Consider the following 144,179-nt stretch of genomic DNA (forward strand, 5'->3'; position numbering starts at 1 on the left):
ATTAGTATTATTCTTGTGTTTCACTTTGCATGTTTTGACTTCCCGAATAACTGGGTTATTCAAACCATCCACGGTCGATCATACTTTGGAAGTAGGTATTGAGGCAAGACTGTCATGAATGGGTCTGTATAGGTGTTTTAGTCATAGCACAAGTTTGCTACAATGTTCATGAGTACTCATGGAATAAGATTCAAGTATTGGATTCAACCCACACTCATCTAAATCACTTCATGGATTTTATCACGGGTAATTCTAAGACGATAATATCTTATATTCTTGAAACGGAGACATGTGAGTTGTATTTGCTAGTCGGTTGCACATTGACATATGTAAACGCACCAGTAACTTGGATGTTATAAAACATATTGTTGTGTGTAATTTGATGAGTAAGTACAATCAAGCATTTGGATCGAAGTTTATCCGTTCCTTTTACCCCATGTGGATAAAAGCGATATATGTGGGCCCTTCAATGATTTAGTGATGAAACCCCTAAGTGCTTGGCCAAGCCTGGATTGATTTGATTGATTCAATTAGTCGGTCGTCATAAATCGGAAATCTGGAAACAACAGATGGACAGAGAGAATGATTATAATCCATGTCTCAGTCTGTAACATACACGTTCGGTTATCGTTTTATGAAATTTTAAAACTGAATAACATAATGAAATATTATATAAATTTGAGCGTTGAGTTCTAACAGATAGTTTTTACTGGAATTGAAGTAAAACTATGTTTAGAATCATTCATAATGTATTGGAAGTCTTATGAGATTCCAATCAAAAGTTAACTATTGAAATTAACGAAAATATAAAATTGAAAATAAGTAAAATTATATTATTTAAAGTTGTAAAGAATCTCGTTATAAACATTTAGGTGAAAACCTCATCGAAATCCAAGTTATAACGAGGAAGTTATGGTTTACTGAAGTTTCGCGACAGAACCGGCACGACGTCGTATGACGTAAAAAGTGAGTTTTCGATAAACTACTTTTTAGCCCTTATGATCTAAATGAAAATTTTAGTAGTCTTTAAACCGAGAATTTTCATAAAAAGAACGTTAAAATTTGACTTCGTATGAGGAAGTTATGATTTTCCTAAGTTTCGGTATAGCAGTAGACAACTAAAAACTCGAAATAAAGATCGAGTGATTTTTAGCCGACACAACCTAAACGAGAATCGAAGGTCTCGTTAATAGTAGTACAACGGTAAAAAGACAGACGAAAACGGACGTCGTATGAAGAAGTTATGAATTTTTAACGGACTTTTCCTGTCTCGGCCCGTTAAAAATATAATATAAAAAATAATGTCAAAATTAGCCGACAGAGTCTAAACGAAAGTTGTAGAGCATAATTTCACCTACGCGTGGATATAAATAACTTCAAAATCGAAGCTCGTATGCGAAAAATATGGATTTTTGAAGTTCGGAGCACAAACTTCGAGATTTGACTGCATTCACGACGTGAATCATAGAAATTCACGACGTGAACTACTTGAATGACACCTATCAAGCCTAGAAGACACACAACAATCCTAGGGGATGACCGGGATCAAACTCATGACGTGAACAAGCATGATTGACGTCGTGAACCTCGAAATTCAGCCTATAAATAGAAAGCAAAGCCCTCCGAAAATGGTTGATACTTTTCATTCCTCTCTCTTTTAGCCTACTTTTAACCCCCCCCCCCCCCCCCCGGGAAATCCCGGTATCATCCCCGACACACGAACCAAGTCCCGACGCTCCAAAATTCCCGAGAAAATCATATTTTCAAGTCGAAACTCTGCCGGAGTAAGGCCTGATTTTCAACTAAAATCCCCGGTTTTGTCACAGAAAGTCATATTTAGAGCCGAAGTGATGCCCAAATTATCATTTATTAGTTCGGTTATTTCACGGTGAGTTTAATATATAGGAACAATTGTATGATATATGTTATATGTGCTATATGCTTTTCCGTGTTATTATTCTGGTTTTATACCTTTGGCTATGTAGAGCATGACTCGTATAACTTCTGGTATTGGCTTTGAGCCTTTGGCCATGTAGAGCATGTCTCGTATTATTCTAGTATCGGATTTATGCCTTTGGCCATGTAGAGCATGACTCGTATAACTTCTGGTATTGGCTTTGTGCCTTTGGCCATGTAGAGCATGACTCGTATAACTTCTGGTATTGGCATAGAGCTATGTAGGGCTGAAAGCCTGTATTTTGTGTGCCACTTGGGCAGAAGTCTTATTGATGTATATCAAGTATTGAAATTGTTATGTCTCATTGATTGTATACCTTTGAATCAAATCATTGAATGATATGGAAAGCTTGTCACATGATTCACATATGTCTTTTGTTGTTCCTTGTTCCCTTTGCTTCTGCCATATTGAAGTATATATATGGCATAACGTTATATTGTATCTAGTATTGAACTCACTAAGCTTCACCGCTTACCCCTCTCAGTGTTTAGTAATTGCAGGTTACAAGCATCCATTATAGACATATACGGTTAAAAGATTTTGAATAGATAATACTATTACTTTTGTAATTAGTGTTCGTTTATGTATAAAACTATAATATCCTGGGTAGTTATGTAATCTACTAAAACTTAGTCGGTTTGTATCCAGTCTTTTGTAATCAAACTATCAATGTAAATATTGTTTATAAATATACGTGTAGCATGTTTTGGAGTAATATGATGTAGTTTTAAGCTTTATTGAAAGCGGCCCTCTCAATGATATGAAAGTTTGGGGTCTTTCACAGTCCATGTGATATCTAGAATGAAGGAATATATGATCCCTTATCTAATGGACGCGTCATTGACTAGGTCAAAGTTCGACGGCGACTTTTAAGAGCTACGATTGCTAGTCGGGTTGTGTAGTCGTACTTGCAATAATAGTTATTAGATTTATCCAAGTGGGAGACTGTGGATTAGTGTCTAAGTCCATAACTATAATTGGTATGTACTTGACCCGAGAATAGCATGGTCCATTTGGGTTACATGGCACCGGAACAATCTGAAGGATGGATAATTAAGAAGAGGTTATTTATGGTTTATTAATATATTATAAGTTCTAATATATTAATATGAAATCATATTATTTAATTAGTATTGATCAAGAATTAATTTGGAACTAATTTTGTGATCAAAAGAGACTAATTAAATATATGGGGATTAATTATGTAAATCATTTGTTCTTATAATGTGGGCTTATGATCCATAGTTCTTTATGTTGGGCTAACCCATGGATGATCCATGGAGGTTTAAACCCATGGAGCATGAGGAATATGGAAGGTCATGCACATTAGGGTTTGCATGGTGTAACCCTAATTAAGCCATACTATAAAAGAACCCCTCTAGCTCATGAAATCGACACTTAAGTAAGCTTAGAAGAGTGCTAGCCGATTTAGTGAAGCAAGACAACCTCCTCTCAGGTTCCTCCATTGTTGTTGGTGTTGCGTGATTCCATTTGAGGTGCAACACTCGGGGCACTAAGTTCTTAAAGGTCCAAGGTTTCCAACTACAACAAAAGGTATGTCATCTAACTAGAATTTTGCAGTAAAGATACTCTATTCTATGCTAGTTAGGACGATGCTTTGGAAAAACAAAGTTTGCATGTATATTAGATAAAACATAGATCCAAAGCATCTAGGGTTGCATGTACACCATAGGAGTGTTAGAATGCTCAAAACCCTTCAGTTTTTATCCACCCCTCCAATTTTGACCAAACCCCAAGAGACATATAATATGATCAAAGTACTTGGAACTAATATAATCATAAGCCTTTTCAAAACCAACTTTGCAATGCAGAAAGATTTATCTTCCTTTTTATACCAATCAACCACTTCATTAATCAATAAAGTGTCATCATAATTTTCCCTCCCTTTTATAAATACCGACTCGTCTACACTCACAATCCTCCGTACCAACACTGTCAATCTATTAGCTAACATTTTAACTAGATACAAATAATTTTTGTATCAGACTCCAATCCAACTAATTAATAGCGTGAAAATCCTTAAACATCACCTTAGGAATCAGCATAATGAACAAAGCTTTACTCACAAATGAAATATTCTTTACAGACAAACAATATCACAAATAGGCCAGGCAATTCTAGACACGACACGAAATAAACGGGTGTGGGTTGAGTTTTTCAACCCGTCAACCCGCCAACCCATCAACCCGTTTATTAAGCAGGTCATATATGGGTTTCTCAAAAAATATATGGGTTGACCCACCAACCCATTTAGAATTTTAATAAAAAAATATAATTTTTTTAAATGTATTAAGTATTATACACTATACAGTTTATACTTTATACTAGGATATGATACCCGATACTATATTTGCATTGCCACTCGTTTGGCGTTTGCCCTAAATCTCAGTATCTCACAAGCAAAATCGTTTGGCGTTTTGCGTGTGAGAGAAAAAATGGGAATTGTGGCTATTACATTAGCACTTTAATTTATCTATGTTTGTATTAATGTTTTAGTTTGAACATGTCTCCATAAATATTTTTAATTTTCATTTGGATGTTTAAGACTTAAGTTTCTAAAATTTGGATATGTTTGAATCAATAATTTATTCATGTTTAATTATCAATTTTATTTATGGAATCTGAGTATCTGTCCTACGAACACACGATCTCATATCTGACACACAAACCCACGAACCCAAATCTGACCACGAACCCACCAATCTATGAACTCGTATAAATAAATAGGTTGGCGGGTCATATATGAGTTTATGTTCCAAACTTGTCAACCCGTGATTTGTATAGTTAAATGGGTCGTGTTCAGGTAGAAATATTTTAACTCACCAACCCGAATACAACACGATTGCAAGAACTAATCACAAAGTCTATATCTATAACGCCTATCCAAGACTTCTTATTTCCAAGCATATATAGATCACTCATGTGCATGGTTCTTAGTGCAATTAATGTCTTCATAGAGATATTTGCTTATGCCAAACGCGACAGAAAACTCAAACAAAATGATCTCAATATATAATAACTAAAGAGGAAATAACAATTCACTTAAACATGATAGATGTCGAACAAAGTTTTATCTCGTCTTAGTTATCCATAAGGATGGATGGTATGGGTGAGGGAAAAAACGAGGGAAGCTTTCTTTTTCAACTGAACACCATCCTTTGACTGAGGGAAAGAGGTGAGGGAGTCCAATCCCTCACTCTCTCTCCTATTCCTATTGGCTAACTTTTTTTAAATTTTTTTTAATACTTATTAAATTATATACATACTAAAAATTATAAAAAAAATATATCAAAACTCATGGTTTTTAATTCCTTATAAAATGAGTATAATATTTATAGGAAATATATTTTAAAAAATAAATAAATAAATAGTGAGAGAAGTTTCCAACCTATTCTTTGGGTTTAGGTGAAGGAAAGAAAAATGAGAGAAATGGTGTTGTGACTCACAAAAAGCGATTTCTTTTTCTTATAGTTATTTTATTTTAATTAGATAATTTTTTGGTTTATGATCAAGACCGGCTCAATAAAACAAAATTTTATGTTCTTTTATTGGTAGTCGACATCTTCATTTCTTTGTGTCTTATTGTGAGGATTTTCTATCTCTAGCATCCATAAATAAACATTAATTATACATTGTTTTATTAAAATTTAAAATAATTTCAATAAAACATATACTCCATTTATGTTTTGTCCAAGCCCGATCGAGGGTATACATTTAATCATTATATTAGGTGTATAACTCATGTATTACATGAGTTTATTTAAAAAATATATATGAAATTCTAAACATTTAAAAGTTTGAATTTATAAGAAATAGAAAAATATTGAATTATTAATATTAATGTGTTTTTTTTCTTTTTTAAATTTAAACAAATAATTTAGATAAATAAAAAAAACTAATGAGGTTTAAATTTACAAATTTTAAAATTAAGAGGAAAGTCAATTAATGAAATTGATATGCATTTATTATTACATTTATTATAATTAAAAGAGAATTGATATATGACCTATTCGAAGTTGCCACTGGTATGCGAATGATGCATAATTTTTTTCGTATTTGTGGAATCGCTGCTGATTTACCTCATGGATGGATAGATAAATGTTTGGATTTTTGCGATTATTATTACATTTAAATATTATATGAAATTTGATAAAATGAAAAAATATCACAAAATGTCATGTAGAAAAAATTTAATTGAAAATAATTATAAAATGACATGTGGCCAAATCAATAAGAGTGTGACATGTGGCAAAAAGATTTTCATTTATTAGAATAGACTCTTAAAGTTATGTAAAATAAATTAAATAAAAATAATTTCACCCTAAAGCTCACCAATGTATCCTAATCATTGATATTGAACAATTAAGTAAATTTAGAAAAAAACTTTTATTAAAGACAAGTTCTCTTTATAATACAGATGCTCTTGAATTTGAACTAATTAAACTATAGTAGCATGTTTATCTCTAAATGACATAACTCACAAGGACAAATAAAACGCCTAATAAGTTTGAACTTTCAATAGGCTATTAAGTATCGACTATTTTATGTTATTTTACCTTTAAAAGAAATATTTAATTGTAGGATTTTGGACAAAAGTTGATGGTCCATAGTTAGTTATTTACCATGTTTTTCTTAATCAAACCAATATAATAATTAGTCTAACAAAAAAATATTAAATAGAACTAATTTTTAATGGTAGTGTACCAACTCCACACCCCCAGATCCCCCACCCCATAAATTAAATCAAAAGAGTGCGATGCTAAATGCATATTGGTTTGATTAAGAAATTAACTTTTTTTTTTTAATAAATTAACTTTTTTTTGTCCACTGTGGTATGTGCACCTTAAATGCATATAGTTTGTATTGGTAAAGGTGTAAAGGATTTGTTGAAACCAAATAATTTTGTTGAATCAAATACATATTTATTTATTTTTAGAAATGATGTATCGTCGGTACCTTTAAGATGTGATTCCTGCAAGCACGGGATGTAGTGGGTTGACTAAAATGGGGTGATCTGCGGTTTTATTTACACTGCCCATATAATTTTTACCTTGTGCATTGATTATTTGTACTTCTTACTTTATGACTTGTACCGAAATAATTTTGTATGTTTTTAAATTAGTTTGCATATTTTTAATATTTGTAAATTAGTTTTGCATAATTGTTATTAGTTTTTGTTTATTTTAAAATTAAAAGTGAGTGTGTTGAGTGAATTGGAAAAGATATGATTTTCATGTGTTGTGAGTTGAAAAATATAAGAAAAGAGAGAGAGAGAGAGAGAACTGACATGGAAGTGATATGACAATAGGTTGAATGGGTTGAGAGGAAATGACTCTCTCCTCCTTTACGTTATTGGATAGAGCTTTTATGGTGTTGTTAATCGATTCTACTTTAGTTAGCTCAGTTTGGTATCCTCGTGTGTTTGTGGTTGCATGGGTAGGAATTAGAATATGGATTTTTCATAAACGGTGAAAGATCACATTTTGTATTGCTAGTTCTCTCTAATGTCTAGATTATGAATTTTGTATAAGTCAGAATTTGTATCAATAATTCTTCCCTATTTTTGGATTATCAAGAAATTCATCAAGGAATAATCCATGATGAACAATCAAAGCTCTAGGCACCCACAAAATAAGGATTTTGTTTATGTTTAGTTTAAGGCTTGTTAGATTTTTCTTATTTCCAAATAGGTTAAATATGAGTATATATATTTGTGTATCCGAAAACTGGATAAAAATGTTGAAAATTGTTGATTCTGTAGTTGAAAACTATTTCTGGAAGAATTAATCAGACAACTATAGTTGCGACAACTGTGAGATGTCTTCGAGGACCCAAAATATATATATATCTGTTCAAGGGGTTGCTTGAGACTCTACCCCTTAGACGCAACATAAGCACGCAACCCCCTTGTCTCTACATTTTATTTTATTCAGGATCATGCAACCACTAAAACATGAGGTTTTGCTTTTGGGTTTTTTTTAATCATTTTCTTAAATTTTTTTTTAAAAAAAAAATCATATTTTAATTGGGATACAAATGAGATTACCTCGTTCTAGTTAATTAGTTATAACCGTTTAATAGAAAACTTAATAAACGGTAAAAATAGGGTTTCCCAGCAACACCTGTATCTCTTTCTATCTACCTTCACTGGTACTCACCCGCCTTTTCACCTTCACCGCCATTCCTCTCAATCAAACCCCATGTGTCACCCACACCCCACACCCCACTCCCTCTCTCTAGATCTCTCTTTGACGTCGACTGTATATATATGTCTGTATAGGTTAGCTTACAAGATTTCAACAGACAGGAACGTGACCCTAGAGTTCCTCATGTGCTGCTAGCTATTTTTCTACTCTGAAATCAATACATACCCAACTGACACTAATTCATGATTCATCACCCTGTCGTGTCCTATATGGAGTGAGATTTTCCTTTGTCGCAATCGTCAACAGGAACTGAAGAATGGAGAAGAATCCCCTTTTCCCATTCTGCTTCTCCATATTCATCACTTTCAGCTTCGTAAGCTGTGCTTCACTTCTTCCTTCAGACCAAAACGATCAAATCAACTCCATCTTAGGTACTACATTTCTGTAATCGATTACTTGATGTTGATGTTTTTGTTTTATCTATACATTTAATTCATCATGGTTACTGAATTAACGACCTTTGCCGACATTTCAAATAGCGTTTAGGTTTTGCTTTTTTCTTCAATCACCATCGATTTGATTAGGATTTCACGTACATCATTCAACGATATATTGAAAGATTAATAGTTTTAATACATTTGGGCAAATACGATTGATAATTGTAGGGGAAAATGGGGAAGATGGCCATTGGAGAAATGGGATCTTGAGTTCATCAGCTCAAGCTCCTGCTCCTTCTAGTGGATCATCTGGTGCACTTGTATTAGCGGGTTCAAGAACAAAAAGACCTGATATTCTTAACCGATTCAGAAAGTATCGTGGTGGATGGGACATTACCAATAAGCATTACTGGGCTGTAAGTTCTCTGACTTTGTAATCAAGAACTATAATCATAATCAAATAAGTTATCTTGATATTGAAATTGTCTACACTCTACAGTCAGTTGGATTTACAGGGTCTGCTGCTTTGATTCTTGGTATGATATGGTTTGTGTTCTTTGGTGTCGCCATGATCACACATCACTTCTGTGGATGGAGAATCGACATCAAAGGCAAAGAATCTAGACTTTCTCAAACACTGTGCTTGATTTTGCTCATCATCTTCACATGTGCTGCAGCGTAAGTTTGACTTTTGAACTAAAACAAAGCATGAATAGTATTTGTGATTTTGTTAAACAGATCATGAAATCTTGTTTCTTGTTCAGAACTGGATGCATTCTTCTTTCAGTTGGGCAAGATGAGTTTCATGGTGAAGCAGTGGACACGTTGAATTATGTTGTGAACCAATCAGATTACACCGTTCAGACACTTGTAAATGTCACTGGGTATTTGTCGCTAGCTAAAACTGTGAATGTGGCACAGTTTTACCTTCCTTCAGATGTGAAAGACAGTATTGACAAACTGAATGTGGACTTGAATTCTGCTTCAGACACATTGGGTAGAAAAACACATCAAAATTCAAGAAAAATAAGAACTGTTTTTGATGCCGTGTAAGATCCAAAAATACAACATTTTGAACTTTTATTTTGGTTCAATCAAGTCCCAAGATTCTTAAATGATGTTCTTTTTGCTTATTTCAGGCGATCTTCCATGATTACTGTTGCGATTGTTATGCTCATTGTTTCCATTTTAGGCCTTTGTAAGTCTTCATACCAAGCTCATCGGTTTACTCTGTGTATTTTGCCATAATTTTATATAAATTTTCTTGTTTTTTGTTGCAGTTTTGTCAATTCTTGGTCACAAAAACGCAATCCACTTGTAAGCTCTTCATTCTTGTTACTTTTTCTGTGGAGGGTATGATCGTAATTTTGTTGATGAATGATCTTCGTGAAACAGATTTATAATTGGTGGATGGTTGCTTGTTGTGGTTGCTTTCATCCTATGTGGAGTTTTCGTAATCCTCAACAAGTAAGATAATTGTTAAACTAACATGTTATGTTATTGTTACATAAAAAAAAAAAAAAAAATTAATGAATGAATGATATTATTTTTGAAGTGCAATTTCGGATACATGTATGGCTATGGAAGAATGGGTGGATCATTCAGATGCCGAAACTGCCCTTAGCAACATCCTTCCATGCGTTGACCAAGGAACAACGAACCAAACTTTATATAAAAGCAAACAAGTGATCAACGATCTCGGAAACATAGTCAATGGATTCATAGGTTCATATGCAAACTCATACGGCGTACTTCCGGCGAACTCCAACTACTACAACCAATCGGGCCCACTAATGCCCTACGTTTGCTCTCCATACGACTCACAGCTCCAACAACGAAACTGTTCTTCCCAAGAAGTCTCAATGTCAAATGCATCTCTGGTACGATTACGCATTACGAATTACGAATTAGAAATTTAGGGATTCGATTAGTTTCAATAATCGATTTTGAATTTTGATCTGTAGGTGTGGTGGAATTACACGTGTACAGTATCGGAATCTGGAATATGCATGAGCACCGGAAGATTGACTCCTGATATGTATCAGCAATTAGTGGGAGCAGTGAACATAAGTTACGCCCTCCAACACTACACGCCGCCGCTGCTCAGCTTCCAAGACTGTAATTTTGTTCGGGAGACATTTACGACGATCACCTCCGAGCACTGTCCGGCGTTAAAGCAGCATCTGCAGACGGTGACTGCAGGTTTAGGGCTTGTTTCTGTAGGGGTGATGCTGAGTCTCGCACTTTGGATAATATACGCAAACCGCCCCCAAAGGGAGGAAGTGTTTGCTAAGATTACGTCCAAAATTAAAGGCAAATGCAATGGAAAACTTTGTCGTGGTGATGCAAGAAGTCAAATCACAGAAGTTTGATACGTGGGAAGATTATTTAGGTTAGTTTTGATACCATCGGGGTTTTTGTTGTTGTAATCTAAATCTAATTTCGGCCGAGATGAAGTCGAGCATGATTTGGATTTGGAATATCAATAATTTCTTGACAGGGTCAAAAATAATATTAACATCATATCATGGTTAAATAAGATTAGACCTCCACAAAAAAGACCGGTTTCAGATCGGACCCAAGAAAAACCAAGACTGAACCGGTCCGAAAAAATTGGATCGTTCCGAGACCGGTCCTAAAAAAGACCGGACCGGTTCGAGACAGAACAAAAAAAAAACGGGTACCCAAACTTTATAAATATATAATTTTGTGTTAATTATATAATTTTTAATCACAAACTATCTATTTTTTTCATTTTTTCTTTCATTAAGTTTAAATTATCATTTTTAATAAATCCTAATTTATCATTTTGATGATAATCTCATATTTGTTAATGGAAAAAAATCGAAACCAAAACAAAAGAATCAAAAATTCCAAAACTGAACCAAAAAAACCCGTAAACCGAACTGAAAAAGACTGGACCGAAAAAAAAACGATCCGAAAAAAAAAAAAAAAAAAAAAAAAAAAAAAAAAAAAAGACCGAGAGATGAGATCGAAAAACACTGGTCCGAAAAAAGACCGGATCGAAAAAGACCAAACGGGACGGTCTACAAAAAGGTCAGACCGTTTCTAAACCAATCCGAGACTAGTTTGACACCGCCAATACGAAGCTCTACTACAATAAGATCTTTCTTCAGTTTCGTTTTGCCCCAAGTATTTCGGAATGATAAACCTGAGGCCCAGCCCACAAATCGAAGAGTCCGATTTTTTTTGTAGGTTTTCACTTTTTAGTGGAAACAAAATGAAAGTAGACTTTTATATTTAGTTGGTTTTTCAAAGTGCAATACCTAATTATGGAAAAATTAAAACATATTGTCTTGATAGAAGAAAACAAAAAGAACAAAAAAAAAATGATGATGATATAATTGATAGAATATCTGAATTGATAACCAAAATCTAAACAAGTTTGGATTTAAAAGATCCGTCATGATAAGAGAAATAAAAATATAATGTTTTAATATGTTAGGTTTTAAAAGTATAATGGAATATGTTGTTAGATTTCGAAGGTATGATGTCCTAATAGGAAAAAAAGAGATGAAAGGTATAATGTTTTAATATGCCAAACATATAATATCAAAATACCATTTGTTAATAAGACAAAAAAATATAAGTACACTATCTTAATAGAAAAAAATAAAAATACAAGTCTTGATAGCAAAATGATTGAAAGAACAATGATATAACTGGTAATCAATATCAAATAGGTTTGGTTTATAAAGTACAAGTCTTGATAGCAAAAAGAAAAACTAGAAGTACAATGTCTTAATATATTGGATTTTGAAATCAAAATGCTATGATTGGTTATATATTAAAACTACAATGTCTTTATAGGAAAATAAATGAATGTAAAATGCTAAAATAAGTAACCAACACCAAGGAATTTTAGATTTCTAGAGTATATTGTTTTAATATGTTAAATATTGAAACCATAATGCTATAAGTGAAATTCTATTATAAATGGTTATATTCAAAGTACAAAGTCTTATTATGAAAAAGATTGAGACACAAGTTCTTAATAGCAAACAAAACTAATAATAAAATACTATAAATGGTAACAAAGAACAAACAACTTTAGATTTTTTAAGTGCAATAACGTATATTTTTTTGAACAAATGAATTAATATTATTACATTCCTAAAAAGCTAGTAAAAGTCTTCATACAAGAATTACATTGAAATTGTAATCCTCGCTGTTAATTCACCATTTTATAACGCAGATTCAAACTATTTGAATCATTTAGCATAAAATTTCAAGATGTATTGAGGTAAAAAAAAAAGTAGAATATATAAATTGAAGATATTCATATGCACATAAATTACCAAGAAAATTTGTCGAACACTCTAACTCATAACACATTAATAGATCAACTTTATATGCAACAATATGCATTTAAATGATATGGCATACTTTTCTTTCTCTAGATTGGTCATAATTTAAACCTATTTTCTAATTTGTTTAAGACTAAAAAGCTAAAAAAAATATTACTACTTGCAATTTACTATTCTACCCTTGATTACAAACTCGCTCGCTTATCTTGCAAAAACCGGCTCCTCCGTAATTGTATCAAGAAACGGCTTTCTTGATCTACAAACCGCCAGCCGATAACTAAACTCCGGCACCTCCACCACCAATCTCGGCTGTTCCACCACCACCTCCTCCTTCACTCCACCACCAACCGTAGTCATCTCCGGAGATATCCTCCCCGAAATCCGCTTACTCGCACTATTACCCGCCATCCAAAAAGCCGCCATATCCGCCGGAGTAACCATGGAATTCACCCTCCTCATCGGAAACAAGATATAAATATTCCCGGCCTCCAAATCTTCATCAGCGGAAAGCGGCGAAAAACGACGATTGATGTTCAACGACCGGGAGTTGACTAAGAAGAAGTTTGGACACTCAAGCATGATCTCCGCAGCCTTGATCGAGTCACGAAACTGCCGGATCTCGCCTGCCGGAAATATAACTCTTGCTGCCTTGTTGCTTTTCATTATAGGGGAGATCATGAGGCTGCATGCTGATGCGTAGTTTCCCATTTCTTTAGCTTTCTTTTTGGGTGTTGTCGCAAGTTTATGAAAGATCAGTACACAGGATCCGGTGTATTTATGTTGAATGATCAAGTAAGATTCGATGTATTAGTGTTGATGCGATCGATTAGAGATATATAAATATATGTGTATACAGAATTGCGCGTGATGGAGTAACTGCATAGGAAAAGGGAAGGAAGGTGGGGATTGATTATTTGACATGAGGGAGTTTGGATTATGGTCTACATTTGGTGCGTGTGGGGCTAATTCTGGAATAAATTAATTGGTCAAAGTTTAGGGGAAAGTGAAGGGTTGGCATGTATATGTGTGTGTGAATTGTGAAATGGTCAATCACTCGATCTATAATCTTGCTTAATCGTTTTCGTTCATTTAAGATCTAAGATGTTTTATATTTCAAATGGAAGAAAGTATTTGTATTTTAAAATGTTATACAACTTTATAAAATATAAATTATTATATTATTATGTATCAAAACGGATTGTTATTTAAGAATCATTTTTTTGAAAGAGACCTTATACAACTGAAAAGTTGGGAAGTATCATTAAGAGGGTATGCAATAAATATTTACTAAGTATATAATAAAGTTTGTAAGAAAAACATGAAAGTGTCAAGAAGCATTCTATATAAAAATGACGAAGTCCTGCCAAAATTGATAAAAAGTATTTCTTGACTTGATGCATAGAAAATTGCATTCCACATCGGCATGGACCAAAGCAAGTTTCTGAGAGCATTAGGAATGGGTCCGTTGAGGTGGTGTTATAACAACTTATAATATCAATGGGGGAATGGTGTTCATGATGTTATGACCATGTTATGAGGAGGTTAAGAGAAGAAAAATAAAGAGAGAAGAAATGTGCAACCAATCAATGTTCTCGTTTCAATATGTCATAACGCCAACAAGATATGACATAACACCAAAGGGGAAATGGTGTTCATGGTTAGGGGTGTTCGTTTGGATGGATCGGTTTGATCCGATCCAATTAAGTAAATCCAAATTGATTTTGATTTTCAAAATATGGATCCAAATAGTCCAAATTAAATTAAAATCCGATCCGATCCGATCCAATTACAATTCGGTTGGATCGGTTTTTATAATTCGGTTTTCAAAAACCATAACATTTTAAAAGGACACAGAATTATACTATGATCTAATTTTACAGAAAAAGCAAAAACAAATTATTTCCTTGTGATTTAAAATTTATAAATAACCACTAAGAAGGTATATTATAGTTTATTATTTAATAGATAAAAAACTTTTGACAGAAAGTACATATTAATGTCTTTTATTAGGTAAAACCTTTTGAACTTATTTTAAAAAATTATAAAATTAATAAACAATTATAGATATATTGAAAATAAATACATAACAAATTGTTATTCGGTTTTTTTGGACTATTCGGTTCTTATTTTATAAACCAAAACCAATCCGAAATCCAAAATAATAATTCGGTTTTGTTGAAAACCAATCCAAAAATCTGAATATCCGAACCAAATAGTCCAATCCAAATTGTCCAATTGGACAAATCGGTTTTATCCAAATAATGAACAGCCCTATTCATGGTGTTATGACCATGTTATGAGATGTCACATTAGCAGCAATATCACTTCTCGTTGCCCATACTGTATTCTCTGGAAACTTGCGAAAAAAAATGATAATAAATCATGTCATTTGTTAATATGTTATCTTTTTATTGAAATTATAACATTAAAATTATAAGGTTGTTGATAATAAATCATGTCATTTGTTAATATGTTATCTTTTTATTGAAATTATAACATTAAAATTATAAGGTTGTTCAACATGGGCATCCGTTACCACGGTGCCACATCAGAAAGAAGAAAAAAAAGATGCCCTCAACGCTGTTGTGTGGATGGTGTTTGTCCATGAACACGTTGTAACATCTGGGATTTCAGGTATTATTTTTATCATTGGAGTCTAAGAGAGAGAGACTCGACGAGTTGATGCCTAGACTCGTCGAGTAGGGTCGTGTGGTGATGACTGGATTAATGAGTGGTCTCGACGAGTTGGTGAGGGGACTCGACGAGTCCGTGCTGGAGACTAAAACCCTAATTTCCCAGGTCTGAGCCCTACTTAAAGGACCTTATAGCCCTTCATTGCGGCTACCTTCTTCCTTGAGAGCACCAAATCACCTGAGCGTCCTTGTGAGTGAGAAAAGAGGCCATTGTTCATCATCCTTGTGTGTTTTAGCAAGAAGGAAAAAGGAAGGTCAAGCTAGGAGAGTTGGAGAGCTTGGATCTACTTTCATTTGGGCAGAGGAAGCTATTTGAGGTATTAATCAGAGCTTATTCTCGTGTTCTTGTTGATATAGTTAAATCTAGGGTTTCTTCATGCCTTGATTAGCTTGTATTTGGAGTGTGAGAGGTCCCATGGGGAATTGGTACCTAGATCTGGACCATAAAAGGTCTAGAGAGTCCGAAATGCTCTGCTTTATGCCTTTCCTCTTGAGTTGTGGACTTAGGTTACCATTTTAGAGGTTATTTCACCAAAAGAAGCCTTGTAGGCATTGCATGGGTGCCAAGATGTGACCTTTACGTGATTATCATGTTTTGGAAGGTCAGATCTATAGATTAGAGAAACGGATCTTGTCACACCCCAAAACCGGAACGGCGGAAATGTTCTGGGGTGGATGACGTCATCTCAAGTATCACAACATATGCGGTATAGTAATCAAAGTACAACAACCATTTCATTAATAGTAACAATTTTACATCGGTTACATGTTATAGTAATATCAAAGTAATTACAGAACATAACATAGATGTAGCTCGGTACTAGGTTGTCTTCACAAAAGCTCCTGGGATGTACCTGTCTATCGATGACCTGAGAATACAAGTTATTTTGAAAGCGAGTATCAGCATTTTATAATGCTAGTGAGTCCATAAGTATTTAGTGTCTTTTGTATAAATACGCATTTTTATTCAAAATAACTTTATGGAAAGTAGTAGTTTAGAATCTACGGTGTATTAACGTCCTTTCCAGAAAATCCTATATTTTCTAAATAAAAACAATCTTCTACCAAGACCCGATTGATTTAGATTTTAGGGAGTAGTTTTCCCCAAATTACTATCATTACCAAATACAAAATTGACTTTAAAAGAGTAATGAGAAAATCAAAAGTGAAGATACTAAGGGAAAAATAACATATGCCTCAGTAGTAATACAGCTGATTAAGGCAAAAGAAATCAGAGACTCCAGGAGATTATCGAATGAATGATACGCCTGATAGTCTAACAAAAGGAAGCACAGACTCCAGACAGTATCGAATGAACGATACAGCTAGCAAAGTCTAAAACAAAGGGTGAATGTGAACCCGTATGTAACCATGTTGATCGACGATAGAGTATCCGATGACCCTCCAGGTCACACGTAGAGGTAGCGGCATTAGAGGTAGTGGCATTATGTCACCCATGGGCCTTACCGGCGCGGACTGTAGGTAGTAGTCTGGGTGTGGGAGTGTCAGTCCCGTATAGATCTATACACATGATGTTCGCTCTCCTTCCCGGAGACTCTGGTTACACGGCGTTGGCGCAATGAAGCGTCGTAGAGGGAAATAGCGTGTCACATTCTAAAGTAAAAGAGAGAGAGAGGGAGAGATAGAGATAAATAGAGATATAGATACAGATAGAGATAGAGATAGAGATAGAGATAGAGATAGAGACAGAGATAGAGATGGAGACAGAGATAGAGATAGAGATAGAGTCTCTTAACTATTCCTATAATAGTTACTAGGGTTCCAGAAACATGAATAATATAAGGAGGCCTTTACTACCTAAGGCGATGAAATGGCTGAGAGAGAGAGAGCTTTTATGTCCATATATGTATACATGATATATAATTAATGTTTAAAAGACCTTCGGACGGATATCCGATACCCACCAGACCACATCCCAACGAGGAAAAGGAAATAGGGCGAACTAGCCTTCCTAAGTCCTTTAAACATTATTTATATAATTATACAAATATGGGCATGCATTTAACGAAATAAGAACATAGAAGAAAACTTCGGTAAAACCTTTGGAAAACCATTACACTTAAAAAAAAATCGACTTGATACCATTTTGTAAAACAAGCTTGAAAACCTTTGGAAATCCTTTGAAAAATTTTCATAAACAAGTTTTGAAGATAATTTGATAAAACAATATAAGTGAAGAAAACCTTGGTTTAAAACACTGTTGTAACTAGTTTTGAAGTAAAACATACAGCGCGAGAGACAATTTGAGAAAAGATTTAAACAAGTAAAGACGTTTTGGAAAAACCATCTATAGTATTATACTTGGTAAAACAACTGAGAGTGTGATAAATCCTTTTACATGCGGGTTATAATCACATATGATTGATATGATAACTAGCATGTTTTAACTTGTATTCCCCCCCCCCCCATAAAAGCATTTAAAAAAATGTTTAAAAGGTTAATTCAGGGGTATGAACTCACCTGTTGCTGGTGGATCGGACGGAGGTGTCGGTTGGGTGCTCGGTGCCAAGTAAAGACTTGAACACACTTAGTGACCTATTAACATATGATGACATATGTTTACATACAATTAGTGATTATAATATTAATCAAACACGTAGAAGCATCCTAATGTGCGTAAAACACTTTGGTCAAGTGCTAGGAGGCTATTGGGTTGCAATAAGGGAGTGTATGGCCTAGTTAGGGAGTTTACTCTTCAAGAGTAAACTCTTTATGGAGTTTTCGGCACTAAGACCATATCCCCATGAGTTTACGGCCGTAAACTCATGGGTGGTGTGTTATTGGATGCTAAAAGGTCTTATATCACTTGTAGAATTAGGATAGGTTCAAATCTAGGGCATAGAAAAGGGTTAAGGCTCCAAATGGACCACTTAAGGGAGTTCACAGCTGTAAACCTAGAGTTTACGACCATAAACTCTCACTTGGTCATTCCCTTCATGAATTAAGGTCTTAAATGAAAGAGTATAAAGTTCTATGCATTTTTCCAAGTCAACTGGAGAAGTTAGGGCATCATTTGGCCTCATTATGGGAGTTTACGGCCCATGGACCAATCCTTGGGGGGTTTACGGTCGTAAACTCCTAGGTCCTTAGTTTCTTTGATGTTTAAAGGCCCTACTTCATGTGTGGTTGATTCTAGACATTTACCCAAGCCTTAGGAGGTGTTTAAGGGCAAATTTAACACCTTAAAAGGTGTTTACGGCCCAAGAAGAGGGGTTTACGGTCCAAGAGTTTTCTTGGGCCGTAAACTCATGTTTACTCCTCAAAATGAAGGTTTTGGTGTTCTAAGCTCGTATGTGTAAGTCCACAAGTCATATCTAAGCCCTATGAGTGATTTAGAAGGGTTTTGGGGCTTCAAAACCCCACTTATGGGAGTTCACAGCTGTAAACCTAGAGTTTACGACCATAAACTCTCACTTGGTCATTCCCTTCATGAATTAAGGTCTTAAATGAAAGAGTATAAAGTTCTATGCATTTTTCCAAGTCAACTGGAGAAGTTAGGGCATCATTTGGCCTCATTATGGGAGTTTACGGACCATGGACCAATCCTTGGGGGGTTTACGGTCGTAAACTCCTAGGTCCTTAGTTTCTTTGATGTTTAAAGGCCCTACTTCATGTGTGGTTGATTCTAGACATTTACCCAAGCCTTAGGAGGTGTTTAAGGGCAAATTTAACACCTTAAAAGGTGTTTACGGCCCAAGAAGAGGGGTTTACGGTCCAAGAGTTTTCTTGGGCCGTAAACTCATGTTTACTCCTCAAAATGAAGGTTTTGGTGTTCTAAGCTCGTATGTGTAAGTCCACAAGTCATATCTAAGCCCTATGAGTGATTTAGAAGGGTTTTGGGGCTTCAAAACCCCACTTATGGGTGTTTACAGTCCAAGAGTGTTCTTGGGACGTAAACACATGATTTTGCCCCTATTGGATGTCTTAAACACGAATTTGCATGTTAAATGAGCTAAACAACAAGTTAGGATAGATTACCTACGATTTTGGAGCTCGAAATGGGCATTTTTGGATCGAAGGCAACTTGTAGAGAGAGAGAGAGAGAGAGTAAAGAGAGGGTGGAAAAGTTTCAAATGGAGTCCACTCACCCATATATAGGGTTTGAGTTTGTGGCTCGGAGGAAATCTACCCAATACTGACGTTAAACGGGGCTTTTTGTCGCACCCGATTAAATGGTCGTAATTTGACTTGGTTGTAGCTAAAACTTTTTCAAGGGAATATTGAGGGTGTTTCTAATGTGTTCCAACCCTTATGAAGTCATAATAAAAGTCCCAATTTAATTAACCTAATCCAAAAAGGTTAACGGACAATTTAATAAAGCGAGTTCTATTAACGGAAAAAGAGGTTAAAATGACGGGATAAATTTTGGGTTGTCACATCATCCCCCCGTTAGAGGGAATTTCGTCCTGAAATTAGGGTTTAGGCAAGGAAGTAGGCATGAACAATCGGGTAGAGGTATGAGGGTACTTCCTATTTGGTTGGTCCTCGCACTCCCAAGTGAACTCTGGCCTTTGTTTGGCGTTCTAACAAACCTTCACTTACGGGATGCGGATTCCATTTCATTCAGTTAGCGATTCCTACATGTTCGTCTACGAAGTTAGGGTTCCCAATTATTTCTATCAAGATGAGTGGGATACAGAGAGTGACGTCGGGCAAACACTTTTCAAATCTAAGAAGTGGATTGATTTGGGGTGAAACTTATGGAATTTCCGAAAGTAGTCGTGGTCTGACGAGGGTTGGATCAATTTTGTGAAGAATCTCGGATGGTCCTAAGCTCTCGGAAAGGTAGAGCTTTTCCGTTCTCAGAACATATTGTACTTCTATGGTGAGATCATCACTGGCGTGATCGCCATTTTGAAGTTCCAAACGTTCTCTCATACTGGGAGTGTAGTCCTTCAGGTTGGTTCTTAGAAAGCTCAGGTTATCCTTGGATTCGTGTTTCCTGTCGATTGGCTTTTAGAGGCTTTCTAGATCAGCGGATGAATTGGATGTCTACGGCTATGTGTTTGCTGCAGGGTGTCTATCTCAACCTAGTGCAAAATGAACCTGCACTTCTGGTTCTTGAGATGTTTCTAACGGAAACTCTCAAGGTCGGGGAGATAGGGTTTTACCAGACGTTGTTTAGAAAGTTTTTAAACTTCTCATCATCGTCTAGTTGACACTTTCACGACATGATTTCTAACAGGAGAGAATCATGCTCTTACTCGCTTTGTTGTTTCATGAATATCAATCTCTGCTCAGGGCTAACACAGTCCTTAGAGAATTTTCTAAAGTGTTGGACTACCTCGGGAGGTGGTTCTACTATCTCTGCGCGAGATAGTATTCTTGGAACACCTAGTAGTCCAATGAATCTCTAAGACATGCTCTTATCTCTAAGGCGTCGGTCTATTTCAGTTGCAGAAAGTGCGTGCTCTTGTATAACCCATCGACTAACACCTAGACTGGTGTTAAGTCTATAATCTCTTCGGGATCTGAGTTATAAGGCTTTACGCAACCTACTTTCGTACTTTTTTTTCAAGTATTCTTGGTTGCGGAGGTTATCCTGTGGTTCTTAGCATTCTAGTATTCACTTCGGAGAATGCAGTCTATTGTCTACAGGGCAACGGTGACTTCTTCCACGTGGGGAGGCGGAGTGTCCTAGGCACTACTCGTCAGTAACGGGGTGCACGAAGTGTCTGAGTAGTACGAGCATCTTCTGCAACTACTCTTCCGATGGTTCTGAGTTTTCTTGATTTAGGTTAGGTCTAGAAGTATAGGGTTTCGTTACTCGGAACTTCTAGTCTCCTCATCCACTCTTCTCAAAGTTTAACTTATCGCAACTTCCAGGGTTCCGGGATATTCGCTGAGATGCTTAATTCGTGGGATTGAGCATGAATGGATGGTTGTAGTCAATGTCCTTGACTCTTACGACTCAGATTTCTTTACCAACTGAGGGTGTTAGCTACTATGTTGGCTTAACCGGGATGATAACAAATTTCGGATTTGTGGTCATTATAGTAGCTCAACCCGCAGTGGTTCTCTTGACTCTAGTTCCTATTCTATGGAATAGGATGAGGGTTTTACTATGAGGTTCGTGGTAGGGCTCATACTTGGCTTAACCACTAATACTTGGTGTATGCAAGTCGTATATAATTGAGGTCGGCAGGATGTTCAGTTGTGCGACTCCACCCCAGACCCACAACCCAACGAGGAACAGGGAGTAGGGAGGAAGCACACATCTTAAATCTTTTTTATCTCAATTATATACCACTCTTATGCATATACTCAGTTAATATTAGTCAATCCCATGAGTTCTATCCTCTAGATTCACGAACCTGATTGTGAGGTGTGAAGGGTCTTTCTGGGGAATCTACGGAGTAGGTTTTCGGGTGGTTATCGTCTTCTAGAATACCTGCAGTGTCTTTCGCTTCGGGTTCTATCTATCTAAGAAGGGTTGGTTGACAGTGCGCGATACCCTACTCAGGGGTATTTCGGAAAGTTTTTAAATAAGAGCGACGACCGACGGATCGCATTAGGTTTTATTATTATTAGGTTCAGAAGAACCTTTATTTGCCGAAATGGCTATGGTGAAAGTTCTTTTTACACAACACTAGGGATTTACACATGGTTGCACTAAGTCGAACCATGATTGATAGGGGCGTCGAAGTTGGCATACATCGACATGATATAGAATGAGGGTCGATATGGCCATGCACTGAACGGGCACACAAGTTCTTGGCGTCTCGGGTTTCGTCCCGTGTATCACTGTCGCGGATACTTGGACCGATAGAGTTGACGCGGAACTATAGAGGATCCTGAGTGTTTCGGAATAGTGTACTTTTCATGAATGGATTCTCACGAGGTCTTTCTATAATCGCTTAGCATACACTAGTCATGTATAATTAAGGTGGGAAGGACTGTTGACTGAGCGACTCCGCCCTAAATCCACAACCAAACGAGGAACAAGAAATGAGGCAGCATCACTCACTCGAGGTCTATCCATCTTAATTATACATGGCCTTAACGTATATACCGAGCCATTATAGCTTTACCTGATGAAAACTTTGAATTCTTACAACAGTGCTGCAACTTTCGCCTTAACGGAAGAGTAATTACTTTTAGAATTAGCCTTTTAATGTTTTTAGTTAGTTATCTAGGATTGAGAGGCGTACCAAAAGTTCTACTGGCTTCCTTGATGCTTCTTCCTAGGCATTAGAGTTAGACTCCTCCTACGCCATTGTCGTTTCTCCTGCAGCAGTGATCCTTAGTATCTTCCCGTCTGCGCCGGAGTTCTTTATTATTGGACAGTCCCTTTTGAGGTGTCCCATCTCACCGCACTGGTGACATGACTGGTTCGTACTAGTATTGGTGGTGGGAGTGAGGTGCTTAGTCAGAGTTACGTAGGCACGGGTGCCCTCCTCGTTCCTCCACTTTGAAAATTTCCCTTTAAAGAGTCCGACTTTATCACCACCTTTATGTGTAGGGTTGGTCCCGATGCCAGAGAATTGTGAAATGGGTCGTGCTGGCACTGAAGGGGTGGGGGTTGTCACTTGCTGCTGTTGCGTGGAAAGTCTGTGGAGTCGTTGGCGCTCCTTTCGAGCTTGACGATTTCGTTTCCTTCTCTCTGTTTTACAACTTTGCATGTCCGTGACTATTGCCATTCGTTGGCTTCCTAGGTATGGTCTTGTAGGTGTCGGGATGGAAGGGTTGGCAGGGGTATTGACTGTCTCAGCTCGTTGTCCTTCAGAAGGTCCTTGAGCCAAGGTACTTCCCTCCTCGTTCTTGAACTTTCTCTTCAGTGGATTTGGTTGAGGTTCTTGGGTGGTTGGGTACACAGAAGTTGGTTGCTGACGTCCATTGCTAGGATCGGGAATCCCGATAGGGCTCTTGCTAACATTGGCGTTGTTAGCATTCAGATGAGCCATGGCAGCTGCTACGGCTGCCGAGACTGCAGCTTGGAACGTAGCTTCATCGAATAGGAGAGTCGGTTTCTTGCCAGCGGATTGGTTACGCTTCTTCGGAGGCATGGCTTTCCTACACGGAAAGGGATACAAGCTGGTGAGAGACGATGTTTAACTCTAGACGTATATATCCTTACTATGATAGGCATAATTTTTCCCGCGCCTCAGATATTGGTTATCTGAGTGTCGACCTACATCCGTATGATGTAGTCCGGGTTTCAAGGTAGGGGTAAGGGTATCGGAAAGCCATAAGATGGGAATCGTTCCTACTAAGTTATCTTCATGCTGGAAAGGTTCACTCTCCGGCTTTGGAAAGATTTGAGGGAAGTTCGGAACGAAATCACAGAAGAAGAGGCTCATGAAGGCTTATGGCTAAACATTCTCAATCGAGGTGTTGAGATCCGATCTAATCGTATTACTTGCGACGGGAAAAGGCGATTTACCTAACACATAGTGTGAGTAGTGTAATCATTAACTCACTAAATTGTATTATTTTATGGGTGCATTAGCGCGACAATAACGAGGAAAAGACACTTCTCGGGTTCCATGTACTGGCTCCCTCTGTCTACCTCTATCCTAGACAGGGACCGGCGTTGGTTTTCTTCAGATAGATACCTAGGGTTCTCTCCTTGTGTAGACATACTGAATCTCTACTTCGTCTTACTATCGATTCTGACTCTGAGTGTCATCACTGCATGGTGGATGACTGGAAATCTCGGGTGTTCAGGCAGATTTCACACCAATGTCCCTAAAAGATATAGGCACTTGGTGGTTTCAATAATCTCATCCTATTTCATTTATTTCTGAACTGGAAATCTTCTCAATGAACCTCTTCTGGGTCTGAATCAACTCTGCTGTCGAACACTGAAGTGGATAAGGTTTTCTACAGGGTTCGTGCGAGAATGGAAATGTCTAAAGAATCCTAAGAGATTATTAACATTTCACTGGGTGATCCATATTGAGTCCTACTACAATTACATATGGTACACAAATTATATATAACTTAGATCCGATAGGCCTTCGAATATGTGATACTACTCTATATCCACATCCCAACGAGAAAAAGGAAGTAGAGTGAAACCACACATTCTTAGTATATGGGATCCTTATTATATATAACCTTGGAAGTATACCCTTTGTAATCATAGGTAAATCAATAAGAATCTTTTTAGTTTTTCACATAAGGTTATCTATGGATCCTAAAATACCCCTATGGTATTTTAATTTCTTGTTTGATTCTTAACTCTTGAATATGATTCTGGGATTAATGTGAGTCTTTTAGTATTCCAAAATACTCCCATAGTATTTTAAACTTTATGTTTGGCTCTAGCATTCCTAGTTGGTAAGTTTCAGACTCGTTGCAACACCACCATCACTCCCAAGCACACGTTCATCGCATCTCGAATAAATGTAGTTGATCAGGTTACATTTATTCCAGCTTACGATTACATAACTGCCCAGGTTTGACGGTAATGCTCAACATCCGAAGACTTTTATTCTCGTTCTTCTTGTGATACTTGTGTTCGAGTGTTTAGATTTTGGATGTTCTTATACTTTGGTAAAATATGGTTATATTTTAAAGTATCATTCTTGCTCAGAGTGTTTTATCCCTATGTATTTATAGGCTGTATATCTTTTATGAATTGATATACTGAGCTCACTATAAACAATGCTCTGATACCAATCTGTCACACCCCAAAACCGGAACGGCGGAAACGTTCTGGAGTGGATGACGTCATGTCAAGTATCACAACATATGCGGTATAGTAATCAAAGTACAACAACCATTGCATTAATAGTAATAATTTTACATCGGTTACATGTTATAGTAATATCAAAGTAATTACAGAACATAACATATATGTAGCTCGGTACTAGGCTGTCTTCACAAAAGCTCCTGGGATGTACCTGTCTATCGCTGACCTGAGAATACAAGTTATTTTGAAAGCGAGTATCAGAATTTTATAATGCTGGTGAGTCCATAAGTATTTAGTGTCTTTTGTATAAATACGCATTTTTATTCAAAATAACTTTATGAAAAGTAGTAGTTTAGAATCTACGGTGTATTAGCGTCCTTTCCAGAAAATCCTATATTTTCTAAATAAAAACAATCTTCTACCAAAACCCGACTGATTTAGATTTTAGGGAGTAGTTTTCCCCAAATTACTATCATTACCAAATACAAAATTGACTTTAAAAGAGTCATGAGAAAATCAAAAGTGAAGATACTAAGGGAAAAATAACATATGCCTCAGCAGTAATACTGCTGATTAAGGCAAAAGAAATCATAAACTCCAGGAGAGTATCGAATGAATGATACGCCTGGCTCAGTCTAACAAAAGGAAGCACAGACTCCAGACAATATCGAATGAACGATACAGCTAGCAAAGTCTAAAACAAAGGGTGAATGTGAACCCGTATGTAACCATGTTGATCGAGGATAGAGTATTCGATGACCCTCCAGGTCACACGTAGAGGTAGCGGCATTAGAGGTAGTGGCATTATGTCACCCATAGGCCTTACCGGCGCGGACTGTAGGTAGTAGTCTGGGTGTGGGAGTGTCAGTCCCGTATAGATCTATACACATGATGTTCGCTCTCCTTCCCGGAGACTCTGGTTACACGGCGTTGGCGCAATGAAGCGTCGTAGAGGGAAATAGCGTGTCACATTCTAAAGTAAAAGAGAGAGAGAGAGAGAGAGAGAGATAGAGAGAGAGAAATAGAGATATAGATACAGATAGAGATAGAGATAAAGATAGAGATAGAGATAGATATAGAGATAGAGATAGAGATAGAGATAGAGATAGAGACAGAGATAGAGATAGAGTCTCCTAACTATTCCTATAATTAAGGGAGAGAATATTATGCTTCATTTCAAATTTAAAGGTTTAGGTTGTGAAATGTTAATAAATTTAGTCAAGGAAACATAGTGTGTTCTCAAATTTCGATTATGATTACGGCATTCCTCTTCATAGTTCGAATTTTGAGAACGTAGCACATAAAATATTATGGCAGAAGATTAATAAAGTATCAAATCTTTATGTAAGACGTTATGCATCGTGTCCCATACGCTTCGGGTATAGGATCGATTGCAAATGCTATAATATTTGACCATTCTAAAATTTTCCAAATGTCTAGCGCATTTAGAGGGAAAAAGGACAAGAATCGGTTTTGACTAAGATAATTAAACAACTATCAAAGGACAATGCAAAGTTCGCAAAGGATTGGCCACTTGTGAGTAGTTGGAAGTATAGTGTTGGATGGACCATATCGACATTATTATGAATAGATAAGATTCTATTAAGAATGAGTTGTCATATGGAAAATATGGAAACGTGTCCATATTGGGAATTGAATATTGAAAATCTATGTCTAGATTAGAAACTTTTATGCAAAAGGATGTTCAAAGGAATGTACTTTGAGTGAGAGACATCATATCTAAGGAATTATATTGTAACAATCTCCGATAGAGGACTTTGTAATATCATGGCAATAGTCATTGTGACTTTTGTGCTATGACATTACGAAAGGATCATTGCATAAAATGTTAGAATCTAGCATATTCCATAAGTGGCAAGAATTTGATATTCTTTCACTTATGAAAAGGATTGGGAGTTGTGAAATGAGTATGATTGGAATGTGTTCATTTGATCTATTTCACAAAGTAAGAACCATAGGTAAACATTGTGTGCATGCTAAGAGCATGGGACAAGTGTTGTAATAATTCAAGTAAAAAGTTGATTACCCGAAACAACAAATAATGAGTAATCGATATGGTGATAAATAAAAGGTGTTTTATTTATGCTTAAAGGTTTAAGGCCATATGGGATTAGTATTATTCTTGTGTTTCACTTTGCATGTTTTGACTTCCTGAATAATTTAATTGGTTTAGAACAGTCAAATTATTCGAACGGGTCACAGTCGTTCATATGTTGGAAGTAGGTATGAATAAAGACTGTCGTGAATTGGTGTGTGGATTGTCTAAAGAGTATTAGACATAAGCAAATGTTTGCTGCAACGTTCATGAGTGCTTATGAATATGATTTGAGCATTGGATTAAACCCACGCTCACTTGGATCACTCCATGAATTGTATCACGAGTGATTGGTGAGACGATAACATCTTATATTCTTGAAACCGAGATATGTGAGTTGTATCTTGCAAATCGGTTGCACATTGATAATATGTAAACGTACCAGTAACTTGGTGTCATAAAACATATTGCTGTGTGTGATTCGGTGAGTGAGTGCAAGCGAGCATTGAATCAAAGTTTATCCGTTGCTTTTATCCAAAGTAGGATAAAAGCGATATCTTTGGGCCCCTCGATGATTTAGTGATGACAAACGTAAATGCTCGGCCGGGCTAAGGCTAATTTGATTTGTTCAATTAGTCAGTCGTCATAAATCGGAAGTCGAGAAATAGTATAGAGAGAATGATTAGAAATCATGTCTTACAATATCTAGAATGGAGGAATATATGATCCCTTATCTAAAGGACACGCGTATCTGATAGGATCAGAGTTGACAGCGGCTTTGGAAAGCTACGATTGCAGATCAGGATCTGAAGTCATACGCAGAATAGTTATTAGACTTATCCAAGTGGGAGACTATTGGATTAGTGTCTAAGTCCATAACTATTTTGGTATGTACTTGACCCGATGATGCATGGTCCTTTTGGGTTGCCTTCACCAAAGCAACTTGATAGGATGAATTATGGAGAGAAATGATTAAATATGATTTATTAATATATTATGAGAATAATATATTAAAGGAGAAATCATATTGTTTAATTAATATTAGTCAAGAATTAATAAGAATTAAGTTTGTGACTAAAAGAGATTAATTAAACTTAAGGGACTGGGATTGTAATTATAATATAATTGCAATTGGGCTATGGATTGCCTTATATTATAAGGTTGGACGAATTCTATGGGGAAACCTATTGGAAATCGTCCAAGGCCTTTAAGGAAAGGATTCCATGGGTTGCTTAGGGCTTAAGCATCCAAATTAGGGTTTCCTTGTTAGATAACCCTAATAGCCTCACTATATATAGAACCCTCATGCTCCAAAAACGTGGTGAACTAATGGTCTAGGGTTTCCACACGTTTTTGAGAGCCTCCTTCTCTTCTCTTCTTCATCCTCTTGCTCTTGGTGTTTGTGAACCATTAGAGGAGTGACATTTGTGACTCTAAGCTTTCTAAAGTCAATACAAGAAGGATTTGGGATTGTTATTGCTACATAACAATCAAGGTATGATCTAAACCCTTATTTATATGTTGTCTTGATTATCATATGCTAGATCTAGGGTTTATAGTCTTGGATGAATTGCATGTACAATAGAGAAACCTAGATCCAAGCATTAGGGTTTGTATGAGCACATAGGATGTTCTTATGGCCAAAACCCATCACAAGTTAGGATAGATTACCTACGATTTTGGAGCTCAAAATGGGCGTTTTTGGATCGAAGGCAACTTGTAGAGAGAGAGAGAGAGAGAGAGTAGAGAAAGGGTGGAAAAGTTTCAAATGGAGTCCACTCACCCATATATAGGGTTTGAGTTTGTGGCTCGAAGGAAATCTACCTGATACTGACGTTAAACGGGGCTTTTTATCGCACCCGATTAAATGGTCGTAATTTGACTTGGTTGTAGCTAAAACTTTTTCAAGGGAATATTGAGGGTGTTTCTAATGTGTTCCAACCCTTATGAAGTCATAATAAAAGTCCCAATTTAATTAACCTAATCCAAAAAGGTTAACAGACAATTTAATAAAGCAAGTTCTATTAACGGAAAAAGAGGTTAAAATGACGGGATAAATTTCGGGTTGTCACAGATCTGACCTCAGAAGGCCATTTGAGTTCGAGCATGGGATGAACTCGCCGAGTGCATGAGTAGACTTGACGAGTCGGATTGGGTTGCCCCGTGACTCACACAGTTGGTGACTCGCTGAGTTGGGGGAAAGACTCGGTGAGTCGGTTGGGATTTAGGGGACTGGAAATTCACGTCTGAACTCGCCGAGTCAGTGCCTGACTCAACGAGTTGGGTCAAAGGGGTGGCCATTGACCAACGTTGACCAGAGTTGACTTGTGTTGACTTAAGGGCATTAGTCAAATTAAGTCAGGAAGGTATTAATTAGAGATGTATTTATGCTATAGGAAGAAGCTAGGTCGGAGGATTGAGCGCGAGTGATTATTCGACATCTTCGAGGTGAGTCTTCTCACTATGCCTTACCCGACGGGGTAATTATGAGTGACCGGAAGGTCTTATGTGTATGATGAAAATGTGATGTATGTTGTATATGTTATTGGTTATGATATGAGTATGATGATATGGACCTGAAGGTCAACAGAGTTATGAGATGGAAATCACCTGAGACACTTGGATCGGAAGATCCCATAGAGCTATGGCCTGGAAGGGCGTATGTGTTGTACGTGGTATTTTGGGGAACTCACTAAGCATTATTGCTTACCGTTCTCGTGTTATGTGTTTCAGGTACCAGTGATGTTCGCGGGAAGGCGTCGGCATGATCAGTACACACTTATGGTGGAGATGTTTTGAGATTCTAGGGATTTGATTTGCACTTATGTTATGTAAAAACAATTGATACATGTTTTCGAGAATTATGATTGGAGTATTTTTATTAAATTAAAAATGAAAATTTGTTTTGAAATTTCGGTGTTACACACGTCGTCATGAAGCCAAAGAAAAAAGAAAGGCATGGAAGAAGGAGAGAAACAGACGTTACCAAACGCGTTACAAGCCATTCTCATGTTAACAAGGGATAACATATCGTTGGTCAAGGGCAGTGTTTATCCCATTACCATGGCGTTATCTACCCTCCAACTCGGCAATAATGGGGCAAATGACCTCATACTAAGCAGCCTAAAATTACGTCTAAATTGAGTTTTATTATATTAAAAGTTAAATATATTATATTTGTTTCAAATAAAAATAATTTATTCATATAATTTAAATTATATAAATTATGTATTTATTTATCTTTTTATATTTATATTTGGTAATCCCAATAAATATGATTCAAATTCTTCGAACTTTCTATTGATTAAGCACCACATTAGTCAAGTAATTGAGTTTAAATCTTTAGCCCTTCAACCTTCAAAACAAAGTATGCTTTATTCTCCCTAATATTTTAAGTTTTGATGTAATTTATATAAATGTATTTTCTTATGTTTTAACATTGATCAAATAAATTATTTATAAACTAAATTAATCATAACAATATTTAAAAAATAATACATAATCAAAAATTCAATTTATTTTTATTCACATGTAACCTCAAAGGTTGATAGCTTCAATTTATTTTTATTCACATGTAACCTCAAAGGCTGATAGTATTGAGATGCTACGATTATAAAATTTATTTATTTAAATTAATTAACCATAATAATTAAAATAAAAATAGCAATAAATTAAAAAAGATTCAAATGTTAATCGTGAATCCCCTAATAGCAATCTTTAGCTAATATAACGATATAATTTTATGAGGTTTAGTACCTAAGTTTAGGTGTGGTTTGTTGGAATTTTAGGGTTTGTGGTGGAGATCTGGATACCAACTTAGATTGTGATATCACTTTCCGAACTGATATTTCTACCCTATGTCTGGGTTACAAGAAATTCAGCCTAGGATAATCCAAGTGGACACTTACGTTTCTAGGCACAGAAAACGTAAGCCAATATACTAAAGGGTTATGTGAATGTGTGATGAAAAACGAGAGGTAAAGACGTAACCCCCTTCTGCATCAAAAGAGCCGTTTATATATTAAACAAGATTAGGGTTTCATTAGGGTTGGGTTGTCATTAGTTGCATTGGAAGCCAGTAATATTAATCCGGATTAGGGTTACCAAAACTAACGAGTTTTCCAGCCAGGGGCTCTGCCCCTTGGACCCCGCTAGGGGCGCTGCCCCTAGACCCGGCCAAAGGGGCGCTGCCCCCGGACCCCCGACTAGTCGTCGAACCGGCTTCTAATTCGATCTTATACATGCGTGCACTCCGCACTACTCCATACATATATTATAGTATAAATTATGAAGCTCCTTAGCTCACATGTTAGTTCCAGTTACTTAAAATGACATGATACACTAAAATCACCAACATGGTTGGAATGCAATTCCATATATTTCAAATGATTACAATTGTTTGTATCAACACAGTAGCCACAGAAATGATGTGGTTTTAACATGTGTTTAACTTGTCATATATCTAAAATAATTATAATGTTTTATGTTAACATAGTATAAAAATTATTATTTCATAGTTAATTATTAGAACGAAATAATAATCTTCAATAGTATATATACATTTGTTAGTATTTTAATTATATGGTTGTATCTATGCATCGTGAGTATATAACAAATTATGCAAATAGTGTTTGGAATTCATTAAAACCCCACGAACTAATGTTATACTAATAAAGTATACATACAGTGTATGAACTGGCGAGGAGACAACCAAAAGTGGGCTGTGTGCATTAACATATAGTGCTTCAAGTATCACTTCATTGCCGGCATTGCACGATGCTTGTTTCCTGCTAGAGAAGACAAAAAGAGAGTTGCAACTTGCATACCCATATTTACTAATCTGTATAGACAAGATCATTACAAAACTTTCCTTATATATTATGCATCTATCATCATTAGTTCATTACAAAACTATTTAACTTCTAGTTTAGTTTATTAAAAAAAAAACTACAAATGGAATTTGAGGAGATGAGCTATATATAGTAAACATGTAAGGGAGGGAGTTTTTCCATCACCATGCGTATTTGTAATTTCGTTGCAAACTAATTAACTAATGCATTTATACAATATTACAAAATAAAAACAAATTGTTTGAAAGAAGAATTATAATTTCTAAATATTATAGTATGATGTAATTTGCTACAACACAACCATTAAATTTTGAGCAAATTAATTTGTTTATTCTTGCATGTGTTTTAGACTTTTAGTTCGTGGTTTTTACATTTATCATTTATAATGGAGGTTTATATGAAAATTCCAATATAATGATTAAAGTAAAGTTTTCAAAATTTTAAAAGGATATATTGTGCCGTTTAGAGTTTAAATGTTTAATACTCTCTTGACTTGGTAGCATGGCCCGTTTCACACATACAAGACGTGTAGAAGATACGGAAAGACCGACTCATCAAGGAAAGCGATTTGAATATCACTAGCTACTATTTATTTGTTTTTACTAAAAAAAATATTATTTTACTTGTTTATTGGAACGTATTTTTTTTTATAATTCGTAGCAACATAATTTATATGCTTTTGCAATTACAGTAATAATGCGACCTTAATACCTCAAAAATGATGACGTGACATTGATTTTATTTGGTTTTTTCAATGATTACAGTAATATAACTTTTTTTTTATCTTCATTCATTTTAATTATACATACTTTTTTTTATGTAGGTTGCTATCTTTAGCATTTGGTAGCAACAAGACAATGCTGAGTGGGATTTTTCATTTTAGAAAAGTAGGTGTAAATGTGAACGGCGTTTCTTCTAGAGTGTATATGGTCTTTGACTATACTTGTCAAAGTAAAGTAGTAAAGTAGTAGTCAACCAAAGTGCTGTCTGTCTAATAACCAGTAACAACTAACAAATGTAGAATTTTGATCGATATGCTTGATTATAACATTTATAAATTAGTATATAATGATAGTAACTTTATAGAATTATTAAGTCGTTGTCAAAGTGTATATTTTTATTAGTATACAAAACATATTCCGGTAAAATATAAATCGGTCTATGATATCAATAATTTGAGTCTTTTCAAACAGATTAAAATGATGCTTTGCTTTTTTACCCATTTTAAGGCTTTAAAAAGTTAATGGGCTCACCTACCATTTTCCTCAACTACAAGGTCAACGTTTTTAATTATTTTATAAGTAGTAAGTAGTTACTATATTTCAGTTGATGAAGAAAAAGAAGTGATTTGGAATAGTAATTAAACAGAAATATTGTTTTTTCTTGGGCTACATGAACAGTTTAAATGATGAAAGTAGACCATTTTACTCTTATGTTTAGAATTATTGTACGTGAAAAATGATTGTTCTTTCTGTCTGAAAAAAAAAAATCTACTAATTATAGCGGAGCGCTTTCAATATTTTTCCTATAATTGGGAATATTTTTGGAAGTACTAAGTTGTAATAGGAAAATCAAAAGTAAGATGCTATAATCTATAGTACACAAACTACATTGTTATAATTGGGGATATTCTTGCATTGCATTTACTCCAAGGAAAAAACAAACTCAATTGTAAGATATGGAAGATAAATGGACAAATTGGCGTCTTTATTAGGGAGGAAGGAGTCCTAGTGGGTTTAGGGAAGAAAGGGATGAAAGCAAGAGAGAAAAAGAGGGGTTTAGCAGTTTGAGAAACCCGCTTGGGAGACAAATCAAAGAGGAAAGTTGAAGAAGATGGGGTCGGCAGTTTTGGGGTTGGATGGGTTCGATACCCTCCGCTTAGGGTTTAGCGGTTTCAACGGGAGGAGGGAAACGACTCCTTCCTTCCTTAGAAGTTTAAAACATGGTTTGTGTACTGTATATATATATATATATATATATGGTTAGGTTATTATGTTCTAACTATCTATTGGATACATGTAGGATTAATTCTAAACCAATCATTTTAGTTATTTTAAGAAAGTAATTAATGCATATTACATGTTAAAGATATAATGTGTATTAATTAAATGTTTAACATTTAATATGCATTAATTACTTTTTTAAAATAAATAAAATGACTGGTCCAGAATTAATCCTACATGCACACAAAATAAATAAATTTTGTGTTCTAACTATCTATTGTGTGCATGTAGGATTAATTCTGGACCAATCTATCTATATATATATATATATATATATATATATATATATATATATATATATATATATATATATATATATATATATATATATATATAGGATCCTCCGGAAAAGAATTGAACATGTTCTAGTGATTTAGTGTAGTAGATTCTGTAAACAAATTCAGAAGTACCTTTTGAGTTTGGATCTTCATTAATCTCCTTTGCTTCACCAAGTCATTGGCTCTTTTTATTCGCTAAAATCATACAAATTCTTTAGGGAAAAAGAAACGTGAGTCGCTTTTGTGTCGTTTGATGCAAAAAATAGCAACACATTTTCATTCATTTGTTTATTGTAGCATACTTCACTTTTACAATTTAAAGTATAATAACCTGATATTGAAATTATTAAAAGTATGTATGTTATGTAGGTTAGGTAGAAGAGCGTTCTAATCTTACTCAAAAGGTCCATATCCAATATGTATGAGCAATTATCCTTCAAGAACTACAACTAGCAAAGATGTGCAAACTTGTATTCGATAATAAAAGAGTTAATCTAATTGATATACAAACCTATCATGAAGCCTCATTCAGCCATCAGAAACAAAAGGTAAGTTATGTTAATGTTACCATAACATCTTTTGAAATGCATGTATGTACGTATGTATGTTTCATTTTAACCTTCAAAACCACCTTCTTCTTCTTCTGGTGGCCACCACCTGGGACGAGGTAAAGTCAAGCCCCTCCGCATTGCAGTCTCCAGAAGGTCATCATCCCCATCAGCCTCAGCACCATATTTTCCCTGCTGCCCCACCAGTATCTTCCAAGCACGATTCAGAATATCTGTAAATACGTCTTCATGCTTTTCTATATTATTTTTCTCTTTCCCTTTCATTGAAAATGGCAATTGTCGCTTTCCTTTGCAATCCAAGTTTAAGCTCGTTTTGCGTTCTGTCTCTTGTTCTCTCACGGGCATTTCTACAAACACTTTAGGTACGGTCTCCTTCAGCGTCTTAAGAGCTTCTGCAACACAACTTTCAGCATTAATTTCCCCAACCGCATATTGCGTTTCAATCTCTTCAGTATTAGTATTGTTCTCATCAACCATCACTGTATTGTTATCTTCGACTTCGAGAACCCTAACACTAACCCTAACCCTATGCCTATTTTCCAAAAACTCTAGATCATCCGAGTCGGTGGTTAGATCAATCATCCGCTCACAACTATCATCCATCACCATCGTCTCGCTGTTTCCAACTCCACCACTTCCCGTTTCCAGATCAACAACTGCAGTCACCTGACCGTCGTTGCTGGAGTTCTGAGATGAAAGGTGATGTTCTGGAGGAGTTTGGTAATCATCAGAGCTTTCCGGCATAGATACCATTACTATTCCAGTGGCTTGTTCCGACGCCTCGTCCGGTGATGAAGACAACTGCATGTCGCCTGAAAACACCTCTGATTCGCGTGTGAAATGGCAAGACTGTAACTCCTCCTCCTGCGAGCCCGTGCTAGGTATGATGAGCGCAGCAATATGGTCCGCCTCGCCGGCGTTCTCCATTGCCAATTAGCTTCCTTCCTATATGCTTAATGCTTCGCGTGGGTGAAAAACTCCAAACAATTTCGTTCCTTGTTTTCAATAATACAATTCCCGCGATTCTCTCTGCTTTTCCCGCCATCAGAGGTTATAAAACTAAATGTTTTCATCTTAGGCCCCTGTAATTCTGAAACATTTCACATCCCTGGTTAATTATTAATGTTTTATTCATTTTAGTCATTTCGTGCATTTACTTAGCAAATCGGCTTTATGATTAGATAAATGTGATTGTACGATTATTTATATTTAATTGAAAAAAAGAGTAAGTTATAAAAGGTGAAAACCACCAATGATTGGACACAAAAATATGCACAGATATATTCACACATATATTTTTTTAACAACAACCAGTTACAAAAATAAAATGTTGTTGCAACATATCACCATTTGTTATGTTAGAATACATTGGATAGTATGTGACTTTATGTTATCACTAACTCTTGAAGTTCTTAAAACTTAAGAATGGTCAATTGATGGATGAAGATGTATTTTCCATATGTTAAACTTATAATTTGTCATTTTTATAGAATCTCAATTTTAACAACCTTCATATACCATCACAAATGAAAAGACCAAACCAAGCCCTTTTAAAATCAAATGTTATCAGTATGAAGTACCGAATACAATCTAATTGTGTTCACATTCAGCTCGTTTACCAGATGTAATGAAAACAAAACATGACATCCATCAGGGAAAAAAAAAACTTCGATATATCAACAATCAAAAAACCATGGCTACCGTGTATGTGGTTTCATGCAATATGGCATGTTCTGTTTTCAAGCTCAATTGACGAATATTGAGGCTGGATTTAAGTGAAAGGTAAAAAAATTGAAGTCTATAAGTTAGATTATTAAACTAAAGCGTGGATTAATTTTCTAGAATTTACACTTTTAAGATTATGTCATTAGAATTTACACTTTTAGACACTGCAGACCAAATTAGAAAAATGGGATCAGATCCTTATACAATCTTAAGATGATCCTACAAATCTTAAATGCTAGGCAACCCTAAATAGTATAATAACATCAATCAAAAGGAGACTTCTTATCACAAGATTATAAGCAAAAATGGCAGCACTGAAACACAACATAACTTAATGAGAATAGCATTGGAAAATCAGATCATTAACATATAAAACTAAGCACAACAATAGCATTTAATTCATGATGCCTATAAATTTTGTACACACCAACTCAATTGTCTACTTAGTATGCAACTTCTTTACGTATAAATTTGTAAAGCAACTGCAATATGAGGCTACGTAAATCGAGTCATCCAACATTATTAAACAAATACCACAAAAACCATTCACAATAAAAAACAAGAAACATAAAACAAAATCATTGTTTATAGTAGCCACTTTGATTAGGAGGGTAAGGATTCGAAACCGTATAAGGTGGCCTTGGAAACGACCCCGGTTGCTGTTGGGTCTGCTGTGCATTATTGTAATATGGGCCCCGCCAACCAGGGTAAGCAGGTTGACCGTATTCATAGCCGCCAGCTGGCGGCTGTTGGCCGCCCTGCTGTTGAGGTGGCGGATACGGCGATCCACCATGGTAAGGCGGTGGCGGCTGCTGTTGCGGAACACCATAGGGAGGCTGTTGTTGCGGAGGTGGAGGGTGGTGCTGAGCCTGAGCATATACTGATGGCGGTGCTTGTGGCGGTTGCTGCTGGTGGTGGTGGTAATAAGGTGGCCGAGGGGCGGATTCCGGCTGGGACGACGGCCTTTGTGGTGGTGCAGCCGAAGGGTAATTGTAATTATTATTGTTATTATTATTATTATTATTACCTGAATTTTTTCCATCTTGAAAACTGAGACCTGACATTTGTCTTTGTACATCTTCCATCATTTCCCTGCATTGTATGCTTCGTGTCATCACAAAGTCACTGCACTGCTGTTTTACACTTGTGATTGCATCCTGTTTCGAAAATTAATACTATTATTATTCATGTCCAGAAAATGATTTTTGTAAATAAATAATAAATTCAAACCTGAAGGGTAACATAAAACTTTAGCCCTTCATTAATATTCTCTTTGATTTCTCGATACTTGGCTACCGCAGCTTCAATATGCTTATAGCATTTCTCACAAGCAGCTGTAAAACATAAAACATAAAACATAATATTATTTTTATTAATAACAAATCCATGAATTATTACTATATAAAACAAATAATAGATTACCTTTGTAATCCTCGATATTGAAGGTGCCTGCAAATTGACGATTTTGACCCTGAATGTGTATCAGTAACTGTTCCTGAGCTTGAAGGTTTTGAGATATTTCTTCACATATCTGATTGTATTTTGCTATCTCCTTTCTAAAAAGATCTTCATATGAACCCGTGGATGTCATCAACTTCGGGAGTATATCATCCTAAATCCAATTCATACAAAATTGCAAAATAAAACATTATATACACCAACTCCAGTAAAGATTAAAAAAAAAACATTATCAAACACACCTTTCTCTTCATATCTTTCAACATGTCTTCCAAACCTGCCCTTTGAGCACCTAGTGTCTCCAATTGCCTCTGCAAAACAAAAACTATATAAATAAAAAAATAAAAAACAATGGTAAGTATAACTAATGATATAAGTAGTATTACCAAGCTCTGTTTCAGGGTCCCCACTACAGCATCTTCATTGGCATCCAATGACATGATTGGTTTAGCCAAAGTTGGAAGGGCTGATTCAATCTAACAAATAAACAAAATAAGTATCAATACAACCAAATTAAAAAAAAAAAAAAAAAAAAAAATTTCAAGAAAACATACTGGACGACGATCTAGAATAGACATGAGAGCCATATTCTCTCTGACTGAGCGTTCAATTTTAACATCACTTTCTGCAGCCTGCTTTAGATTTCCTGCAAATCTATTCAAGCGATCCTGTAAGTTTTTGGTCAAAGTAGCAGATTGAGGCCTAGTCCACCGTGTCCCAAATTGGGTTCTAAACTGTCCATCTTCTACTGCTTCTTTTTGAAGAAGCTCCTCTGTTTGCACAAGTAACTCATGGTTAACCCTTTTCAAATCACGAAGCTGTTGAAGCTCTCCTTCTAAGCCAGCTGGACCTCCACTGATTTGAACTGCTTCAACATCTTCCCAAAGAGCAGTTGGTAAAACAGAGTGTCCTTCCAATGCAAGAATCGAATCAGGCAAATTCATTTCTTTCAGACTCACACGTGCAAGCTCACTCCCTTGTTGTAACTTCTCAGCTTGAGTTCTAATGATGTCATCCACCATTTCTGTATACCTTGAAAGAGCCTTTGCACTGCTGTCTGGGACAAGACTTGCAAACATCTTGTCCTTACTGGCGTCCAACACCTCGTTCATGTTTAAAGGTTTCACCATTGCGAATGCTGGGAGAGGTTGTAAAGAACTGGCTTGTGGGACCCGCATTAGGTAGACTCTGTCATTTTCTTTCATGGCTCTTTCTAGGTTACGATTCAGATTGGTTTCTAACTTGTTGATTGCATCGAGTATTTGTTGTGCTGCACCCTTTGGAGATGATTTTTTGGCATCTGTTAAAGCACCTATGCCACTTTTTATACGTGCGATTTCTTCTGCAATTTCTTCTTTTTCATGGAGCTCTAAACTGTATCTGTAACAAGCTTCTGCATAAAACAATGCTGCCTTGAGCTGAACATGGGACAGCCATGTCTTGTCGAAATGTTGAGTAAGAGGTGCAACATTAAGTGCAGCTAGGGCTTCTTCATAATAGAGACCCACCTATATTTGAACAAATTTTGCACTGTTATAAAATGGATTAAGCTTCTAAGGTTCATAAGGGTTGTGTCAGCCATTTGCATAATGCAACTACTTAATTCTGACGTAGTAGCTTATATTGCACAAGATCAACACGCCTATATAGAATTTAAAGAAGAAATTGAACGAAAAATGATCAACACCTACCTGTCTGGAAATCTTGGAACAAACCCCAGGAGTGCTCCCTTTAGCAATGGTATTCTCAAACACACATTCCTGCGCTTGAGCCAGCATCAACCTCTCCAACATCCCTGCACACTCCACTGAAACATCCACAGTCGTCGAGCTCCCAATAGACGCCTTCGTAGCGGCATTATCCCTCAAAAACGCAAAAGCACCCGCCGCAGCAATAAACGAGTGTGAAGCCTGCCGTCTCCCTTCCACCGTCGACCTATCAAAAGTCAGCCCAATCTGACTATGCACCGCACCCAAATTAAACAGAATCGCTGCCTTCTCCAAATGAATGTTCTGTTGCGACGCCTTGTTCTTGTTCTTGAAAGCGTCGTGCCATGTGAACGTCACCGAGTTGACATGGTCCTTGTCGGGAGAGATCGGAAACCTCGATTCGACGGCGGTTAGGGCTTTAAAGTAGTTCTGAAGAAGATCGCGGCGGGCGGGGAGGGAGTCAGCAGCTGAGGAACGCTCGATGTTGTTGCGCATCTCCTTTAGGGTTTCAAGATCGTCTTCGAGGTTTTGAGCCTCGCGCTCGGAGTAATTGAAGACTATGTAGTTGCGGAGAGGACGATAAAGATCGACCGCGACGGTTTTCTTCTCGTAGATTGCGAGCATGATGTTTGTCGCCGATGACGACGCCGGAGCAGCCATAATCGATGACGGATCGGATGATAACGCTGATTACCAGGTCAATTGGATGCTTGATTTCGCACAGATAATACTGCAACTGTGTGAGTTCTGAATTCTGATCGAGTCGTCTTCGATTTTTCTTAGTTGGAAAGGAAACTCTAGACTCTAGACGCGGTTTAATTAATGTTTTACGATTTATGAAACGACTAAAATAACTTTTTTACACTTACACCCGACTTCCATGAAAGAAAGAAGATGAAATGGATGGAAATGATAATAAAACGAAAAAATAAAAAAATAAAATGATAATAAAACGAAAAAATAAAAAAATAAATGGTGCTCGTGAGTTTGATTAAAAGAATGAAATTGAGAGAAATAGAATACTCACTTTTCCTCTTGATTTTTCTTCAGATTCAGAATATTTTAAAAAGAAATAACAAAATGACTCATTTTTCTTCCACTTTTCTTCGACTCGGAAACACAAAAGAAAATTTTATTTTTCTTTTCTTTCTCTTCTTTTCTCTCGTCGCTTTTTTTTTCTCTTCTCTTCGTTTCTTTTGTTAAACTCGGGACCTAGGCGTTACTGCGTTTGAAAAGCTAGCTGATAGATAAAAAGTTAGTTACTAACTGATAAGCTAGCCGATAAAAAAAAAGTGTTTGGTAAAAAATAGCTGATAAGCTAGCTGAAATATATAAAATTACATTAAAAAGCATTTTCCAAAATAAGTTTTCTATAATTAGTTAAGGGTATATCTGGAAAGTTTGTAAAAAAACTCCTGAAAAAACTACTCCAAGTAGCTTTTTAAAAGTTAACTTATAAGCTAGCTTTTTGGCTTACCAAACAAGACAACCCAAAAAAGCTCAAAAAATAAGCTCCTGCGTCGTGACACTCAGACTGCGCCTACTACAAGCTCACGGAGCAAAGCTCGGTCTGTAAAGCATTTGCAGGGGACTTACAAAGTGTGCACGGCTGACCAGTCACGCAAAATCTCCCCAGTGGGCAAAAAAATATAACCGCTACCCATTGTTGGTTGTGGATCTCATCCCCCTCGTTAGGGCATGCGCGATTTCCTCAATGGTGTTTCTATGGAAAACTTTCAGTTGTGACTGGAAGGCAGGAATCACAGACCAATTGCATTGCATTTGTTTACAAACTTTTGAGATCGACACAACAACCGTGTTGATTCCTTCGTCATATCCCATAACTTCTGTTAAGATTGGGTTTTGTAGAGGTATTGGAAGGTGGTTGTCTGAGTGAGGTGATTTCTCAGTTATGTTTTGGATTTTGGTAGTTCAGATGGGGTCGGCTGGTATAGTAGAGTAAGTTGTAAGGAATGATTTCGATGATGAAATCTAATTTAAGTAGGGGAGAGTTGTAACACTCGTCTTCCATAATGGATTAGTGTAGGGCATAAAGGATTTAAATGCTTGATTTTTGGGAAAAACCATGTGTCACGACGTGACCATGGGGATGTCAATATGTGACATGCCAAAGATGAGAACGTGTATCCAGAAAAGTTTCATGACGTGACATGAATATGGTCACGACGTGACAATGGTTGTTCTGGCCCAAACCTATAATTTTAGGCTTTCTCTCGTATTTAAGCATCATGTCCAAAGGATTAGGGCACCCTCTTCAGCCTCCAACCCTCTATCACGAAACCCTAGCCTTCCTTTTAGAGTTTTAGTTCGTTTTGGTGCTCTTAGTACACTTTGAAAGAAAACCATAAGGTTTTTGAGGAAAGATCAGGCAAGCCACTCTACTCCACCCTTGATCATCCTGTAGACCATTTGTAACACTTAAAGTTTTTACCTTTATGATTCCTTCCTTGTAGATCCAGCTTTCTTTGTATGTTTTAGCCCATAATAGGAATGGAAGTGAGATAAATTTTGCAACTTTATGGTTGATCAAGGTGCCTAGAGCCTTATGTCTTTCAGATCTAGAATGTGGTTGAGTTTTTGGAGCTTTACATAAAAATGATTTTGGAAAAATAATTTTTTTTACTATGGTTTTTGGGACATTACAAGGATACAAGTTACAATGATATAAGTCATAACCAAAGTTCGTGTTCTTACCATCATCCTGTTAATGTTATGTGTAACAACCTGAAATATTTGGATCAAGAAATGTCTAAATCTTAATCTTATACAAGTGAATTCACAACTTAACCTGACGCCCTAGAACTCTGAAAGCCATGAAGGGCAAGTTTTATATAAGTTTTTAAATACTTGAACTTTGAAAACCATATAATAAATGACCCCTCAAAAGTAAACAAGTTTAATAGAGCAAAACCAGTCAAATGGTGGGAATAGAAATCATGAAACCTGAACATGGTTTAATTAATAAATAGCCAAGTACCCCACCCACCCTAGAACACCCTTGGACCGAATTCAACACCCTAGGACAACACAAAACCGAAATCACCGTAAATGAGCTCATTAGGATCGAAAACCCAACAAGTGGAACCAAATTCTCCATGGGAAAAGACTTTAGGACCGAGAACATTAAGTGGAGCCAAGTATAGGACCAAAATCATGTATGATTTCGATCATAATAAGGATATTTTTAAGGGTTCTCGGCCATAGGTGGGAATAAAACAAAAATAGTTGACTTTAGGATGTGAAATCTCACTCATTTCCAATAAATCATGGACCATATATCCATACTTTACCCACCATTTAACCAAGCATATATCCCATCATTCTCTCCCTTAACATCGATAGTAAGCAAATACAAATCCCACCATTTCCTTATTCTCCCACTTCTCTCATATTCTCCCTAAGTTTCCTCTTAAGAACAAATCTAGGATCTCTCAAGATCAACATTCTTCAAGTATCCTCCCTGAATCTTGGTAAGTAAATTTTCGAAATTTACTAATGATCCTACACCTTATTATGTTGATTTCATCCTATTTACACATAATATTATGTGTTAACATCCTTAGGGTAACATAAGCTTCAAAGAGTTCATCAAACACTTCAAGTGTTTTAGGCTTGAAATCTCCACTTCATCACCTCATATCATCCACCAAACCATACCAAGGTGAGCTTCATACACCCATATTTGTCAAGTTTTAAGAGGGGGGGGGGGGAATACAAGTAAAACTTTGTTTATCCCATAAATAATTTTTCATCTTATGTTAAGATAAAATATTATTTAGTTAAGTTATGATTTATACTGGTTTTTGGTATAAATACTTGTGATTTACATATAGCTAAAACAAACATAATCTATGTTATAAAATCATAAGAAAGTTATGATTTGTAAAACTACATGACTTTTGGGAACTTTTATTAAAAGATAGCTTTACTAGCAAAAATGGTACATTATAGTCAATCAATAATCTAGTGGGTTTTAACACCAAAATACTATGTTTTGATTTCATATTTTCATGCTAGAATACACCTTTATATTTATATAAAAGATTATATAAACAATTTCAAACCAACCAGATAAACTATAGTTGATATAGTTTAGGAGTCACAAACCACACCTTTCGTAGATAAGTATAGTTATCGTATTTTACAAGTAAAATTGTCATGGTTCATGTAAATCTGTTAATGCTCTTGTGAGACTTCCCTTCGTCGTACCTACCTAGCGTACACCGTAAGTCTTGTAGTTATAACCAAAGTCTCTTGGAGAGAGAGCGGGGTAATTGTGTATAGATCTATACAGGGTTAACACCCCCACACCTATGTTGTTTGCTACAGCTAGACGTGGCCGGTCTAGGGTGACAAATATCCTACCAAAACCGACGCCTGAAAAACGTCATGATAGGCATTTTAGTTATATCAAGCATGGTTATAGCGACTCACATAGGGATTAATGAAAATGATTTTGGTTTACGGGAAGCTTATACTTCATTGGTTTTATCGAAAGAAATGAAACTATAAACTATTTTAAGTATGATACTCACTTCCATCGTGGTCTTAGGGTTTAAGACCACAATCCATCTTTAAGGAAAATAATGCATTTTTCTGTAACTATAAATTTTTACTTTACAAGGAAAAGATACCAAGGAATTACTTTCATTTTCAGTTCATATTAATGAAAATATTAGATTTTCTGGGAACACACTCTTTACGAGTATAACAAAATAAAACAAAGGACACGCATACATATATTCACAGTTTTAGAACGAGGCTTACAATTTTTTTTTGTTTTATAGAAAATATCAAATTTTTTGAAAGTACTACTTCCAAACGAGTGCAAAACTATTTCATACAAAAATGCTTATGACTCACGAACTTTTTAGTTGACATTTTTCAAAACGACTTGTATTCTCAGGAAACAAGCAGACAGGTCCTCAACCCTTATTGAGGGTCGGCGTCGTCATTTCATGTTTTTTCTACTTTTCAGTTATTTGTATTTGACTTTTGAACAATTGTGTTTGTAAACAATGTAATACATGAAATCTAAATGTATGAATGTTTGTGTTGCTATGTAATATGTTTAATTAGTATTCAATTGTTATGATACTATACATGAAGTCACTCCATCCGCCCCCGGACGTTTCCGCCGTCTCGGTTCGGGGTGTGACATTATGTAACATCATATTTTTCAGAAGATATTACCATCACGTATGTTCAAATTGTTTTAGATCCAGAAAATGTATGAGTCATCAACGTTGTCACGACCAATTTGTTTAAGTCTTAAGTACTTTTAAATTTTATATCGAAACCGGATCTGACGGTTACATGATGGGTAACGGTTCCTTAAAAAATGGAGACCAAAATCTGTCCTTGGTGGTTGTCACTTTTAGGAACCAGAACCGAAACCATTGACCTTACAGTTCCAGAACCGATGGTTCCAAGGCAGTTTCAGTTCCAAAAGCATGTACCTGCTATCCGTGTTCATCCCTAGATATAATATATCCTTTGTGTGGTAGGATGTATGTGTGGCTGATTATACTAGAGTAGTCTTTTGCTATGATAGTTGGAAGGTCGTATGATGGGATCACATGCCTTCTTGATAATGACATAACGACAATAAGCTATGAGCCTTGTAGGATGGGGTGTCACGATGAGATCGTGAGCTTACAAATGTATGCATTGTATGTGTGATAGAATATGAAATGTATTGGAAAACTAACTAAACTTTGTGCTTACTCATTATATTTAATTTTTTTTTTCAGGTTGTTCTAGTGAGAAGGGCAAGGTCGCAACACGACTGTACTCACATCTATATTATGTTTTTTGAAACTTCCGAATGTTTTGTTTTTTAAGAAAATGGTTTGCGAGTTGTTTAAATTGTTTTTTAAAAATAACTATTGTAACACCCAAAGTTTTGAAGGCCAAGAAAGGAAAGAAAAACCTAAGTTTAGGGGTCGACTCGGCTAGTCCAAGGAGGGACTCGGCGAGTCCGAGCGGGATCCGGGTCGAGGTGTAAGTGACCAACTCGGCGAGTCGGCCAAGTGGACTCGGCGAGTCTGGTCTGTGCGAGGAAAACTCTAATTCCGGGAGTTGTATCCTATATAAAGGGTGTTATGTCCCTCCCTGAGCCTCCTTATCATCCTAGAGAACCTGTAAACCCTATATTTCGTGTGAGCTTCCATCATTTGAGAGATATAGCTTTGGAGGAAGGAAATTGTGGAAAGGAGCTTGAAGATCAAGAAGGTTGCTTCAAAGGAGAGGTGTACATCCGAGATCTACTTCAGTTTGTGTTCATCTTGGAGGTATTAAGCTGCCATTTTCCCTTCTTTGCATCTAGATCTATTTTGTTATGAGATTCGGGGGTTTTATGGTTGATTGAGACCCAATTCGAGTTAGGGGCTTAGATATGTTGTTGCCACTTCAGATCTAGTGTTGGGATGGTCCAATATGTCATAAAGCATCAGGATATGAGTAGGTGGTGAAGCCCTTTTGTCCTTAAACCAAACCCTAGTATGTTTTGAGCCTAGATCTCTTTAGTTATACGTAAAGTTTGCAACTTTACGTGGGGATTGAGCTTTGGAGGTATGGATCTATGGTTTGGAGTCCCTGCATGACTCAAAAGTCCTCTGCATGTTTGGAGATCTGAATGGACTCGGCGAGTCCTTTGAGTGGACTCGGCGAGTAGTATGAAGATGAGGAGGAACTCGACGAGTGGGATGAACAGCTCGTCGAGTCAGATGAAGTTGGGTAGGAACTCGGCGAGTTGGATGAACAACTCGTCGAGTTTGTTGAAGATTGTCCTGAACTCGGCGAGTCTGTTCTTGAACTCAGCGAGTCAGGTCGCGAAACCCCAAACCCTTCGAGTTGAGACTCGATTCAGTGAGTCGACAAGGACTCGGTGAGTTGGACAGGACAGGATTCGGGAATTAGTAGACTCGGCAAGTCAGGGGCTGACTCGGCCAGTAGAGTCGCGATTGGAAGGACTTTGAGCATAAGAACTCGGCGAGTCAGTAAGTGGACTCGGCGAGTAGGGTTGACCTAGAAGGTTGGCTCTGACCAGGACTTTGACTTTGACCAGAGTTGACTTGGTAGTCTTTCGGGGGTCAGTTAGACTCAGTGTTGCTTTGTCATTGGTAGCTCGGGGAGCGAGTGGAGCAGGAGCTCAGAGAGTTGCCGGGCAGCAGCTAGCGGGTTCATCAGCCAGTTCAGCCAGTGCAGGTGAGTTTCCCTTTGTATGAATGGGTCTACGGCCACAATGTCGGCCCATGTAGTTATGAGTAGAAGACCCGGGGGTTAGCCCTAGGCACAGTATGCTAGTATGATATACGGGATGAGGTCCAATGATAGAGGGCGGGTTCCCAAGGAATGGTTTATGTGATAGTTAATACTTGTTGTCTGTGTGATACTCGTATGTGCCTGGTAGGGAGGTAAGTGTGGGCGAGGTCCCGTATCTCACCATTAGCAGAGTGTGGATGGTGTTCCACATCTCAGTAGTAGCAGTTCAGGGGCGAGGCCCAAGTTAGGGAAGGAATGAGGGTGGGTTGGGCCCGTATCTCACTATCAGCAGGAGTATGGACAGGGTTCCATGACTCATCAATAGCAGGACACGGGCGGGGCCCAGAGATAGGCAAGGCCTTAGAACAAGATCTGTTAGTATGTGTTTAGCTTATGTGATGTGATGTGATGTGTTTATGTGCTATTATATGTTAGTGGGCGGGGCCATGTGACAGGCGAGGCCTAAGTGAAACAAATCTGTATCCGAGCGGGGCTCGAAGCCAGGCGGGGCCGTTGTAGCAGGCGAGGCCCGAGGTAGTGGGCGAGGCCCAAGATAGCAGGCGTGGCCCAGTATGTGCAATATGTGGTTATGCATGTATGTGGTAGGGTGGGGAACTCATTAAGCTTCGTGCTTACGGTTTTTAGTTTTGGTCTCAGGTACTTCCGGTAGCGGAGGGAGGAGCTCGGGGTGATCGCATGACACACACCATAGTTTAGACAACCTGGGAATGTTTACTCTGATAACGAACATGTATTTTGGAAACTAATACTCTGTTTATGTTTTGAAATGATGAATTTGCTTAAAGTAATGTTTTATTAAAATAAATTTTTAGTCTTGAATTTTGGGATGTTACAACTGTAGAAATTTTGAGACCTTACATTATATTAATATTAAGTTATAGAGGAGGCCCATCACTACTAGTCAAATACCCCCAACCTACCAACACCACCACCATCACTACACCTATTTTTATTCTTTTTTTACTAACATACTTCACCACCATCCTCTGCCAATGTAACCACCACAATCTACCAAAAAAAATGAACTTGAATCAAAACTAGAAACTAAATCTGAATATAAACTTGATAAATATCATATAATCCTAAACTTGAGATCGAATCAAAACCAAAAACCAATAACAAAAATTTGAAATCGAATCAAAAGCAAAAACAAAAATTTGGATATAAACTTAAATCAAAACCGAAAACCAAAAACCTAGAACTCGATAAACAACATATAATCAAGAATCTACAAATTATGAAAATCAATTTACGATGGAAACCTAAACATGATTTGAAAATTGATATATAATGCAAATAGATTTCTAGTTAGTTTGAAACGACGAAACAAAGATGATAGTGGTCTTGGTAACTTCGTTGGGAAGCAATGCCGACAACCAGCTTGATCGATGGTGGTGATTTTGATGACTTCTTTTTCAAGAGATATAGGCAACAAAGAAGATGAAGACGACGCCAAATATGAAGACATGGGTCAATGATGGCGGAGATGGAGATGGAGATAAAACTTTTATCCATATATATATATATATATATATATATATATATATATATATATATATATATATATATATATATATATATATATATATATATATATATATTGTAACACCCAAAAATTCAAACCAATTTAAATTTTTAAAAACATTTCAAACCATTAAAAATCGTTACAACTTTGTTTTCAAAATATATAATATCAGAGTTTTTCCCAGAAACATAGACAAAACATGAGGAGCTGTACGATCACGCATTCGCCTTGCCGCGATCCCCTAATGTACCTGAAACAATAAATTGAAACTGTAAGTCCGAGAGCTTAGTGAGTTCCCCCAAAATACTCATACTCATATCCATACATATATAATCATAAACAACATACCATGGATCCAATCAACCATCGGGTTGGAATACCGCAGGCCCTCAACCATCCGATTGTAATTCCAACACACTATGGGTCCAATCATCCTCGGGATGGAATACCCCAGGCCCACAACCAACAGGTTGGAATGCCCACACACTATGAGTACAATCATCCTCGGGATGGAATACTCACGGCCCACACCCTACAGGTTGGAATGCCCAGGTCTATTGGCCTTCGCACAGAGCAGATATGTGATAACCCGAAATTTATTCCGTCATTTTTAACCCCCTTTTCCGTTAATAAGCCTCGTTTTATTTAACTGTCCGTTAACTTTTGGACTGGGTAATTAATTTGGGACTTTTTAAATGACTTTATGAAGGTTGAAATAAATTAGAAACACCACAAGTTTCCCTTAAAAAAATTTAGTTTCAACCAAGTCAAAATACGACCGTTTAATCGGGTGCGACCAAAAAGCCCCGTTTAACTGCAGTATCAGGTAGATTTCCACTGAGCCCCAACTCAAGCCCCTATATAAGGGAGAGTAAACTCCATTTCCACTCTTTCCACTCTCTCTTTACACTCTCTCTCTACAACTTGTTTTCGAGCCAAAAACACCCGTTTCGAGCCCCAAACTAGTAAGTAATCCATCCCAAGTTGTTGTATAGCTTAGTTAACATGAAAATTCGTGTTTAAGACATCAAATGGGGGCAAGATTATGTGTTTACGGCCCAAGAACACTCTTGGACCATGAACACCATTAAATGGGTTTTTTAAGCCCCAAAACCCCTCTAAACTACCCCTAAGGCTTATATATGGCTAAATGACTTATGGAAACGGACTTAGAACACATTGAACTTAAATTTTGGGGAGTAAACTTGAGTTTACTGCCCAAGAACTTGCTTGGGCCGTAAACTCCTCTTCATGGGGAGTAAACTCAAGTTTAAGTGTTAGAAATGCCCTCAAACACCTCCTATGGCCTTGGAAAATATCTAGAACCAACCCCCATTGAAGTAAAGGCTTTAAACTTTAATAAATCCAAGGAAATAAGAGTTTACGGCCCATGGACCTTTCCTAGGGGGTTTACGGCCATAAACTCCTATTTCCTTGGACTTATTGAAGTTTAATGCCTTTAATTCAATGGGGTTGGTTCTAGATATTTTCCAAGGCCATATGAGGTGTTTGAGGGCATTTCTAACACTTAAACTTGAGTTTACTCCCCATGAAGAGGAGTTTACGGCCCAAGCAAGTTCTTGGGCAGTAAACTCAAGTTTACTCCCTAAAAGTTAAGTTCAATGTGTTCTAAGTTCGTTTCCATAAGTCATTTAGCCATATCTAAGCCTTAGGGGTAGTTTAGAGGGGTTTTGGGGCTTAAAAACCCTATTTAATGGTGTTCACGGTCCAAGAGTGTTATTGGGCCGTAAACACATAATCTTGCCCCCATTTGATGTCTTATGCTTGTATACATAATATATAACTAATGATCAAACGACCTTCAGACGAACATCCGATCCCACCAGACCACATCTCAACGAAGAAAAGGAAATAGGGCGAACTAGCCTTCCTAAGTCCTTTGAACATTATTTATATAACTTATACAAGCACAGGCATACATTTAACTAAGTAGATTTACATTAGTCAGTTCAGTTGTGAGTCTCTATCATTAGTACAGTATTTTACATCAGATCTCACTATACAAGATACATCTTCAGTACACGGCCTTCTCCGTTGTCAGGTTGGTAACCAGAGTCTCTTGTAGGGAGAGCGGACATTGTGTGTATAGATCTATATGGGATTGACACCCCCGCACCCTGACTGCTAGCTACAGTCCACGGCCTACCAAGCCAAGGGGTGACAAATGTCATACTTACACCGACGCTTGCAGGGCGTCAAGTTCTCTAGTGTCTATCAGTATGGTTACAAGTATCTCGGGGTTACCTTATAATTCATGGCCTTAAGGTAACGGGTTTTAACATTGTATTCACTGTTTTTAGACCTTGCTAGACGTATCATTCATTCGATAATGTCTGGGGTCTGTATTCACTGTTTTTAGACCTTGCTAGACGTATCATCCATTTGATACTGTCTAGGGTCTGGGTCTCTTTTCGTTAGACTGAGCCAGGCGTGTTGTTCATTCGATACTCTCCTGGAGTCTATGATTTCTTTTGCCTCAGTCAGCAGTATTTCCTGTTGAGGCCTATGTTATTTTCCCTAATACCTTTACTTATAATATCCTCCTGCTTTCTTTAAAGTCAAATACCGCATTTTGATAAGGATAATATTTTAGGGAAATTCTTCTTTAAAACATAACACTGTCGGTTCTTGGTAGAAGACCACTTTTAATTAGAAAATATAGGATTTTCTGGAAAGGGCTCTAATACACCGTTGATTCTAAACTACTACTTTTATAAAGTTATTTGAATATAATGACACTAAATACTTATGAACTCACCAGCATTTATAAAAATGTTGATACTCGCTTTCAAATAACTTGTATTCTCAGGTCAACTTTAGACAGGTACATTCCAGGAGCTTTTGGATGAAGACAATTTAGTACCACGCTGCACCTATATTATTACTTGTATTACTTGATGTTTTCTATGTAAGGTAAACCATGTAAAACTATTACTATTAATGCAATGGTTGTTGTACTTTGATTACTATACTGCATATGTTTTGATACTTGACATGACATCATCCACCCCAGAACGTTTCCTCCGTTCCGGTTTTGGGGTGTGACAAGATAAGCCTCAACCGCTAAACACACATGTGCACATATAACATGTAATCACATAACAATTTATAGACAATACTTGATCTAACGGATCATACCACACAGCACATAACACCATCCTATCTACCAGGATGTCGATCTAACAGATCATACCACATATCCTACAATATTATCCTACCCTCTAGGATACCAATCTAACAAACCATACTAGCATAACATAACCATATAACAATCCAAGGGCTGACCTTGGTGCCTTAGACTCTTGAGTATTGTGAGGAAAACTCACCTCGCAACTGAAGTCTGAAACTAGAAAGTTCAACTCCCGGATCGCCAACACGAACTCCACCACCTATAGTTACCATAAAACCCTTTTTCATAAATCTCCAAATTACCAAAATACCCTCAGAAGTCAACTAGTCAACTCTTGGTCAAAGTCAAAGTCCACAGTCAAAGTCAAACAGTCCATGTTGACTTGACTCGTCGAGTGTGGTTCACCGACTCGTCGAGTCCTTCCTGAACTCGAGAATTCGTGAAATACTTGATTGGCTCGTCGAGTTCCCCTTTAACTCGTCGAGTTTATACATGTCCAAGAGTTTGGGAGAAACCCTAGCCAACTCGCCGAGTCTTCGAATGACTCACCGAGTTCAAGGCAATCTTCAACGGACTCGTCGAGTCTGTTCATCAACTCGGAGAGTTCATGACCATCTTTATATGACTCGTCGAGTTGACTATGCAACTCGTCGAGTCCTTACAATCCTTCATCCATGTAGACACTTTAAGCCATGCCAAGGTTCCAGATTACAAATCCAAGCTTTTAAGGCATGTTTATCACGTAAAGTTGCAAACTTTACACGCATGCAAGGCCCTAAAGGCTCTAAATGACCAATCTAAGCTTCTAATGGAGCTTTTCACCTTAGGGGAGTCTCATCCTTATGGAAACTTTATGGACTTAGGACTCAAAGGAGGTTTAGATCTGAAGTTTCAACTTCAGATCTGGCTCCCATACCAAAAATCCATTCATGAATAACTAAAGAAAGTTAAGTTTGCCAAGGGTTTTCCCTTTTTTTTTAAAAAAAAAAAAGCCCTAGCTTCCACATATGAATGATTCTAGAAGAAAAAGAGGTTAAGGTAACAGTTGGTTACCTCCAAAATGTGCCCATGCTGAAGTAGAATCTGGATCCACACAAAAGTCTTGATGCTAGCCTTTTAATCTACAAATTCCTTCCCAAAAGTCACTTCCCAAAGCTCCAAAACACTCTCCAAGATCTCACTCACGAAAATTAGGGTTTTTGGGTCTCAAGGGGTGATAAAGGACAGTGGAAGGCGCTAATGGTCCAATATATAGGGTGTAAAAAACCTGAAAATTAGGGTTTCCACTGCCAGCTCCTATTCGTCGAGTCCCTTATGCTGACTCGGCGAGTCACTCATTAATTGACGTGTCCTGGCCCGCTGCTACTCGACGAGTCACAACATCAACTCGTCGGGTAGACTTTAAAACATGAATTTAAATGGAGTGATAATGATACCTGACGGTTGGGATGTTACACACACACACACACACATATATATATATATATATATATATATATATATATATATATATGTGTGTGTGTGTGTGTGTGTGTTTAATGCTATTATATGATAGAATGTATTTACATACTCGTATGCATTAAATATGTTGTCAACCTCGTGATCTGTATCGTATATATACAACTGGCAACATTTTGGTAATTCGTTTTCCTCTGGTAGTAAGCTACCTGCAATATGATAATTTTGTCAATGCATTCGATAAACATAAGGACCACCTCCAGAGTTAATGGCATGATCAGTCTTACTAGCCATAAATGTAAATGCAAACATCATATTGTATCTACGAATATTTTTTTTTATAAAGTTATGACTTTTTTCAGTAACCCCACTATGTAAATCAAGCAATAACTGAGGTTGGTGAATCAAGTTTGGTAATTCTACTTTTCCATTGTAACAACATACAGAATAAGAGATTTTCCTTAAATCTTTATTTCATCTTATTGCTTCTCCCTTTTAAACCCTAACTTTACATACAGAGCAAACGTATACCGCATCACCAGAATCCAAATAATCTATAAGAAACAAAAAACTCATCACATAATATATACTATAAGCGTAATTTGAAAATGGTGATAACATATTGAAATGATAATTTTCATTGGATAACCAAAATTTAAAATTTTAAATAGAAAGAAACAGTACCTTTGGTTATGCCATGTAACGCCCGCGTTTCCAGGCTAGACATTATTGTTGATGTAATAGTCTAGGTTAACCTTTGTAACTCTTTTAAAGTATTAATGATGAAATATTTGAATATTATATGTTTTATGCTTAGTTGTGTGGCTTAACTGAAGTAAGAATAAAATAAGCGTCAAAATCAAAGTGTGAGATATACCCGATATCTTTACATAAAGTTGTAGTGGTTGAAACAATGATTCTGGATATATAAAGAACGCCGAATCCGAGTTATAACGAAGAAGTTATGACCTGTCGAAGTTTCGCGACAGAACCGACACGACGCCGAATGATGTAAAATATGTAATTAAGATAGAGAGATATCTAGCCTTAGTGATCTAAACGAAACTTGTAGAGTTCGTTAAACCGAGAGCGTGAATAAAAAGAACGCCCAAATCTGACTTCGTATGAGGAAGTTATGATTTTTCCGAAGTTTCGACTTAGCAATATGCAGCCCGAATCCTCGATTTGAGATCGAGTGATTTTTAGCCAAAACAATCTAAATGAGAATCGAATATCTCATCGATAGTAGTGAAACGATAAAAAGATAAGGCGAAAACGGACGTCAGATGAAGAAGTTATGAATTTATAACGGAGTTTTCCTGTCCCGGCCTACTAAAAATAATATAAAAATAATATATTTATAATATATTAAAAATAAAGTCAAAATTAGCCAACGGAGTCTAAACGAGAGTTGTAGAGCATATTATCACCTACGCGTCGATATAAAGAACGTCGAAAACGGAGTTCGTATGCGAAAGTTATGAATTTATGAAGTTCGGGGCGCGAAACCCCAAAACTGTCAGCCACCACGACGTGGCAGGAGCTCTGGAGTTTGTAAGACCCACTTGCAATGACGTATGCAGTGACGACCCATCGTCCACGACGTGGTAAACCGTACCACGACGTGGCAAAGGTAAATTTTGCCCTATGAATAGATTTGAAGGGCCAGCCGAGTTTGGTTGCTCAAATTCTCTCCTCTCACTCATATTACCTCGATTTATGTGCAAAAAAGTACCCCCCGAAGCCCCGGTATCATCCCGAGACCCGAAGCAAGTCCCGAAGCTCGAAGATCCCATGAAGAAAAGAGTTTCCGAGCCGAAGCTCTGCCCGCAAGAAGCCCGGTGAGTGAAGTGAACCCAGTTTCACCGAAGAATACTACTTCTACAAGCCGTAGCGCTGTCCAATCATCTTCTGATCAAGTGAGTGTATAGTCCCTTTCATAAACACGAGTATAATACAAGTATTGTTTGAATAGATTAAGTATATAATTGGGTAAAAGACCATTCTACCCTTCTAATGGCTCATAAGTCCAAACACTGACTAATCCCTAAAAGTCAACGATCAACCTTTGACCCGACTCGTCGAGTGCACTCGAGCGACCTGGCGAGTCCAAGCGGGTCCTCTGAGTCCTTCTAGCCTCTCTTGGCTCGTCGAGTCATCCTTCCACTTGACGGGTTCCTTCTGACACGAATCACGGGGCAACCCCCACTCGACTCGTTGAGTCCACTTATGAACTCGGCGAGTTGCCTCCATGATCATACTCAAATGACCTTCTGAGGCCAGATCTGTCTCACTAATCCATAAATTTGACCTTCCCAAGCATAATAATCACGTAAAGGTCGAATCTTGGTATACATGCAATAACCCCAAAGCTTCCTTTGGTGAAATAACTACTAAAAGGGCAACCTAAGTTCATTTCCTCCATGAAACCACATAAAGCAGGTTGGCTAAGGCTCTTCTGACCTCAAAAGGTCCAGTTCCAGAGTCTATCACTCAATGGGACCACATAAGCATCAAATCAAGCCAATAAAGGGTATAGAAAACCCAAAAATTCAAGGATCTCATGCTAAACAGAAAAAGGGATCGATTTTCTACCTCAAAGTTGTAGATCCAAGCTGGAAACCCATTTAAATGCAATCCTCTTGACCTCCCTTTGATGGAACACTTTCTCCTTTGCAAAATCACACCAAAAATGATCAAAAAGGCTCAAACTCTCTCACAACTCACTCACAATCGCTAGGGTATCTCTCTCTGGACTGGTAGCCGCAAATGGAGGCCATAAAGGCCTTTAAAAAGGGCACAAACACCAAGAATTAGAGTTTCAATCCACAACGCGGACTCGTCGAGTCTACCCTTGCCGACTTGTCGAGTCCGTTCATTAATCCAGTCAGTAGTCGCGGTCCTACTCGACGAGTCTACGACTCAAATCGTCGAGTCCCTCTCTTTTTCTCAAAAATAAAATGATAAAATATAATACTTCAAAATCCGGATGTTACAAATATTAGTTAAAGTTGAAAATTTACTTATACATGCCCATGAATAACATGATAAGGCTATGTAATAAAAACAGAGAGAGAAGGGAATGACTTAAATCAAAACATCTTGCAACATTCTCACTTACATATGTATGAATTAAATCTTTTATAACTTTACATCTTATAACCACATGTTCTAAAATTGAGTGGAATCTGTTCTATAAGATAATTGATGAAATTGTGAAAAAACACAACCAAAATTCAACTATATCAGGTGCTCGGGTGAAATAATTAGATTTTGAATCTTACCCAGAACAACATAGATAGGTGTTGATGTCCTCCTGCAAAGTCGCACCAACCTACCCTGGAGTTGAACTAATTTGAAATCGAGAAAGAAACCCCCTGTATTTGGGGGTTTGTATATACAAAGATCATCCTCTTTAACAACAAACAAACAAAGTGTATATATAAAATAGAATCAACCGATAACAATCTGGATTTCTTCTCTTTCTTCGTCTTCAAGCACCTACATATAACAAATGTTTATTAAGTTCCCGTGTTTGAGAGAGAAGATGATTAGAATCAACCGATAACTATGGTGGTTAAGATTAATGAAGGTGAAAATCAATCTGAATAAAAAGATGATTAACAATATAGAACCCTTATCAACAAACGATGTAATGACGTAATAGCTGACCTTGAGGAAGTGATTCAAAAATGATTTCAATCAAATGTGTTGTAATCATCCTCATCGGCTTATCAAAAAACGCTAATTTGGTGGCTGATTTTTCGATTTCTACATGGGAAGTAGTTATGACAGACGAACGTAATCAATCGAATTTAGTATGTGTTCAATAAATATTGAATTGTTTTGTTAGGATGCCACCAGAAATATGAAGAACGATCTAAGGGTTTAAATCAATCAATGAAATCCAATTAATGGTTCTCATTGTTGAAGGTGACATTATTAGGTTTCTGTTTTAATATATATATATATATATATATATATATATATATATATATATATATATATAAATAAAGTTCATTCGTGAATTTATACGTAATGCTAATTGAATAATGCATTAAGGGTCATATGTTATATATTTCATTTTTCACCGACCAAATATATTTTTACCGACCTAATATAATGCCTAGCCATATTTTTCAAATGTGTGTAATTAATTAAAGTTAAGCGTACATTATATATTCTTATCTGAGTTAGTTTTTCTTATGTGATTTTTGAAATTAAAAAAAGGAGAGTGAAGATGATTTTTCCATAATATATTTTTTCTATAATAATATTTATATTATTATCTAATGAAATTATTATTATTATTATTCTCTTATTTATCTTATCTCAGGGCCGCCCTTAGTGTATAAATAATTAATGCCTTGCTTAGGGCCCCCACTTCTAAGGGGCCTCACTTAACCCAAACCTCAATTAGGGAATAATTAAGTGTCGATTAAAATTCTCCAATTTCCATTCGTAAATCGTACACATCCGCTGCAGAAACAAATTAATCAAACGATCGGCGCTATCTATTGAATGCGACTCATTGTTCTTCAATTCTTCTTCTTTCTCTGTCGTTTGAATCTGATTCTTCTTTCTTTCTCTGCAGAAACCAATTACCTCCATTGTTGATTGACTTGATTCTTCTTTCTGAAAGGCTATCGAGTGTCAAGACTCAAGAACTCAATTGATTTGGTGATTCCTAAATTTTGAAAAGTAAGTTTTTCTTCCATTCTTGTTCTTCTTCGATTTTTCCTTGGATTATCTATGATTATGGTTTGTGAATTTTGTGAAAAGATGATAATATATTATCTATGATTGTGGTTTGTGATATAGCCTGGACCAGGTGGTTCTGCACTTCTGCTTAACCCGTTTTTGACCTGCCGGAACCCCTTTTTCCTTATTGATTTTAGCCAAACTTACGACTAGGGAATAATTCCTAATCATGTGCATTGTAACTCAGTTTCCAATTTCATTTTTATAATAATTTCACAAAAGAGGTCTCTATTTTTTATCCTTTTTTTGTCACAATTCAACCCTAAGGAAAAAAGAAGTTATTTGAGCTTATCTATTAATTTAATTTTCAATCTGCACGGTTATCATTATTCTATTATCATATCTATTATCATTAATTTTCAATCTGCACGGTTATCATTATTCTATTATCATATCTCTGCAATATTCCTTCATTTTGTTTGTTAGTAATCTATGTCTAAAAAGGTCATCCAAGACATCTCATGGTCTATGTTAATTTTTGTTATTTTGATGAAGTTAAAATTGTTTGATGCACTACACCAAATAGAGTACAATTATTTTGATGAAGTTAAATTTGTTTGATATACAATATGAAGTTAAATTTTTGTTATTTGTCAAAGGGCCCCAAATTTTTTGATCGCTTAGAGCCCCCAAACTGGTTGAGCCGACCCTGTCTTATCTTATAAATAAATAAGTTTAAAAGTTATTAATAATTATAAAGTTATTTGTGATATTATTTATACTATCAATGATGTTAGGTTGATGAAAAATTATTTGGAATTTTATTTTTTATAATATTTATGTATTTTATTATATTATAAAAACAATATTAAAAATTGGTCGAAAAATAATTATATTGTGATGATGACTTAAAAAACAAGGCAATGATAATTATATGGTAATAATCTATCTCCATTCAACTAAAAAATAAGCTTAATGATTTAAGTTGTTATTATAGGTTGGTATGTATATAATAGAACCGATTATGGATATAGACAAACATGAGGAAGTTGGTGGCCTTTAGGGTTAAGGTGAGTGAATAACTTTTGTAAAAGAAAAGATTAATATAAAATGAAAAAATAAAATAAAAATTAATAAGATATCAAATATGGATAAAATAATAATGTTAAGATTAATTGTGAAATAAAATGAAGCTAGGAGTATAACCAACAACAAATTAAAACTATAAAGACCATCGTGAAATTTTGTGTTTATTTATTTTGTTACTTCAAATAAAATTTAAAAAAAAAATATTTTGTCGCAATTTCTACGGGCCAAAATTTAGGGATTGTTTTGGCGTATAGAATCCCGGAATGTAAAAAGTTGAAAACCCCCAAAATTCGGTCACTTTAGATCAGGGTCTCTCGCGAGACAAATCCATCCATCCACACATTTCAAACCCTAGCAGTCTCTCCTTTTTCTCCGACTTTCCTCCGACATGGCTTCACGGAGGCTGGCGGCCTCTCTCCTCCGTTCATCACTCCACCGATCTCCATCAAGATCTCCATTTACTCACTCCAGCAGAGCCGCACGCACGCGCTCCCAGTCTCACCCTTCCCCTACCGGTTACTTCCTCAACCGAGCAGTCAACTATGCTACTTCCGCCGGCGCTGCATCATCACAGCCACCCGCCACTTATACTGTTCAGGGATCTACTGATGGAAAGATCACTGATGAGTTCACCGGCGCCGGTTCCATCGGACAGGTGTGTCAGGTTATTGGTGCCGTCGTTGATGTGAGATTCACCGAAGGATTGCCTCCGATCCTTACCGCTTTGGAGGTCTTGGATAATTCGATTAGGTTAGTCTTGGAAGTGGCGCAGCATTTGGGTGAGAATATGGTGAGGACTATTGCTATGGATGGTACTGAAGGGCTTGTGAGAGGTCAACGAGTTCTCAACACCGGATCTCCAATCACTGTAAGCATTTCTTCATTTCAAAAGAACTTTTATTATGAAAATTGAAGATTTAGGGTTTTGAGATAGTTTTGTATCAAAATGTGTTAGATCCAAATGAAAACTTATACGTATGTCATTTCATTTTTGATCGTTAAGATCTGTATATTACATTACTTCTACCTGCACTTAAAAGTTATATATATTCATTGATTGTAGGTACCTGTTGGCAGAGCCACTCTTGGTCGTATCATTAATGTTATCGGAGAGCCTATTGATCACAGAGGCGATATCAGTAAGTGTCTCGTTTTCTATCAAGTATCATCACTTTCATCATTTTTCCTAGAAAGACTATCTTATCTTTCCGCACTCCATTTCAACAGAAACCGATCATTATCTACCCATTCACAGAGAAGCCCCAGCTTTTGTAGAGCAGGCAACGGAACAACAAATCCTTGTCACTGGAATCAAGGTAATTCATTGAAGAGTTGTATTTTAGTAGTATCCTTGGATTCATTTTGAAAGTACATGTTCATTGTTATATTATAGGTTGTCGATCTTCTTGCACCATATCAAAGAGGAGGAAAGATTGGTCTCTTTGGTGGTGCTGGTGTAGGAAAAACTGTTCTTATCATGGAGCTTATTAACAATGTTGCCAAAGCCCATGGTGATTCCTAATTAGCTTTTCTTTATATAATTTAGACAACACCTTGATTTTCTTGACACCACTTGTAAACAATTTTTGTTTTGTTTCCTCAGGTGGTTTCTCTGTATTTGCTGGTGTTGGAGAACGTACCCGTGAGGGTAATGATCTTTACAGAGAAATGATGGAAAGTGGTGTCATCAAGCTAGGTGACAAGCAGGTAAATCTTTGTATAGATATATCTTTTCATTCCCATTTCATGGTTATCTGATTACTTACTTACATGTACTTTTGTTGTTATTTGTAGAGTGAGAGCAAATGTGCACTTGTGTATGGTCAAATGAACGAGCCCCCAGGTGCCCGTGCTCGTGTTGGGCTGACCGGACTAACTGTTGCTGAACACTTCAGAGATGCTGAAGGTCAAGATGTGCTTCTCTTTATTGACAACATTTTCCGTTTCACACAGGTAAGTGAGAGTCTGTGTACTTTAAAAAAAAGTATTCTTTCTTGATGAATGTCAAACATTGACCAATGAATGTTTGACTTTATACACCAACAGGCTAACTCTGAGGTGTCTGCTTTACTTGGGCGTATTCCATCTGCTGTGGGTTATCAACCAACATTGGCAACCGATCTTGGAGGGCTTCAAGAACGTATCACAACCACCAAAAAGGGTTCCATTACATCTGTCCAAGCCATTTATGTCCCTGCTGATGATTTGACGGATCCTGCCCCTGCCACAACCTTTGCTCATTTGGATGCCACCACTGTGTTATCCAGACAGGTGAATAAATAAATAAATATATAATTTTTCAACTTTTTGTGATTGTATATATGAATATTATTATTATGTACAGATTTCTGAGCTTGGGATTTACCCTGCTGTTGATCCGCTTGATTCAACATCGCGTATGTTGTCACCACATATTTTGGGAGAGGATCATTACAACACAGCTCGTGGTGTACAGAAGGTTCTTCAGAACTACAAGAATCTTCAAGATATTATTGCAATTCTTGGAATGGATGAGCTTAGTGAAGATGACAAGTTGACTGTTGCACGTGCTCGTAAGATTCAAAGGTTTTTGAGTCAGCCCTTCCATGTTGCTGAGGTTTTCACTGGTGCCCCTGGTAAATATGTTGAGTTGAAAGAAAGCATTGCTAGTTTCCAGGTCAGTTTTTATTTCCTCCCTTTTTTTTATTTAATTGGCAAAAAAAGAAATTTTTTTTTGTTTAAAAATTTGTAAATTACAGGGAGTGTTGGATGGGAAGTATGATGACTTATCAGAACAATCGTTTTACATGGTTGGTGGAATTGAAGAGGTTATTGCTAAGGCTGAGAAGATTGCAAAGGAAAATGCTTAAGAGGACACTAATGGATGCTAATGTTGTTTAATTTCCCCCTCTTTTGTTGCTTGCTATAATTTGGACAAAATTGAATAATTACTGTTTTGTTAAGTTTTGTTTTTGTGATGATGATAGAGAAGTGGAGAGATGATGAGGTTGAACCTCAACCTCTCAGTGAAAAATCAATTCACCCCTTGTGTTTTATTGTCGGATAATAAAGGGGAACAGGTTTTGGATTTTGTATATGGTTATGGTTATGGTAGTCTCTACTTGCTTTTTGGATGCATTTGGTGCTTTGAATGTCTAATTCATGGTTGCTATTTCTGTCTTCATATATTCTTTATATGAGGAAAAGATTAATTCTCTCATTTTTTTTCTTCCCCAAAAGAGGAGTAAAATTAATTTTAGATTTGTACATAAACCAAGTATCATTTGGTTATCGGGTTGGTGGTAAGTTCAATTGGATCATATATGATTTGTTAGGGAGGAGGGAGTCGTTCCCTCCCAATCCACCGCCACATCAATTTTTGTCTCTTTTTTTTTTTATTTTTTTCCAATCCACAAAACACTGAAATCTTATCTTTTTGAATTCATTCAATTAAAAAAAAATACAAAACAACTAAGGTACAAGTTTTAAAACACTTTGCCAAAAAAAAAACAAGTTTTAAAACACATGGTTTAAGAGAAAATAAGAAAGAGAAAGTAGAGAGATGATGAAGTGGGTTAGTGAAACCAATCAATTCACTCGTTTAAACGGGAGTTGTACTGCCGATAACTTTTATTGCTAATTAAGATTTTTACATTTGATTGTTTTGTATTTTTTTTAATTGAATGGGTTTAATGAGTTCAAAAAGATAGAGTTTTCGTTAGGGATGAGCATAGGCGGGTACCTGCCTCATTTGGCGAGAACCAGAACCGGAACCGGCGGTTCCTAGAAAGTTAGAACCGGAACCGGAACCGCTCTAGGCAGTTCTTAAATGTTTGGAACCGGTCCCGGAACCGGCGGTTCCGGTTCCGGGAGCGGATAACCCGGTCGCATTAATTTTGTTAATTTTTTTTCGACAAAACCGCAATTTAGTTCGATCCAAATCAAATAAATTTGGATTAAAGACGGACAAAATCGGACCAATATATTCTAAACCGGTCTAAGTAACACACACACACACACACACACACATATATATATATATATATATATATATATATATATATATATATATATATATATATATATATATAAACCGGAACTGGAACTGCTTAAGGCGGTTCCAGTTCCAAAACCGGCAGTTCCGAGACGGTTCCGGTTCCAAAAGCGGGTACCCAGTTCCGATGCTCATCCCTAGTTTTCGTGTGTTGTGGGTTCAGAAATATGAAAAATAAAAGAGAAAAATTGATGTGACAGTGGGTTCAGTAGGTTGGGAGGGAATGACTCCCTCATCCCTTAGAAATTTATTCCAATCATCATTCATCACCATGGGTTTGTCATCATCAAAAATAGGGGATTGTTGTTTTGATAACAATCAAAGAAAAAATACAAACTGAATTTGTTTAGTTTTTAGCAGTACAATCGTATTATGCAAGAAATTTACAGAATGTTGATTGGAAACAACGATAAAATCGAAGATCTACCCGTAAAGAGGAAACATGACATCACATTCCAAAGTAGAAAGATTTACCAAGAAGATGATGATTAATGATGATTTGCCAAAACTGGAAAATTGTTGTGTATCGAGCAAAAGATCTTGAAAGAGTTATGTAAATAAAACTTGTAAAGATGTTGTTTTCTCTATGGTTTTGATCATGAATGGTAACACCATGGGAACAATTATCTTTTGTAAACGAAAATAACAAAAGAGACCAATCATGTTAAATGCTACACTTCAAAGTGTGTTTTAAAATGAGTGTTACAAAAGTACAACTAAACTCATATATATATATATATATATATATATATATATATATATATATATATATATATTGTAGACCGAGTTATCAACACGGGGTGATTGAGTTTTGCCAAGGTATATACAAGGATATAAGCAAGTTTGCAGGTCAACATGTTAGTACATTCAAGAATGTTAGGAGCATATTTTTCCTGAGATAAAAACATATCATATTTGTCCCTTGAGATAATAATTATGGAAAAGAAAATTGGAGCCCCACGATCAAGTCATGAAGCATTTTACACCTAAAATATCTTAAATATGAAAGTAGTAACCCAATATTATCGACATACAATAGAAAATATATAGAGACAAGTCACATTGACTATTAATTGTTCCAAACCAGAAAATAAAGAGCAAAGTGATGGAACCAAGATTTCGGTACTTTTTTGGGTCCATATAAACTATAAAGTCATTTGTAGCAGACCTGCATGATCAGGTGAAAAGGAGTCCTGAAATCCTTGTGGTTGATGCATATTATAGTCTCCTGAAGATGACCATGAAGAAATTCATAACAAGTTGTCGAATTGGCCATGCATGAGAGACATCAAGATTGAGAATGGTCATAATGGTGGTTGGTTTAACAACCATTGGGCTAAAAGTATCATTATAGTTCCGTTGACTACGAAAATTGACAACTAAACGGGTCCTTTACCGTACAAGTCAGTCATATATGCTATGCTTCTTTTGAACTAGTTTAGAAATGCGTCGAGGGACATGGGTCGTCATAGAATGAGTGGAGGTGATGTTTGGTGTAGCAAGGGAGGGTTGTGTAATGGACTCTGAATGAAAACAAAGGTGCGAGTGGGTGTAAGGGCTGCAAAGTTGCCGTATCAACTGACACTATGTCAATGGATGTAGTTGGTGTCAGAGTAACCTCTAAAAAGATAGGAGATAAGGTCTGAGAAATATAAGAGTAGGAGATGCGAGGGGATGGGTTGTCGGAGTCGAAATGACAATCGTGTAACAAGAGTAACCATATGGCAGCCGATGTGGCAATGAAAGTCAATGTTGATGTGACATTTGACGAGGTTGGTGGTAATGAGGTATGATTGGAGAAATTGATGAGCAAAAGTGTTAGGTTGAAAAATGTTTTAGAGATTTTTTTCTTAAAGTTTATGTTTAAACCATAAAACGTCAAACTTACGAGTGTTTTATAAAATTAATCCTTTTTATTCAAGTTATTATTTATTTACTAAAATCGGTTAGCATTTTACAAATAGGCATAATTTTTTGAGATGACATCTAAAGATATATCCTCATAAACAAAAACAGTGGATCAATCTTCACTCCTTTATCAGTTTCGATCCTAAAATTTAAGAATAACAAAACCTTATGTTTTCAACCTTTTATCTAACAAAAACGATTGTAAATGTATTTTTTGCAGAACAACCATTGACATTATTATTATTATTTTACATTATACTTATACCCACTTTTAACCAACATTGGGTGGGTTTATCGTTAAACACAAGCTAAAACAAGTGCTTCATAGTCCAAATGCTCATCATTAGAAAAAACATCATAAATGGTCCCTGTAGTTTCCCAAAATCTGAAGTTTAGTACCCGTGGTTTAGAAATGTCACAGATGGTCCATATGCTTTCAAAACTTTTGATGATCGGTCCTTATTGCTAACTCCGTTAAATTTTCTCCGTTAACCGAGGGGCATTTTCGTCATTTCACACCATAGGGACCATTTATGATGTTTTCTCTCATTTTTTTTAAAAGAAAAATTAAAATATAGTTATTTAATACTCTCTCTCTCTCTCTCTTGTATCAACATCATCTTTATCAAAATGTTTTAGCATACATATTCCATTCCAGAATTATTGAATTGTTCAAACCTTCAAGAGTTTTCCGGTATAACCTTTAGAACATTTACCTAAACAAACACAAAAATCGATCAGATCTAGCCTCAACAACATCAATCATCTCTTATCTCTTTCAAGAATTTCATCACACGAGTTAGACCAGATCTTGTCACGACCATATGAAGCATGTTCTTTGATGAAGAGCTTGGTGAGCATATGTGATTTTCAGAGTATGATGAAGAAGGAAGTGGCAGAGTTGGAGATAATGAATGTGATTGAAGCGGAAATCGGAGGTTGGAGAGGTTAAGCTATCTGATCACAGGGGAGAAAAGTCGAAGTTTGGAGAGGAAATCGGAGTTGTAGATGATGAAGACGAGGGAGGCGATGAGGATTCAACCCCAATTTTTCTTACCCCACATCCAAAAGCTTTTGTTTACCCCAATGAATTTAACCCCTACTTTGCCAAAATTTAAATCCATTGAGTGTTTGTTGATGTTAAAACCCCAAAAAAGATCTCCAACCAAACTGCGAGTAGAACCGAACAGCAAGAAACAATGATCTCACCACCTCGACTAATGACTAAGAAACCGCCCTAGGCTTGATGAAAACCAAACTCCAAGATGAAACGCAGGAACCAAAATACACAGTAGAGACTCCCACTAGCACCAGGCAAAAACATAGATAGACTCACCAAAACAACAACAAGAAGGCATCTAACCACCAAACAACAAAACAAATCGAAAATAATAAAAGGCTTAGCAATAATCACCAACAAAGGAGAACGAAATCTTGGAATACACTTCAAAGAAAGATAAAGAGAACTGGCAACATCCACCACCACCACAGGGGCAATTGGGTGTAGTTGGCGTTGACCTAATTCAATTGGGTGTAGTTGGTGTCTAAATATGATATTTTGGCTTTGATTTAGAGGAATCAAGGGTTATTATTGATGGTGGTAGCATCAAGAGAGAGAGAGGGAGAGGGAGAGAGAGAGTATTAAATAACTATATTTAATTTTTCTTTTAAAAAAATGAGAGAAAACATCATAAATAGTCCTCGTGGTGTGAAATGACGAAAATGCCCCTCGATTAACGGACAAAATTTAACGGAGTTAGCAATAAGGACCAATCATCAAAAGTTTTGAAAGCATAGAGACCATCTATGACGTTTCTAAACCACAAGTACTAAACTTCAGATTTTTGGAAACCATAGGGACCATTTATGATGTTTTTTCTCATCATTAATATTGATCCCTATAACCACCACTTTCTTGTGAAAAGATGGGAAAATGACTTACCAGAGTGATTATCTATGTTGCTTTATTCACATTTAGGTATTTTTTTTTAGTTTTATATACATTTGACCATTTAATTTGTTATATGTGTTTACATAAATTAACAAGTTAAATGGTTAAATGTTTAAAAAAGTTGTTTAAATGTAAACAAAACGAAAAGTTAATTACCCTGATAAGTCGTTTTCTCCACTTTTAATAGCGACTTTATTTTTCATATTTGTTTGTATTATTTTCTTCAAACGTTATTTTAAAATATCCATAATTTTCTAAATAATAATTAAATATTGATCAATTTTAAACTTTACTTTTTAATTAATAAATATGTTTTTGTTTTGTAAAATATTTTATATAGCCTCTTATATTTTTTTTTTCTTTTGTTTTAAGCATATACAATATTTTAAAATAAATAGTATCTAACGATAAAATTAAATAAACTAAAATATAACAATAAATATGGAATGTCTTTTAAAAAAATAAAAAGAAAATATTACTTAGCAAATAAAAAAACAAAAAAAAAATTATTTAAAGTAAATGTCTTAAAATTATTCCAACTTTTTTAATACTTTTTAACTAGATGTTTATAAACTTTTACTTTTTTAATACAACGTTTTAAATTAATATTTAACAAAAATATTTTAAAATGTTATAAAAAAATATTAGACTGTCATACAAAATCTATTAAACACTTGAAAACTATTGTAAAAGAAAGTTTAAAAATAAATTCATGAAAGTTATAAAAAAATTGTATGAAAAAAAAAACAAGTTAAAAACTTATAAGAAAAATTTAAAGCATTTATAAAATATTTGATATAAAAGCACTTGTATTAAAATTACATGAAAATATAAAAAAAAGTTAAAAAAAATTATAAGCAAAATTTAAAACATTGTATTAGAAAAACCTATAGAAAAAATAATGTTATAAAAATTATAAAAATTTCAAGAAATTTAAAAAAAGATTTTTTTTTATACATATTTGACTATTTAACTTGTTAATTGTGTTTACACATTAGTGAAACCCTTCTATGATGATGAAATCCTCTATGTTAATAGAACAATACCATTGTGTCCACGTAGCAACTTCATAGCCCCTCCCTGCAAAATCTTCCCGCCTAAAAGTTTCAATAAAAAGTACTGAATATACCCCAAACCATTTCATCGAGATTTTGGTTTTGAAACTGAAGATCAGAACAAATATGATGTTAATCTATTCCACAAATAACGCTCAACATTCTAAACTGAAGTCGATAAATCAGGAACTTCAACGAACGAATTTGTGTATATTGTCTCTGCTATTGTGTCCACCGTCTCTTTTTTCTATGCTGTCTCTCCCCTTTTGCCCTAATTCTTTGGAATTTCCAAATATGAAGCCGATATATATCAGTAATTCTTTGTATCTATTTCCATTTCCCTCATTCTTTGTATCTATTTTTCAAGAAACCTATTAAACCCTAGATGATGCCACTCATGTCTTTCTCTCTCCATCCTCTGTCTATCACTTTGTCCATCTCTTTCAGGAATTTTTTATGTGCATTCATTTCTTACAGATGCGTGAGTCTTTTGAATTAAAATGTTTTTTTAACCTATACAAATAAAAATAAATATTAATTTTATATAATCAATAATATAAAAGTCTAAAAAAAACTTATATTTTATTAATTTAATAAAATTTTATAAATATTTTAGACAAAACTGCAAAAATGGTCCCTGTGATTTCTCATTTTATGTGGTTACGGTCCAAACATTTGAAAAGTTGCAGATATGGTCCTTTTCAACAAGTTTTGTTGTGGTTTTGGTCCCTTATCCGTTAGTTGGCTGTTAACTTCCTTAATATGACAATTTTGCCCATAGGGACCATTTTCGTAGTTTTGTCTTTTACCATACTATAAGGGTCATTTTTGCATACATTCTTTTTTATTTTATTGAAGTATTATATATTGATAGATATTATTTTTAATATATAATATTATATATTAATAAATATTCTTTTATTGGATTATTAATTTATTTTAGTTGATTTCGTTTAATTTTTTTTGTTGGAGTAATTCATTTTTATTGAATTATTATATATCAAAACATATAGTTTTTAATAAATAATATTTATATAATAACAAATATTATATTATTGGATTATTAATTTTTTTAGTTAATTTTAGTAATTCCTTTTTTTTATTGTATTATTACTTTTAATTTATTATTTTATTCATATACTAAATACTGTTTTATTTGGATTATTAATTTATTTTAGTTAATTGTATTTTAAATTTTTTTTGTCGAAGTAGTTCTTTTTTATTGAATTATTATAAATCAGTACATATAGTTTTTAATATATAATATTTATATCATAATAAATATTATATTATGGGATTATTATATATTTCAAAACATTATTTTATTGGATTATTAATTACTTTTAGTTGATTTTTTTATAATTTATTTTTTGTTGGAGCAATTGTTTTTTATTAGATTATTATATATCAATAAATATTATTTTTAATATATAATATTTATATTATAATAAATAATACATTATTAGATTATTAATTTTACTAATTTCTTTTTTGTTTTTTTGAATTATTAATTTATTGAATTATTACTTTTAAATTTATTATTTTTTTAAGATAATAAATATTATCTTATTGGATTTTTATTTTATTTAATTGTATACTGTTATTTGTTTTTAATTTTATTAGCACTACAAAGTAGCCGAAATACGTAAAAGTATCATTTATCATCGTCAAAAATTGGCAGGATCACCTCCAAACACCTACATCGAAGGCTCAATAGATACCATACCCTATTCCACCCAGCGTTGCTGGTAGCCACCGGTGACAACCTCTTCATAATCAATTGGAATCCTTCATATCCCACATAATACACAACAACCCCTATAACAATTATAAGTGGTGGTGGTGACGGAGTGACGGTGGTGATATTTTTCCTATGGTTTCTCACTGTAAGTTACATGAAAAGAAGGTGTTTGGCAGTGATCCTAACGATTTCGATGATGAAAGACGATTTTGCTTATTCCACGATTTTGTGGTGGAATCAATAAAATTAACAAGAACTATTATTATAAATTAAAAATAAATTAATAATCCAATAAAATAATATTTAGTATATGAAGAAAATAATAAGTTAAAAGTAATAATCCAATAAAAAATAGTTTAGAAAAAAGAAATTACAAAAATTAACTAAAAGCAAATAATAATCCAATAATCTAATATTTATTATGATATAAATATTATATATTAAAAACTATATCTACTGATTTATAATAATTCAATAAAAAAGAATTCCTTCGACAAAAAATAAAATAAAAATAGAATTAACTAAAATAAATTAATAATCCAAATAAGGCAATATTTAGTATATGAATAAAATAATAAATTTAAAAGTAATAATCCAGTTAAAAATAATTAAAAAAAGGAATTACAAAAAGTTAACTAAAAAAAATTAATAATCCAATAATATAATATTTATTATGATATAAATATTATTTATTAAAAACTATATGTATTGATATATAATAATTCAATAAAAAGAATTACTCCAACAAAAAAAAAATAAACGAAATCAACTAAAATAAATTAATAATCCAAAAAAAAATATTTATTAATATATAATATTATGTATTAAAAATAATATCTTTATATATATAATACTTCAATAAAATAAAAAAAAAATGTATGCAAAAATGGTCCTTATAGTATGGTAAAAGACAAAACTGCGAAAATGATCCCTGGGGTCTAATTGTCATTTTAAGGAAGGTAACAACCAACTAACGGATGAGGGACCAAAACCACAATAAAACTTGTTGAAAAGGACCATATCTTCAACTTTTCAAACGTTTGGATTGTAACCACATAAAATGAGAAACCACATGGACCATTTTTGCAGTTTTGTCAATATTTTACCTATGATTTACACCGTTGTAACCTAAATAATAATATATAAACACATTTAACAATCTAATATAAAGAATAAATAGGTAAACAAAAAATTAATTAAAGTTGAGAATACGAAAAGATAATTACTTCACATGCTATGGTAATAATTTACTCATTTACGTTTTCTTCACCTCCATCTGCTTTTCCATCATTGACTGCATCCTCCCGCTCGCTGCCGCTTCCGTCGTTCCTCGCCGGCCGTCGGTCTACGCCGCCGCCTCCGTCGCTGCGTTACTCCTTCGTTCGGTATCTTCTGCACTTTTCTCTTTTAATCCTAGTTTTCCCCAAATCTTTCCCCATTCTTGTTAATCTGCTTTGTGGATCAACATTGCTTGTTGTCTCTGTTCATGATCTTAAGTTCTGAATATGGGTATTGCTTGATCTTAACTTTGAAATTCAAAATCAGATTGATATACATTGTTGTACTTCTGTGGTTTATGTAATTATGGACTTAGGAATTAGGATTAACAATATCTTCAAAATGTTTATGTTTTTTGCTCAATGGTATTAATAGATTTTAGAAATTGATTTCGCTCTACATTCTATTGATCATATAGACTAAAGAATTCAAAACCCAAATCAAATGAAAGCTTACAAATCCTTGTTTCAGTTCCTGTTGAGTGTGTTCTTGAGTGCTTGTTACGATATCTTCAAAAGAATGTTGCTATTTCTTGCATTTAGCTCACAAAAAAAATATGAATTGTAAGTTGTAATCATCTAAATATTTTGACAAGTTACATAAAAAGAATACAAAAGGAGAGGAATTGTTTTCTTTGAAGTTATGTATAATTAACCGAATTTCTTTGCTTCCATTAAACTTTAGGGCTTTTATCTAAAAAATGGGTAGTAGATTGGGAAGAAGAGTGGTTAACTTTGCCAATATCCCAATAAAGCTTCTCATGCCCTCTTCTTTCTCTAACATTACCGAAATCGCCCTCAAAACCATCCCCTCAGCTTCAAAGGTACACACCCAACAAACATTTTTTTAATCACGTATTCTGTTTTATGTTTTTGTTACCTTTCAAAACATTCCATTTTTAGATTGAAATCAAGAGAGTTTTGGAATCATTATACGGATTTGAAGTGGATGAGGTTCGAACCCTAAACATGGATGGAAAAAAGAAGAAAAGAGGTGGAGTTTTGATTGCTAAACCTGATTACAAAAAAGCATATGCCACTTTACAAACCCTCTTTCAATATCCCCGGATTTGTACCCTATTCGTGTGATTCAAGAGGAAAAGAAGAACATGATGAGCAAACAGGCTAAATCAAGCATTGTTGAAGGTGATGAAACAAACAAGACACATTGGCTTGATGGTGGTGGGGTCAAGAAAAAGACTGGTTATGGCGGTAGGGAGCGGCAGGGAGTGTCCGACCGCTGGAGGGGCGGCGGCACTGATAACGCTGCCGCCACCCCCAAGTTTCCATGGACTGCCATGCGGTCTACTTCTAGGTAGGTTTTTCATGTTCTTGGTTTGGTTGAATAATATGCTTGTGCATTCTAGGTGTTTGATGAAATGTCTTAGAGTGAAAAGTTATCGTTAGACTTTTTTGTTTGTTTGTTTGATTTGAAGTTAAGCAAAGAGGGAAGGGCTCAATATATATTAATGATGAGCAATAGGAAGCATCTGTTTTAGTATGTGTTTAATGACATACAGATTCCGTTCTTTTAGCTTTGTGTTTAACTAACGATAAACCCACTCTAGCTGGGCTAAGAGTAGATATACTGCAAAAATTTATAATGTCAATGGCTGTGCTGCAAAAAAGAAATTTGCAATCCTTTTTTCTATAGATAAAAGGTTGAAAACATAAGATTTTTTTGGTTCCTAAATTTTACAATCGAAACTGATAGAACTCATGATAGGAGTGAAGATCGATCCATTAGTGAAAAAAAAGAGAAAAACCCAATTAACAAACCACTTTTTGTTTATGTAGTATATCTTTAGATGTCATCTCAAAAACTTATGTCCATTTGTAATATGCTAACAAATTTTTTATAAGTAAATAATCTTTGAATAAAAATTAAAAAGGTTTTTTTATTATTTATTTTAAGGGATGGATGGCCTTAATATAATAATAAAACTTAGTTATCATCGTTCAACGATTGAGATTAGGGATGAAAATTTGGCTCGAAAACCTAATCCGAACCGAACCAAATTAGGCCTGAATAAGCAATTTGATTCGGGTTTCGGACATCTATATTAAGCTTATTCGGTTCTCAGGTTATTCGGTTTGGGTTACCCAAATAAGAGCTTATTCGGTTATAAATACTCAACCCGAATAAGCATTCCTCCTCATCTTTCTCTGATCAACAGAAATCAAAATCATGGTTCACATTTTTGTCATCGTCGTTCATAACAGAAAAAAGCCCTATACTTGTTCTCGTCGTTTTAAAATCGACCAATCTTCTCATCTATTTCCAAATTCGAAATCACTTTTGTCGATCGTTCATCTTGTTTCAAACTTTCAAAAATCGACCATTCATATTGTCTCTAAGGATTCAAGAATTCCTACTTTGTCTAGTCATGGAAAATTGGGTTCTAACTCAAAAATTCAAGTAAGAAATTAATTCTCACTACGTAAATTTTATTTTTTCAATGTGTTATTGTGTTATGTTAGTCTTTGAACGTTTTATATTGATGTATAAAAGTACATTATTATCACATTATTCGGGTTATAGAATCCTAATACGGTTTATTTGGTTTTTTTTAGTTATATTAGGTCTTTAATCATTTTGTACATGTTATTCGGGTAATAACGGGACCGAACCGATTATTACCCGAACCGAACCGAACTCGTATTGGTTAATCAGTTCGGTTTTCGATTCATTCAATTACCCTTATTCAGTTTTCAGGTTATTCGGGTTTGGTTCGGTTCCGACCCGAATAACATCCCTAATAGAGATGACAAAAGGGCAACAAGTTGCGCCTCTAAGCCTTTTTGTATGGTAAAACCAATTCTTCTTAAAATTACATCTATAGATCTAGGGGATATAACATTGCTATGCATGATCAGTTGTACTCTATTAAGAAGCTCCACCGCATTTGGCGCGAGGAAACCAAACATATCAAATGCAAATGATATGAACACGTGTTAATTTTCCATGCACGATTTATCATGTTTGGTGACCTTGCCTGTAGCAGCTTTTAAAGTAGTCTATCCCGTTGTGAAACTCCCAGCACTCAAGCCCATGAGAGGGGATACCCCTGTAAGGTCCACACATGCGTGTTTCCCTCCCACCCATCCAAAAACCAGAACGTCGGCCGGTCTAAGGGTTGACCTTCCTTTTGTCGGGTCAATCAAGAAATTCACAGGAGCCTCTTTTTTGGCGGAAACCATGGCACGCTTAAATATGTGAAACAAAATATCCTTAACCATATACTTCCTGTTATTTGAACCCTGTGAGTTCTTTACAATGAACTGCATGCTCTCCAAAAAAGTCCAAACATGCCTTGCGGCATGCTGGACATGTCTCATCAATTGAGAATACTAGGATCATGAGTCGATGTTTGAGGATAGTACGATACTCCACATGAGACATATGTTGGCCAAGCCCATCTATATGGATAGCTAAAAGAAAATCTTTAGCATGTGGTGAACATAAACACTGGAAAACTGCTTTCTGTCGAGCTGTCATTTTTAGATGCACTTCCATATCTTGGACAATTTTACTAAAAATGACACTCGCCAGTGTATTCTGGGATTTTTTTTTTTGGGGGGGGGGGTGGGTGGTGTCCTTAGTAGTAAAACTGCTTAGGTCAATGTTTGGAAGCTTGTTACGAAGAGAAGCCAAGGGACATGCATAATCAAATCCATACCATATATGTCTCTATCCCGTAAGATGTGGTCTTGGAATACCTAAGATTGGTCCCTTGAGGCAACAAAAGCATGAGTTAGCCTCTACTGCTAAGTATAAACCCAAACCACCAAACCTAATATGTAGGGAAGCAATTCGCCACTGTATGTCGCCAAAGAAAGGGCCACCACAAACCACAATGTCCTCAATCGCCCCACGTAACCCATTGTCAAAGAACAATGCATCCTCCTCCATGTGCACAGGTTGGCATGTCCTCAACCAAAAGAAAATTTTAGCAATACCCATACAAGACCAATGTAGAAGGAGTTCACTCTGGTGGTCAGACAATTGTGGAAGAAGGTGCATCAAATTCACAGCGTTTTCAACTCTCTTTATGGCTAAGCTGCTAATGAAACCGACGTCTCTACTAATTGCTCCTCCAAGAAGTTTCACCCCCAATGACAGCCTCCCGATACTAACCGAGAATAACCCCTCATGCATGGAGAAGAAGCTTGCAATTGTCTCTAATATTATGCAAGAGCGGGTGCAACACAAGGGAAAAGAGAAGTGGTCCCAAGGGGTATCCTTGCTGAACCCAAGTAGTGGACCAAATATGTGTATCTCCTAGATACAACCTTGCTGCTTGACCATATATGAATTCTACCCGCAAGGTTATAAAAATTCACCTTAATCTGACCTCATGAAGTAATACAGATATGTCGACAAGGTTAAAGGCACTGGAGAAGTCAACGGTAAACATAGAAAGAGACCCATCATCGTGACACTCACTCAACACCATGTTGGGTGAACGTTCTCTATATGCACGCTTTCGGTTTTGCGACTAATATGACTCTTGTTTAGATTAATTAAGCTAATAAGCAACCTATCTCCAATTCACTATTTGCGATACACTCTCTGACCATGAAACTTTTGGAAGTTTATAACTTTTGCGTACGAATTCGAATTTGAGTGTGCTTTATGTGTGCGAGATTCATATCGCAACTCCTACATTTTCCGTAAACATTTTCCATAAAACATAATCACGAGGAGCGGTACGATCACGCCTTTGCCTTGCCACGGTCTCCTGAAGAACCTGAAAAACATTAAACCACAACTGTAAGCCCGAAAGCTTAGTGAGATACCCCCAAAATACCAACCACATATACCATACACGTACAACATGCCATATCATAACAGAACACAAAACAGCCATGCACTTCGGGTCTACTGTGTGACTGGTCCGCCGCACCGGCCTTCAGTCCACCTGGTCCACCCTCCGAGTCTAGCCATATACATCGAGTCTACAGTGTGATTGGTCCGCCCGCACTGGGCCTTCAATCCACCTGGTCCACTATCTGAGTCTACAGTACGACTGGTCCACCCGCACCGGGCCTTCAGTCGGCTTGGTCCACTCACTGAGCCTCGGCACGTCTCGTCCGCCCTCTTGGGGCCTTCAGCCTATCCGGACCGCTCGTTGGGCCTTCGGGACAACCGGTCCGCCCTGGGTATGTTGGCCTACAGCACCAAGCAGGACCCGCCTCAACCCAACCCCAGCCAACAACCATGTGCACATAAACATTCAAACATATGACAATTCACATACAATCAAACCGATCTAGCAGATCACATAACATAACATCATCCTATCCAGGATACCGACCTAACCGGGTCTCTAACATAGCATCATCCTATATACCAGGATACCGACCTTAACCGGGTGTCTAACATATACCATCCTAACTACCAGGATGCAACACAACAAAGCAATATCATAACGACGATACCCGAATCTCAATCCGATAAAAGGGCCGGCCTTGGTGCCGTAGACCCTGTCGATATAGTGAGGATAACTTGTAACATCCCAAAAATACAGGCCAAAAATTTTATTTGTAAATACATTATTATGTAAAACCATTGGCATAAAAACATTCATATTAATATCTCATGTCAAAACCAAAGTGTCAATAATCAAAACATATTATCATAACACCATATCAGAGTGTAATCCCAAAGATCTCATGTGCGGAAAACATAGTGTGATGCGCTGCGATCAAGCCGGCATTGTGGCCTTAGACCCAGCACTACTGGAAGGTAACTCACCTCACACTGCTGAAGTCCCGAAGACACAATCCCACACTTGCTGGAGTCCCGCAGACTCGACCCCAGCTGCTGGCTGACAGATTCCCGAGCTGTCAACACCAAAATAACACCCAATTAATAATTGGGTCCCAATACATAACCATACATACATTCTTTGGGTAATTACTACATTACCCTCGCTTGGCTTATTCAAGCCCAAGGCCCAATCCGTAGGCCCAAGGCCAATTAGGAATCAAAGCCCAACACATGGCCCAATTTTCCAAATTGGGCCTAGGCCTATACATGGTCTCATTCTGAGGCCCAACATCATATAATCATTAAGGCCCAAACTATGGCCCATCTATGGCCTAATTTTCCAAATTGGGCCCAAGCCCCTCACATGGGCCTTACCCTAGGCCCATTAAATTACTCTAGACCATTTGCTTGATCTTGGATAGTCCATTTAATAACCCAATCATCAAGGCCCAATAGAAAGGCCCAACAATAACCCAAGTAAAATTAGGGTTTCACATAAAATGATGATTAGGGTTAAGTTTCCTACTTAACCCATTAAGGACTTAATCTATTAAGGACTTAATCCATTAAGTCCATTATCGCTTAGATTATTCTTTGCCAAAGTTTATTATTTAATATCTCAAGTTATTAAATAATTCTTGTGTGTGTGACTTGATTAATTCTTAAAGTTAGGGTTTCATTGGCATTAAGGCTTTCGAAACCCTAATTAGGGTTTCCAACCCATATACTAGCCCATTTATTTATTTGTTGGATTTTTAGATCAATTAGGGCTTTATGGGGCCTATTAAGCCCACTAAAATAATATTAAGTCCCTTAGGGTTTTATTAGGTCCATTAGAGTCCATTAAGCTTCATTGGGCCCATTAGAGCTCTTTTGAGCCCATTAGGGTTTCAAACCCTCCAAACGAATCAACATAATCGAGACAAGGCACACCGCCACCCGACACCTCACGGTGGTGGTTTTTAGTTTCTTTCTCATTATTCCATTTCCAATTACATTTTACAAGGCTAAAACTCAAGTAAACACACACACACACACACCTACTAACACACACACAAAAACACGGTGGTGCATGGTGGCAGCCACCACCCCACGGTGGTGGTGATGCCTTGTACTTAGATCTCTGGCCAAACACACACACTAATGAAATCAACACAAAATTAACCCATACATTAGCAAACCCAACTGCTATGGCGGTCCTTGAGATGGCAGCCACCATGGCCGACTGCCATGGTGGTTCTTCACAGCTCCCATTCGATAGAACCCTCACCCACACGTCCTTGCTCGGAGATAAACACAACCACCCACATCGCGGTGGTGTACGGAGAAGACAAAGGCACTGGAAGGCGGCCACAACGACATCTAACGGTGGTGGCTAGCGGTCACGAATAGGAAATAGCAACAGGAGAACGGGTGAGGAGGATGAGCAGGGACCACCTTGGACTAAAGCACCATTGACCACTGGCTAGCGGCGCCTCCGTCTTCAACTGTGGGAGTGCGAGGGGCCGACAATGAAACAGTAGCGAGATGTGCCTTCGTCGGTAGCTAAGCCATGACGACATCTCAATGGTGAGGCAGAAGGCAGCGTCGTTCGGGACTCCATCTGGTCGTCGGCGGCGGCTGGGGAGAAGTAGAAGGAGGTGCGCCGGAGATGGAAGGTATAAGGTGGAGTTGGCGGCCGATCTGCTATTAGGGTTAGGGTTAGGAACACTTGATGTATATATATGGGGGCTGCGAAGTAGGGTGACGGGTTCTAACCCGTATCCCATACAACTTACATATAGTTTTGACACTTCTAGCCCCTCCCATCCATAATTTTTCCAAAAGAAGTCTATAATTTACCACTTAAACCCTACCCCTTGAAATCCTTTACAAATGAAGTCTGAATTTTATCTTTTTAACCCCAGCCAACCAAAAACCCTTCAACTTAAATCCTCATAATTACCATGTAGCCCCTCCTCTACAATTATTTTCAAATAAGGTCCATAATTACCTCTTTAGCCCCTGCTTTCTGTAATAATTATAAATCGAGTCCGGAACTCATACTTTTAACCCCCAACTTCTGAATTGTGCCAATTAACTCCTCGAAACCAACACCCTGCATATATAATTATTTGTTTTAGGGCTACGAGCCATTCATTAATTAATTTATTTATTTACTAAATAAACGGGGCTTTACATAACTCACCTCGCAACTGCCGACTGAACAGATAAACCCAAGCTGCTCCGACCACTGATGCGATCTCCACCACTGGTCAACACCAAAACACTGAACTCAAAACAAAAGCCAACAATTACCAAAATTCCCCTGGAAATCAACTCGTCAACCCTTGGTCAAAGTCAAAGTCAAAGTCAATCCCTGACTGACTCTACTCGCCGAGTTACGCGAATGGAGTATTATCCTATTATTACTAGTAAATTTGTTATTCCTGTATGATTGGAGACACGTCCTCGGTGAATACTCCACAGAGATACGCAAGTGGAGGACTACACCCGTAACCAGAATCTCTGGGATTTAGAGAGCGTGACTTGAGTGTATAGATCTATACAGGGCTGACTACCCCACACCTGGCTGCTAGCTACAGCCGAACCGAAATGGTTCAAGGGTGACGAAAGTCATAAGGATGTGGACCACTTATTGCCACAGGTTTTAGTCTATTGTATGGTTATGGAACTCGCAACTAGGATAACAGAGATTTACTTATAGTAATAATAAACCATTTTACACACTTTACAGATAACCAGGTTTCGGTTTACATACTTTACATCTTTTACATCTTTTACATAAGGTAACCAACATTCAGGAAAGTATGGGACTTTCCTGGGGAGAACATCAAACATAACACATATACATCTTTTACAATGATAACCAACATTCAGGAAGGTATGGGACCTTCCTGGGAAACCTTGTACATAACCAGGTCTAATAGAATACATCTTTCACATCGAAAACCAACATATAGGAAAGCATGGGGCATTCCTGGATAACGTATACATAACCAGAAAAGTGTAACCAACTGAATAACATTACATCTTTTACAATAACTAACATTCAGGAAAGTATGGGACTTTCCTGGGAATACACTGGTACATAAACGGAATAGAACAACGAATTTGGATAACCAAACTATACTTTACTTTTGTGAAATAACAACCAACTTTTAAGAAATGTGGGATTTTCTTGGCGCGTGTTACATTTTCAGAAACAGAAAGGAAACATAAACATTTTCACAAAAAAAAACTACTTATGAACTCACCAGCGTTATGCTGATTTTCAAACCGCTTGTGTTCTCAGGTCAACGATAGTACAGGTACCCGAAGACTTACTTGATCCAGAACGGTGTGCGTGAAAGGCTCGTTCGTTTTGTTCATATCTATACTATGTATCACAATTGTATAAACAATGTCTTTTGAAACAAATTGTAAAACTTTTAATATGTAATGTAATGTTTGTTTCACTTTACTTACTATGTACATTGGATTTGATACTCAACATGGAGTCAACCCCGTAAATGTTTCCGCCTTCGGTTTTCGGGGTGTGACAGATTGGTATCAGAGCCCTTGTTTATAGTGAATAAAGTATACCAAACCTTGCATGGTATAAAACTATAAACACTAAAGGGCCTCAGTGCTCTGAATTAAAAGTATTTTCAAACTACAAGTATTTTCAAAAGTATATAAGTATACCGACTCGTCGAGATCCGTAACTACAAGTAGAACAGAACATAAATAAATGGGTGTTGTACGTTGCGGTTAAACCTGAGCAGTTATGTAGTCGTGTCTAGGGTCAATATAGCCTGGCCAACTATATTCATTCGAGACACGGCCAACATGTGCTTGGGAGTGACTGTAGTATACGGCATGCCTAAAAACTTACCCTAATACCACAACCAACACGCCAGTATCGTATCGAATCATGGAATACTATGGGAGTATTTCTCGAATCAATTCTTTGTAGAAATCCTCGTACACGTATAGATCCTCGATCATTCCATTAGCGATAGTTTACTTGCTTCGATAACTCTTTCCTGCTTTATCGCTTGTTCGGAATAAATATCTATCATATCTCTGGATTCAATTCAGAGGACTTATTATCCTCTCTTTCTTGATCTTATTAGATCAAGATGCCTCCCATAAAGAGACCCAGCTCAAAGACCAACAACGCTCCGCCACCTCCTCCTGAAATCGATCCCGTGTTATTTCAAACAGTTGTTACCGCCGCGGTGACAGCTGCCATGTCCCAGCTAAACATCGGTGGTTCAGGAGGCAGTAATCAGAATCAAGACAGTAACCAGGAACGTCGTAAGGAGGGTTCCTACAAGGACTTCATGAATGCGAAGCCTTCTTTCTTTAATGGCACTGGTGGTGTCATTTCCTTGTCCCGATGGTTCGAGAGAATCGAATCCATTTTCGAAATCTGTGCCTGCGCTGAGTCTGATAAGGTCAAGTTCGCAGCTTGTACCTTCCTCGATAAAGCATTGACTTGGTGGAATGGCCGAGTCAAATCCTTGACCCTCCCTGTGGTAAATGCTATGAGCTGGGAAGCTATGAAGGAACTCCTCCTTGCTGAATATTGTCCCCTAGGTGAAATGCAGAAGCTAGAGCACGAGCTCTGGAATTTGAAGATGAAAGGTTCCGATATTGCTGCATACACTTCCCGATTTGATGATCTTGCCCTCCTTTGCCCTGGCCTAGTCACTCTTGAAAGCAAGAAGATCGAGAGGTTTATTTGGGGGCTAACCAATCCGACGAAGGGTCATGTCTTAGCTGCTCGCCCGGATACGTATGATAGTGCTAAGACTTTAGCTCAAGCTATAATTCACCACAGTGATGATGTTGAGGAAATCACTACCACTACTGATCCGACCAAAAGGAGCAGTGAGAAACGAAAATTTTGGAAGAAGAAGAAGGGCCAATCTTCCCAAGGGTCCTCCAAAAGACAACAAACAGTGGCAGTCCATGCTGCTACTACCCCCGTTGCTGTTGCCTCTGTTATGGGATCCACAGCTCCAACTCCTACCAGCCGATATGTTGGTAATCTCCCTCTTTGTGATAAGTGCAAGTATCACCACAATCCTGGCCCCTGTCGAGAACTTTCCTGTACTAATTGTGGTAAGAAGGGGCACACGGTTCGATTCTGCAAAGCTCCGACCCAATCAGCAAATCAATCTTCGGGAACGGGCGTTGGTCAAGCCTGTTATAACTGTGGTGAAGCTGGGCACTTTAAAAGGAACTGCCCCAAGAAGACTACTGTTGATAACACTGGAAGGGTCCTCGCCATGGGACGGGAGGAAGCGGTCGCTGATCCCACTGTTGTCTCGGGTACATTCCTTCTCGACAACTCATATGCTAATATTCTTTTCGATTCGGGTGCTGAGAGGAGTTTTATTAGTCATGCATTCAAACATAACCTAAAACATAATTCCCAACCTTTAACCGAAATATTTACTGTCGAGATGGCAAACGGAGAGAAAGAAAGTGCTAGTGAGGTGTTTGTAGGTTGTACCTTAACCCTGAACGACCATTCGTTTCCTATCGATCTCATGCCAGTATCCATAAAAAGCTTTGATGTCATCGTTGGCATGGATTGGCTGAGTCCCAATCATGCGGATATCCTTTGTTATGAAAAGGCCATCCGACTCAACCTTCCTTCGGGTCAAACTCTCGTAATCTATGGCGACAAACTTAGTTCCAACCTTCATATCATTTCCTACATCAAAGCTCAGAAACTCCTGCGAAAGGAGTGTATTGCATTCTTAGCCCATGTAATCAATGAGAAGCAGGAAGTTAAAGACCTCGCGAGCATCCCCGAGGTCTGTAATTTTCCTGATGTTTTTCCCGAAGAGCTTCCAGGAATCCCTCCCGAACGTCAGGTCGAGTTCCGTATTGACCTAATTCCTGGAGCTACTCCTGTAGCGAAGTCTCCGTATCGCTTAGCTCCAGCAGAGATGCATGAGTTATCCAGTCAACTTAACGAGTTGCTTAGTAAAGGATTCATTAGACCGAGTTCCTCACCCTGGGGAGCTCCGGTTTTGTTTGTCAAGAAGAAAGATGGATCCTTTCGGATGTGTATCGATTATCGTGAGCTGAACAAGTTGACTGTCAAAAACCGATATCCTCTTCCGCAAATAGATGACCTCTTCGATCAACTCTAGGGAGCCAGTTACTTCTCTAAGATAGACCTTCGATCAGGGTACCATCAGCTACGAGTTCATGAAAGTGATGTGTCCAAAACAGCTTTCAGGACTCGATATGGACACTACGAGTTCGTAGTGATGCCCTTTGGTTTAACCAACACACCGACAGTGTTCATGGACCTGATGAACCGGGTGTGTCGTCCTTATTTGGATAAGTTTGTCATTGTTTTCATCGATGACATACTCGTCTACTCCAGAAGTGAAGAAGACCACAAACAACACTTGAGGCTAGTGTTGGAGACCCTGCGATCCGAAAAGTTGTACGCGAAATTTTCCAAATGCGAGTTCTGGATTCGGAAGGTAGCTTTCCTCGGTCATGTAGTAAGAGAAGAGGGTATTCATGTAGATCCTTCCAAGATAAAGGCGATAGAGAATTGGTCAGCACCGAAGACACCCACAGAAATCCGACAATTTTTGGGTCTAGCTGGCTATTACCGAAGATTCGTCCAGAACTTTTCCAAAATCGCCAAACCTCTAACCACTCTAACACAGAAAGGTGTACCCTTTTGTTGGAGTGATAAGCAAGAGACAGCATTCCAGACGCTGAAAAGAGCCTTATGCAGCGCGCCTGTCCTGTCCCTACCCGAAGGGACAAAGGACTTTGTTGTCTACTGCGATGCGTCTACTCAAGGCTTAGGCTGTGTGCTTATGCAAAGAGGAAAAGTAATTGCCTATGCTTCTAGACAGTTGAAAGCACACGAGGTCAACTATACCACACACGACTTGGAGCTAGGAGCCGTAGTCTTTGCATTGAAGATATGGAGGCATTACCTCTACGGAACCAAGTGTACGATCTTCACTGACCACAAGAGCCTGCAACACATCTTTGACCAAAAAGACTTGAACATGAGGCAACGGAGATAGGTAGAATTACTCAATGATTATGAGTGTGAAATCCGTTACCATACCGGCAAGGCCAATGTGGTAGCAGATGCCCTTAGCCGAAAGGAGAATCCAGGCCACAAGGTGAAGAGCCAGTCGATGACCATCCATTCCAATCTACCCATGCAAATCTGAGAAGCTCAGTTAGAAGCCCTCAAACCCGAGAACATGTCAACTGAAGCCTTGAGATGAATGGAAAAGAAACTTGAGATCAGAGGTGACGGAGTCCATTGTTTCATGGATCGGATCTAGATTCCCAAGTCCAGAGGATTCAGAGAGTTAGTCATGGAGGAAGCACACAGAACCAGATACTTTGTTCACCCGGGTTCTGACAAGATGTATTTAGATCTCAAGAAGCAATATTGGTGGCCAAATATGAAGGCTGAGATAGCTACATTTGTGGGCAAGTGTCTGACTTGCGCCAAGGTAAAAGTCGAGCACCAGAAACCCTCGGGTCTGCTCCAGCAACCCGAGATACCTGAATGGAAATGGGAGATGATCACCATGGATTTCATCACCAAACTACCCAAGTGCTCGAGTGGGTATGATACCATTTGGGTGATTGTAGATCGTTTGACAAAGTCAGCCCACTTCATTCCGATGAAAGACTCATACAAGATGGAAAGACTCGCTTGGATTTATATCCAGGAGGTAGTCCGACTGCACGGTGTACCTGCGTCCATTATCTCTGATCGAGATAGCAGGTTTACCTCCCGATTTTGGTAGTCTCTTCAGAAAGCTCTTGGAACCAAACTAGATATGAGCACGGCGTATCATCCTCAGACAGATGGACGAAGTGAAAGAACAATTCAAACTCTGGAAGACATGCTTAGGGCATGTGTCCTTGACTTTGGAAAGTCGTGGGACGCACATCTACCTTTGATCAAATTCTCATACAACAACAGTTACCACACCAGCATTAGGGCTGCCCCGTTCGAAGCTCTATACGGTCGTAAGTGCAGATCCCCTCTGTGCTGGGCCGAGGTGGGAGATACACAGCTAGCCAAGAGTCGAGTCCCCGATAGTGCTCTCACTGGTCCTGAGATCATCCGTGAAACCACCGAGAAGATCATCCAAATACGAGAACGACTGAAAGCTTCACGTGATCGCCAGAAGAGTTACGCTGATAACCGTCGGAAACCACTGGAATTCCAGGTAGGAGACCGTGTCCTGTTGAAGGTCTCGCCCTGGAAAGTCACTGCACGCTTTGGTAAGCGTGGGAAACTTAATCCGAGGTACATTGGACCTTTTGAGATCCTCGCCAGGGTTGGTCCGGTAGCCTATAAGCTTCGTTTACCTCACGAACTCAGTAGCATCCATCCCGTCTTTCATGTTTCAAACCTCAAGAAGTGCCTATCCGATGAAACCCTAGTGATTCCGTTAGACGAGATTGAGATTGATGAAAACCTCAACTTCGTGGAGGAACCAATCGAAATCATGGATCGTGAAGTAAAACGTGCGAAACAAAGCCGCATCCCGTTGGTGAAGGTTCGCTGGAATGCCAAGCGGGGACCGGAGTTCACTTGGGAGCGAGAAGACTCGATGAAACAAAAATATCCACAACTCTTTCTAGATCCATGATTTGTATTTGTCTTGTATCTTGTCTTGAATTTCGGGACAAAATTCCCTCTAACGGGGGGATAATGTAACAACCCGAAATTTCATACCACATCTTGTAACTCAATTGTAATCCAATTCGATCAACCAAACGTCGTTTCCAAATTCGTTCCGATTTCGCCATTTTATTAAGTCATTATCTTGTATTGACCTAAAATGACTTAATGGGTGTCTTAATGCCATTAGGAATCATTCTAACACCCCATTATAGTTATCGGAATAATTCTAGAATCGACCATATCGGGTCACGACAATTTGGTCGGGTACGACCAAAAGCCTCGCCTAACGCAGGTATCGGGTAGAATTCCGCCGTGTCCAAAACTTAGACACTATATAAAGTGTTTTAAGACTCCATTTGAAGCCTTTGGCCATTTTTCTGATAAAACTCTCCCAACCTCTCTCCTCATCCATAATCAAAGATCCAAAAACAAGAATTAAGGCTTCAAATCAAAGAGGTATCATCCCTAACTTGTTATCCAACCTCTTTAGCCTTCAATTTGATGATTAAATTAAGTTTTGGGACCAAGAACATGAGTTTACAGCCAAGGAGCAAGCTTGGGCCGTAAACTCCTCAAAATGGGGTTTTTAAGCCAAATTTACCCTTCCAAATCATAGTTGGGACTTAGATGTGACCTTGAGGCTTGAAAATCTAGACTTAAAACAATTAAAACATGAATTTTATGGGACAAAAGAGAGTTTATGGCCAAGGTTTGTTCTTGGGCCGTAAACTCCTCTAAAATGGGGATTAAGTGCCTTTAAACATGTCCAAATGCCTTGTAACTTAACCAATAGCCTTGTGGTAAATCCTAGAATCATCTAAAAATGGTTTGGAGACCTTAAACACATCAAATGTCATACATATTGGAGTTTACGGCCTAAGCACATAGCCTATGGCCGTAAACTCATAAAGTGATGCCAAAAATGCTACTAATTCACCCTTAAGGCTTGGAAAAATTCCTAGAATTTCATATGAGTGTTTTAAACATCAAAATCTAATTTTTCTCAACCATACTAGAGTTTACGGCCAGAGAGTATGTATCTGGGCCGTAAACTCATACAAAGGTGTTAATTGAAGCCAAAAATTGATACCAAGCCTTAGAAAATTAGTTAGAATCACATGTGATTGTCCTTTGTAGCTCAAATTAATCATTCTTGGCCATGGGTGAGTTTACGGCCGTAAACTCCAAGTGTGTGGCCGTAAACTCCCTTTTAAATGGTATAATTACATTTAATCCATTCCAAGGCATTTTAGTAAGTCATTCCAACAATCCCCAAGTCCATTCAAGCCATTAAACCCTCAAAATCACACCAACATGAGTTTACGGCCGTAAAATCATGTGTGGGTGTGTTTTGTGGTTGTAAACTCATTTAAATTTTTACTTTTGGAGAGTAAACTCAAGTCCCAAGTCCCTAGTGCCAATACACGTCCGTAGATGTCACCCGGGTCACTCCAAATGCTCGTTTTGAGGTGTTTAACCTCGTTGGAGTGTAATGTCCCAAATAATTAGTGATTGTAAAACTAATTAGTTATATATGGACATTATTACATTTTACATAGGGACATCGCGAGTAAACAATCCCCGAACCAACGTCTAGTATCCAAAAACGACACATTTCCGAGTCCGGTGAGTTCATACCCCTACCTTTTTCACTTATTTTCACTGTTTTCAGGGGGGAACACAAGCAAAGTACAAGGGTTCTTGTACTCAAAACTTATTTTCGTGTGTGTGTTTCACAATTTATATGCTTTTTATACTGATATACACAACTGATAATTGGTAGAACATATAGATCACATAAACATTTATTTGTGAAATGAGTATTATAAACCGTTATGTTTTATATATTTCACAAATGGTTTCCACATTTGATCAGTTAAAAGCATGACATTAGAATAATTGAACATATAATTTGTACACTGTCTTGTCCTCGGTAACATTCCACAGAGATACGCGAATGGAGGATTATCCTATTATTACTAGTAAATTTGTTATTCCTGTATGATTGGAGACACGTCCTCGGTGAATAATCCACAGAGATACGCAAGTGGAGGACTACACCCGTAACCAGAATCTCTGGGATTTAGAGAGCGTGACTTGAGTGTATAGATCTATACAGGGCTGACTACCCCACACCTGGCTGCTAGCTACAGCCGAACCGAAATGGTTCAAGGGTGACGAAAGTCATAAGGATGTGGACCACTTATTGCCACAGGTTTTAGTCTATTGTATGGTTATGGAACTCGCAACTAGGATAACAGAGATTTACTTATAGTAATAATAAACCATTTTACACACTTTACAGATAACCAAGTTTCGGTTTACATACTTTACATCCTTTACATCTTTTACATAAGGTAACCAACATTCAGGAAAGTATGGGACTTTCCTGGGGAGAACATCAAACATAACACGTATACATCTTTTACAATGATAACCAACATTCAGGAAGGTATGGGACCTTCCTGGGAAACCTTGTACATAACCAGGTCTAATAGAATACATCTTTCACATCGAAAACCAACATATAGGAAAGCATGGGGCATTCCTGGATAACGTATACATAACCAGAAAAGTGTAACCAACTGAATAACATTACATCTTTTACAATAACTAACATTCAGGAAAGTATGGGACTTTCCTGGGAATACACTGGTACATAAACGGAATAGAACAATGAATTTGGATAACCAAACTATACTTTACTTTTGTGAAATAACAACCAACTTTTAAGAAAATGTGGGATTTTCTTGGCGCGTGTTACATTTTCAGAAACAGAAAGGAAACATAAACATTTTCACAAAACAAAACTACTTATGAACTCACCAGCGTTATGCTGATTTTCAAACCGCTTGTGTTCTCAGGTCAACGATAGTACAGGTACCCGAAGACTTACTTGATCCAGAACGGTGTGCGTGAAAGGCTCGTTCGTTTTGTTCATATCTATACTATGTATCACAATTGTATAAACAATGTCTTTTGAAACAAATTGTAAAACTTTTAATATGTAATGTAATGTTTGTTTCACTTTACTTACTATGTACATTGGATTTGATACTCAACATGGAGTCAACCCCGGAAATGTTTCCGCCTTCGGTTTTCGGGGTGTGACACCAATAACCTCGGGCGATACTGACCCGCCTTGACCTCCCTCTCTTGTTCCCGATCCTGACCCGGATCCGCTCCCAGCGTGCTTCGTGACCACCATACTGAAAAACACCACAAGATCTCAGATACTTCCCACAAACCCGGGACCCAACTCCCAACTCAACCCTAGAGGTCATGGTTTCTTTGATACGCGTATGGGTCCTTTGCTTTCAGTAGTACGGGCCCATACTACCTTCCACACCTACCCATATTTGTATCAAGTATACCATAACACCCTAGTGAAAAACATACATACATAACAAGCGCCCAACCCTCACTCCTAGAGGAACACCGAAAATCTCCCACAGAGGAACCCTAGGCTAGCAAGCATCATAAGTCAGGCAACATTAACATGAAATCCTGAGGATCCCTAGCCTAGTTCTAGCATGCTGTTCTATCAAAGCTCAAAAACAAATATCATGAGGAGCGGTACGATCACGCCTTTGCCTTGCCACGGTCTCCTGAAGAACCTGAAAAACATTAAACCACAACTGTAAGCCCGAAAGCTTAGTGAGATACCCCCAAAATACCAACCACATATACCATACACGCACAACATGCCATATCATAACAGAACACAGAACAGCCATGCACTTCGGGTCTACTATGTGACTGGTCCGCCACACCGGCCTTCAGTCCACCTGGTCCACCCTCCGAGTCTAGCCATATACATCGAGTCTACAGTGTGATTGGTCCGCTCGCACCGGGCCTTCAATCCACCTAGTCCACTCTCTAAGTCTACAGTACGACTGGTCCACCCGCATTGGGCCTTCAGTCGGCCTGGTCCACTCACCGAGCCTCAGCACGTCTGGTCCGCCCTCTTGGAGCCTTCAGCCTATCCGGACCGCTCGCTGGGCCTTCGGGACAACCGGTCCGCCCTGGGTATGTTGGCCTACAGCACAAAGCAGGACCCGCCTCAACCCATCCCCAGTCCAACAACCATGTGCACATAAACATTCAAACATATGACAATTCGCATACAATCAAACCGATCTAGCAGATCACATAGCATAACATCATCCTATCCAGGATACCGACCTAACCGAGTCTCTAACATAACATCATCCTATATACCAGGATACCGACCTTAACCGGGTCTCTAACATATACCATCCTAACTACCAGGATGCAACATAACAAAGCAATATCATAACAACGATACCCGGGTCTCAATCCGATAAAAGGGCCGGCCTTGGTGCCGTAGACCCTGTCGATATAGTGAGGATAACTCACCTCGCAACTTTCGACTGAACAGATAAACCCAAGTTGCTCCGACCACTAATGCGATCTCCGCCACTGGTCAACACCAAAACACTGAACTCAAAACAAAAGCCAACAATTACCACAATACCCCTGGAAATCAACTGGTCAACCCTTGGTCAAAGTCAAAGTCAAAGTCAACCCCTGACTGACTCTACTCGCCGAGTCAACACGATGACTCACCGAGTCCCCATGCACAGATTTTCCCCAATCCACGACTCAACTCGCCGAGTCACCCCGAGACTCGCCGAGTTCCACAACCCTGAGTCCTTTCACACTCGACTCACCGAGTCATCCCTTGACTCACCGATTCACAGCTCAACCAGAAGAAAGGTTAAGGCCTCACGACCAGACTCGCTGAGTCCAAGAACAGACTTGCCGAGTCCAAAAACAGACTCGCCGAGTTGTTCTTCCAACTCGTCGAGTCCATGCTTATCTTCATCCAACTCGCCGAGTTGTTCTTCCAACTCGTCGAGTTCCAGCCTATCTTCAAGCAACTCGCCGAGTACACCATTGTGACTCGCCGAGTACCCTTAGATCTGAAACCATACAGAGGCTTTCCAAGCCATGCAGAAGCTCTAAACCATAGATCTACCCTTCTACAAGCCATCCATCACGTAAAGTGGCAAACTTTACGTGAATCCAAGTAGATCTAAGCATGTTACACTCTAGGGTTTGGGTTTGGGACAAAAGAACTTCACCAACAACTCTTGAACATAGACTTTATGGCTTTCTGGATCATTAGCAACCTAGATCTGAGGTAGCAACCTTAGATCTTACACCAAACTTGAGATGGACCTCATTTATGCCCCAAAACCCCCACAAATGATAGATTTAGATGCACAAAAGCTCAAACAGAGGATTATTACCTCAAATGAAGGCTCCCACTGATGAATGAACCAATTATCTGCAAAGCCCCTTGCTCCAATCTTCTTGCTCTTCAATTTCCTTCCAAGGTTACCTCCTCCAAGGCTCTAATCTCTCACCAAGGAAAGCTCACACGAATTTAGGGTTTCTGGAACTCAAAGGGAAGGTAAAGAGGCTGGGGAAGAAGTGTTATGTTCTTTATATAGGGCTCAACCCCCGGAATTAGGGTTTTCTCCACTCAACACCAACTCGCCGAGTCCACCCATGCTACTCGCTGAGTTGGTCACTTAACACGTGACCAGAGTCGCGACCCTACTCGCCGAGTCCATCCATGGACTCGCCGAGTTGCCCTTCCACATTTGCACTTTTAGCCCTTCAACTCTACTTCTGATACTCCGGGATGTTACAGGCTCGATGAATTCCAATCTACTTATCCTGATTACCACTTTGAGGGCAAGGTGCTTTCTAAAGTGGAGGGGAATGTTATGTGCGGATCGAGTGATGTTGCACAACCGGGAGAGACGCGTCATACAAGTCAGGTATCAGTGGCGCCTAAGTGACATGAAGATTACATGATAAGCAAGGAATGAAATCAAGATTACTACTAGTATTTGATAGTCTTAGTATTTGAATTATTATTTAAAATGTAGTAGGATAAGGACGTGTGTTTGTTTTGGATTGCTTATCTCTTGCTTTTCTTTTGGTAGTATTTAAGTAATAATAAAAAACATTATGCAAGCTTTTGATTCAAAATTCTCTGTTTTTTTCTTCTCTTCTACCGGAGTCAACACTCACCCAAAGAGTGCAAGTCTTGCACCTAGTTTGACCGTATCAAAACATTAATCGAAATATTTCAAGGGAAACAACTCCGATTACAAAATAATTGAGTACCACATGAAGTTGTTTTGATTTTCTTACTGATTGTACTTTCATTCTTCAAAATAGGGTTTGTGTGCGAGATGGGTTTTTTACGTGATTCTTTCTTATCGATCATTTTTACAGAGGAGTGACGGGGAAGGTTAATGGAGAGTAATAAGACTGACTCATGGTAATTAGCTAATTAATGGTTTACCATATGAAAAGGCTAAACTGAGTACAATAGATGCTTTTATGCTTTTTTTTTTTCGTTAGTGAAAAATAGTTTAGAAATATCCCTATACTAATAAAAGAGTAGTGTTTTTGCCATATGTCACCATATTAGACCTCTTAATTAATGTGTTGCCACTTGTCAATTTATTATTTCTTCATTTTAAATTTATTAGACCTCTTCATTAATGTGATGTTATTTGTCAATGTATTTATTATCTATTTTAAATTTTAAAATTTATATTATTGTTTTCATTAATTCACAAATAAAAATATCTAATATATATTAAAAATCAATTTTATATATTTATTTGAATCAACGATTATAATTTCATATAACTAATAAAAATATTTTTAAATTAATAATTTATTTAAAATAACTGATTAACATTTTAAGTTTTTACTATAAAAGTTTGATTAATTTTATAACCGTGATTCTCAGGGGTTATAAACTAATAGATCATAAAAGCATTTGTTTTTTTGTTAATGAAATTAATTTAGAGTCGATCTTGGCCAAAATTTTATGAATTTTCTTCAAATTTCCTTTTATTTTTTTAGAAAATTTCCATTTCCATATTTCGAAATTCGTTTGTTGTTTGTTCCTAAATTGGTTTGCCAGATTCTCCAAGAGCAGTACGTTCCCATCACTCTTCCCTCTCTGCAAATCCTCTCTTTCTCTCCCTAGGGTTTCTTTTTCTCTAAACCTTCAAAATTTGTCCCTCAATCCCTCACCTTCCGGGTATGGCCGGAATTCGGTTGCCTCCGGAAGACATCGACATCTCACAGGCGCGAGCCCTGTCAACCGCCGATCTGATCTCCGATGACGACCGTTCTATCGCGGCCGACTCTTGGTCCATCAAGAGTGACTATGGTAGTACACTTGATGACGATCAACGTCACGCCGATGCATCCGAAGCTCTAGCAGCGGCCAGATTTTGTGCTGCCTCTGATTATAGGTTAGGTTGCTTTCGAGTTTCATAAAAATTCCGTACTGCACGAAGTTAATTCGTTTTTTCGTTGATTACTGTTAGCAATTATACATTGAAGTTACGTCAGTAAAATACAGAATATCAGATAATAAGAATATGTGAGCATGTATACGAATTTGGATCTGTTTATATTAGGAATATGCTCAAATTGACCAGTGTAACGAAGATTAAGTGTTTGTTGATTCAGAGAAGATGGATAATTAGTTGATAACTACTGGTATTCTATATAATATGATATTATCTATCAGCGTCCTATCTCTGCTACTGAATCCACACGAGCTTACTACCTAACGTTCATAATAGACATCCCAAACCAGAATTATTCCCAATTTTCATGATGAATAGTTATCTAATTGCTGTGATCTCTGTTCAGAAGGAATATGGATTACAATGTTGAACTATTTATATAAATAAATGCTAATACTCTTTTTGTAAAGCTCTGACAAGGAAGAAGCTGATGCTGAAACATTTACATTTACATCCATGCTGGGGTATCAAAGTTACTGGGATGCAACATATGCAGATGAATTGACAAATTTTCGTGAACATGGGGATGCTGGTGAAGTTTGGTATGCTTATCTAATTAACTGACTACAACTGAACTTATTATATATACCTTCATGCTTTTTTTGTGTAACTTTTTTATTTGTCAAGGTTTGGGGCAGATGTGATGGAAATGGTTGCTTCCTGGACAAAAGGACTATGCATTGACATTTCACAAAGACAATTACAAAATCAGCATAATGATCTTGGTGATGACTCTGTCTCTGAGTCTGTTAGTCAAGATTTAGCAGGATGGAGTGTTGTTGATGTTGGAACAGGCAATGGGCTGCTTCTTCAAGAGCTTGCTAAACAAGGGTACATTATATTATAATATTACATAAACTTATTCCTTCCTCCTTATAGTGTGTGATGATGAATCTTTATTTTTTAAACTTTTGATGTTGATGGTGTTATATATATATAGGTTCTCTGATCTGACTGGAACAGATTATAGTGAAGGAGCAATTAACCTTGCTCGAAGCCTTGCTAATCGTGATGGATTTACTGGAATCAAACTATTAGTTGATGATGTTCTTGAAACAAAATTGGATAAAAAGTTTGACCTAGTTATGGATAAGGGAACTTTAGATGCTATTGGTCTCCATCAAGATGGACCCATTAAAAGGTATGTTACTATGTACTTTACAAAATCACCAAAATAGGTGGAGTGGAAGCGGAGGGTTTTTACATAATTCTTCCACTTAAGCAAATTGATTCATCCACATAAAATTTACCACCGAATCTTGAGAATTAGAGGTTAATTTTGTTTAAATTACAGGATTATGTATTGGGAGTCTATGTCAAGACTTGTAGCTCCTGGTGGACTATTAGTAAGTTACAATGTGTTTTCTTTTTTTTAGTCATATATATATATATATTTAATGTTTTTGATTTTGATGAATATAATAATTTTGTTTAGGTGATTACATCGAGCAATAATACTAAAGAGGAATTGGTGCAAGAAGTGGAGAATTTTAATCAAAGAAAGATTGGGGAGATGGAAGAAGAAGAAGAAGAAGAAGGAAAGGGGGGTTTATTGTGGTACTTGGATCATATTCGTTCATATCCAACTTTTATGTTTGGTGGATCAGTTGGGTCTCGTGTTGCAACTGTTGCATTTTGTTTTAGGTAAATGGATCTCAACATATATGTCTTAACTGCAGATGGTGTTTTGTGTTTTGTTAGGGGGATTGATATGATGTAAAAGTTAATGTAGAAAGAATTACTTTGTATGGAATCTAACAAACAAGTGCTTGATTGGCTTTTTGATGTGTTTATTGTAAGTGGTTGCTTGTTAAGGACCTTGCAAATTGCAATACTACTATAATTTCAAATCAACGTAATATAATGCCTTTTTTTTTTGGATTAAACTTCATTTTTTTTTTCTAAAGGGATTTTTTTTTTCTAAAGGGTTTAGGTCATTTTTGATCACATAACTTTTGGTTTTGTGCTCATTTGGTCACTTAGCTCTTTTTAAGTTTTAAAAGGTCATCAAACTTTTGGCTTTGTGTTTATTTAGTTATTTAACTTTTGTTTTTGTCACATTTTGTCACCTAATTTTTAAAATTCTGTTTATTTAGTCACTAAACTTTTAAATTTTTTAAAAGTTTTAAAAGTTTAGTGACTAAATTAGCACAATATTAAAAGTTAGGTGACTAAATGAGCACAAATCTAAAAGTTAAGTGATTAAACCAAAAGTTAAGTGATTAAATGAGTACAAAGTCATAAGTTTGATTACTTTTTAAAACTTAAAAATAGTTAAAGTAAGCAAATGAACACAAAAACAAATCAAAAAGGACCTAAATCCTTTTCTAAATTAGTCGCTATATTTCTCCCCTTACCTTTTTTTTTCTATTAGCCATTTTAGAGGGTTTCCCGTGCTTTTTTTTTTTTTCTTTTTAAAAAAAAAGCCTCCAAATTTTCATTTTTGAAAAACTGATGTTTGGACCATTTTTTTTTGTTTTGACTTGTAATTTATATTTTTTAAAAATTAAAAGTTATGTGAATTGGGAAAATTGACCTTTCATGTGTTGTGGGATGATCGAGTTGGAAAGAAAATGATGGAATGAATAAACTCCCTCCACAATCCACCCTAAGAAAGTATTGGAGAAAAGATATATAGTATAACATTCACACAGAATATAAAAAGAACAAAAATAAATATCTTTTAGATAGGATAAACCTGACCCACCTTCATCTCTGCAGGATTTAGCAGAAAACCACACGTACCATGAGAGCTGTCCAAAGCAACTTCATTTTGTTAAGAGAAATCAGATGTTCTTTTACTTTACTAATCTTCCTACTTAGTACATAATGATAAATGTCAAGAAAATGGATTACGAAATAAATCTTTGAATAGGAAGATAACTAAGAACAAAATACAGGTTACAGGTGGATATTTAAATTTTCTTTTGTTTATTCTTGTTGCTATATGTCATTGAATAATATCACGAATAAAAACCTTTAATCGGTAAACAATATAGAGATCAAAAGTATCTTTAAAAACACAACAATTTTGTTTTATATATATATATATATATATATATATATATATATATATATATATATATATATATATATATGGGAAAAGTGAATATACATTACAGTCCACCTAAGCTTAGGTACTAAACCTCATAAAAATACGTTGTTTTACTACATAAAAATTACGATTAGGAGATTCACGATTAACACTTGAAGATTTAAATTCATGATGTACACAATAGTTTTGCTACGGAGGCAAAAACATTGATTATCTTCGACCTTCGTGACAATGAAAAATAATATTGTTCACTAAGGTGAACTAATAAACGATAATGGAGGAAATAAAACAAGGATGATAAAACGATAATGGATGAAAGAAATGTTATTGGGGACGATATATATTACCAAGTGAAAACCAAATCGAGTATAAATTACTAAGTTAAAACGTTATATTATAGAGGTTTAGTACCTAAGCTTAGGTGGGGCTGTAATGTATATTCCCTATCCCCTATATATATATATATATATATATATATATATATATATATATATATATATATATATATATATATATATATATATATATATATATATATAGGGAGTGGTTCAAATGAGAACCCCAAAAGGTTAAGAACCCTAAGAACCATTTTTTAAATGTTTTCATTAAAGACATTTTAGACAAATTAAACATTAAAATTATATAAAACAAACTTTTTTATTCCCTTATTTACAACTAGTTGACACTTATTCTTGGAAGTTGTTGGACCACCATCAGACCGCTGTTGGGCCGATGTCGGACCACCGTCGAACTAACATCAAGTTCAATTGTATTTTCAGGTCATATTCACAGCTTAATAAAACAAATATTATAGTTCTAATTTATTTTGTAATACTTTTTAATACATACCCTTTTATTTTTGCAACCAAACATACAAAATATTAATAAAAAATAGATTTATGCCTTGACAAAGTCAATTTTTATTTTTCTAAATTTTAGATTTCCTTAAAAAATCTGTCGTGTGTAATGTGTATTCACAGTTTAAAATTTTCATATTCACAGTTTAATCAACATATTAATTCACTAATACACAACTATATTTTCATGCATACATTCATTCATATTTTAGAGCAAAATTTATATAAAATATACAACTTAATACAGTCCATTTACAGTTTAATACACAAAAATTCACAACTTAATACAATCCATTTTACAATAATTCAAAAATTCAAAGAAGATAAACTCAAACTCTACCATCACCACCAACTACAATACGACATCACCAGCCACAATTGTCACCATCGCAATCATCCTTCGTTCTAAATCAAATATGTATATAAAATCGTTAATTAACAGCTTAAATATTATATTTATAATTTAGTAAACCAATTAATTCACTTATTATAAGTTTACTGCAAAATAATTATAAAACTAATATCTTCTTACATATTTATACAACACAAAAAATAAATATATTCACAAGAAAACTAAAAAAAACATTCTCACGTAAATCGTTTATATTTTAATATAAAATTCATTATAAATTCACAGTTTAATACAGCCAATTAACAGTTTAAACAGAAAAATCACAAATTAATGCAATTAATTCACATTTTTAAACACAAAAATAACAATGTAATACAAAAAATTCACAATTTGATACAGTTAATGCATAGTTTAAACAAAAAATTCATAGATAATGCATTTAATTCACAGTTTAAAGCATAAAAATTATAGCTTAATACATAAATTCACAAATTATTACAATTCATTCATAATTTAATACACAAAAGTATAAATTCACATCCATATTATCAACCTAAAATTCTTAATACAATCAATTCAGAGTTTAATACACAAATTCACAACTTAGTATAATAAATTTGATGTTTAATACATAAAAATTATACATTCATTACTATATTCTCAAATTAAAACTCATATTTCAAAACTTTACTTCACAGTTTAATAAAGCAGTTGAAACTCATTTAAAGTGTTCACAACTTAAAGACACTTTTTAAATTTTATAATTTTCATTCACACAAATAATCAAACACCTTGTGTGCATCAAAAAAACCATTCACAATACTTATACAACTCAAGCTATTCATAAATACAAAAATAAACACAGTAGGATTTAGGTTATTCAAATATTAATACATAAGTTTTATACACTTATTCACAACTTAATGTATAATAAACACTATTTACAGTTTCAAATTTTCATTCAGGCAAATCATCAAACACATTGTGTGCATCATGAAATGTTTCTTGATTCTGATTTTTACTAAGCCTTTTAACACATAATAGGTAGCAAAAATGGAGTAAGATGTAAAACACAATAAATAAACATGAAGATAATTGTACAGAGGTTAAAAAAACACTCATATAAGCTCATCATAATATACCTGATGTTAAGAAGATGATGAGTGACACAATGGTTGTAACAACACCACCAAATCTTAATGATCTTGCTTTGTCACTCGCAAGATCTCATATATGTGGTCTCGTCGGATGTTTGTGCTCGTGTAACTGGCCTCGTCAATAGTCAGTGACATTGTAATCGTCGTTGCTGGTGGCGATTAGTAGCAAAACTTACAGATTTGGAGGAGGAAGACACTACTGGTGGTTCTATAGTGGTTGAATGGTGGTGGATCTCATAGATCTAGATCTGAAATCGCACATCTAGATGGTGGCACCGGTGTCGGCTTGGATTCCACCAGAACTCCTTTGTCTAAACATTAGATTTTCTCGGAAATCCTTCCACGTCTCGAGATCCCATCAGAACTCCTTCCACATCACGAGATCTAGCTGAAAAACTTATAGATCTGAAGGAGGAAATTGTAGATCTAGCGTCAAAAAGCATAGATCTGGAGGTGGATCTCGTAGATCGGTGGTGGAGACATCGTCACTGGTGGTGGTGGTGGTGAAGTCGCCGTCACCGGTGGTGGCGGTGGTGCAACAAGCGATGAGAGTGGTGGTGTTCATCAGATTGGTGGTTGAAGGATATAAATGAAGGTTTTTGCTCTAAATGTTAAAAGGGAAGTTGAAGTTAATAAGTTTTAGATGCATCAGGTAATGGTTCTTATGGTTCTTATTCTTTTTTGGTTCTCATCTGAACCTTTACCTATATATATATATATATATATATATATATATATATATATATATATATATATATTCAAATAAAAATTTCTACAGATTAGAAATTCTGAAAACCAACCATTCATACTTATTAAACTGTGAATATAATTATATAAACCATTCATAGTCATTAGGCTGAAATTTAAATAACACCAAAATTACAGGCATTTTTTCCGTCCTATTTACACTTTAATATATATCATTTATAGATCATTCACTGCTTAATACACACATTCATAATTAAGCAATGACGTTGGTGGTTGTTTCTACCAATAATATGAGGCAACTATAAGGGGAGGAAAAAGGAGGTGGTTAGGCCACTGCTGGTGGGCGAGTTTAATACACACATTCATAGTTTAATACAAAACATTCAAAGTTTAAAAACTCTTGTTCGGTGTGCATAATGTTTATGAAGGAATTGAAATTTTTCAAAGTAATGGAATATGTCAAAAATTAGAATCAAATTCATATCCTGTTTAGTTGGTCGGATATGAAATTGGAATCAAATTCCGCATCCCGTGTGTTGTGGCAGAGGTGGTGGTAGTGGCGGCAATGGTGGTGGCAGATGTGTTGGTGGCTGTGGTTGATGGTAGTTACGGTGGTGGTGAACGGTGGCAGTGATGGAGGTGGCGGAAGTGGTGGCGGTGCTAGTGACATTGGTAGTAGCGGTGGTAGGTGTTGGTGATGGTGGTGTTTGTGTAATATGGTAAGTTAATGAAATTTACTTTCCTTCCTTGATGGAAAGTTAAACTCATTTATGATCCAATTTCCTATGAAAACTTGAACCAAACATGGGAAAGTGGTAGAATTGGATCTTAATTTTTCATAAATCTAAGGGATTATTGCCAACCAAACATACCCTTAAAGGCATTTTATCAAACAATTTATGTGCATCTTATTTCCAAAATTTCTTTCTCTAAATGTAACATCTTGATTTGGGGCTAGAAGTTTTTAGTTTTTGGTAAAAATAAAATTCTAATTTAAGAATAAAAATAAATAATAAAATAAAAATAAATAATGAAAATGTGAGGAAATGATAATAATAATAATAAAAGTCTTATCATTAGTTAATATATATTTATAAAGTAATAAGATTTTAGTGTCATATGAATTAAATTTGCAAGAAGGGCCAATTATGTCGATCAGGTGAAACTTAAGTTTGACTTGTGAGTTAACCATCTAATGACTTGAACTAAGTTTTTGTGAGGTTAGGGTGTGATGGACCATTTTGGAAGTTATTGAAGTTCCTTAGCTAGTTTGGAGACATTTTGAAAGTTTTTTGCAATGAAGGACTAAAAGTGTATAAGCGACCAAAGATTTTTCTATTTCAAGTCATCTTCTTCCCTCATTCTCCCCAATCACGATTTTAGTCCATCCCCTCTCCTTGAACTACTTCCCAAATCCATGGTGCCTTGGTAATTGAAGATCCTACTTGAAGCTTGGTCAAATTCTTTCTTAAACTAGCACCTAAATGTAGTTCTTCTTCTTCTTTTCCTCTTCAAATTTGTGTTAATGGCTATAAGAACCTTCAAGTTTGATTTCTCTCTCTATCTATGGTGTTCTTATGAAATATATGTTCTAATTTCACTCCATGTTCATCTCCAAGCTCCAACTAACTAATAGCTATGAGATTTGGATGATTGGAGATGTTTTGATGGGTATTCTAAACCCTAGATGGTGAAATCTGAATCCAATGCTATTTTCCTAGTTATGAGCTTGATTTATGCATAATGAATGTATTTAACTTCAAATCTATGATCTATTTGTCAATTTGTGACTTATGGTGAGATTTACTTGATGTTTGGTTCAAATCCAACATTTATAGTGATAATTTGGGTGGTTTCAATTCTAGGAATCATAGATCCAATTTTGGTGAACCAAATTATGTTACAAAGTGTTTTCCATTCTTAGATGATGCTTCTTATTCCAAAGATCTAAGTCACTTTGTGATTCATGTTTGAATTTGGTATTTGTTAAACTTAGATGAGAAGTTGAGTTTCCTTAAAGTTCATATGAAGATTTGAACTCAATAGATGAGTGAAAAAGCTTCATGACTTCTTAATTCCATGTGTTTTAAGTTGTAGAAATCATGTTTGGTCTTGTTGTTTACAATTTGTCATTCACACATAGTGAATTGTTACATTTTGAGCTCCATATCCCATTTGTCTTCCAATTAGAATTGTGGATTGAAGTTTGGAGCTTGAATTGGCACACTTACCTTGGAACATTTGTCCCTAAAATGAATATTCTACTTGTGTTTTTCCTTTTGTGCTATGTTATACGTATGTATATTATTTGAAAATATATGTTTTTCTTTCTTGTTATGATAGTTTATTATTCGGGGACGTCCTTTCGAATTAAGGACATGTTTTGAGAAATTGATTTATTGTGGAGGGTTAAACTTACTCTTTAGCATTATGGGTACAAATGCCCTTTTTGTTATATTGAAAGTTACTAGGATCATGCATCCTATATTATTGTTTTTTGTGTTTTGAAACTATTTAACACATACTTGATTGCTAGTTGCCCATATGGAGATTATTTGTGCATTCATGAAATTATAATTTCCACAAATGCTTTTGATCAATATAAAGCAAAAGAGCTTATTTTGAGAAAGATTTTTGGCATCCTACTTGTTGCATACATGCAAATCATGCTAGTATGGGTGTGACTTTGTGGTCCCGGGTACCTAAATAGACATTTGTTGTTGCTTGTTATTTGATAATCCTCACGTGCACGAGTAGAGGATCGATACTCCTCGTGTGCCATAGGTTGGATGGTTCCTAGTTCTTGGTTTGGTTTGGTTTGGTGTAAGGGAGACTCAACAATTTTTTCTATCGTGCTTTTTTCACACTCGGCCATCATTACCTTGTTGTCTGAAGTGAGTACAAAAATTGGCTTTCTGTCATGAGTACTACACATATGACGTTTGTTGTAACCTGGACCTTGAGATTGACAATGGGCTGGGAGTAGTTGCATGCATTGCATCCTACATATTGTGATTGATATTGTTTTACCCCTTTGTTACTGTGAGTCGTATTTTCTCCTTTTGGAAACTTAAATGTTTTATGGAAACCTTTTCGGCATGTAAGACCCTTATTATTTTTGGATTATAAATCCAATTTCTTATATTGCTTTAGATGTATTGGGAATATTGAATGTGAAAATGTTGATTTTTATCATGTTTTAGCTCACTCGAGCATTCAATAGTTTGTATATTGTATTTTGTTTTGATTATTGAGAGGCGCTACTCTGTGTACAACCACTTGGTATTATTTACTTATCAGCGAAGTTAATTTGGGTTCTGTCATAAATGACAATGTATTTTGTCTTATTCTCATTTTACCTCTAAGCTAACCTTTGGTGTTGATTTGTTGTTTTTAAGAAGGTACGAGTTTGCACATTGGTGTATGAACCATAATGTTCATTCATACACCGTCCATAATGTCTAACCCTAAGATCGTAATCACTAGGCTTCTGCATAGCCTAACCCACTTGTTGATAAATTGTTGCAGGTTACTAAATATTGTCAGAAGTTTAGGAGACATATGAACTTAGATATTTAGAAGAATTTTGGTTTGTAATATTATCTTAAACCTTTGTTTTGATATCTATTGTAGCACTCTCGCATGAATTGTTGTATTAAACCATTAAATGTTTTGGAAATTTTTAATTGTGACCGTTATTTGCACTTGAACTCTATAAAATATTCTGAACTAAACTTTGGAAATTGTTTTTCTGCAAACTAAAGCTTTGAAATTATTTTTAAAGATTTTATTAAAGGCTAATTTAAATAGGCCTATGCGAGGGGTGTTACCCTAAACCATAGAAGGCGTAGATCTAAAATATCAACAAAGCAAACATGAACATTAGAAGAAATGTTTCTCATGAAAACACATGATAGGTTCTTGGTGGTGGTTGTAGTTACTTCATATTATCTTATATATCTCACATCTTCAAGTCTCTTAGGTGCCACTAACTCCAGATTATACACTTTCATATAGTAGAGGTTTTCAATCATGAAACAATGGATTTTATGTTTTGGCGTGGGTGCTCAACGGTGAAGACTATAAGGAAAACTATGCACTCAGATAGATCTAAATATGGTAACGAGAGGGAATGGTGAAAACAGGGATAAGTAGCAACAATAGTTGGTATCGACAATAATACAATAGTTGGTATCGACAATAATGGTGGTGGATATGAAGGTTGTGTGAGGAGGGAAGAGTGGCGATGATGCTAGGTAGTGATGATAGTAGGTAACAATGACAGTGACAAGGGTGGTGATTGGTAATTATAACACCTTTTGGTTGTGTATTTGAAAATTAACATTTAAAAACCCTGTTAGTTTTAAAATGAAATGTTTCAGAGTTTGAAAAGTTTTGCGGATAACAAACGGTCATAAAAAAAATAATCCATAAGTTTAGTTAATATAATAAAAGGTGTCAATCATAATTCATAAGTATCATAACAAGGTTCAAATACTCACAAACCGAAAACACGCTTACATACTTTAGATTTCTTTTGAAAATTAGCGTTTCCCCGTGTATGTATTTTTCATGTGTTACTTTTGAAAATTAGTATTTCTTGTGTAAAAATTTGTTTGTTTTTTTTTTTTTTTTTTTTTTTTTTTTTTTTTTTTTTTTTTGTGAAAACCACTAAAACGTCGTTATACCGGCACCAAAACTTAAAAAGTCATTATCCCATATGGAACCATGCGAATAAGTTCATGAAATTTTGGTTACTCTCTTGTATGATTTTGAAAGGTGATTTGATTTTCATGAACTCTAATAGGTAAAAACTCCTTTTTTGTCTTGAATATATATTCTTCTGGATATATGTAACCTCCCAAAAATCCAAGCAAAATTTTTGTTTTTAAACATTAAACCGTACAAACGATTTGTTCCAAAACCAATCGAAATGAGTATATGTAATGCCCGTGTTTCTAGACTAGACATAAATGATGATGTAATAGTCTAGGTCAACCTTTGTAATTTGTTTTGAAATAATAAGATGTATTATTTGAATATTATGTGTTTTATACTTAATTATTATAATTAAACGAATTAAGGATAAAAATAAGCGTCGAAAATAAATGCTAGATAACCGCAATATTTATGAAGAAAGTTGTAGTGGTTGAAATAAGGATTACGGAGATATAAAGAATACCGAAATCCAAGTTATAACGAAGAAGTTATGACATGTTGAAGTTTCGCGACAGAACCAACACGACGCTGTATGACGTAAAAAGTGAATTTACAGTAAAGTGCTTTTTAGCCTTAGCAATCTAAACGAAAGTCGTAGTGTTCGTTAAACCGAGAGTGCGAATAAAAAGAACGCCCAAATCTGACTTCGTATGAGGAAGTTATGATTTTTCTAACTTTCAGCTTAACAGTATGCAGCCGCCTGAAACTCGAACTTTAGATCGAATGATTTTTAGCCGAAACAAACTAAACGAGAATAGAAGATCTTGTTGATTGTAGTTTAACGGTAAAAACACAGACAAAAACGGATGTCGGATGAAGAAGTTATGATTTTTTAACGGACTTTTCCTGTCCCGACTTGTTAAAAATATAACTTTAAAAATAAAGTCAAAATTAGCCGACAGAGTCTAAATGAAAGTTGTAGAGCACGGTCTCACCTATGCGTGTATATAAAGAACGTCAAAAACGGAGCTCCTATGCGAAAGTTACGAATTTTTGAAGTTTGAAAATTCGGAGTACGCCCAGAGTACTCGTGTCCACGGTCCGAGATTGGCCACGTAGCCCTACTCCTTCGCATGAAAGACACATGTCATAGCCTTGACACGTCCGATATGATTCTTTCGTACGCCGAACGTACTGGCTGAAGTAGGAGTACGCCCAACGTACCATAAATTTACGCCCAACGTAACTCGAGTTTTCAGCCCCTATAAATAGTGAACGAAGCCATTCGTATTTTTGTTTACAAAATTCACTCCTCTTACCCTCTACTTTCCTTTTTGCTACACTACCCCAAGCCTATTATATAATCCTAGCATCATAAGCAAGTCCCGGGAGCCCGAAGATCCCAAGAAAAAGAGTTTTCGAGCCGAAACTCTACCTGCATGAAGCCCGGTTTTTGAGAAAACATTCTGGTTTCATTGGAAACGATCGTTTTAAGAAACGAAGTGCTTTCCGATTAGCGTTAAATCATGTGAGTGTATATTCACTTTCATCTTACACATAGATAAGAAGTATTTTCTATAAAATACATGCTATGTGTAATTATATTGTTTGTTTATTAGAGATGAGTGTTGAATAAATGTTTTATACAAGTTTTAAAATGTATATGTGTTTTTATCTAGAAATATGTTGGGTAAAACATGGGTAGATGAAATAGTTGATGTGTGTTAAAATGATGAGATGCCTCGATGTTATTGTTGTTGTAGTCATCTAGTGAAGTATAGATGACGACCACATACCTTTCTAGACAATCCAGTGGAACGGTAGCAGGCTTGCAACCTGTAGGTGTTGGTGAACTATATGTTCGCTGGTGTACTCCATCCCCTCATGGTTTCCTTAAGGACATGTATGGCTGAGGAATCCCCTTAGCAGTAGTGTCCATCCTGATGATGATCCTTAGGCTAGGTCCCTTGTGATAGGTGTTTAGGGACGTAAAGTGAGGATAACGGGAACATGTAATCAGAGTTATTGTTGGTTGATGAAATTAATAAAATTTATTATTTGTGGGCCGAAAACCCTATATGCTCACCAGGCTCCCAAGTTTGACCCACTCAGCTTTCTGTATTACAGGTAGTGGACCTCGAGCATAGTTGGATGATGACGAGAGATTTTTAGATTATAGGCCAGTAGTTGTAAATAACTGTTGTAAGGCTTATAATATACTGTTTATGCTTTTGGTCTGTATCGGAACATGACATCTCGAGGTTTTGATATATCATGAAAATATATTTCTCTAAGAAATGCTTTGATAAATTTTTATCATATTTTGTTTTGGGGACAAATTCCACAACATCTTTTGGAAGATTACTCTGATTTTATTTTAAAAGCATAAACTAAATCGGTGTTTTCTGGCCGAGAAATTTGGGGATGTCATAGTTGGTATCAGAGCATTAGTTTAAGCGAACTATGAAGTTGTAGGATTTCTAGACTTAAACTTAGGATGCTAAGTGATGATCGTGAGATGAGTGTCTACCATATTTTAGACACGAGCACTAGTATATTTTAGGAAATATGCCTAAAATACTTTTATGTGCTAAATGCTATATGTTTGCCATATATGATATTATTTGTTCGGATTCATGGTTTGTTGCCAACCGGATTTGGAAACCTTATGTGTTTAGGATTCTAAGCGTATGACTACGATATTAGAACTAGCATGTATACGTTTCAGAGTGATAAGGAGAATTTAATATCTATCGTGAATAAAGATCTAATTCGCTTTATTTGGTGTATAGATTATAATGGCAAGTACTCGAAGTGAAGCTGGAAATGCAAATAGAAACCAACAACCTCAACCCCAAGTGATGGAACAGGTGCCTATAGCAGAAGCTGCACCAGAACCGATAGCAGAAGCTGCACCAGAACCGATCACAATGGATGGATTACAAGCCATGATTCATACGATGATGGTTGAACAAAGGGAAGAAATATGGCAAATATTGCTGAACAACAGGAGTGAACCTTCAATGCCTGTTGAACAACCGGAATTAAATGACGGTCAGTCAGAGGAAGGAAATTATAGTAGATCTGGTGGTCAAACTGAACTGCTTGTGGATAGAAGGAATAACCAAGAGGAAGGAGTTGAGAAAAATGGATGCAAGTACAAAGATTTTATGACTTGCAAGCCATCAACTTTCACTAGAAAAGAAGATCCCGTCGGAGTAATGGACTAGATCTCGGAAATGGAATTAGCCTTTATGACATGTGGTTGCAAAGGCAAGTTACAAACCTTATTTGTAGTGCGTCAGTTCAGAGGTGGCGCTGTTCACTAGTGGAATACTTTGGGGAAGACTCTAAGCCCTAATGAGCCACTACAACTGACTTGGGCAGAGTTCTTGGTGCAATTCAAGCGCAAGTACTTCTCGGCTTAAAATGTGCTTGAGCTAGAAAACAAATTTCTGACATTAAAAAAGGGAAGTATGACCATTGATGAATACACCAATAACTTCACAGACAAAATGGAGTTTTCTTTGCGTATTGTCCCAGATGAGCTGAACAAAATTGACAGGTATGCAAAGGGACTTCCATGGGAGTATGCGGTGCTAGTGCATCAGGCAGTTACTTTGAAGGTAGCTATCTGGGGTGCCAAGTCTGTTGAAGATATGATTAAGGGGAGAGCCGCCAACAAGGTTGAAGTTGGCGAAAAGAGAAAGTTTGAAGGAACTTCAGGTTCCAACAAAAAGAATAAGTTCTCGAACTCTGGTTCGAGGAAATTCGGAGGAGGAGCTGAAGCGAAATGGTGTGACAAGTGTAAGAAGAAACATGTTGGGAAATGTAGCGAGGAAGTCACTTGTTACAAATGTGGAAAGCCTGGGCATTATGCCAATGAATGCACCTTCAATAAGAAAGTTTGTTATGGGTGCAATGAAGAGGGGCACATTTTGAAGGATTTCTAGAAGAAGAAAGAGGCAGCAAGGCCTAATCTCCAACCAAAGCCAAAAGCCAGAGCTTTCCAAATGACATTGGAAGCCGCTAAGGATGCAACGGATGTCGCTTCAAGTAACTTTATTGTAAATGGATTGCCTACCAATTTATTGTTTATTTCAGAGCGAATTACTCCTTTATATCACATAAATTTGGTGAAAGACTAGCATTGCCTATATGTAGCACCTGGTTCCTGGTACGTAAAATTTATCTTAATGTTTTTCATTTTTTTAGCCTTGGAATCGGCGAGTTGTAGGTCTGACTCGCCGAGTAGAGACGGGACCCGGAACGCGTTTAAGTTGGCGACTCGGCGAGTCCATATTCTGGACTCGGCGAGTCTCCGCTGTCTGATGAAACCCTAAATTTGAAAGGTTTGCACCCTATTTAAACCCTTTTATCCGCCCCCAAGCTCGCCCCCTTCACCCTCAGAGCTCTATTCTTCGTTCAAGCCTTGTTCATTGTGAGTTTGAAGCATTTTTAGTGTGTTTTCTTGAAGATTTGGAGAGGGAAGGAGAGTGGATCAAGAAGAAGAGGAGAAGACCAGACATCTTTGAGTTATCTCAGTGTTTTCCTTGAGGTATAACTCGATTTCCCTCTGTTTTCATGCTTATAGTCCCTTTTTAGCTCCATGGAAGTCCTTCTTGAGTTTTTCCCCAAGCTTGATTGTGCCTTATGGTTTGTAATAAGTTGTTAGCCTCTAGATCTAGATGGGATCGAGCTCCAGGAGCTTAGGGGTGTGTTTGGCACGAAGCTTTTGCAAGCGTTTGGGAGCTTCTAGCTTTTAGCTTTTGGGAAAACGCTCTAGTTTAAACAAGGGTTTAGGTCATTTTTGGTCACTTAACTTTTGGTTTTGTGCTCATTTGGTCACTTAACTCTTTTTAAGTTTTAATAGGTCATCAAACTTTTGGCTTTGTGCTCATTTAGTCACTTAACTTTTGGTTTGGTCATATTTAGTCACCTAACTTTTAAACTTGTGTTCATTTAGTCACTAAACTTTTAAACTTTTTCAAAATTTTAGTGACTAAATGAGCACAATTTTAAAAGTTAGGTGACTAAATGAGCAGAAATCTAAAAGTTAAGTGACTAAATGTGACCAAATTAAAAGTTAAGTGACTAAATGAGCACAAAGTCAAAAGTTTGATGACCTTTTAAAACTTAAAAATTGCTAAGTGACCAAATGTGCACAAAACCAAAAGTTAAGTGACCAAAAATGACCTAAACCCTTTAAACAAAAAGCTTCATTTGGCAGTACGAGCGTTTAGCTTTTAGTTATAACAAAACGCTCCGATTCTAAAAGCTACTTCATGTAGCTTTTAACAAAACGCTCCGGAGCTTTTGAAATCAATTTCCATAATTACCCTTAAATATATATATATATATATATATATATATATATATATATATATATATATTATTTTTTAATCAATTGTCCTTTTATGTAATTTTATATATTTCAAAAGTTTCCAGCTACTTTTGCCAAACATTCATATAACAAATAAAAGCTACAGCTTCCCGCTACCAGCTACCAGCTACACACTACCAGCTACCCGCTTCCAGCTAACAACTACTTTTGCCAAACACGCCCTAGATCTACTGCCTTTATGGAGCCATATTGCATGAAAACCCTAGATCTACTCTTTTGGTGCATTTTGAACCCTAAAACCTTCATTAGTGATTATTTACACGTAAAGTTGGAAACTTTATGTGTTATTCATGCCCTAGGAACCCAGATCTATGAATATCATGAGCTGGATTCAAGCAGAATCGCGTGTATAGTATTTGCATGTGGCCGACTCAGCGAGTCGTTCATCTGACTCGGCGAGTCGATTCGCGAGTCCTTGAGTTTCCCCCTTTTCATGCTTGTGGGGTGGAGTGGTGAGTCGTGGGTTAGGACTCAGCGAGTCGGAAGCTAGACTCACTCGTGAAGTAACTTGACGAGTCAGTGCCATGACTCGGCGCGTTCAAGGCAATCTTCTTGCCTCAAGAACAACTCGGCGAGTTGTTCATACAACTCGGCAAGTCACAGTTTAGAGTGTTCTTCGGATGAAGACGAAATCGGTGAGTTGTTCATACAACTCGGCGAGTAGGATGAAGGACTATTGGCCTTTAGTTTAGAAGGAGAGCTCGTCGAGTCAATGCTTAACTCGACGAGTAGAGACGGGTTTAGGGTCGGACAAAGAGATAAGGACTCGGCGAGTTGACAAGTCAACTCGGCGAGTCGGGCCAACTGACAGTTGACTTTGACTTGACTCTTGATTCGTTAAGGGTAAATGGTCATTTTACCCTGAGGTCGGTTAGCAGTATTTGACTAAGGGTTTTTTGGGAATTATAGCCGGAGGATTTCCGGAGCGGCAGCAGTAGCAGACAGTCAGTTCCCACACATATCAGCAGTTACTTTGAGGTGAGTATCCTTCCAGTAGTAACGGGTCTAAGGAACCAAGGCCGGCCCGTATAGATAAGATGTTAGTATTAGAGTGTGGGCCGAGCCCGTATCTCTTGGTTGAGTTGATTATGATATATTAAAGTATGATAGAGTTGTCTATACTTGTTGTATGTGTGATACTTGTATATTATGGGTTGGCAGCTGAGTGTGGGCGAGGCCCGTATCTCCCTGAGAGTGGGGTGTGGGCAAGGCCCGTATGTCCCAGATAGTGGAGTGTGGGCGAGGCCCATATCTCCCAGCTAGCGAAGTGTGGGCGAGGCCCGTATCTTTATGAGTGTGGGCGAGGCCCGTATCTCCTAGATGATCATTGTATGTTTGTATGGTATGAGGTATTATGGGGGAACTCACTAAGCTTCGTCTTACAGTTTTCAGTTTTGGTTTCAGGTACCTCTTCTTCGAAGGGGAAGGTGCTGGCGCGGTAGCGGTACATCACACACATGCTTTATATTCCGCATTATGATGTCACCTGGGGATTTGTACTCTGACACTTTTATGTTTTATAAAAATGTTTTCCAGACATGCAACATCTTTTGTGAAACGATATGATTGTTGAACGTTTTATTTTTAACGCTTTGCTAAGTACATGTTTTAAAAATGAAAATTTTTGCTCGTATTTTTGGGATGTTACAAGTTGGTATCAGAGCCCTGGTTTGAGGGATTCGGACACACCTTCGGAGGTGTTTGAACTCAAGTAGAGGGATTAAAAGGTTATGGAAAAATAAAATGTTTTCTAAAAGGCTAAGTAAAGGGTTTTAAGAAAGAACAAAGTGTGTGATGTGCGCGAACGGCCGATCTCAAGTAAGTATTCCCCAAGGTACCCATACAAGCATATGTTATGTTTATCAGTTTCGGTAGAACAACATGCTAGAATAGGACTAAGGATCTAGGAGTGATGCCTTATGTGCCTGCTTTATGTGCTTCGGTGTATGAAAAGTTGCATGCTAGAACTGAGTAGACAGTAGTAGGATAGCCTGTTAGGTTATGCCTGATAGTATTAGTTTAGCAATGTATGCTAGTTCAGTTTTTCTCTACGAGGATAGAGTTGCTTGAGATTGTTTCCTTTTGTCCAAATGTTGTTTGCTTTGTGCTATGTGGGCCTTGAGTGATGAGAGTTAGCTGTTAGGTGAATACGTTAAGGTCACATGTGATCAGGGTTGAATAATCTCAGAGTGTGGGATTTGACCCTATTGCGTAGCTCTTGTTTGAGTCCTAACCGTTGTAGGGATGAGTCCCTTACTCGAAGGATTATCCGAGCCTCGTCACATGTGATTGTATTCAGGTATATCTAATTGGCATTACCAAGAGACCTTCCACAGCTGCGGACTGTGTTGGGTGGAGTTAGAGGTTTCCTAGGGTAAGCCTAGGATAAGAGTGGCATAGATCACCGGTAGTGAAAGGGACCTGGAGGAGTCAAGGCAGTCCTTGGAGAAGGTACGGATAGATGTGGAAGGTAGTATGGGCCCGTACTACTGAAAGCAGAGGATCCGTACCCGAATCGAGGAAGGCCAAGATAAGACTAGGGAACTTGCAGTAGGTGTGATCCCTCCAGAGGTATCAGTATCGCTAACAGTTGTTATTTCTTTTGTGTTTCAGAATGGTGGTACTACGCTCGAGGCCAACAGTTGGCAGTACAAGAGAGGGATCGGGTTCGGGATCAGGTTCCGAGCCAGTAGATGAGGGGCTACGCGAGTTCCTTGCGTCAGAGATCACCAGAGGCATCCTTGAGTCGACCCCCATTATATTCGGGTCGATCAAGGAAGGGATATTGGAGTTGATGGAGGATCGCCTCCGGGCATTCAGGAGCGACACGGCATTTGGCCAGTCGGGATCTCGCATGCTGTCCTTCAAGGACTTTCGGGGAAGTGGTGCGCTGGATTTTCACGGGGCGAAGGACCCCATAGCTGCCAGACGATGGATTGCAGACATTGAGTCTGCACAGATGATTAGCTTCTGCCCTGAGGGATCGAAGGTGAGGTTTGCAGCAGGGTGTTTATGAGATCGAGCTAGGGATTGGTGGGAGTCCGTGGGGGACTCTTTGGGAGCCTCGGCTGTCGAGGCTATGACTTGGTCGGACTTCGTGACCAGGTTCAGGGCGGAGTTCACGCCGGCTGTCGAGCTTTAGCACCTGGCTAGGGAGTTCTTGGACATGCAACAGACGGCGGAGACTGTGGCGGAGATCACCGCCAAGTTCCGGGAGAGGGCATTGCTGTTGCCCCAGTATGCGGGAGATGAGGATATGAGGAGGACCTGTTATCATGACATGGTACGGGCTGACATCCGGGAGCATGTTAGCTTTTCAGCTTGCCCTACCCTGGAGTCCATGATTGCCAGGGCGAGGGAAAGGGAGATTGATTTAGAGCACATTCGAAAGAGGAAGGCAGAGGCGGGGCAGGTGGCTGGGGCTTTGGGGAAGAAGCCCAAAGGATCAGATGGGAGGCCGAAAGGCCAAGGAGGGCCGGGCCGCTGCGGGAAATGCGTCAGGTCGCATGAGGGAGCATGTAGGTTGGGATCATCAGGCTGCTACAAGTGTGGCAAGGCGGGGAATTTTAGTAGGGATTGTACTGCTCCTGTCTTGGTTGTTCAGACGTCCGAGTTGCTGTGTTTCCACTGCAAACAGAGGGGCCACAAGAAGGCTAATTGCTCCTAGTTGACAGCATCAGCGCCGGTTAAGGCGCCAGCTCCAGCTACCTTGCAGATTACAGATGGCCGACAGGGCAAGGCAGAGGCTCCATTGGTGAGGAGCCGGGCATTTCAGCTGACGGCAGAGGAGGAACGCGCGACACCCGATGTGGTGACGGGTATGATTCTTTCCCTCTACTTTATTTTTATGATGTTATGATATTGATTTGTGCTTTGTGTATATGCATTAGGATCGTTCCATGTGAACAGTATTCCTGTCCAAGTGTTGTTTGACTCGGGTGCCACCCGATCATTTGTTTCCCTTGCGCTTAGCAAGAGGTTTACTGAGTCTTCGGGCATGTTGGATTGCCCTTTAGAGGTAGATATTGCCGATGATCGATCGGTGCGAGCGTCAGCAGTATTCAGGGATTGTGTCCTAAGGTTATTTAAGGAGCGCTATTTGGTAGATTTGGTTCCCATCCCTTTGCGGGGGAACAAGGTGATTATAGGCATGGATTGGTTGAGCCCTAATGGGGCGGTAATAGATTGCGCACAACAGCTAGTGCGAGTCAGGACCCCAAGCGGGGGAGAGTTGGTGATCCACGACAAGAGGCCACAGCGTGGACCTATAGTATGTTCAACAACGAGATCTAGGCGCTACCTTCAGCAGGGTTGCGCGGGATATGTCGCGTATGTGATGGATACCCGGGGGACGGGTAAGGCGACGGTGAGCGAGGTTCCAGTGGTGCGAAACTACGCTGATGTGTTCCCGGAGGAGCTTCTTGGTATACCTCCGGAGCGTCAGGTGGATTTCAGGATCGACCTAGTTCCTGGTGCGGCTCCGATAGCCAAGGCACCCTATCGGTTGGCTCCTCCCGAGATGCAGGAGTTGTCTACGCAGCTGCAGGAGCTGCTAGACAAGGGGTTTATTCGACCGAGCAGTTCACCCTGGGGAGCCCCGATCCTGTTTGTGAAGAAGAAGGATGGGTCGCACCGGATGTGTATAGATTACCGGGAGCTGAATAAGGTAACGATGAAGAACGGTTACCCACTCTCGAGGATTGATGACCTCTTTGATCAGTTGCAGGGAGCATCTTGGTTCTCCAAGATTGATTTGCGTTCCGGTTATCACCAGATGAGGGTCAGGGAGGAGGACGTACAATAGCTCGCGGAGATACTCCTTATGTTGCTCTCTGGTCTTGGAATACACCAAGATGTCAACGATGAATACAATAACCAAACGATCGAGCATCGAACTGCACACCCGGTTCATCAGTTCCATGAACATTGATGGCGCGTTGGTGAGCCCAAACGGCATCACCACAAACTCATAATGCCCGTAACGAGTCTGGAACGCGGTCTTTTCCACGTCCTCCTCCCTCAACCTGACCTGATGGTACCTAGACCTCAGGTCTATATTGGAGAACCAAGATGCTCTCTGCAACTGATCAAAAAGATCATCTATCTGCAGAAGTGGATAACAGTTCGTCACCGTCAACTTGTTTAACTCCCGGTAATCAATGCACATCTGGTGTGAATTGTCATTCTTCTTGACGAAAAGAATCAGTTCTCCCCACGGATAACTGCTCGGACGAATAAACTGCTTGCCTATAAGCTCCTGCAGCTGAGATGAGAACTCCTGCATCTTTGGCGGTGCCAATCGGACGCCTTAGCAATAGGGGCAGCACCTGGTACAAGGTCTATCCAGAACTCGACCTGCCTCTCTGGAGGCACTCCGAGTAACTCCTCCGGAAACACATCAGCGAAATCTCTAACAACTTGAACATTAGAAACCGAGACCTGATCCCTGACCCGCGTATCTACCATATACGCCAAATAACCTGCACACCCGTGCTGAATATACTGCCGAGCCCTGGCAGCCGAGCAAAACCCTGAACCCAACCTGGTACCCTCACCATAGATAACCAGTTCTCCCCCACTTGGGGTTCGAACTACCACATGCTGGCCCTCATAGTTGATCATGTCACCGAAACGACTCAGCCAGTCCATACCTACTATCAAACAAACATCCCCCATGGGAATCAGGATCAAGTCAATCGGGAAGGATACCCCAAAGATCTCTAGAACGCGACCCCGATAGACCGAAGAAGCAGAAATCCCGTGTTCATTGATGATGGAGACTCGTAACGGACACTCTAGCTCTCCTAAAGGCAAACCGAACTCCCTACTAAACGATCGAGAGACAAATAATCGACTCGCCCCCGAGTCAAACAATACAAGAGCAGGAAAGGAGTTCACTAAAAACGTACCTAACATAGGTACAAACATATGACATACAATAAACATAATCAATGAGTTAAGGAATAGAAACATACCAGCTACCACATCTAGTGTTGTCTTGGCCTCCTCGGCAGTGAGCTGGAACGCATGTCCCCGAGCCCTCGGGGGCTCTGCTCTACCCTGACTCCCGTCAATAATCCTTACGATAGCTGGCGCTGGCTCCAACGCCAGCCTGGCATCTAGTACGGGACACTGGGCCTTCATATGGCCCACCTGCTCATAATGGTAACAAAGTCTTACACCAGAAGCTAGAGTCTGCTGTTTACAATCCATAGCAATATGGCCCTGCTTGCCACACTTGTGACACCCTGAAGAAGATCGAAAAACCTCATCATGCACCTTGTCGCACTTCCCCCAAGTACAAACCCTATGACTCCCCTGCCTGGAGTCAACAGTCCTAAACCGTTTTGGCACAGGTTGTGACTGTGTTGGGGCCTACCTCCGCTCCCTCAACTGAATCTCAATCTCCAGCTCACGCTGGCTAGTGGCCTCCTGTAACTCCAACAAAGTATCACACCGCTGAGTAGAGATGAATTGTCTGATGTCCGCCTTGATCATGCTGAGATAACGAGTCATCTCAGCCTGATCAGAAGCAAACTCAGGGAAAAATATCGTCCTTTTAGTAAACATCCGGGTGATCTCCATCGCTGACTCTATACCATGTCTCAACTCCAATAACTCCTGAGCCAACCTCTCTCGCTCAACCCTAGGAATATAGCGAGTGCAGAACATCTCCCTGAACTGATCCCATGACACTGCAGCTCGCTGCTCATTAGAGTACGATCCTGTAATCAATCTCCACCAATCCTTCGCTCCGGACCTCAGCAGGTTCAGAGCGCACCTGACCTTCTGGTCAGCAGGGCAGGAACAAGTGAAGAAACATCCCTCCAGATCACATAGCCACCTCATGGCTACAATTGGGTCCTGAAATCCATCGAAAGTCAGGGGCTTTGTGGTATCGAAGTCCCGATATTGAAACACTCGTCTAGTCCCTACACCCGCAACCATCATAGCTATGGAGGCTGCAGAAACAGTAGTCTCAGAAATGGATACATATCTGTCATCAAAGTACTCCATCACCGCAGTCTTGATAGACCCGAACTCCGGAATCAGACCCTAGACAATCTCAACTACCTCCTCACGGATGATCTCCCTGACGCAATCCTCTGTCAATGTTGGCCTATCCTGGCTGCCAGCTCCCGATCCTGACTCCAATCCAGTCTCATATTGCCTCGTAGTCACCATACTGAAAATATACCAGGAAGATATCAGACATTCCATATAATAACGGGGATCCAACTCCCAATAAAACCCTAGGGGTTGTGACTTTCTTGCTACGCATATGGGTCCTATGCTTTCAGTAGTACGGACCCATACCACCTTCCACACCTACCCATATTTGTCTAAAGGATCATCACAACACCCTAACAATATACATAAGCATAGGCAAGCACTCAATCCTCACTCCTAGAGGAAGGCTAAATATCTCACAACTGGCCGACTGACCCCGCACAACTCACCCATAAAACTTCCACTAACCCTGCAGCACTCGTGTATGCTAGCCATACATAATGTTGTACCCTATAGACATTTGAATATCTGATCCTACCCTAAACCCTTCATCAAACAAGAACAGGAAATAAGGCCAAACCAAACATTCTCAGGCTATAAGATCTTAGTTATGTACAAGTATGATTCATACACTAAGCAACTACAATAATGATGTCAATTTCATATAAAGAAGAACGCTCGGCTATCAGACATCATATAATCAGGCAATTCTATCATTCAATTCCTGATGATCCCTAGCCTATCACTAGCATGTTGTTTTAACATATTATAATATCAAATAATAGTACGGTATTTTGGGGTCTACTTACTAGCTCCGGCTGATCGTACACATCGCATCCTCTTTTGTATTTGAAAACCATTTCAAAATCATTTTGAAAATCTTTTGAAAATCCTTTTTCCTTAGTTTGAGATTGGATTTACCCGAGTGTCCCTCCAATTCACTCAAACCAAGGCTCTGATACCAACTTGTTACATGCGTAAATTTTACACAAATTTTAAACTTTTAAAAATATCCAAAACCACCATTTATTACAAATAGTTTTCAAATAGTTTATCATCAGAGAAATCCCTTAAATCATAATCATGAAAAATGAGGAGGTGCACGATCAAGCCTTCGCCTTCCCGCGATCATCCGAAGTACCTGAAACAAAATACACAACTGTAAGCACGAAGTTAGTGAGTTCCCTCAAAATACCCGTGATTTGTATAAAACGAACTAGTTTTAATCCTACTAGCTTAGACACAAAAACAAACACACGAAAGGCAGTGTACCTATCGATTAACAGCTTAGTTCGGGTAAGTAGGGTATCGAACACATGGAACGGTAAACAATTAAGATTATTACTAATATTATCTAAATAAAACAAGTAAAAAGAAGGGTTTTTCTCTAGTTTTACAAGACTAGAAACTTAAGCAACTACTTAAACTCTTTAACAAAGGACAATTAACAACTAAGAAGAAACAAAAGACAACTAGATTCAATAATGGAGGAGACTTCTGTTTAGGTTTGAATCATTTATTCCTATGGTTGATTTTATGGCAAGTGCAATGGATTAATTGGCTTTGGCTACCGATTAGTGTGATTAGGTTCACGTTCACTATTACTAATCCTTAGAAAACAAATTAATTCAAGCAGTGATCAAGTGATTAAACTAATAGATTTCCTAGTTTATTGATTCGGTTTAAGTAAGACTTGTAATGAGCTAATCAAATATGCTAATTCAATTAACTCCTTGTTCATGGTTCGTCACACAAGCTCACACATTAACGTACATATTTTCTATTTAACCCTAGTTTCACATTCGCTATTCCTAGGCATATAACAATGCTTTCACATAAATCATATGAGATTAGCAACTAAGAGATGTTCATGCAACTTAATTACTGGTTAATTAACAGAGAATAAATGTAATTAACACATAAGGTTCTTTAACAAGCTTAACAAAACAAAATCACCAAATTAAATTAATCCAATCATAAAATCAAACCATATTCATGAAATCATCTATCCTAAACAGAAGTTATGAGTTTTTAGCTCATATCTACAACAAATAACAAACTAAAAACATAATCTAATGATTGAAACATGGTTCATGCAAAAGATTAAGATAAAAGTAATGTGTTATTGCCTTTGATCTTCTTCCAAACTGATATCTAAGTTGAAATCTCGAAAACCACAGCTTCTAAGAACCCTTCTGGCCTCCAAAAATCGTCCTAAACTTCCCCCATTCGTTAGGGTTCGAATGAGAAGAGTTTCTATATATAAATTCTGAAAACAGGGGCGACTCGGCGAGTCCAGTGACCGACTCGATGAGTCCATCACTTAAAATCCCGTGTATGGCAAGTCAACGTCGAGAATAGCGAACTTTCTGATCAACTCGTCGAGTTGAGGCCCAACTCGTCGAGTCCATTTGGAATCAACATTTTCTCAAAACACGAAAGTCTTCCGAAATTGTGTCTAGTTTTCATAACATTTTTAATCTCGTCAATTGGAGTTACGGTTCATGAGATATGGCCAAAACACCGACAAGGTGTCAAGCTGTCCAGCAACAACCTTCTTTCTTCAAAATCCAGTCTCTAAGCTTCCAATTGCTAGGTCCGCTTCCTTTTCCATCCGAGCATGTCATTATTTCTGAAAAATAAAATTCTAAACTAATTAAGCACCTTTTGTTCATTAAATGAGATAAAATCAACATAAAGTATTAAGATAATATATAAATTATATGACTAAATATGCCCATATCAAAATACCCCACACTTGACTTTTGCTTGCCCTCAAGTAATCATTTTAAGCATAAAAGAAGATTGATAAAAGCAGATTCTAACAAAAATGAAAGTAAAATGAAAAAGAAAAGTAAAAGAAAGCAAACTTTAAACTCGGGTTGCCTCCCGGAAGCACTTCTTTTTAAGGAGTCATTAGCTGGACTCCTTCCCGCTTTAAGTTTCTGTAGTTCCTCCCAGAAGCAGCCCTTCTTCAAGACCTTCATCTTTTGGAATTCCTTCTTCATATCTCTTCACTCTATGACCATTAACCTTGAAAGGAGTTCCGTCTCTCGACATAAGCTCAATAGCTCCATGTGGAAAAACTTGCTTCACTATAAATGGACCATCCCGTCGTGTCTTTAGCTTGCCTGGGAAAAGTTTGAACCTTGAATTGAAGAGTAACATCTTTTGCCCTTCATGAAAGTCCTTATTACCCTTTAATCTTTTGTCATGCAAATTCTTCGTCTTTTCTTTGTATATCAAGGAAATAGTGTAGGCCTCATTTCTAAGCTCTTCAAGGGCATTCATTTGCACCAACCGGTTGGCTTGAAGTTCAACCAAATCAAAATTGCACATCTTTAGAGCCCAAAAAGCTTTATGCTCTATTTCTACCGGTAAGTGGCATTTCTTTCCACAAACTAGCCTATATGGTGTAGTACCAATAGGTGTCTTGACAGCCGTTCGAAAGGCCCAAAGTGCATCATATAATTTATCCGACCATTCCTTTCGATTTCCTCCAACCGATCTTTCCAAAATCCTTTTCAATGCCCTATTCGTCATTTTAGTTTGCCCACTAGTTTGTGGATGATACGCTATGGAGAACCTATGATGTACCCCATACTTTTTCAACACTTTGGCTATATGATCATTTGCAAAGTAAGTGCCCCGGTCACTAATAGGAGCTTTAGGAACTCTAAACCTTGAGAATAGCTTCCTTAGAAATCGCACCACCACCCGAGCATCATTAGTTGGTAATGCTTGCGCCTCTGCCCACTTAGACACGTAATCGACTGCCACCAAGATATATTTATTCCCTTTGGACATTGGGAAAGGTCCCAAAAAGTCAATCCCCCACACATCAAATATTTCACAAATTTGAATACTATGTTGGAGCATTTCATTTTGGGATGATATATTCCCTGCTTATTGACACGAATCACATTCTTTGACATATTGAGCAACATCTTTAAAAATTGTAGGCCAATAAAACCCAATATCAAAAATCTTCCTAGCTGTGTAGTGTGCTCCATGATGTCCTCCGGTGGGCCCGCTGTGGCAGTGTGCCAAGATTTCTCGACTTTCTTTCCTGAATACACATCTTCTTATCATTCCGTTTGCACAGCTTCGGAAGAGATACGGCTCGTCCCAAAAGTAGTACTTGATTTCTGAAAAGAATTTTTTATTTTGTTAGCGGGTTAAGTCTTTTGGAATGTATTTGGTTGCTAAGTAGTTAGTATATCCGCAAACCATAGCATTTCTCCTGATACTACTAAAAGATATTATTCGGAAAAATCGTCTCCAATCTTGTTTTCTTCCAACTCCTCCAAATGCGGGTTCTCTAATCTTGACAAATGGTCGGCCGCTACATTTCCCATTCCCTTTTTATCGCGTATTTCAATGTCAAACTCTTGTAAAAGTAAGACCCAACGTATCAATCGGGGCTTAGCATCTTGTTTAGCAAAAAGATACTTTAGGATTGAATGGTCGGTAAAAACTATTGTCTTGGATAATACCAAATAAGGGCGAAACTTATCAAAAGCGTATACCACAACTAGCAACCCCTTCTCGATAATAGTATAATTCTCTTGGGTAGGATTCAATGTCTTGCTTGCATAGTAGATTGGTTGAAAATGTTTATCAATCCTCTTCCTTAAAACAACACCCACAACATAATCACTTGTATCACATATTAGCTCGAAAGGAAGATTCCAATTTGGTGCTATCATGATAGGAGTAGTGGTTAATCTTTCCTTTAACAAATGAAATGCTTCATGACATTCCTTGGAAAAATCAAATGGGGCATCCTTCAAGAGTAATTGAGTCAAAGGCCTAGTAATCTTCTAAAAATATTTAATAAAGCGACGATTAAATCTAACATGGCCAAGAAAACTCCTTACCCCTTTTACATTTGTTGGAGGGGGGTAGCTTAGCTATCGTGTCTACTTTTGCTCTATCCACTTCTATCCCTTTCCTTGAAACTTTGTGACCTAACACAATTCCTTCTTTCACCATGAAGTGGCACTTTTCCCAATTAAGTACAAGGTTTGTCTTCTCACATCTAGCTAGCATCAAGTCCAAATTAGATAAGCAATCTTCAAAAGATGACCCGAACACCGAAAAATCATCCATAAAGACCTCCATAAACTTCTCGATCATATCATGAAAATGGCCATCATGTGCCTTTGGAAAGTAGCTGGTGCATTGCATAACCCACAAGGCATGCGTCTATATGCAAATGTTCCACTTGGCATGTAAAAGTGGTATTCTCTTGGTCTTGGGGGTCTATTGGAATTTGAAAATACCCCCCGAAAACCCATCAAGAAAACGATAATATAAATGAACGAAGAGTCTTTCGAGCATTTAATTGATAAATGGTAAAGGAAAGTGATCCTTGCATGTGACATCATTCAACTTTCGATAATCTATGCAAACTCGGCACCTGGTTGCCGTTCTTGTTGGAATTAATTCGTTATTCTCATTGACCACCACCGTCATGCCTCCTTTTTTTGGTACCACTTGTACCAGGCTCACCCACAGACTATTGGAGATTGAGTAAATGATTCCGGCATCGAGTAGTTTAACCACGTCTTTTTTACAACTTCTTGCATATTCGGGTTATGTCTTCTTTGGCGTTGAACTACAAGTTTAACTCCATTTTCTAAGTTAATCTTATGAGAACAATAGGCTGGACTAATTCCTTTAATGTCGGTAATCTTTCATGCTATAACACCTTGCCTCTTCCTTAGTACACCCATAAGACTTTCTTTCTCATGCTTGGACAAATCGGCAACTATAATTATAGGTTTTTGTTGACCATATTTAAGAAACGCATACTCTAAGTGATCTGGTAGTCCCTTAAGTTTAGTTTTTGTGTTTTGAATGTCGAACACGTCGAGTCCTTCGTAAAATCCGCGACTGATCGGGTTTCTTTGGATGAACTTGTCAAGTTGGTCAAGGCTACTCGGCGAGTCGGGTGTTTAGCACTTCTGATTAGATCATTATACTCAGCTTCCTCGAGCAGTCTTTCTATTTCGAGTAGGTCTCTTTCCACATCAAATTCTTTTTCATGTGTGACGGTGGACTTGTTTGTCTCATCTTCATTCCATTCCTCCATTAACTCTTCCAACATGTCAACCGAAAATGTTGTGTCATTGATATTCCTGGGATGGTTCATGGCTTGATCAACCCCCTAAGTAACCAATTCGTCTCCCACCCGAAGGGTAAGTTTAGAATCTTGCATGTCAAATATAACACTTGCGGTGTTAAGAAAAGGTCTTCCAAGTATGATCAGGACTTGAGGATCTGCTTCCATGTCTAAAACTATAAAGTCCACGGTAAACACGAACTTATCAACCTTCACCAATAGATCTTCAGATATTCCTCTCGGGAATGTGACCGTTTTATTTGCTAGGGGAATCACCATTCGAATTGGCCTTGGCTCCGGAAGATCTACTTTCTTGAAAAATGAGTATGGCATGAGATTTACACTTGCCCCTGAATCAGCCAATGCATAAATGGTAGCTAAGTTTTCGAATTGGCAAGGAAATGTTAAGCTTCCCAGATCACCCTTCTTCTTAGGTAGTTTGTTCAGCATGGCAGCTGAACAATACTCATTTAGGACCACTTTCTTCACCTCTTCCATCTTCTTTCTATTAGTTAGAAGCTCCTTGAGGAATTTGACATATTTCGGCATTTGTGCAACCGCCTCTATGAATGGCATATTAATCTTGAGAGACATTATGTGTTCCAGAAACTTCTGGTAGTCAACTTCATTTTTTTATTGTCTAGATCGGGCCGGAAAGGGAAGTGGAGGCTAATACGGCTTAACAGGAGGCTGGCTTTTCTATTCAGGTGGTGGACTCGTCGAGTCCGTAACGTCGACTCGGCGAGTCGGGCCGGGAATTTGTGATTCTTCAAGTTCTGCTTCTTCTTCTTGCACATTCTTGGGATCTTCTTGCTGAATAGGGGCCAGAGGAGTTATAATATTCCCACTCCTAGTTGTCACGATGTTTATATGTGCACCTTTTGGGTTGCTTTCGGTATTACTAGGAAGTCCACCCGGTCTTCTTTCGTTCACTTGTTGTGCAAGTTGGCCCAACTGCTTTTCTATATTGAGAATGGATGCTTGCTGATTCCTAAGTAAAGCTTGTTGACCTTTCATCATAAGTTGGTGCTCTCTCAACATATTTTGTTTATATTTGAGTGTAGCATCAGTATCATTATGTCTTTTCTCGGATGCGGCCATGAATCTTGTAAGCATGTCTTCAAAATCTGATTTCTTTTCATGTACCGGTTCCTCCTTTTGATAAAAGCCCCTCTTCCTTTGCTTATACTTTTCCTCCCTTGTCTTTTTGTACTAATCATATGGTAGCCATTCTTTCTTTGGTTTCCGCGAATTGTCATCAAACCTATCACCACTTGAATAACACACTTGTACCCTCCGGTTCCCATTCTCATCAAGGTCACAATCTTTTAGAACGTGGGGCCCTCTACAGTTTTCACATCCCACTCTAATAGCATGGATGGATTGGTCCATCTTATTCATTCTTCGGTCCATGCTTTCCAATTTTGCCATCATTGCTGCCATGTCATCGGTAATAGAATTCACCGCCCCTTGAGTCAAGTCATTCCTTGGGTTATGATATTCTCTAGAGTGCTTAGAGAATTCTTCAATTAGTTCTTTGATCACCAGGGGTGCCTTCTTTGTGAGAGGTCCTTGCAAGTCAAGGAGCTGCATAGTTGTTACATTGACTTCATCATAGAAAATGGAGACTACTTGTTGACTGTTTAGATCATGATGTGGGCAGTTCCTTAGTAGGCCCTTGTATCTCTCCCAAGCCTCATAAAGTGACTCTCCAGCTTGTTGTTCAAAGTTGGCTATGGCTTTCTTCAACTTGGCTATCTTTGAAGGAGGGTAAAATTGGTCTATGAATTCTTCTTTCATTTTAGCCCAAGTAGTGATGGATCCTGGAGGGAGTGATTTCAACCAGTCCTTTGCAGCTCCCTTGAATGTGACGGGAAGCATACGAAGCAAAACGGTTTCGTGAGGTACATTTGGAACATTGAAGTAGTCGGCTACATCGTTGACCTTGTCCAAATGTTTGTATGCGTCTTCGTGATCTTTTCCATAGAAGGGAATTTTCTTAAGTTTAACAAGTATGTGGCCTTTGAGTTCGAAAGTAGCTGTTGCGGGAATCATGGGTTGCACGAGTCCTGCGTCGGTATCGTCACGTATCCTCTTCTTCCATTCCCCCATGGGAACTTCATCGACGTTAGCCATGGTGTTAGCGGGTTCGTCTTCAAAATCGCTTCCTTCTTCGGATTCGGTTTCTTCCCTTTCGGTTTCGTACTCGGTTTCCTCCTTCTTCGGGTCTTCGTCCGCCACTGAATAGAAGCTGGATTCTCCTACTTTCTTGCCCTTTTTCTTACTAAAAACAACTTTTAGATTCTTTAACGGTGAATTCTTCGATGTTGCGGTTTCTCCTACGTTTTTGCCTTTTTTTTTTCTTAATGTTGCTTCCGGGTCTTCAAGTGGTGGAATTAAAGGTGTACCTCCTCCCCTGGTCATAAACGAACTGCAAACAAAACAGAAAACATGCGTAAAAAGAACAAAAATAAAATAAAAACGAAATTGGATTTCAACGATGGACTCGTCGAGTAGCTTCGATTGCACTCGGCGAGTTCAAGGCTAAAATTGAAAAAAAATAAAACAAAAATTCTAACAAATCAGCTAAACTTAAAGTTAAACCTAATACCTAGACTACTAAAGCAGTGACTTTGTGCAAGATTAATCTCACACAAAGGATCGATAATACTAGAAATTAGAATTAATTTTTGAACCGTTCCCCGACAACGGCGCCAAAAAACGAACTAGTTTTAATCCTACTAGCTTAGACACAAAAACAAACACACGAAAGGCAGTGTACCTATCAATTAGCAACCTAGTTCAGGTAAGTAGGGTATCAAACACATGGAACGGTAAACAATTAAGATTATTACTAATATTATCTAAATAAAACAAGTAAAAAGAAGGGTTTTTCTCTAGTTTTACAAGACTAGAAACTTAAGCAACTACTTAAACTCTTTAACAAAGGACAATTAACAACTAAGAAGAAACAAAAGACAACTAGATTCAATAATGGAGGAGACTTCTGTTTAGGTTTGAATCATTTATTCCTATGGTTGATTTTATGGCAAGTGCAATGGATTAATTGGCTTTGGCTACCGATTAGTGTGATTAGGTTCACGTTCACTATTACTAATCCTTAGAAAACAAATTAATTCAAGCAGTGATCAAGTGATTAAACTAATAGATTTCCTAGTTTATTGATTCGGTTTAAGTAAGACTTGTAATGAGCTAATCAAATATGCTAATTCAATTAACTCCTTGTTCATGGTTCGTCACACAAGCTCACACATTAACGTACATATTTTCTATTTAACCCTAGTTTCACATTCGCTATTCCTAGGCATATAACAATGCTTTCACATAAATCATATGAGATTAGCAACTAAGAGATGTTCATGCAACTTAATTACTGGTTAATTAACAGAGAATAAATGTAATTAACACATAAGGTTCTTTAACAAGCTTAACAAAACAAAATCACCAAATTAAATTAATCCAATCATAAAATCAAACCATATTCATGAAATCATCTATCCTAAACAGAAGTTATGAGTTTTTAGATCATATCTACAAAAAATAACAAACTAAAAACATAATCTAATGATTGAAACATGGTTCATGCAAAAGATTAAGATAAAACTAATGTGTTATTGCCTTTGATCTTCTTCCAAACTGATATCTAAGTTGAAATCTCGAAAACCACAGCTTCTAAGAACCCTTCTGGCCTCCAAAAATCGTCCTAAACTTCCCCCATTCGTTAGGGTTCGAATGAGAAGAGTTTCTATATATAAATTCTGAAAACAGGGGCGACTCGGCGAGTCTAGTGACCGACTCGACGAGTCCATCACTTAAAATCCCGTGTATGGCAAGTCAGCGTCGAGAATGGCAAAAGTTTTGATCAACTCGTTGAGTTGAGGCCAAACTCGTCGAATCCATTTGGAATCAACATTTTCTGAAAACACGAAAGTTATCTGAAATTGTGTCTAGTTTTCAGAACATTTTTAATCTCATCAATCGGAGTTACAGTTCATGAGATATGGCCAAAACACTGACGAGGTGTCAAGCTTTCCAACAACAACCTTCTTTCTTCAAAATCCAATCTCTAAGCTTCCAATTGCTAGTTCCGCTTCCTTTTCCATCCGAGATGTCATTATTGCTAAAATATAAAATTCTAAACTAATTAACCACCTTTTGTTCATTAAATGAGATAAAATCAACATAAAGTATTAAGATAATATATAAATTATATGACTAAATATGCCCATATCAACCCACACAACAATAACACACATATAATAACAACATACTATGGGCCTAATCAACCATCGAGTTGGAATTCCCCACGCCCTCAACCATTGGGTTGAAATGCCAACATACTAAGGGTCCAATCATCCTCGGGATGGTATACCCTTGGCCCTCAACCATCAGGTTGGAATCCCACATATTATGAGTCCAATCATCCTCGGGATGGAATAATCTCGGCCCTAAACCATTGGGTTGGAATGCTCCGGTCTGTTGGATCTTGCACAAAGCAGAAAAGCCTCAACCACTAATCAAACATATGCACATATATCAGATAATCACATAACAGTCTACAGACAGTCAAACCGATCTACATATCACTAAGCATAGCAACATCCTATCTACCAGGATACCGACCTAACAAATCATAACATGATAGAAACATCCTATCTACCAGGATACCGATCTAACAAATCATAACAATAAATAAATCAGGATAACAATCCAAATGGCCGACCATGGTGCCTTAGACCCTTGAGTATAGTGAGGAAAACTCACATCACAAGTAGTGCTGAACTAAGAAGATCAAATTCCAACTCTCAGTTCCGATCTCGACTGCCTATAACCACCATGTGATTTTCTTCATTAAAATCCCGAATTACCAAAATACCCCCATAAGTCAAACTTGGTCAACCATGGTCAAAGTCAAAGTTAACAGTTAAGGTCAACAGTCCATGTTGACCTAACTCGTCGATTTCATCTACTGACTCGTCGAGTTCCTTTAGTATTTAGAAAACTGGGAAAACCCCAGCTAACTCGCTGAAATGGCAGGACAACTCATCGAGTTCCTATAGTATCGAAAAAGCAGGAAAACCCGATCCAACTCGTCGACTTGTGCGGGTAATTCGTCGAGTTTTCATAAGAAGTTCTATCCTCAAGGACGTCCTAAAGATGGGTGCTTTATAGACATGCATGTCCAATGCATCTCTTGATGCCAAAATGGGCCAAAAAGGGAGAAATATGCCCTAATTTCCATGCATGGTGTCAAAGTTTGATCACACGTCAGATCTATCCCACTAAGAGGTCCTCCTGCCCTGGAGATTCATAAAGTTGCAAGCTTTATGAAGTCCATGCATGCAAAACTAAGAATAAGGAGGGAAAAAAGGATAAAACTCAAGATCTAGCTATGCATGTATATAAAAATCGGTTTTGGGTACTCACAATAGTCCACAATAGTGCCAAGCTGAAGACCAAAAGCTTTGCTTGCTAAATCGCCGCCTCCTTCTCACCGACTCCTCCTTCTTTAGCTCCAAAGTACCACACTAGCTCACAAATCAAAAGGAAATGAAGATTAGGTGTTGGGTCAAAAATATGGTTTATACTTTACTTTTCTAGAAAAATGTACTTTTGTGTCTTGGACCGTAAACTGCTTGGTGTTTACGGTCGTATATGTGTTTACGGTTGTGTTTACGGCTGTAAACAGGTTTACGGCCGTAAACCCATTTACGGCCCATGTTCACCAAGCCCATATTCCTTAGTATATATATAGGTGTTAGGGTTGAGGAGTAGATTGATGAACGTTAGATGAACGCGAGAAGAGAGAAACTAGAGAGATAAAGAGAGCATTTTTTGTGTGTGAATCTATTGTAAGGAACTTAATTCTAATCATATCATTCAAGATTCCTCATCTTCTTCTTCTCCTTCTCTTCTATTTTGATCTGACATCATCCGTTTGATTGGGATTCCGCACCATCAAATAGATCTGATTGATACACCAGCATTTTGGGGACTTACAATTGGTATCAGAGCTTGGATTGTATCAATCAATTTTGTCAGATCTGGAGCATATTTGATCGTATTTTGAAAAGATTTTTGCGTTTTTGGATAGATCTCTGAAAAATAAGGGGGGTTTGTTCTTTGCATTTTTCATAAAAACGAGTTTTTGATCGAGTTTTAGAGTAAAAAGGGATGAAAAACGTTGTTTTTTGAAGGGTTTACGACCATTCAAAGTTTCTCGGCCGTAAACAGTTTGCGGCTAGGGTTTCTCGGCGGCGGCGACAAGGGCTTCGGAGTTTACGGCCTCGAAGTTCACGGCCTGAGGTTCCCGGTCCGAGATTACGGCCCTCGGTTTACTGCTCGGTTTGCGGTCCTCGGTTTGCAGCCATCGTCACGGGTCCGAAGTTCGGACCTCGTCCTTGCATTGCATTTCGGCCTCGCACCTCAGCCTCGCAAGCAGCAGCGCCTTAATAAAAATAAGGAACAATTTTGAGGGTGCCGGGGATAGAAGCCGCGACCTCTAGTTCAACAAATCCGCGACTTACCAACTCGGCTACCCAATCCTTTGTGTCTTTCCTTCGAAACTTAATTCATAACACATTATTCTCGGTTCCAATTTCGCCAATTTGACACTTTTAACCCAAAAACTCAATTTCTTTTATTTTTAAATTCCTTTTTCATCCAAAAAAAATTAAATTAAATAAATAATAATAATAATAATAATAATAATAATAATAATAATAATAATAATAAAATAGTTTTTAATTTTTGACTTTTGTCTTCAAAAATTTTGACTTTGACTTTCAAGTTTAACCATTGACTTTAAACTTTGACTTTTTCGTTTAATTTTAAAATTTCAAATTTAGCTTTTCGGTTTGACTTTTAAGTTTGACCTTTGAGTTTGACTTTTTAAATTTGACTTTTACGGTTGACTTTTGAGGTTTATAGTCAAAGGGCATTTTTAAATTTTAGTTTGACGTTTAAGTTTTATTTTAGCTTTGAGTTGTGCTTTTAATGGCTTTTGAGGTCAACAAGGGATTTGAAGACATGAAAGAGAATCGTCAGGAGATGTTAAGACAAAACTTCAACATGTTCAATTATATCCCTGGAGAAACCCTGGAAGCTCAGTTACAGCGTTTTACTACACTTACTACTGAGATGAATACAACTGGGATCTTCTTGACTAAATCTGAGATAAACAAAAAGCTACTGAATTCACTTTCGAAATCATGGGATATGAACGTAGCTGTCATCAAGAAGACAAAAGATCTCAATCATCTTAGTATTGCTGATGTAATTGAAGAGCTTGATGCTTTGAAATGTGGAAAAACAATGAGTTCCACAAACATCTCGGCCAATGAAGTTTCATGTACTCCATCTTGTGAAGATACGATTAAAGTTCTTCGTGAACATAATGATTTGATAAAAAGGGAAGTCGAGGACCTAAAATACGAAGGATATCAACTTAGGAAACTACAAAAACCCCTGAAGGCTGAATTAGAAGCAAAAACCAAAGACTTTAGGAAGCTTCAGGAAGAGTATAGCAACAAGTGTGAAAATTATGACTATATTAAGAGACAACTTGTTGCTGTAACTAAAGAACTTGACACTTTGAAAATTAAGTGTGGAAAAACAGATGTTAGTTTCAAAAATTATACTGCGTCAAGTCAGACAGTCGAGTCCTTATTTGAAACCCAATTAAAATTCAAAGATAATCAAAACAAGGGTCTAGGGTATGATAGTGTTCCTCCACCTTTTAATCATAACTACACATCCATCCCTATGACATAAGAAGAAATTGCCAGGGAGACACATCTTCAATATGGCAAACGAGTTGGATTTGTGTTAGGAGGTATTCAGGTTGAAAATACTAATGTTTCTACTTCATGTGTAGGTAAAGTAGCAGAAGATGAGAACAAGGAGCACACTACTGAACAAACCAATGACTCCGTGAACTTAGAATCTGTTGCTTCAAATTCTATTACTCCTAACAAACCTGTCGTTGAGAAATACAGGCCACCAATTCCAGTGCAACAAAGTGCTTATTGCATGTGTGCATGTGGGATCAACAAGAAATGAGGCAAGGATATGCCACCAGGGGTAGGAAGAAACAACTTCACAGTGAAGAAAAAGACTTGTTTTCACTGTGGAACACGTGGACACATTGCCAGAAATTGTCCTAATCGCGCATACGTTCCCTTTTATGCACAAGGCTGGCAGAACGCGCAAAGAGGGAGATTTTCCAAAAGAAACCGCTCAAGGTCACGTTCATAAAATGGTGACTGGAACGCGCAGAAGGCCAATAATCAAACCCACAAGGCCAGGAATCCGAATCCCAAGGGCAATAAGTGAATGTCGGCCGAGAAACCCAATCCAAGAGATACTCCAGTAAAACAAAGACCAGTTAGGTCAAAGTCATCTCAACGGCCGACATCAAGAACAAAAGCAAGTACTGAGCCACCCATCAGATCGAAAAAGAAATGGGTTAAACCCAACTACAAATGGGTTCCAATGGTTCAATCTCCCAAATCTCCTAATGCTTCTAATATTTCTTCATCTTCTGTTTGTGATAAGCAGGATATGTTGTGGGAGAGAGTACCGTGCAAAGATGACAAAGGTCGACCCAGTTTCAAAATGGACTGGGTTCCGAAGACCAACTGATCCCGCTTTGTGTCGGAGCAGCTATGGAGGCATATCAAGGGAAGAAAGGAAGTGATCACTCATGGGGTTAGTGCTTAATGACATGAAGAATTTTCGGATCTGTTCTGAGATTATGTGTGCTGTTCTCAGACCTTCTAGATGCAAATTCAATCGGTGAATTGCGGTTTGTGTTTTCTTCTCTATATTCCTGAGTTTATCTTACTCTGATTTGTTTTAAAGACAATTTTTCATTTTCTTAATAGTTTTTCGTTAGTAGTTATTATTGGGAAGTGATATTATCAAGTGATAACGAACAATCTGAATCTGCGTAACGTACCAGAATTGAATTGTCTACGCTCTATGCTCGATGCGTCGGTAGGCACGAAAGATTATAAATGGACTTGACTAGGAAGATTTGAACTTAAGGAATTCAAGGATTTGACAAATATTGAACTAGTTAGATCCGTTTAGCCTGACAATACGACGCTCAGATAGGTTGAGTAGGGAGATATACATGGGAATCTACTGATCACACTAAAAGAACCCGTATCTAGAACTGTGGATTCACTTTTCCTCGATGTGCGGATTCTGTCCTTAATTCCGGTATTGATGGGGTGACTGGGGAATTCTGATAAATTAGGTCTGTAGAAAATTATTTTCTTTCTTTCTGTCTGTTAGCCATATGTTGCCTCCTCTGCGTGATCGAGAGATCCGACCTGGACTGTAACATATGCAATTCTATCTCTCTGCATCTTCTATCTATGCAATTCTTTCTATCTGTTAGCCATATACTGTCTCCTCTGCGTGACTCACAATCCGACCTGGTACACAGTATATGCATTATTCCTTTTCTCAATCCCTCTAAAACTTCAGTTAGTCATATGTTTCATCCTCTGCGTGATTGGAAGAGATCCGACCTGGGTGAATAGCATATGCATTCTAAATCTATTTTCTCTCTTAATAATTGTCTGCTCACCCGGTGTAAGGAGTATTCTGGAAATTTTTGATTACTGGAGCATATCAGGAAGCGGGAAACACGTTCTAGTACAATTTAAATTGAACACATACAGATTGTCTGTAGATCTCGCTGCTCAATTTAGGTGGCAACAATATCCCTGGTCGTCGTCAGCTAAATGGTCTCTAGAAAATATATCTAAGAATATAGGATCAAAATGTCTTGTCATTATTAGTCTGTTCAAATTGTCTCAAATTTTTCGTGTTTAAGTGGACCACAATACCGACGATCGCTCAGACAAGATAAAGGTACCGATAAGTAGACTAAGGCTGTCTAACAACTTTGATCCCAAATATTTTTGTTTTGCTAAATTTGTTCATAGTTTTCCTCTATGCACAAATTTAGGGGGAGAATTAAAAAAAAAAATTCAAAAATCAAACAAAAAAATTGTGTTATTTCTGTTTTATTTCTTGTTCGGAAAAATCAAAAGTCCAAAAATATTTTTGTTTTTGTTTTATTTTTCAGAAAGTATGAAAAACCCAAAAATATTGTGTGCTAAGTTTTCTTTTAGTTTTGTTTTGTCTTGAAAAGTGATTTCAGGTATAGATAAGACTCATGGAGACTGTATCGAAGATTTCTGAGCCAAGGCTTCATCCGTGATCATCGAAGAATTCTCATTCGAAGGAGCAAGAAATGAAGATTATTCTTTCGACATTCAATCCTTCAACCCCAGTAGCAAGGTGAAGCTGAAGTTGAAGATTATGTGACAAATTGCATTAAAGTCTCCTCAATCAATCTGCTGCTATCTATGAACCTGCTGAAGTGATCCAAAAGAATATTTCTCTCTGTTGTTCTCTCTGAAGATTCTCAAGATGAAAGTGCTATCTTTCAAGAATCAGCACATCAAGCCTCCTCACCCGATGTGCGTTCAAAGTCAAATTTTTGAAGAAAAGCCTAATTGCTCAAGATGAAGTCATTCATTGAAGATTCAAATGTTCATATTGATGTTGTGAAGAAATCGAAGATAAACGTTGAAGCCAATCTCCAACTTAAGATTAACAAGAAAAGCTAGCTACTTTTTAGGGGGAGCTTGTTGGTTCATTTAGAAAAGAAAGTTATAAACCAAGGGGGAGATTATTGGGTCAAAAATATGGTTTATACTTTACTTTTCTAGAAAAATGTATTTTTGTGTCTTGGACCGTAAACTGCTTGGTGTTTACGGTCGTATATGTGTTTACGGCCGTAAACCCATTTACGGCCCATGTTCACCAAGCCCATATTCCTTAGTATATATATAGGTGTTAGGGTTGAGGAGTAGATTGATGAACGTTAGATGAACGTGAGAAGAGAGAAACTAGAGAGAAGAAGAGAGCATTTTTTGTGTGTGATTCTATTGTAAGGAACTTAATTCTAATCATATCATTCAAGATTCATCATCTTCTTCTTCTCCTTCTCTTCTATTTTGATCTGACATCATCCGTTTGATTGGGATTCCGCGCCAATAAACGGGTATGATTGATACACCATCATTTTGGGGACTTACATTAGGGTTTTCAAGGTCGATTTTAGGGTTTGGGGGCTGATAAAGGGATCAACCTCAAATGTTTAAGGAGAGTATATAGGGTGCAAACCCTAAAATTTAGGGTTTCTCATTCAGCCGCCAACTAGTTGAGTTGAGGCTCCTCAACTCGTCGAGTAGGTCCATGAAAATGTGCAGCCATTTTGATCTCTACACGACGAGTTGGAGCCTCCCAATTCGTTGAGTTCTAAAACAAAAATGCATAAAATCCTTAAAATTTCATACCTGGGAATCGGGATGTTACAATAATACATTCATAAATCGTTTAATTTGATTTCTAATTAATTTATGAACCTAGTAATAAATTAATAAATCATTCTTCTCTCTTTAACAATCATCCTATTTAATTGTTAGGTTTGAAGGCAACCCAAAGGAACCGTGCTACCATTAATTCAAGTTTATACCAATTATAGTTATGGGCTTAGACACCCAATCCAACATTAATAAATTAAACTTTTAATTTAATTAAATTTAAACCATTCTATTGATTTATTGCTTATCTTTTAATTAACCACTTAATTAAATTAATAATAAGATCCATAAGGATGTATTTTAAACCTTTTTCAAAATACTAGGGTTTATATTTTAAATTTCGAAAATCAAGAAATTAATTTTAATTTAAAAATAAACCAATCATGAATTCAAGATAAGGATATCTAATTACTTAGATAATTATTCAGTTTTACTTATGTAAAACATTACTAAGTGAAATGGTCGCGAACATTCTTTTGAGTACGCATAGCGTATAGGAGTTACGCATGGCGTACTCCAATCAGACCCAAACCCTATTTTAGGGTCTTGAACCGTATTTAAGCTCCTTATCTCATCACCTAACCCTAATATCTTCAGCTTTCATCCCACTAAACCCTAGAAACGAAACCTAGCCCCCATTTGAGTGTTTTTTGAGCTTTTGGTGGTATTTCATGCTTTTTGGTGTTCATAGAAGAAGAATGAGCTTCTTGGAGAAGTGTGAGATTGCTTGAAGCTTTTGGATCCAGGCTTGTTGCATCTTGATCTACATCTTCGAGGTATAAAGTTTCTACCTTGGTGATCTTATATGTTAGATCTAGTTCATGGAGTATTTTGTGCATTTTCGAGTCTTTTGTGTTAAAGATGGGTTTTTTTATCTACTCCAGAAGCAAAGGGTGCTAGATCTTAGCCCCATTCAGTGCCTAGGGTTCATAAAAATGCAAGCTTTATAGTGTATTTTGGTCCATTCATGCATTAACACCATTGTTACGTGATAATTAGTTTTATAGAATTAGATATGAGAGTTTGGCACTTTGTCTTAACCAATTAAGGGCTTATTGGAGGAAAAAGGGGTATGAGGAGTACGTTGGGCGTACGTAGGTGTACGCTCAACGTAATGTTGAGTTATGCATAAAAGACTTGTACTATGTGCTTTGAGGCTGTGTAAGCGGGGCGTACATCTCGAGTACGTAGGGCGTACTCCATATTTCGACATTATTGGGCCTTTTTGTTGTTTAGGCCTAGATGGGCCATTGAGTTTATGTATTTGGGCCATGGTTAGGTTGAGGGTATTCTTAGTATTGGTACCATGAAATTTTTTAGGCCTAATTAGGAAGTTGGGCCATATTGGGCTTTTGGTGCATTTGGGTTGGGCCTTGGTTTTGGGCCAAGTAAGAAAAGGGTAAAATGGTATTTTACCCTTTAAGAAGTTGGTTTATGGAGTGGGCCTCAGATTTTGGGATATCGGATTATTTATTGATTAAGGTTGTACTTATTGATAGTTGGCGCGAGGTTATCCGGTTCAGCGGCCCGAACTGTGATTTGATTATCAACAAATTGAGGTGAGTTTTCCTCACTATACTTTCGGGCCGAAGACAACAAGGTTGACCCATTGGATTGATATCCTAGTTTATCACATGTTGCTATGCTGTAGTGATTTGTTAGATCTGTATTCTGGTATATAGGATGATGTTATGCCTAGTGATCTGTAAGATCTGCCTGATTGTCTGTTGACTGATTATATGTGTATCTATGTATATGTTGACATAGTGTGGTTGGGTTGAGACTGTACTACTTCGTGCTGCCAGTCAACAAACCCGGTAATGTTTATATTGATATGTTGTTATGTTATGGTATGTATAGATATGTATTGGTTACTGGGTTGAGGCAGTCCAGCTGGGACTGAAGGCCAAGAGACCCACGGTGTCCCGGATAGACTGTTGGCCCGAGGGGCATACCAGTCAGGCCGAAGGCCCGGAGAAATTTCCTGATAAGTTGAAGGCCTGGCGAGGTGTTCCAGTCATGCTGAAGGTTTTGTGAGTGTTCCAGATAGTCTGTAGGCCGGGGAGGCGTTCCAATCATGCTGAAGGCTCTATGAGCATTCCAGATAGTCTGTAGGTCGGTGCGGCGTTCCAGTCAGGCTGAAGGCTTTGTATGCATGTTGCTATTTGTTATTATGCTTATGTGGTGGTATTTTGTGGGAACTCACTAAGCTTTGTGTTTACAGTTTTTGGTTTATGGTTTCAGGTACTTCAGTGGACCGTGGCAAGGCGAAGGCGTGATCGTACACATCCTTGGTTTTACAACTAATTGGATTTTGGGAGACTCTGATTTTAAATAACGTTTGAAAACAATAGTTTTGTAATACTTCTAATAATAAAAGGTTCGTTTTGAAAATTTTAAATTTGTTGAATTTTTGGGATGTTACAATCGATTACTTGGGAGGAAAGGTAAGGGTTTCATCCCTTACCAAATTTTCGAAACTTAGGGTCCAAGATACCCTAATTTCGAAATTCTTGGCCTAGAAGGTTTAATTACCATAAACCTTAATTTGATCAATTCAACCATTATATCACATTCAATAGAAAACAAGTCAAGCTCGGATACCACTGATGAGTTTTATGCATAACAAATAAACTTACACTCATAAGTGTGCATGCAACCATAATAAAGATCTATGTTTTCTCTATTGAATCTATAACTATGAACATCAAAAGAAAAACCCTAAAAACACCAGGCTATTTTCGAAAATACCAAATTAGGGTTTAGGATTACATACCTTGATTGTTATTGTAGCAAATAACAAAGAAACCTTCTTGTTGATCCTTTGGAAGCAAGCACCATAATTGTTGTGCCTCTGATGAAATCACACCCAACACAAGCAAGAGGATGAAGGAGAATTAGGTAAGAATTTCGGCCAAAGCTTCTCAAGGTAAGGAGTGTTGAATTTGTGAAGGGTTATGGCCCTTTATATAGCTGAGGTAGCTTGGTGCCAAAGCTAGGGTTTAAGGAGGAAACCCTAAATCCCTTTTCTTGGTGACCAAGTGTAACACCCAGTTTTTCATAACAGGTGTTATTTCACGAAATATAGATATTATGAGTTGAGTAAATGAGATAGAGCCTTGAGTTGCTTTATTTTTAGAAATAATATTTATAAAAAGATAATCAAATAATGTTGTAGAGATTGTTGAGAAGATTTTGTAGATATAAAGATCATCAAAAACAGAGTCCGTATGAGGAAGTTATGATCGTTTGAAAATTTGAAGAAAGTTCGCTGCTATATCAAGAAAGTCAACTAAAATCAAGTCAACGGTCAAAGTTTTGACTCTCACAGCGTGAGGAATGTTGTCTCACGACGCCAGAAACATGAATCGATGAAAACACGTGTCAAAAGAGCTGGACATGTGGCAGAAACCAGTCTAAGCACTTCTCACGACGTGAGAGGTATATGCTCACGACATGATCATCCCCAGAGTATAAATATGAGTGTTTTGAGTCGTTTTGGAGCATTTTGGTGTGACATCCCCATTTTCACGGCCAGAAAAGACCAATTTTGTTTATGCTTTATAAAAATTAGAGTACCGCTTTTAATAAAAAGGTTGCGGAATTTGTTCCCAGTAAAATACGTTATCAAAGTATTTCCGAAGAAAAGTATTTTTATTCCTTTTAAGACATTTGGGATGTCATTATCAATACAGAAACATAAGCATAAACAGAACTTACATTCATTATCACTAGTGATTTATATCTCCTTAATCTCTCAGTGTAATGTGACTTCATATCGACACCTGTGATATAAATAAACTGAGTGGGTCAGGTTGGGAAACATGGTGAGTACATAGGGTTTTCAACCCACAATAATGTAATTATTATGTTTAATCGTCAAACAGTTAACCCAATTACCCATCCCTATTATCTTCTTTATTCTTAAGGGTCTACCCTAAGAATCAACTACTCCTCGTTCATTTATTCCTAAGGATCATCCTAAGGAATCGGCACGAAATCCATCGTTGCCAGGGTTTACTCAACGAGCACTAAATCCATAGCTGCCAGGGTTTGCTCAACGGGCACTAAATCCATAGATGCCAGGGCTATTTCGTTTATCGACAATATCCACTCGCAATACATGTCAATGGGTTTTTATAGTACACCGGTGAACACATCGTTCACAACACCTACAGGTTGCGAGCCTACTAGTGTTCCATTGGACTGTCTAGAATAGTCTGTGGTTGTTATCCATACTCTGCTGAATGAAGGGGCCATCGTTTGGGAAAAGGCTTCTCACATCGTTCACCTCTCACCCTCACCTCGTGGTCTATAACACCTCTCAACTCATCGTCCAAATCATATTCCATCTATTATATCTACCCATGTTTTATCCTAACATTTTCGTAGATATAAAATACATATACAGTTTAAATCGTTTAAAACGTGTATAAAATCATTCATCTAGCATAGACAACAAGTATTCAGATAATATGCATACATAGCACGTAATTTATATAAAATACTTGATATCTATGTGTAAGCTGAACGTAACTATGCACTCACTTGAAAGTTGGTGACTCAACACTCGGACAGCGCTTCGATACTCTCAAAACAATTTCTTTCGATAAAACCTATTATCAATACCACTAGGGTTTAGTCTAACGATAACCACGACAAATTAATAGTCTGACTATTATTACTATTATATAAGCGTTAAACGATACTTATATAACTCATAATAATAGCCTAAATAATTATTTTAAGGACCTAATAGCATTACTATAATTATTCGAAAGCTATATTAAAATTTGCGTAAGCGTAGCTCATTTACAACAAATTTTAAAGAAAACCAGGCTTTGCTCGGAGCAGCATTTCAAAACCGAAAGACCCTTTTTCTCGGGACTCCGGGAGCCTCGGGGCTTCCTTTGGGAGCTAGGGGGTTTACCTAGGGTTTTGGGAAGATTAGAACACTTAGAGAGAGAAAGTAATCTAGAAAGAGAGTGGACAATGTGCAAGAAATTCGGCAGCCTTCGCTGCCTTTTATAGTGCGAGCCTTCGGTCTACGCTAGGCGTACCGAAGGTGGTACGCGGCGCGTTCGTCGGATAAGATTACCAGGTGGTGTCCTCCGGGTGGTGCGACGTGGCGAAGTCTCGAACCGCACAAGAGCGAGGTACACTGGGCGTACTTCGTTTCAGACGCGGGACGTAATGCGAAGGTGGCGTGTCACTCATCCGAAGCGGGTACCGAGTCAGCGATGGAGGGTCTAGATTGTGCCACGTCATCGATCGAGCAACAAGCTTCGCAAATTCGAGTCTAAACTTTAAAAATTCATATCTTTTGCATACGAGCTCCGTTTTTGACGTTCTTTATATCCACGCGAAGGCGGGAACGTACTCTACAACTTTCATTTAGACTCCATCGGCTAATTTTGACTTTATTTTAAAAGTTACATTATTAACAGGCGGTGACAGGATTGGTCCGTTAAATTCTCATAACTTCTTCATCCGACATCTGTTTTCGCACATATTTTTCTCTTTACGCTACTCTTAACGAGATCTTAGATTCTCGTTTAGGTCGTGTTGGCTAAAAACCGCTCGATCTATTATTCGAATTTCGGGCTGTACACTGCTAATCCGAAACTTCGAAAAATCATAACTTCCTCATACGAAGTCAGATTTGGGTGTTATTTTTATGGACACTCTCGGTGTAACGTATTCTACGACTTTCGTTTAGATCTCTAAGGATAAATCTCGATCTATCGTAAATTCACTATTTACGCGTCCCGGTATCATGCCGGTTTTGCCTAAAAACTTCGACGGGCCGTAACTTCTTCGTTATAACTCGGATTTCGACGTTCTTTATATGTACCGAAACCTTGTAACATATACTACAACTTGGTTAAGATTATTTATTTTAAATAATATTTTGTCGAAAAGTCGTTTTCGACCCCTATTATCTTTAAATTGACTAGCCCGGGTCTACGGGCGTTACAATTATCTCCCCCTTAGGATGATTACGTCCTGGAATCATCAAAGAAACAGGGCTCACATGATGACTCCATACGTTATCTCTTCATCCTAAGTAATAACCATAACTTTGATGTTTCTTTGAACGAGTATCTAACCCTAAGACTTCCTGACTGTAGGCGGTGCTCGATCTTGCACTTGCTCCCTATCTCACGTTAGACTCCAAATTATGACCTTTAAGTCAGAATCTTGATCCTTACTAGAGACTCCTTCTTCTCCTTAACAAACTTAAGATAAGTTGTTTGGTTTCCAAAATAGGTTGATGGATAATGTTCCAATGACCTCTCATCGTGTGTCGCAACACTTAGACTCAGGTCTCTTAGAGTCAAATTCCAAAACAGACTATACTTTCCTTCATGTTCTAATATCATCTTAAAAGGTAGCATTTCTAGCTACAAGCAATCGTCGCGATACCTCTACTGATCGCTTTGATTAATTCTTCCGGCTTAAGTCAGGTGCTACATCGAACTTGGTTCTCTGAACCACGTAACATGCTCATCATAGTAGGCCTCAATTCGATATGACCACTAGGGTCGGAATAACAATCATCTTCTTAGTCATTACCGAAACGATGGTAACGACATGCTTGAATAAAACGGAATCAATTATTGGTTTCTTGGTAACCTTGTGACTTTCCCTGATCCAAGCGTGAGTCCTGTGCTTCCGGTAGTATATGCATCTACTACCTTTCACACCTACTCATACTCGTCCCAAGTATTGTCTCACAGTTTTCCAAGTTACCATACAAGATAATCACATAATAGTTGAACACATCAGATAGCAAAACAAAGGCTTTATATTATTTCTTGAAACGATTACATAGGTGTTGAAGTTCATCCTAGACCGTGCCTCTATTAGGCTACCCCTACCATACTATGGTTACTTCATAGCTTGATCCCCGGATATCAATCCTCACTTTTGATTACCTTGTCAATTGCTTTGTCAAGGATGCTTCTTGGCTTTGGAGGTGCATTCGCTCTTGCTGCTTCATGTTTCTTCAGGCAGTCTCTACGTAAATGTCCTTCTTCGTTACATCCGTAGCACACCATTCTATTGGACGTGCACTTGACGGCATAATGCCTTGTCCTTCCACATTTGTAGCAAGTCATCTCTTCATCGCATCTCTCATAGTGCTTCAGCGGTACATTTGGTGTTGTCGCTCTCAGCGGACAATCTTGCTTGAAGTGTTCCTCTCCACTACACTTAAGGCAAACTTCCTCCTTGGTTGAGCATTTATGGGCATAAAGACCAATCTTCCCGCATTTGAAGCAGGTCACTTCCTTAGGGCATCTCCTGTTACACCATTTTGCTTCACCTCTTCCTTCTCTAGACTGTGAGAATAAGCCTTTCCTGTTGGACCTTGAAGATCCCTCAAGTTTCCTCTTCTTACCAGTCTTAACCTTGATGGCTACCTCAAGAGTAGGTGTCTGGTGTATTGGCATCGTAAGTTTGTCCTTACTTTGTCGAAGTAAGCGCCTTGTTTCTCCCATATGTTGATCCAACATCGTTTGCACCATTGCCTGTACTTCTGCCATCGTGATTGGCTCAGGTGAAATTGCTAATTCTGGTTCATGCTCAATCACTAGTGGCTTAGGCTGCGGTTACTATCTCCGAATCCACTTTGAGTGTTCATCATTTCAATCTATACATCGAATTTAGATGTCTGGTGTAGAGTGACGAGAATTTAGATAGTGAAGATTTTATTTATGATCGACATATAATTCTCCCTATCACTTCGAAAAGATATATGCCAGTTCTAATATCGTAATTAAACATTTAGAAACCTGAACACATAAAGTTTCCAGATCCGGTCGGCAACAGACAATAGATCCGATCATATAACGCATATCATAAATCAGTTAGCACATAAAATCATGTCAGACATTTTCCCTAAATAAGCTAGTGGTTGTGTCTATTCAGGTGTATTACCTAAATTCATTAGACACACTCCTCACAATCATCGCTTAACATTCTAAGTTTAAGTCTAGAAATAAATCCTTATTCCTAGTTTGCTTAAACTAATGCTCTGATACCAACTGTGACATCCCCATTTTCACGGCCAGAAAAGACCGATTTTGTTTATGCTTTATAAAAACTAGAGTATCTCTTTTAATAAAAAGGTTGCGGAATTTGTTCCCAGTAAAATACGTTATCAAAGTATTTTCGAAGAAAAGTATTTTTATTCCTTTTAAGACATTTGGGATGTCATTGTCAATACAGAAACATAAGCATAAACAGAACTTACATTCATTATCACTAGTGATTTATATCTCCTTAATCTCTCAGTGTAATGTGACTTCATTTCGACACCTGTGATATAAATAAACTGAGTGGGTCAGGTTGGGAAACCTGGTGAGTACATAGGGTTTTCAACCCACAATAATATAATTATTATGTTTAATCATCAAACAGTTAACCCAATTACCCATCCCCATTATATTCTTTACTCTTAAGGGTCTACCCTAAGAATCAACTACTCCTCGTTCATTCATTCCTAAGGAATCGACATGAAATCCATCATTGCCAGGGTTTACTCAACGGGCACTAAATCCATAGTTGCTAGGGTTTGCTCAACGGACACTAAATCCATAGCTGCAAGGGCTATTTCGTTTATCGACAGTATCCACTCGCAATACATGTCAATGGGTTTTTAGAGTACACCGGTGAACACATCGTTCACAACACCTATAGGTTGCGAGCCTGCTAGTGTTCCACTGGATTGTCTATTGTAGTCTGTGGTTGTTATCCATACTCTGCTGAATGACGGGGCCATCATTTGGGAAAATGCTTCTCACATCGTTCACCTCTCACCCTCACCTCGTGGTCTATAACACCTCTCAACTCATCGTCCAACTCATATTCCATCCACTACAAGAAAAAGACCCTTTTACGACGCGCAAAACACGACGCTCTTTGATTTATGTTACGCATTAGAGAGCGACATTAAAAAAGTGTCATCTCTTCAAAATTTTTAAGGATTTAGGTCGCGCATTACTGAGTGCCCTTAAATTAGTGTCTCATGTAAAAATATTAAAAACACGGAAGGCACTTGTGCGTCGTCTGTGAATGTCATTTTATATTTTTTTTAAGAAACGCGCATCTCGGTGGGAAAATGGAATCCCCAAATTTTTTAAACCCCTACCTTCTTCTCCCTCGTCTCCACCCCTCATCCACATCCACTACCTCTGATCCTCATTTCATCTTCTAGCCTCAAACTACGGCGATGCACCTTCCTTCTCAAAGAATGCTTCATTTACCACCATCGTCAGATTATGTGAGCCCAAGGAATTGACCAAGACGAAGAAGATTATGGATCAATTGCTTCACATCATGTTTAAGGTTAAGGGTTTGAGTTAGTCGGCAACAGGTAATCGAATTTTGCCTAATACTTATATTTCTACTCTCAACCTGTTTATTCGTCCGATTGGATGCATATTTACTATTAAATTTGGGGATTTTCTTTTAAAACCCCCGCGCCTCTTCTTGTTTGTAGCTAAACAACCGTGAATTTGTCAAGAGTGATCGGAAGAGGAAAAATAGAAGATAGAAGAAGAAGAAGAAGAAAAGCGAACAAACGGGATTTCTTGACCTGATGTGTTAATCCGTGATCAGGTCTTCTGAGCGAAGAGAAGATCTGAGGCTCAATTGAAGAAATATGAGCGCTTCTAGATTTATAAAGTGCGTCACAGTCGGTGATGGCGTTGTCGGGAAGACTTGTCTCTCTTGATTTCCTACACCAGTAACACCTTCCCCACGGTAATCATCTCTTCATCAACCGCCTTCAGTTTCTGCCCAACTAAAGCACTGTTACACACTTATTTCTCTTCGGACGTTTCTGTGGCTTCCATGGGAACAGAGGAGGATGATATGAATGAGGCAACAACTTCATCCGCTACATGTTTGAACCCTAAATTGAAAGGATTCTATATTGAAATTTGAATCTACAACTTCGAATTTCAGTCATCTCTCTTCTCTTCTACATCTCTCCTAATTCTCTATTGAATTTTCTAGGGTTTTTAATTGAGCCTACATCTTCATCTTAATCTTTTTTTTTTCTGAAGTTAGGGCTTTTTTCCTAAGAACAACTAATTTTTTGCAGTAAGTAAACCTCTAATTTTTCCGTTTCTCATTTCCTTAGACCTCTCCCCTTTTCATCTCATATCGAGGCAAAATCAATTTCACTTTGGTGGCTTCGATTTCCTAGCACGTATTCGTTCTTGCTTCTCTTCTATGTCATATCGTGATGTTTGCAATTTGCACAAATGTCTCTTAATAGGTGATGAACAGCCTCCATCGAGTCGCTGGAAATTCTTCGCATAATCGCTTCAATAAAGGTCTACCAATGATGATAATTGATTATACGCTCCTCATTTTCCTTTCATTTAGGTTCCATTCTAAATCATTTTAGGGTATGTTTCTTCAATTTTGTTTGTTAACCAATACACCACTGATTCTCTTCTCTTATTTCTCTAAAGTTCC

The 144,179-nt window shown here is 37.4% G+C and overlaps 6 protein-coding genes, 1 non-coding gene and 1 pseudogene across 8 annotated transcripts; 5 read left to right on the plus strand and 3 right to left on the minus strand.

Annotated features, from left to right (window-relative positions):
* Window positions 1-8,131: 8,131 nt before the first annotated feature.
* On the plus strand, window positions 8,132-11,299 carry LOC145101189 (uncharacterized). The gene is made up of 9 exons (XM_079038362.1): window positions 8,132-8,555; window positions 8,790-8,977; window positions 9,061-9,239; window positions 9,326-9,610; window positions 9,701-9,759; window positions 9,842-9,878; window positions 9,957-10,028; window positions 10,117-10,441; window positions 10,526-11,299. Exons 1-9 carry the CDS (start codon window positions 8,441-8,443, stop codon window positions 10,931-10,933), a joined length of 1,668 nt encoding a protein of 555 aa, XP_078894488.1. The 5' UTR covers window positions 8,132-8,440; the 3' UTR covers window positions 10,934-11,299.
* A 1,589-nt stretch (window positions 11,300-12,888) lies between these two features.
* On the minus strand, window positions 12,889-13,722 carry LOC145101190 (uncharacterized). The gene has a single exon (XM_079038363.1). It carries the CDS (start codon window positions 13,595-13,597, stop codon window positions 13,091-13,093), a length of 507 nt encoding a protein of 168 aa, XP_078894489.1. The 5' UTR covers window positions 13,598-13,722; the 3' UTR covers window positions 12,889-13,090.
* A 23,345-nt stretch (window positions 13,723-37,067) lies between these two features.
* On the minus strand, window positions 37,068-40,712 carry LOC145101192 (vacuolar-sorting protein BRO1-like). The gene is made up of 7 exons (XM_079038364.1): window positions 39,871-40,712; window positions 38,734-39,687; window positions 38,566-38,655; window positions 38,422-38,490; window positions 38,144-38,333; window positions 37,952-38,055; window positions 37,068-37,878 (listed from the first exon to the last, which is right to left on the minus strand). Exons 1-7 carry the CDS (start codon window positions 40,546-40,548, stop codon window positions 37,300-37,302), a joined length of 2,664 nt encoding a protein of 887 aa, XP_078894490.1. The 5' UTR covers window positions 40,549-40,712; the 3' UTR covers window positions 37,068-37,299.
* An 18,682-nt stretch (window positions 40,713-59,394) lies between these two features.
* LOC145101193 (ATP synthase subunit beta, mitochondrial) lies at window positions 59,395-62,194 on the plus strand. Its single transcript, XM_079038365.1, has 9 exons — window positions 59,395-59,988; window positions 60,184-60,259; window positions 60,348-60,436; window positions 60,514-60,631; window positions 60,724-60,827; window positions 60,915-61,073; window positions 61,167-61,391; window positions 61,465-61,776; window positions 61,859-62,194. The coding sequence occupies exons 1-9, from the start codon at window positions 59,509-59,511 to the stop codon at window positions 61,967-61,969; spliced, it is 1,674 nt and encodes a 557-aa protein (XP_078894491.1). The 5' UTR covers window positions 59,395-59,508; the 3' UTR covers window positions 61,970-62,194.
* An 8,855-nt stretch (window positions 62,195-71,049) lies between these two features.
* Window positions 71,050-72,549, plus strand: LOC145101194 (uncharacterized; annotated as a pseudogene). The gene is made up of 3 exons (XR_013705517.1): window positions 71,050-71,193; window positions 71,771-71,909; window positions 71,989-72,549. The product of XR_013705517.1 is annotated as an uncharacterized LOC145101194 (transcript).
* Window positions 72,550-92,496: 19,947 nt separating this feature from the next.
* Window positions 92,497-94,743, plus strand: LOC145101196 (uncharacterized). The gene is made up of 6 exons (XM_079038367.1): window positions 92,497-92,869; window positions 93,340-93,471; window positions 93,557-93,760; window positions 93,870-94,070; window positions 94,224-94,275; window positions 94,365-94,743. Exons 1-6 carry the CDS (start codon window positions 92,655-92,657, stop codon window positions 94,575-94,577), a joined length of 1,017 nt encoding a protein of 338 aa, XP_078894493.1. The 5' UTR covers window positions 92,497-92,654; the 3' UTR covers window positions 94,578-94,743.
* A 27,561-nt stretch (window positions 94,744-122,304) lies between these two features.
* Window positions 122,305-122,853, minus strand: LOC145098125 (uncharacterized). The gene has a single exon (XM_079035798.1). The coding sequence runs from the start codon at window positions 122,851-122,853 to the stop codon at window positions 122,305-122,307; it is 549 nt and encodes a 182-aa protein (XP_078891924.1).
* Window positions 122,854-123,904: 1,051 nt separating this feature from the next.
* On the plus strand, window positions 123,905-124,011 carry LOC145103605 (small nucleolar RNA R71). Its single transcript, XR_013706688.1, has one exon. It is a non-coding gene; the product is annotated as a small nucleolar RNA R71 (small nucleolar RNA).
* Window positions 124,012-144,179: the final 20,168 nt, after the last annotated feature.

The sequence above is a fragment of the Lactuca serriola genome, chromosome 4 (genome assembly GCF_051521515.1).
Source record: "Lactuca serriola cultivar US96UC23 chromosome 4, Lser_US96UC23_V15, whole genome shotgun sequence".
In the NCBI taxonomy this organism is placed as follows: Eukaryota; Viridiplantae; Streptophyta; class Magnoliopsida; order Asterales; family Asteraceae; genus Lactuca; species Lactuca serriola.

What these genes read in the sequence shown, in the direction of transcription:
- LOC145101189 (XM_079038362.1), top strand. Translation starts at nt 8,441, where the DNA reads ATGGAGAAGAATCCCCTTTTCCCATTCTGCTTCTCCATATTCATCACT. An exon ending in CACAAAAACGCAATCCACTT is followed by an intron (nt 9,879 to 9,956) that starts GTAAGCTCTTCA and finishes TTCGTGAAACAG; the next exon opens with ATTTATAATTGGTGGATGGT. An exon ending in CAATGTCAAATGCATCTCTG is followed by an intron (nt 10,442 to 10,525) that starts GTACGATTACGC and finishes TTTGATCTGTAG; the next exon opens with GTGTGGTGGAATTACACGTG.
- LOC145101190 (XM_079038363.1), bottom strand. Translation starts at nt 13,597, where the DNA reads ATGGGAAACTACGCATCAGCATGCAGCCTCATGATCTCCCCTATAATG.
- LOC145101192 (XM_079038364.1), bottom strand. Translation starts at nt 40,548, where the DNA reads ATGGCTGCTCCGGCGTCGTCATCGGCGACAAACATCATGCTCGCAATC. An exon ending in CTATTCTAGATCGTCGTCCA is followed by an intron (nt 38,656 to 38,733) that starts GTATGTTTTCTT and finishes TTTATTTGTTAG; the next exon opens with ATTGAATCAGCCCTTCCAAC. An exon ending in GGACCCTGAAACAGAGCTTG is followed by an intron (nt 38,491 to 38,565) that starts GTAATACTACTT and finishes TTTGTTTTGCAG; the next exon opens with AGGCAATTGGAGACACTAGG.
- LOC145101193 (XM_079038365.1), top strand. Translation starts at nt 59,509, where the DNA reads ATGGCTTCACGGAGGCTGGCGGCCTCTCTCCTCCGTTCATCACTCCAC. An exon ending in TCCTTGTCACTGGAATCAAG is followed by an intron (nt 60,437 to 60,513) that starts GTAATTCATTGA and finishes GTTATATTATAG; the next exon opens with GTTGTCGATCTTCTTGCACC. An exon ending in TCAAGCTAGGTGACAAGCAG is followed by an intron (nt 60,828 to 60,914) that starts GTAAATCTTTGT and finishes TGTTATTTGTAG; the next exon opens with AGTGAGAGCAAATGTGCACT.
- LOC145101196 (XM_079038367.1), top strand. Translation starts at nt 92,655, where the DNA reads ATGGCCGGAATTCGGTTGCCTCCGGAAGACATCGACATCTCACAGGCG. An exon ending in CAAGAGCTTGCTAAACAAGG is followed by an intron (nt 93,761 to 93,869) that starts GTACATTATATT and finishes ATATATATATAG; the next exon opens with GTTCTCTGATCTGACTGGAA. An exon ending in CAAGATGGACCCATTAAAAG is followed by an intron (nt 94,071 to 94,223) that starts GTATGTTACTAT and finishes TTTAAATTACAG; the next exon opens with GATTATGTATTGGGAGTCTA.
- LOC145098125 (XM_079035798.1), bottom strand. Translation starts at nt 122,853, where the DNA reads ATGTCTCTCAAGATTAATATGCCATTCATAGAGGCGGTTGCACAAATG.